Genomic DNA, 135,773 nt, shown 5'->3' on the forward strand with positions numbered 1-135,773 from the left:
TGTTCCAGGGACCCCCCCAGAAGCAAAGACTTGAGTTAAAAAACGTTATATTTTCAAGATTTTTCAAAAATAGCAGATCTACAAACTCGCTATGAGCTTGTAGATCTGCTATTTGTCAATGGCTAAAGTCCTACCTACTTCCATGATTGCTTTATTGGCCCTGCAGGCCTGCACCCACTGTCGAGGTGAGTGTACATAGGTATGCTATGAAAAGGTTTGAGAACACTTTAAAAAACAATTCTTTGTAACCGTGGGTGTTTCTCTTGCAATAAAACTAAGAAGTGGAAGTCATCTTATTATATTAGATGTCTGTTATTTTCCATGTAATTCTTTATTATGATCTGACTATTATACTATCTGACTGATTATGACACCTGCTGCTCTAAATGACTTCCACTTCATGGAACCTAAACTAAGCTCAGCCTGCCACCTGCTGGGAGAACAGGGAAGTGCGGCCGATGCTCCCTGTATCATTTGAAGTTGATAAGAGGACCTTAACCACTTCCTCTCTTGAGCCCTAGCATCCTTTTTCTGGGCCTAATGTTTGGCAAAAAAATAGCCATCTTCAAACTCACAACTTAATGCGATTTTGTTAATTACATTTTGGGGGAAAAGGAGCAAATAATATACAGACCGGCTGAGATCAAATAGAGGGTTTGTTATCAGCATCATGACATGAAATCAGTCTGACTCCGACAGAGGTGACCACAAACGTACATTTTATGACATGCCTTAAAACTACACGTGTCAAGATACGACTAATCTTTGACGATTTGATTTAATATTACACTTTTATTTAATTGTTAGGCTATTGATGGAAAACACTTTCTCAATAAATGACACAATATAAACTTTGGGTTTCACGCCCCAACTGTTATTGATATTTTTAATTAACTCATTGACATTTCAGATTCTTCTTTAAACTGATGAGTGCTCCTTTACAAAACTACTGTCCAGTTTCAATGCTGACATGCTTTTGAAATATTCCCCAAAAGCTGGTACATAAAAGTGTGTGTGTGTGTGTGTGTGTGTGTGTGTGTGTGTGTGTGTGTGTGTGTGTGTGTGTGTGTGTGTGTGTGTGTGCGTGTGTGTGCGCGCAGTGACGGCGAGGATGATGATTCCATAACGGGGACGAAGGTGAGAGTGAAGTATGGTCGGGGTAAGACTCTATGAAGATCTATGAAGCCAACATCAAGAGAACCCAGACGGACGAAGGGGACATACTTTACCTGGTTCATTACTATGGATGGAACGTTAGTAGGTACCTGTTTGTTTGTTTGTTTGTTTGTCTGGAGGCATGAGATGTTAGCTGTCTAGTAACTAGACTCTAGTTAACCCATTCTGACCTGAGATCAGATTCTAAAAATGTCTTCTACATCCTGACAGTTTTCTGAAAAAGCCATGTTTCTATGTCAGTCGTTGTTCGGTTTTTCAAAAATAGCAGACATACAAGCTCGTAGCGCGCCACTCGGTGGCGCGCTATGAGCTTGTAGATCTGCTTTTTTTCAATAGCTAAAGCAGAAAAGGGGTTCCCGCACAACATGGGTTAATAACCAGCCGAAAGGAATAACCAGACTGTTTAGTGGAACCCTGTAATAATATACATATTGCATGTTACAGCATTTGGCAAATGGCACTTTAACAGTTGAAAGAAAGGAAATAACTGAAACCGTGGTTTCACAAAATAACTGTGTGCTAACCTGTGTGTGTGTGTGTGTGTACTAGGTATGATGAGTGGGTGAAGGCTGATAGAATCATCTGGCCAGTGGAAAAGGGAACGACAAAGAAGCGGAACAGAAAGAAAGTCAAGGTGAGGACAATCTAACGAGATGGAGACCCCACTGTTCACTGAACCTGACTGGACGCATACATACATACTCAACCTCTGGTCTGTCCCCACCCGTCTAGAACAAAGAGGAAGGTGGAGACGAGGAGGAGGAGGAGGAGCCCTTGGCTTCTAAGGCGGGGTCTGTGAAGAGGGGCCGTCCCCAAGGTCAGGACCACGCCCACCATGGCGGCGGACCGCAGCGTTTCCAAGACGCCCAGCAGCGAGGGAGGCCACAGCAGCAGCAGCCGGCCTCACTCCTCCCACATGGCCAACGGCGACAGTAAGAGACGTGATGATGTCACACACACACACACACACACACACACACACGCCTTCACTCCTCCCACATAGCCAATGGCTACAATAAGACGTGATGATGTCACTAGGCATGTAGCGGTATACCGTATTACCGTGGCAAAAACCTTTTATCCAAGGCACTTTGCATAGATTGTGCATTACATTCACCCATTCACACTCACATTCACAGTACACACCGATTGCGGCGGAAGCCACTAAGCCATGCAAGGCACCGACTAGCACATCGGGAGCAATTCTTTGGGGTTCAGTGTCTTGCTCAATAGTACGGCAGTTAACCAAACCTATTGTGCATTTTATGACTAAAGCATGAAACTTTCTACAGTGTTTCTGTATACTTTGAAGTTTGTTTTCAGACGTGGAACCACTTGTCTGTAACTCGTTAGAGGCTGTACACATATCGGGTTGTCAAAAACATGCATTTTCCCCTTTTTTGCAGGCACAAAGACAGTATATCAATAAGAAGAGTTCTGGAACCCACTAGTCATCATCAAATTGCTTTAATAGGTTAAATTAACAGTAGAAGATATGTCAATTGGGTTTCATGGGTCATTAGGTCACACAAACACAAACACCTCACATAAACACAGACACAACCATTTTGAACCATTTGTGTTCAATTGGATTGAGCATTTGACATCTCTTCTTAACATATCCTATTTGCAGTAAAGAGTGTCTACCATGCAATGCCATTATTAGAGAGGCCTAACAGTCTCCTGAGCATGAACAAAGGGCAGTACACTTGAGGGCAGACTTTTTGGACTTGCATCGCTTCGTGCACCCTTTCTTGCAACCACAATGTATCAGTTCATAGCAGCTCTGTGAGGTTTCTGGAAGGGTGGTCCACAGTGGCCTTTGGTTTGGGCCTCCCAATGCTGCCCGCTCCTTAGCCAGCAAGTCCAAAAAGTCCTTAGTCCAATTGATAAGAATCCTAATGAAATATTGTGTTGTTTAAGCATTCACTGTATGTGTTCTCTTGGTGCATGAATAAAAGACAGACTAATGGACCGACTGGGGTATTTCCTCATCCAAAATGGCCGACGATGTAGCAATGACCACATTCCAATAAAAAAAAACCAATTCCAAGTGCTTAACGGCAGACTGCTCATTCGGTTTCAAGTCACTGCTGTGCAGTCTCCTGTTTATTCTAAGAAATAAGAATGTGTCACCACGTGTTTTGACGCGCGGTGTCTCTCTGTCACACACCTTCTGGTTGTCTGTGACTCCACGGTGTCTTGAGTTGTCACACACCTTGTGGTTGTGACTCCAGTGTCTTGAGTTGTCACACACCTTGTGGTTGTGACTCCAGTGTCTTGAGTTGTGTGGACAAAGCTTTTCTGTGCACACTGCTCTTTTATTGTGGGTCTCTTCTTCATTCTGGGTTTCAGGGAGCCTTTTTGGAGATGGACCAGGTGAGTTAACCCGGAAAAAAAAGTAAACAAAAACACAAACCACTAGAGGGCAGGCACCGAAACCAACATGGATAATACAGCGACAACAACGACATAAAAATAAAAACATTCTGGCCACATGATTTCTGTAGGGGTTGATGGAGGCAGTGGATTGGCTTTCATTTCAGGAAAACATTCTGGATCTTTACATTACAAACCCTGGCCCCTAAGGGTCTTAATGATGAATTCACACTTAACATGATGCTGTGATTTATCATGCGTTGATTGGATGGACTGCCTTTATATATTTGTGCTTTTAAAAACCTTTTTTGTACTGTTGTGGCTTCTCTATAATATTGTATTCTCACTGTGTGTTTTTAAACGTTTGGGTCCATTAATATGACTTCTCTTGTCTTTTAGATATTGAAGACCTGGATGACTTACACTGTCATATGATCCTTTGTCCTTTAGTGATGCCCTGACCCTGATAAATTGTTGTATTTTGTTTGATGGGATTGCATACACCTTTTCTTTATTTAGGGTGGGTCTAATATGGTTTTGATGGGAGTGTCTTAACCCATTCTGACCTGAGATCAGATTCGTACGAGGTTTCCACTGGACACACACTGGTCTGATGAACCCATTCTGACCTGAGATCAGATTCTAAAAATGTCAGTCATTTTTCAAAAATAGCAGACCTACAAGCTCGTAGCGCGCCACTCGGTGGCGCGATATGAGCTTGTAGATCTGCTATTTTTCAATAGGTAAAGCATAACATGATGCTAACACCAAAATGGGTGCCCGGTCAGAATGGGTTAAGGGTTCTGGTTATCTGTGCAGCCAATGACCTGCATCAAGATAACCTTTTTAAGTATGCTTTATTGCCCTACGCACCTGTCACTAGCCTTCTGAGGTGTGCATCAGCCTTTTTTTTTTAAACATTTAATTAATGCCAGTAGAAAAACCTGTGATATACACACTATGGGCTGTATTTTGCGTGTCTTAAGTACCAGGTCTTATTCCCTAACCTAACCTAAGACCTGGTACTTAAGACACGCAAAATACAGCCCAATATCTCATTTTCACAGCTGGTCTGCATTTCATGCGAGCGCACGAAGACAAGAGTAGCATAGCTCTAATGCAAAGGCATTAGAGCTATGGAACAGAGCTAGTTTGCATTTGGCTGGGATTCAGCCTGCTTGCTTGCTATACATTCATAAAAAAATGAATTTCTAGAATTTGTATGGTGTTATTTAAGTTATTATTGAACACCTCAGTAAAATATTGATTCTCATAACAAAACTTAATAAAACTAAAGCATACTGCCTTCTTAGCGGGTGGATGCTGAAAGGGGTCAGAAGAAAATGTAGACCATTCCTTTGAAAATGTCAGACATTAAATTATTGTAACCTCTGGGCCCAGAGTCACATTGTCTCTATGTATTTTTTGTTTGCAATGTTTCAATTTTGATGTACTTTATTATTTTCTACCAATCCGCTGGTCTATGAGATTTTTCTATTTATCCGCTGGACTATATGCCACAAGAAGCCAGTGAGATGCATGTGTTGCTATGGCAACAATCAGTGATTAAGAGATGGGCAATCACAATGTTTGGGCCACCTGGAGAGTTTGACTCTCTGAGTGGAGGTGAACAGAGAGAAAGACAGTCTACTAAGAAGCAAGAGGATTGTTCCCTTATTATTGTATTCGGATCGTATTGGATTGGATCTACAATAAAGACCTTTCTTTCCTTTTTGGATTTCTAAAGGACCAGACTTTGCGAAGGAGTTTAAGGGTGGCCAGAGGAGACTGGCCACACTTGGTGCATACTGCAGACTGGTTTGGATTTGATTTATTTTTGGACATTTAAGTTTAGTTTCGGACAGTGCCAGGACACTTTGTATTTCCAGTAAACCCCTTTTGAGGCAGTTTTATTTTATTTTGATTTGTTTATTAAGTGAACATTCTGTTATTGAAAACATTTATTTTACTTTTGGTTTAATAAATTAGTTAAACCTATTTACTGATTATTATTCTGAACTGACCCACCAATGACTTTGCGGTCTTTTTTGGGGGGGGGGGTGTTGACTGCTCCATTAATTGAAAATCTACGTAAGTGCTTATCCCATGGCCACTGATGTTATAATATTATAGTATATAATATAATCACTTTATATTGCACCACGGCTCAATACTAATTGAGTTCAAGGTCTATGTCCCTTGAGCGTAAAATGACCACCAGATGGCGCTGGTCAATGAAGAGTGAGTGTATGTGGGCTTGTGACGTAAGCAGTACACACGGGCACGGCCATTGTGTGAGATGCACGCGGCTTCTCAACCCATTCTCAAAGCAACAGGTAAGATTTAAAATTGTATTTTATTAAAGCAGTTATATAATCAGAATCATAAAACACGGGACGTGATGTTAAGACTGTCCATTGTGCCAATCACGGCAATGCTCTTGATATCAGCTTATTATTGCCTAAATGTAAAGGTATTTCTATTTAGCAAATGCCTAGTAGTACGGTGAAAATGTAGCCAAACTTTCCTTAGTTGACTCATGCCTTTAGCTTTGCTGCTGCCGTGGGTGATTAGCAGTTAGCGCTAGCGGCTAACTGCTATGGCACAGCACAGCAACTGTTAGCTTAACGGAACGCCGCTGTCAGGCACGTCAGTGGCAATAAGCCTTAAGATTACATAAGAAAAGCAGTGAGTTGCAATTGGTGCATCATTGTGGTGCAACTACACATTTATTGTTAGTTACTGTACTGTAGACTTTTTTTTTTAAACATCTTGAAGTGCTTGGAAATTACGAACTACTTTGAGAACTACCGATTTGATCTGTCAAAGATATTTTCAGAACTCGCATCAGAGTCATTAAGAAATACACAGGGCAGAGAGTGGACTGAAACAATGATACTTTTTAATACAAGGGTTCACCAGCCCAGGGAGACTCAAGTCTCGTGAGCCCTTTACATTGCTCTCTTTTATACACACATGAGAGCAGAGAATACATTGAAGGTGTGGTCAAATAGTGGTCAGACATGGCCTCATGTAAGAATAGGTCTTCTGACAGACAACCAACAGGTGGATAGTATTCTCATTTCAAAACTTCTCTTACAGCACTCTTGCTTAAGACACAGGGGGATTTGAATCATTTTTTTCAACCTGTATCTCAATGAGTCTGGTTGTTGCTGTGCTGCTTTTGTGGAAAAATGTCACAATGTCTTTCACTTTGTCTACTGAATCCTTGATTTCTTTAATGCCATTTTGGACAATGAGGTTCAGGATGTGGGCAAAGCAAAATGCATGGGGCCATCCTGTTCCCCCATTAGTCTTTCTGTCCATGGCTTTCACAATGTTGGAACCCCCATCTGTAATACAGGCAGCAATTTTGTCCTCAATGTTCCACTCCACAGCACACTGCAGAAGTAGTGTTTGCCAGGTAGAGACCTGTGTGACCTCTCTTTCAGCAAAATGCAGTCCAGGAGATAGGAGACCACCTCAAAGTACCAGTTCCAAACAATATTTGCACTACATGTTACTGTATGTTACTGAAACCAAATAATGGCCTTGTGCAGGCCGGTGCAAAAATAAATAACAGCCTATGGCAAATAACGGCCCGGCTCCTTATAACAGCCCGGGGTCCGAAACGATTTTGCATATGAACGGCCCGGGCTACTATTTGGTAATATACGGTAGCAGACTGTAGCGTGGTAAATGACGGAGGAGTCCTGAGAGTAGACTGTACTGTTGCATGGTGATGTTGTGCAGTCAGCTGCGGGGATGGAGCTTAATTGGGCAGTACCAGGGTTAAAATGGTTAATCTCTGTCTCTCTCTCTCTCTGCAGCTCCAAAATGCAGGAGGAGTCCAAACGATGCCCAAACGATGGCTGCGCATTTGTGGGGACTGAAAGGCAAGTCCTGATTCACAGGAGGAGCCTGGTGCACCCAGCGGTACGTATGATGTGACTTTACCTAAATAATGTAGGTAAAGTTTTTGTTTCCAGACTAGGAATAGCCATTTAGAAAACATATCCTTAATCGGTAACCGGTACAATTAGACGGTACACCTGAAATTAGATACTGGAAAAATATGGAATTTAGAAATTCGACATTGGCATGTTTAATTTTACATTATGTAAATGTTTCATTCCACAGCAAAGGTACTCCTGCCCTTTTTGTTGGGACAGTTTCCCCCGTCTAAGACCTTTAGGAGCACATGTAAATGAACGCCATGTACCACCAGCAATCCGAGTACCACCTCCACTGAGAGTGAGTTGAATTAATTTATGTAACTGGGCCTCATGCAATAATTTCCTAGGAATAGCCATTTAGAAAGAATATCCTTAGGGCCGATTCATACTCCTATTTTAGAGGCGAATAAAAGTCGGTTCGGCGCTGTAGAGCCTACATTTGACGTCATTTGAGGTTCGGGGGGGGGGGGGGGGGGTACCATCCTAAAGTTGGCTCTTCGGTGCTACTGAAAATGTCTGACGAGCCGAAATCTTTTCTGCACTACAGCGCCGAAACAGTGGTAAAATAGGAGTATGAATCGGCCCTTAATCGGTAACTGTTGTGAGGAGGGGGGGGGGTCCGTATTGGGACATGGCTGACGCATTTCTGGGGGTCAGGAGAACCCCTGAATTAGACTAAGGTAGAACTAATTAGAGCATGGAAAAGTATGGAATTTTGAAATTCGACATTGGTTTAATTTTACATGTACATTTTTCATTCATTCCACAGGGAAATGTACAGTTAACATGCCAATGTGGATGGAACGGATTTCCCCCTCCCTTGCCCGTACTTCACCTCCCCCCCGGCTTGCCACCCACCGGGCCTGGGTGGCTGGGGCTACATGTCATCCAAGCCCACATAGTAAGCCCGTGACATGTTCAAAATATAGACATGAATACCAAAGACGATCGGGATGTATATTGAGAATCCCACTCTTCAAAGTCGGTGCTCGTAGCCTCGTAAAGGCAGTGACGTCCCTTAAAAGCGACAGGTTCTCTGTCTGCCGTCTCCCCTCTGCTCCGTTAACATTATGGGTAACTCATTCGATTTAAATGTTAAATTAAATGTGAAATACATCCTCTATTGAGAAAACAATATATATTCACAAAGACTCTTCATACATTTGGAAACATATTTTTATTCAAATCAATATAGTCTTCAGTTCATTTCATATTATTTTAAAAGTAGGCTAACTACACTTGAATTTCAATGTACTTCAATGGGCTGGCCTGCAGTACACCGTTCAAATGGACCAGAAGTGGGGACGCTGTCTCATTTGGGGGGGTGAAATTTGTAGTCCCTGTGTGTCTCTATGCCCAACAATAGTTTTATTGTATTTGTGCAATACTTAAAGGCTTTTGTATTTTGAGCTTGTACATCAGCTATTTTTGCTATTTTTTAATTTAAATCCTGAATTATCCATTTCTTTTTTGGAATCCTGAAAAGTTCCCTTTTATTTAATTTCAAATGCATTTAGTTATAGTCATGTTAACTTTACGAACTAAATTCAAATGCATGACTAAAATAAGAGTCTCCATTCATTACAGGCACCCCCCCTTCCCATGCAACAAATTTATAATAACCTTACAGAATGGAACCTACACCACCACCACCACCCCGTGGATATTCCCCCCGAACCCACTCCGACCCCCCTCCTGAGCAGTTGGCTCCCCCCGCAACGCACCCAGGTCGCCCGGAGGACGAGTATTTTACCGTGGACGAGTCTCTCCCAGCCCCCATACCCGACCCTGAGGAGGAGGAGGACTTTGTTATAATGGTACGAGGCCGGAGGAGATTCGAGATCCTGAGGGCGTATCTCAGGCTGTTGGAGAGGGAGAGAGAACTTGGAGCCCCCGGAGGGTCCGGGGCAACCTAATTTTCATTTATTCCTTATTTCTTTAAATAAAAGTTGTTTGTTTCCAATTGAATCTGAGTGATCATTCTAGGATGTACCAGGTAATAGGAATAGCTGTTTGGGGAGGCACTGGGGGGACACTGCGGGGGCACAAAAAGTGCTATATTTGAATTGAAATCCTGAATTATCTTTTGCCATTTCTTTTTTGGAATCCTGAAAAGTTCCTTTTTATTTAATTTCAAATGCATTTAGTTATGGTCATGTTAACTTTACGAACTAAATACATGATTAAAATATGAGTCTCCATTCATTACAGGCATTGGCAATTCCACGCGTACCGTGTAACCTTTGCCACAAAACCTTTGCCGGCGTTGGTGACCTCAACTTTCACCAAATGGTCGATAATCACTAACGGTAAGATTTTCCACGACATTGAATACAAATATTATCTTTGTAAACTGTGTGACAGGAGACACGTGTGAGCACACTTTGTGATAGGACTTGCAGTCAGTCAGGCACTGAAGGAATTGTCTCTACAATTAACCCGTTCAGGACGGGAACCTTTTAACACATAGTTTAGTCATAGCACGTCATAGTACATATGTATAGTATAGTATATATGTATAATTGCCTTGTTTTGTCCGTTTAATCTTCCAGAAGTTAAAGAGGAGGAGAAGATGGACACATCAGGGTAAGAAACTTTCACTATATCAAAAATAATACCGGCTGAAGCCATCAAGACTATTAAGCATCCTGCACACACCACCATGAAGTCAGGCATCCATCAACTGTTTCTAAAATCTGATTTTGTGTTCCAGACCAAAAGAAGAGGTGAAGACGACTTGAAGAGGACGGCATCGTCCAGAAGACCCCACCTTCCCCTTCCTTTCTTCTTGTACTGTAATGATGTAAAGGACTGACTTATTTTCTACTGGACTTTTACTGTGTCGAAGTATGGAGTGCATGTGAACAAGACGCATGCAGTGGCACCGGTACCTGCTCCAGTGGTAAGTTGAATTAATTTATGTCACTGGGCCTCATGCGCCATAAGTTGCTAGGAATAGCAATTTAGAAAACATAACCTTAGGGCCGATTCATACTCCTATTTTAGAGCTGAATAAAAGTCAGTTCGGCGCTGTAGAGCCTACAATTTGACATCATTTGAGGTTCGGGGGGGCGGGTACCGTCCTAATGTCGGCTCGTCGGTGCTACTGAAAATGTCTGACGAGCCGAAATCATTTCGGCACTACAGCGCCGAAACAGTGGTAAAATAGTAGTATGAATCGGCCCTTAATCGAGAACCGTTGGGAGGAGGGGGGGTCCGTATTGGGACATGGCTAACGCAATTCTGGGGGTCAGGAGAACCCCTGAATTAGACGGTAGACCTAATTAGAGCATGGAAAAGTATGGAATTTTGACAATGTCAAAAAAATGTACATTTTTCATTCCACAGGGCCTTGTCCAAATCCCGTGTCCATTATGTCCATGGCCCGGAGTTGCCCCCGGAGTTGCCCCGGTTGCCCCTGCATGGGTTGCCAGGCAAACCACCGGGCTTGGGTTTCTTGGGTTTCATATCCACTACAATCATCAAGCTCGAGTGGTAAGTTGAATTGATTTATGTCACTGGGCCAATAAGTTAGCTGGGTTATTTTCCCATGCAATACAGCCAAGTTAATTATACAAGTTGACAGCGGTCCAACACACCGTCGGAGCTCCGTGGTACTGGTAGGTAGAACATAGTAAGCCTGTGACATGTTCAAAATATAGACATGAATACCAAAGTCGATCGGGATGTATATTGAGAATTCCACTCTTCAAAGTCGGCGCTCGTAGCCTCGTAAAGGCAGTGGCGTCCCTTAAAAGCGACAGGTTCTCTGTCTGCCGTCTCCCCTCTGCTCCGTTAACATTATGGATAACTCATTCGATTTAAAGGACAACTTTAGTTTTTTTCAACCAAGGTTCATGTTTTAGGTTGTTATTAGAGAAACTAAAAGGTGAGTGTTAATTTTCTGCTTTCTGCATTTGCTGCTTTCTTTCATTTTAGGGATTTTTGCAGTTTTTGACAGGAGGGCGGGGGCATTCGAGCATGGGGCTAAATATGTATTTTTTAACACAATTTTATGGTGATTTTTTTTTTTTATGGTTTACTATAGTCCTAATAAACACCAGGAAATTACATCTGGCCACAAAAGATCACAGGATCTATTGAATGTGACAAACTTACATATTGAGCCTATACACACAGTATAAGCCTTCCCCCAGTAGGCTACCTTCACATTCAGTAGAGCCTGTGATCTTCTGTGGCCAGATGTAATTTCCTGACGTTTATTAGGACTATAGTAAACCATAAAAAAAGAAGTCACCATAACATTGTGTTAAAAAAATACATATTTAGACCCATGCTCGAATGCCCCCGCCCCCCTGTCAAAAACAGCTAAATTCCCTAAAACGAAAGAAAGCAGCAAATGAAAAAAGATTAACACTCATCTTTTACTTTATCTAATAACAAACTAAAACATGAACCTTGGTTGAAAACTAAAGTTGTCTTTTAAATGTTAAATTAAATGTGAAATACATCCTCTATTGAGAAAACAATATATGTTGACAAAGACACTTCATACATTTGGAAACATATTTTTATTCAAATCAATATAGTCTCATTTCATATTATTTTAAAAGTAGGCTAACTACACTTGAATTTCAATGTACTTCAATGGGCTGGCCTGCAGTACACCGTTCAAATGGACCAGAAGTGGGGACGCTGTCTCATTTGGGGGTGTGAAATTTGTAGTCCCCGTGTGTCTCTATGCCCAACAATAGTTTTATTGTATTTGTGCAATACTTAAAGGCTTTAGTGTTTTGAGCTTGTACATCAGCTATTTTTGCTATATTTGAATTGAAATCCTGAATTATCTTTTGCCATTTCTTTTTTGGAATCCTGAAAAGTTCCTTTTTATTTAATTTCAAATGCATTTAGTTATGGTCATGTTAACTTTACGAACTAAATACATGATTAAAATATGAGTCTCCATTCATTACAGGCATTGGCAATTCCACGCGTACCGTGTAACCTTTGCCACGAAACCTTTGCCAAATGGTCAATGATCACTAACGGTAAGTTTCCACGACATTGAATACAAATATTATCTTTGTAGACAGTGTGACAGGAGACACGTGTGAGCACACTTTGTGATAGGACTTGCAGTTAGTCAGGAACATTTCCCAACGCCAATGAGCTCACAAAGCACAGAGAGATCTATAATCACTAACGGTAAGATTTTCCACGACATTGAATACAAATATTATCTTTGTAAACTGTGTGACAGGAGACACGTGTGAGCACACTTTGTGATAGGACTTGCAGTCAGTCAGGCACTGAAGGAATTGTCTCTACAATTAACCCGTTCAGGACGGGAACTTTTTAACACATAGTTTAGTCATAGCACGTCATAGTACATATGTATAGCATAGTATAGTATATATAATTGCCTTGTTTTGTCCGTTTAATCTTCCAGAAGTTAAAGAGGAGAAAGAGGAGGAGAAGATGGACACATCAGGGTAAGAAACTTTCACTATATCAAAAATAATACCAGCTGAAGCCATCAAGACTATTAAGCATCCTGCACACACCACCATGAAGTCAGGCATCCATCAACTGTTTCTAAAATCTGATTTTGTGTTCCAGACCAAAAGAAGAGGTGAAGAGGACGGCATCGTCCAGAAGACCCCACCTTCCCCTTCCTTTCTTCTTGTACTGCAATGATGTAAAGGACTGACTTATTTTCTACTGGACTTTTACTGTGTCGTTACCCCCCCCAAAACCTGCCATGTAGTGTTTGTTTGAAGATTGCAAGTGCCAGGTGGATTGATTGGGCACTCAGTGTCAGAAAGTTGAGACCATCGAAGTGAAGTATTAAAATTAAACGTAGCATACTTTACCGATCAATATTTTATCAGAATCTATGAAATGAGGAAAACTCATTCATTTGGTGCTCGAAGCAGTTAAAAAAAATGAAATTTTAAGACACTATTCAAGCCAGGCAAAAATATCCTGAGTTGATACATGACAATATACAAAAATGTGAGACTCAAATCAGAGTTCACCCTCAAAATCTGCAGTTTAAGTTAAGCCTAGAGCTGACATGCAAAAAGGCTTTTTCTTAGTTTATAACATGATACTGTTAGAATAACCAGCATTTGATGAACAGCTGTTTGTTGTTGCGTTAGTTTAATCAGTGAATGCATGTTAAAAATGTCTGCCTTCTGCATGTGTATATATCACGCTCCCTTTGTGCAGGTTCATTTCAGAAGCAGCCAGACACTTTCCAGGCAATCCCTTAACTTCTCTTTTAGTCAAGTTATTTTAAATGATAAAAAAACGTTTTAGCCTGTCTTCCTATGAATATCTGCTCAGTGTTCCCCCCACCAACCAGTTTCTTGAGTTTTGTATGTTAGGTATGAATGGGTGTGCACCTCTTCAGAGGAGGATGTTGGGCAGCGAGTGGCCTGTGTTCTAGATATTTTGTACCGTTATGCATTAACAGGTGGAGACAGTTCAGCTGGAAATTTGACCTCCACATGTTTGCGTTCTTTTGTTAAATGTATTATCATAATTTACTTTGTTATAAAAATAAAGAAACTTCAAGGTTATTTCATCTGTCATTTTATTTGCTCAACAAAATCTACCCACCATTTACCTGAGGGGGCTTTAGCATAGTGGCGCTGGCATTACATACAGCAGTGATACTCAACCTCAGGCCCGCGGGACCATTATGACTGGCCCACCAAAGAAAATCTAAAAAAAATCTGGAAAATGAATCTTTAATTACATTATTATAAGTAATACTATTAGAGTTGTACTATTACTCGAACGAAGGGGGGGGGGGGGAGATGCAATGCAAATGAAAGACATATACTGTGTATCCCTATTCCCTGACATAATTTTATAGCTAAACGGACAGAATTCTATTTTATTTAGCTGCCATTAATAGTTGGAAATGGAAATTGAGGAAATTGCGGAAATGGTAATTGCGGAAATTGCTCTTCACTTATAGCTATCTATTTTCAGGTAGATTGTTTTATTTTACTCAGTCAGCCATATCACTACTCTTTTTTCATGAAAAAGGTCATAGCTGGGTAATCTATTTTCAGGCAAATTGTGTTTATTGTATTTTATTTTGCTCAGCCATAACAATTTATTTTCTGTTAACCAACTTGCTGGCTGGCAGGCAGGCAGACAGCTACTCATAGACAGGCAGACAGACAGACAGCTACTCATGGAGAATTGGACAGGCAGACAGTCAGACAGCTACTCATAGACAGGCAGACAGACAGCTACTCATGGACAATTAGGCAGGCAGACAGCTACTCAGACAGGCAGACAGACAGCTACTCATGGACAATTGGACAGGCAGGCAGACAGACAGCTACTCATAGACAGGCAGGCAGACAGCTACTCAGACAGGCAGACAGTAAGACAGCTACTCATTGACAGACAGACAAATAACTACTCATGGACAGGCAGGCAGGCAGGCAGGCAGGCAAAGAGCTACTCATGTTATGTTATGTTATGTTTTTTTTTTATGATTCAAAAATGTATTGCTTTTTTCCATTAATTTCACAAACATTTAAGACAAGCGAAACCAAACTAGACAAGAAAAGAATAATTACGTTACACAACAAAATCTTTACAGAAAAGATAAAACAATACAGACAATACAATACAATACAATAAAATAAAATAAAACAAAATAATAAATAAATAAAAAAGGGGAAAAAGAAACGCCTTTACACCTGGGTAGTATCAATTTACAATGTATTCGTGGAAAACAGAAAACAGGAGAAAAAGAGACGTTGCGCTCTTTCGAACTTATCGCCAGTTGTATATAATTATCTGTATCTTTTAGCGTTGTCCATTTGTTACGTCTGGTCCAATCTGTCAAAGGCAGTCAGAAATAACAGATTTTACATCACCCTCTACATGTCAATGACCATTAATGGTCACTAGAGGGCGACAGTAAATCAAAAGTCTAAAACAAGGGCAGAGGACATTTGCCATTTTTGAAGTTTCAATTTATTGATTTAGATTTTAGACACATTGACCCTCCGTGCTAAAATATTACTGCACATATTTTGCTTAATTTAGAGTTTAAGAATCTGCGACGCATTGTGGGCTTGTACATTTTCTGAGTGACAGTTTAATTAAGAGTTACTATACCGTAGTTATACAAACTATATAAAATGGCAATCTCAATCTAACCGAGAATTCAAAATGAGGGATAGACCTATAAAACAAACATGTAACATAAGCTACAGTAGCCTAAGTCCTTCATTAAACACCACATAAGACATGCAGCAGTTGCTGCTTTCACAGATCAAATTAACTGAGACTCGTTTCTCAAACCCTCGACCGCGTCGCGTGCTCCGGCGACCGACCCGCTAATTAGCTGGCAACGGGGCCACGGTCTACCTGTCTACGGTAACACGCCCTCGACCCGGCTACGTATGAGGTGACCGAGGCTGCCCGTCCAGTGCACGCCACCGCGGTGGGCAACCCCCGGGCCCCGCCGCCTCACCTGGGCGGAAACAGGAGGTCTACCTGGTTGATCCTGCCAGTAGCATATGCTTGTCTCAAAGATTAAGCCATGCATGTCTAAGTACAAACGGCTTGTACAGTGAAACTGCGAAAGGCTCATTAAATCAGTTATGGTTCCTTTGATCGCTCCTCAGTTACTTGGATAACTGTGGTAACCAGGGTTAAAATGGTTAATCGACTAGACTTAATCGACTAGACTTTTAGGAGCACATGTAAATGAAAGCCATGTACCACCAGGAATCAGAGTACCTCCTCCACTGAGAGTGAGTTGAATTAATTTGGATAACTGTGGTAACCAGGGTTAAAATGGTTCATCTCTGTCTCTCTCTCTCTGCAGCTCATCCAAAATGCAGAATTGCCCCAACACTGGCTGCACATTTATGGGGACTGATATGCAAGTCCTGATTCACAGGAGGAGCCTGGTGCACCCAGCGGATCGCTCCTCAGTTACTTGGATAACTGTGGTAACCAGGGTTAAAATGGTTAATCTCTGTCTCTCTCTCTCTGCAGCTCCAAAATGCAGAATTGCCCCAACACTGGCTGCACATTTATGGGGACTGATATGCAAGTCCTGATTCACAGGAGGAGCCTGGTGCACCCAGCGGATCGCTCCTCAGTTACTTGGATAACTGTGGTAACCAGGGTTAAAATGGTTAATCTCTGTCTCTCTCTCTCTGCAGCTCCAAAATGCAGAATTGCCCCAACACTGGCTGCACATTTATGGGGACTGAAAGGCAAGTCCTGATTCACAGGAGGAGCCTGGTGCACCCAGCGGATCGCTCCTCAGTTACTTGGATAACTGTGGTAACCAGGGTTAAAATGGTTAATCTCTGTCTCTCTCTCTCTGCAGCTCCAAAATGCAGAATTGCCCCAACACTGGCTGCACATTTATGGGGACTGAAAGGCAAGTCCTGATTCACAGGAGGAGCCTGGTGCACCCAGCGGATCGCTCCTCAGTTACTTGGATAACTGTGGTAACCAGGGTTAAAATGGTTAATCTCTGTCTCTCTCTCTCTGCAGCTCCAAAATGCAGAATTGCCCCAACACTGGCTGCACATTTATGGGGACTGAAAGGCAAGTCCTGATTCACAGGAGGAGCCTGGTGCACCCAGCGGTACGTATGATGTGACTTTACCTAAATAATGTAGGTAACGTTTTTGTTTCCAGACTAGGAATAGCCATTTAGAAAACATATCCTTAATCGGTAACCGTTGGGAGGAGGGGGGGTCCATTTGTAGACACTAGACATGGCCAACGCATTTCTGGGGGTCAGGAGAACCCCTGAATTTGACGGTACACCTGAAATTAGATACTGGAAAAATATGGAATTTAGAAATTCGACATTGGCATGTTTCATTTTACATTATGTAAATGTTTCATTCCACAGCAAAGGTACTCCTGCCCTTTTTGTTGGGACAGTTTCCCCCGTCCTAGACTTTTAGGAGCACATGTGAATGAAAGCCATGTACCACCAGGAATCAGAGTACCTCCTCCACTGAGAGTGAGTTGAATTAATTTATGTAACTGGGCCTCATGCAATAATTTCCTAGGAATAGCCATTTAGAAAGAATATCCTTAGGGCCGATTCATACTCCTATTTTAGAGGCGAATAAAAGTCGGTTCGGCGCTGTAGAGCCTACATTTGACGTCATTTGAGGTTCGGGGGGGGGGGGGGGTACCGTCCTAAAGTCGGCTCTTCGGTGCTACTGAAAATGTCTGACGAGCCGAAATCTTTTCTGCACTACAGCACCGAAACAGTGGTAAAATAGGAGTATGAATCGGCCCTTAATCGGTAACTGTTGTGAGGAGGGGGGGGTCCGTATTGGGACATGGCTGAATTAGACGGTAGAACTAATTAGAGCATGGAAAAGTATGGAATTTTGAAATTCGACATTGGTTTAATTTTGTAAAAATTGTCATTTTTCATTCCACAGGGAAATGTACAGTTAACATGCCAATGTGGATGGAACGGATTTCCCCCTCCCTTCCCCTTCCTTCACTTCCCCCCCTTCCCCCCCTTCGCCGGCTTTCAAACCACCGGGCCACATGTTGGGACAGTTTCCCCCGTCCTAGACTTTTAGGAGCACATGTAAATGAACGCCATGTACCACCAGGAATCAGAGTACCTCCTCCACTGAAAAATACATGCAAAAGGGCGCTGACCTCCGGGGATTCGACACGATGTTCATCTCCACTTCCCAACTGTTTAAAGATCTCAGTTATGCGGACTCTTTAGCCTGTTCTTTTCGTCATTCATGTTCTGTTGACCCGGCATTTGAGATTCATTAACTGCTGTGAGACAGACAGCATTCCTTGCTGCACTGTTGGATTATTTTTTCTAATAAATTGAATACAAATCCTAATTGTATGGAATCTCTGCTGTGTACTGTAGCTGCCTAGCAAATGAACAGCTTGGCTGTCTAAATTTGATTTCTGCCCTACTGTTGTCATTTGACAGACCTGTGAGGATGGACTGAAAACATTGGCTCTGCACTAACTCTCTGTTGTATTTCAGGCCAGACTGGGAGCGTTCCAATGCCAAAATAACTTTCTGTCGCAAATCAAGTACTCTGATAAGGAAGTCAATTTCTCCTGGTGCCTGTACAGCTTTAGTTAGCTGCTGGTACAAGTCAGTAGCATCTTTTTCTACATAGTGAGCTCTCAGAATGTGTCGAAGGGTGTTCAGGGTGAGGTCCATTTTCCCCTCTAAATAGCTCCAGTCCTCAGCTTTGCACTAGGGCTCACTGCACGAATCACTGCCTCCACAATTTCCATCTCTGGATATCCTTTCCTAAGCCCACTTTCAATTTGGTGTTCAAGACTACTGAAACTCAGGTTATCCCTTTGATTTAACTCACCAATTATGTGGCCGTTAATCCTGAATTCACGACGGTATGCAGCATTAGTAGAAAGGCAGCAGCTGTTGCTCCCCATTGATTCTCTCCCTCCATAATTGTCACTCCTCCTATAGTTGAGTTCCCGCGCTGCTCCTGGCTGGTGATGCTGGGGTGCGCCGTCATCTCCCGCGTTGGCTGTCTGTCTGTCTGGCTGCTGGCGTGCGCCGTCATCTCCCGCGTTGGCTGTCTGTCTGTCTGGCTGCTGGCGTGCGCCGTCATCTCCCGGCGTTGGCTGTCTGTCTGGCTGCTGGCGTGCGCCGTCATCTCCCGCGGCGGCTGTATGGCGATGCTGAGATGCGACGTTTTTGTCTCTCATGGCGATGATGTGCAGCGTCAATGACTGTGGGGTCCCCCCGCTTTGTGGTGGTCCCCCGACGGACAAATCCAGCGCAGGTGGGTCGCTAGAGTCGTCGCGTGTGTCTCCGTCCCGCACGGCATTCACTGCCATTCAAAGCCAACAGCCATAGACATGCCATCATCTTCTAATGCAAGTATTTCTTCTCGTTCACAAAACTGTATTGTATGCTTCACTAAGGCTCGACGGCTCTTGTGTTGTATGGCTGCATTATTTTCGCTTGTGATACTGCAGTACTTACAAATATTATGCAAATCTTCCACAGTGAATCCAAAAAGTTTTCGTTCTATTTCAAACAATAATTATTCTCTGTGCTCCGACATTTTGTCTCTTTACACTCACTCAACACTTGGTAAACAACGTGTCTCATTCTCTGGCAAGACAGTGGCTTCCTCGCTTCACTGCTCTTCCATAAACCGTCTTACTCTTGATCACCGCAGTTTAGTGTTAGTTCCGTGCGTTAAAAGTCTCCTCCTCCGTGATAAAACGTTTCATCTCGGTGGGACCTCCAGATATTACACTCGGATCCATACAGTCTTGCACACGATCGTTGTGTATCAAAAGATTGTTCGTTTTTATTATTTTTCACAGCAGGAGAGACATACTGGTACAAAACATGAGCCAACATTTACAACAGATCAAACGTGGGAACGGCAACTCTCTCTCTTTCCGGCCTGTGTGACCCCACACCAGGCATTCCACTGTGAACTAACACTGCCACCTATTGGCAGGTGGTGGAAACTATGGATGTAAACACCTATGTGACTTAAACAGGTATGATATATTACACAGGTAATGTCAAACACAATCCTTGTAGGTACTACATTCTGCATGAAAGTAGTAGGGGTTTCCCAATAGGAGCGCCCCATTTATATATATATATATAATATATATGATATTCCATCAGTATAGTGGAGGAAGTACTAATACTAGCCTATATTTGAATAATACAATGGTCAGTATCATGGTTAGTATCATAAATCCCATGATCCCTGTGACAGGGATGTCCGATTCTGTCACAGCCTGAGGGGTCACACAGGTCTATAACGCTCTTCTTCTAATATAAGAGTTCTTGTAAATGTTTTTATTTTTAGTATAAATTTCACTTTAGTAGCCTTTCCAGATATGCTTCCAGTCCACCAAATATATATTTTTTTAAAACATGCAATGCTTACAAATCTAGCCAATCTTTCATCATCATCCTAATAGAAAAAGACATTAAGAAAATGTCCTCTTGAATAAACTGCTGCCCCCGAAGAGAGCATCTCAGTAAAAAAAGATATTACTACCAGCACCCCCAAACGTCCCTGGTGTCTGCTGAGAATACCATATGTTGTACTGCACACCCTCCCCAGACCAACAGTACACTTCACGCTCACGGCAATTGCATCTAAAGCGAGCAAATGAGCCAGAGAAAAGACAATGATCAGTCGGGTATAGCGGAAGCATTCTTTTAACGAGAAACAAAACTGAAAGGCATGCAGAATGTGGAGAGGTGATCAGACACCCCTCCACTGATATTGCAGACTCAAGACTCGAGAGAGTGTGTGTGTGTGTGTGTGTGTGTGTGTGTGTGTGTGTGTGTGTGTGTGTGTGTGTGTGTGTGTGTGTGTGTGTGTGTGTGTGTGTGTGTGTGTGTGTGTGTGTGTGTGTGTGTGTGTGTGTGTGTGTGTGTGTGTGTGTGTGTGTGTGTGTGTGTGTGTGTGTGTGTGTGTGTGTGTGTGCGTGCGTGCGTGCGTGCGTGCGTGCTGCTGTTGTATATACCGTAACACTGTCCCAGTCTCCTTCCTGTTAGGTAACAGAGGTTTGCACCCTCAGCACCAGGCCTAGTGGACATGTCCTTGTCAGAAGACAGGCGGGACTGCTAAGAAAAGACATTGACGTCAGAACGAGGGCCGTGTACTGTACAACCCATAGTCTCTCTCTCTCCCTCCCTTTCTGTCCCTCCTTGCCAGCGAGGACATCCTCTCTACCCGATGCCAGAACCGCATTGAGAATCACTTAGGGAAATACACTTCCTCTGCTCTGCCCCCCCATGTCCCCTCTGTTCCCTCGAAGACCCGGGACCCATGTGGGGACCCACAAGGGGACCCGTAAGGGGGGTCCGGAACATTCTTTAAATTGTTCTCGAGAGTCATGGAACAACAACTCAGGAGGAGCATGCTGCAGCATCCTGCCGGGTCAGAGGAGAGGCCGCGGCAGTGCTCCTCCAGTGTGGCTTCATCTCTCCTGCAGCGCGTTCCTCCTCCTGGCTGTCACCTCACGCTGTGGAGCCCTGAGGCGTCTGCCAGCAGCGCTCTGCTGCGTGCTGCAGTGCACTCACCTGTCATAACATTGTCGCTGTCGGGGACACAAACCTTGCCTCATTCTCGGCATATCAACTTTTCATCATTCTCCGTGTTTGTTGTGTTTGTAAATCGATGCCCTACTTCGTGATACAAGAGTGCCGAAGCAAAGTTAGCGAAACTATAGCCGATCGACATTCTCAAAAAACACATTGCGACGCATCGCAATGCAAGACATTACACAGCGACGCGTAGTGAGCTTTGCACATTTTTGGCTATTTTGGGTACTTTTGAAAAAAAAGTGAAAGTGAGTCTGTCAGTCTGTCTGGAGGTTTTCAAAACATCTAACCAATGAAAAGTATTTATTTATGTCCATTTTCTGAAAAGTTACAGTTTTTCCACATACAAAAGGTGGGGGAAGGTATAGAGCTGACTGTGTGAGTCAGGTGAGGGTGCATGGCCAAGGTCAGGTGGGTGAGGGTGCAGAAACTGAATGAGATCCGATGATGTCAGCTCTTTGGTGGAGTGTGTGTGTGTGTGTGTGTCATTATATTCTTTAGCATGACATTGCGGAAGAGAAACCTTGCCTATATGCTGCGTTGAACAGCTTCAGTTTAACATCGGGGGTGGTTCGGGGGAAGGGTTCAATGAGGGAACCAGGCTGTGGGTGTGGCCTAATGTGGCCTGGGCTCTGAGGGTCACCCTATAAGCTCTGAGTTCGGAACGCTAGACCCCGCCCACTCCAGCTTGCTGAAGCATTGAGCCATGTAACAGAATATAATAGATATACTGTATAGAGTAGTCATCTCTATGTTCACTGTTCACTCCCATCGGGCCACCAGAGAGGTTGCCAAGTCCGCTTGTTTTCCGCCAAAGTTGGCTTGTTTTTTTTCCAGATTTGCGGTTTTCTTTTTCCCCGAGTCACGGGTTGCGTTTTTTTGGGCTTGTTTTACAAATTCGGTGGCTTGTTTTGAATATCAAACAAGCCAACCTTTCTTTTATGTACGTATATACTATAAATACCCATAGGTTTGGGGGAGTATGTGTCACAGTCTCTCTCTCTCCCTCAGTCTGTGACTCCACCATCGCCACTCCCACATTAATTTCCGCCACACTGCAGTCCCATTTACACACCTGTCTTCAACTCCCTCGTCAGCCAACCTGTGAACACTTTGCCAATCAACCTGCTCCTATAAAACTGGACTCTTCACAAACTCTCATTGTCAGTTCATAGTTTGATGTCATGGTTGCTTGTCCCTGGATTCCTGTTTTGACTACTTTTTGCAATTTTGCAATTGTCTGATTCCTGCCTGCTACTTCAGTGTAAGATCTGCCTTATTCTTCATTAAATACTTAACATCTATTCTTGTTTGTTGTTACTCTGCACTTGGGTTTCGATTCTGTCTACATCCATGACAGTATGAATCACATTGAGTGACAGAATCGGTCTGGTGTCTCTACTATGTGTGTAATAGTATAATAAATGACCAAAACATTCATAATTATAGACATGCATAGAATTGATCATGATAAATGCATCAAATATTTAGTTATTAGTATTATATGGCGATATTATTGGGCTTGTTTTGTTTTTCGAGGGACGATTTGGCTTATTTCTCTCACCAAGAGTTGGCTTGTTTTGGGTTTGTTTTTGGAGGTGGTTTGGGCTTATTTGAAGTTGTCAACACTGCCAGAGACACAGTGTTCCTGACCCCACTCTTATCTCAATGGCTCTGGTGTTGTACAGAACTGGAGTGCTGTTTACACTCCCGGTTTATTTCCAGCCCACTCGCTGTTCATTTCACACTATCTTGTCTTGACATTTTGTCTGTGAGATGTGTCATCAGTTGAGACGAATGCTATACAATACGAGAATACTCAATAAGAATAATACATGTGCCGCCCATCCATCGCACGAGACTCAGAGTTATTTTTTACTGCTGTTCATTAACACCATGCTGAAAACACTGTGCTGTAAACACCGTAGAACTGACATACAAAAACAAGACAAAAAGCCAAAACATAAACTTGAACGTTCATACAGTTAGATTCATAATAATACATGACTTTCACAATAAGATTCACAAACAAATACAATACTGACCACTTTGCCTGCTTGCACATTAATGGGGGGGGGGTCGACTTGGAACCTTCAGTCTTTCTTGAAAAACCTTTTTGTTTTCTCTTTTCTCTATTTTAGAGTTTATTTTCTGACCATGTGGAAGAGCAAGGAGGGCCAATGCAGACGGCAATATGAGGATATTGATATTGATATGCTCAATACATGGAGAGGAGTTATCTGCAGGTAACCTTTCCTCGGAACAGTCCATATGGTACGCTGCTGACAGAAATAACAGTGTAAATCACGAGCAGTATCTGATCAATCACAGATGATGTTCTGTCAACATCTCAGAGGTGCAAAAACAGCTGAATGAAGTTCCTACTTCCGTACTACGGAAGTCCTGTTATTGCTGCCTATACCCTGTCAAAACTAAGTTCAGATGTCGGCTGAAGCATGTAGCCAGCTTTAGTCTTATTTTAAAGATGGAGTGCCTTTTTTCCCCTTTTTTCTTTTTACACCTGATTGAAAGTGGTTAATCTGAAAACCATATGGCTGTGAGTAACCTAAACAATATGCACTGTGGAAGTGCCTTTTCTCTTAATGAGAAATGTAAGAGCACCTCAAGAGACTCTTATGGTGATGGTCAATTTATCTCATGTTGGCTACACGTAAATCAATAGCACAATAGGCTGTCTATTGGACGTTTATTTTGGTCAGACATAACACAGTGCTGCACAATATTAAATGGAAACCCTGGCATGCGCAAAAAGCAATGACCCGGACAAAATTACTTTGCCCCATCGAAGTCTGGGCGCCGGGCCTGCCAAACTCTTTTCATGATCTTTCTATCGCAATGCTTCACACTTTTCACTGCCAACGTTACACTATTTCTCAATTCCCTCTAGACTTATTTGAGTATTTCCCCTCTATTTATCCTCCTGTTCTCCCTAGCTGGAGAAATACGTCATTCTTCAGCATCTCTCTCTCTCTCTCTCTCTCTCTCTCTCTCTCTCTCTTGTTTTCCCAGCTGATTTTCAGTCCAATTTTCGAGAATAATGTGTCCCCTCATTTCCTACATCCTCGCCGTGACTCACCTATACAGTACATATTCTCAAGCCTAATACAATAAACAAAAACACACGTTGATCAGGGAGAGATACACATTGATAGAGTAGATACAAATGACAGCTACAAATTCACACAAAACACACGCACACACGCACAGTGTATGGCTGCACTCACACACACTATACAGACCCCGTGGACAGTGCCTCTCACAGAGCCTTGTATTTGTTCCGTTTCAATTTGTTTTCCAAATACTATCAAAGTTGATAGTAATAGATTATGAAGATAGCTGATGTCAGACGGGCTGCATGCTATTGGTATTTTTGCACGCCACCTTTGTGCAGTATGGTTTTTAAGGTTAAACTTTGGAAAGAGAGCTTTGCCTATGCTGACTTGAACGACTTGCTTAATAGTTGTGGTGGGTGGCACGCACACACACACACACACACACACACACACTCTTTTTGGACCTTTATGTACAATATACTGCATTTGGGGTCTAGGAGCACCCCACCTATTTCTCTGATATACCTTGTAGTAACCTGTAGTAATCATACTGACGTAATCGTGACATCATACTGATTATTTGAGTATTGAAGGTGGCAGGTTAAAACTGGAACGCATGCATCGGGGCACTATCAAACAGGTTGGAACTGGAACGCATCCATCGGGGCACTATCAAACAGGTTGGAACTGGAACGCATCCATCGGGGCACTATCAAACAGGTTGGAACTGGAACGCATCCATCGGGGCACTATCAAACAGGTTGGAACTGGAACGCATGCATCGGGGCACTGTCAAGCACATCCAGACTTTGAATGAACTCATACTGTACCTTCGTCATCTACCAGTAGAACCATAGAACCTTCACAAGCCATCACTACTTTTCAGAGGAACATTATACAAGCCTCATTAACGAGGAACTGCTTGACCACCAGAGAATCCAAAGACAACCCAACCCCACTAGCCAACCTAGTCCACTGGTATTCACATCATAGCCCATTAGATACTGTGATTTTTAACCCTATAACTACATGCATTTATAAACAGCGGTTGAGTATTTAGGAACCAGCTCCTTGATTGTTATGTAAACGGCCGTTGAAGAGTGGTGATGGATCTAATTGCTGGCTGCGTGGGAGGTGCTTCCGGAGTGCTAGTGGGTCACCCGTTCGACACGGTTAAAGTGAGGCTGCAGGTCCAGAATGTCGACAAGCCTCGGTACCGCGGGACCTTCCACTGTTTCCAGTCCATCGTGCGCAAGGAGTCGGCGCTCGGCCTGTACAAAGGCATCGGACCCCCCATGATGGGCCTGACCTTCATCAGCGCCATCGTGTTCGCCGTTCAGAGCAAGGCCATGCGCCTGCTGGGCCGCGACACTCCCGCCAACCAGTTTGTGACCGGCGCGGCGGCGGGCGCCCTCCAGTGCGTGGTCTGCTGCCCCATGGAGCTGGCCAAGACCCGCCTGCAGATGCAGACGAGCACGTCCTCCTCCGCGAGGCCGTACTACAGGAACAAGTCCTCCTCCGCGAGGCCGTACAGGAACAAGTCCTCCTCCGCGAGGCCGTACAGGAACAAGTCCTCCTCCGCGAGGCCGTACTACAGGAACTCCCTGGACTGCCTGTCGCACATCTACAGGCGAGAGGGCGTCCGGGGGGTCAACCGCGGCATGGTCGCCACGTTGGTCCGCGAGACGCCCGGCTTCGGCGTGTACTTCCTGACGTACGACGTGCTGAAGCGCTCGCTGGGCTGCGGGCCCGGCGACGCGGCCGCGGTCCCCAAGCTGCTGCTGGCGGGCGGGACGGCGGGCGTCGCCTCGTGGCTCGCCACCTACCCGGCGGACGTGATCAAGTCGCGCCTCCAGGCGGACGGCGTGGGCGGGGTCAGCCGCTACGCCGGCATCGCCGACTGCGTGCGTCAGAGCGTGAGGAAGGAGGGCTACATGGTGTTCACGCGGGGCCTCACCTCCACGATGCTCCGGGCGTTCCCCGTCAACGCGGCCACCCTCGCCACGTACACGCTCTTCCTGAGGTACGCCCAGGGGGGCGTGGAGGCAGCAGGTGCACACCCTCCAGTCTGATCTAAGAGAGGCCACAGAGGAAGTCTACTTCAGCCGTGTTTAGGGGAGAGTGGGGGGGCCTATTACAGCCATGCAATAACCGGGAAGGGGGAGTAGAGACGGAGCAGAGAGCCCTGTTTCTTCTATTGACCCGGAGAGGGAGAAGATAAGGATTAAAGAGCCCGTTTCCTGCATGTATTAACCCAGGGAGAGAGAGCTTATTCCATGTAAACATCAAACTCGCATGAAGTGAGGGGCGCCTCACTCCTTTCAACACACATCGTACTATAAACAAACATTAAAAGTCCAGAATTGGCTGCCTCGTCACGTCACATTTATCTAAACAAACATTAAAAGTCTTAGACTCGGCTGCCAGTTGAGGGGCAGAAAACAGCCCGGTCACGTGGTTCATGTAATAACGTTTGTCACTCTAAAGCCCATATAGACTCCAATGCATTCCGTAAATCTCCGGTTCAGGTCTTTGTCACTCTTTGTCAAGGCAATGAAGAAGAGCCGTCATTGGACTGGCCCCATGAAGTGAACAGAGTTGTCGTTGACTCCTGCTGCCACATCACGTCACGTTTATCTAAACAAACATTAAAAGTCCATATAGGCTCGGCTGCCACATGATGTCATTTTCTAGGAGTCTAGGAGCCGGTTGGTGCCCGATAAGAACTTAACTGGGGATGTGAGAACCCTGGTGCTTGGAAGAGTGGATATATGAATAATGCACTATGCAGAGATGTGTAAGAGTTGTGAGGCCAAATATCCTGACTCGTACGGAAGGTGATGAAGCCTCTCCGGGTGAAGGCGTCATGGTCGAGGTGTTTGAAGGTTGAATGTGAATATATCTTGGATGAATCGTGTCTGATAGGCAAAGAGTGTGGCGTAAAGCCTTTATAGTGCTTGGCTGGATGCTCATCACGATGAGTCAGCTATATCTGTAGATGGAGTTTTACATTACAGTCAATGTCAGCAGTAGATGCCTCTGTCTGCTCCATATGGAACCACGTCCTAACATGGAGCTTGTTCTCTCAGACTTAGATAGGTTGGTTAGATATGTCTCCATATGCCTATATTGTCATGAACTGTGTACTTTTATTGTGTAGTTAGGGCCTGTGTCCCTGTGGTGAGAAAATAAAACCTTAAGCTTTTGGAGCTGAGAAAATACAACTTTAAGCTTTTGGAGCTCAGTCCAGTGTGCGGAAGCAGCGGACCCTAATAGTTTCTTTTATATGAAAGTGTCCACACGTGCAGTTTGTGTCGCTGCCAATCACAACAAAGGAACTGGCAGCAAATGGTCGCTGTCGGGCCTAAACCATGAATATCCGTAGACCATATGTCATTTTATCTTGTGTCTGTCACATCATGACATGCCCAAAATAAGCTTGAAAGTGGTTGTGTCTGTCTGTGGATAGATCTATCTTTAGGATATTTCCATTGGAAAAAAAACATGGTCTTATATTCAGGCCAATAGGGTATATTTAATGTATTTACTGAGAAAGCTATGAACTCTTGTCACCCACAGTCATAGGCATCCGGCATATTTTACTAACATTTGGGTGTCTATTGCGTCTTGCCCACCCAATCAAAGGGTGTGTGTGTGTGTGTGTGTGTGTGTGTGTGTGTGTGTGTGTGTGTGTGTGTGTGTGTGTCCAAACTACTGTAATGAAGTAATTGTTAATTCTATTAACTGTCCTACGTCAAACCGTGAATATCAGTGCATGGTCAAAGGACGGCAGTGAAGCAAGACTTTTATTGCAGTGAATGGAATGAAGTTGGCACGGACGATCATCTTTTAGGGAACCGTGTTGCTGTTGGACAGATTAATGTATACTGCATAAACAATATAAAAGCATAATTATCAAAAGGACAAAGGACACTACTTTAATCATCTGCGTTCGCAATTAACAATTACTTGATTACAGTATTCCATGATAAATTAGTTTTGGCCTCGCATTAACTTTGTGCACCTCACTGAGGTGCTGGACAGACTCACAGTTCAATTCATATTTCATACACAGTATATTCTTTCCTTTTTCTTCTTTTTTCTCCATTCATTTATGGTTTCCGTAAGTGCCGTTAACCGACAGGAAGTGGCGTGCACATAAGACACTGGTTGGAGCTAGAGCACCTGCCCTTTTGCCCTCTGGACAGCAATGTGCCCTTTTGAATGTTTGTTTTTTGATCATTTTATTTTTGTTTTGTACAGTGTACAGTATGTGGCCCATGGTGACATTGATCAATTCTGGATTAAAAGATTCCAATATATTATTTATGCCCCAAAATCTATAAATCTCACACACTATTAAGGCAACCGGTGGTTCCACGCGCCGCACAAGGTGCCCTTTTTTTTCTTCATCACTTGAGCATCTGCCCCTCTAAATGTCTGTGCACGCCACATGCCAACAGGGTGCGGATGAGAATTGGGTTACTGTTGGTCAAAGAAGGAGAAGATAGATAGATAATCTGAGATGATATATAGCATAGTTTTCTATGCATTTCGGGGGATTATTACGCGGGATGCCCCCCCATATATTCGTCCTGCCCACCCTAGTGGGCCAGGCTACAGCCGGCCCTGTTTCAGCACGGTCACTGTGGTTACCGCGTCAACAAGTCTATTTCAGTGACGTAACGATTAGACCTACTGTACGTAATCCAAGGCACCGTTCACTTCACACTGGTTGTGATCTTTTTTTGGGGTTTTTTTTGCAGTTAGTTTAACAGTAGTTTAACCTCTCTTGTGTCCTACATGGCTTTAAGAGTAGTTTAACCTCTCTTGTGTCCTACATGGCTTTAACAGTAGTTTAACCTCTCTTGTGTCCTACATGACTTTAACAGTAGTTTAACCTCTCTTGTGTCCTACATGGCTTTAACGGTAGTTTAACCTCTCTTGTGTCCTACATTACTTTAACAGTAGTTTAACCTCTCTTGTGTCCTACATGGCTTTAACAGTAGTTTAACCTCTCTTGTGTCCTACATGACTTTAACAGTAGTTTAACCTCTCTTGTGTCCTACATGACTTTAACAGTAGTTTAACCTCTCTTGTGTCCTACATGACTTTAACAGTAGTTTAACCTCTCTTGTGTCCTACATGGCTTTAACGGTAGTTTAACCTCTCTTGTGTCCTACATTACTTTAACAGTAGTTTAACCTCTCTTGTGTCCTACATGGCTTTAACAGTAGTTTAACCTCTCTTGTGTCCTACATGGCTTTAACAGTAGTTTAACCTCTCTTGTGTCCTACATGACTTTAACAGTAGTTTAACCTCTCTTGTGTCCTACATGACTTTAACAGTAGTTTAACCTCTCTTGTGTCCTACATGGCTTTAACAGTAGTTTAACCTCTCTTGTGTCCTACATGGCTTTAACAGTAGTTTAACCTCTCTTGTGTCCTACATTACTTTAACAGTAGTTTAACCTCTCTTGTGTCCTACATTACTTTAACAGTAGTTTAACCTCTCTTGTGTCCTACATGACTTTAACAGTATAGTTTAACCTCTCTTGTGTCCTACATGGCTTTAACAGTAGTTTAACCTCTCTTGTGTCCTACATGACTTTAACAGTAGTTTAACCTCTCTTGTGTCCTACATGACTTTAACAGTAGTTTAACCTCTCTTGTGTCCTACATGACTTTAACAGTAGTTTAACCTCTCTTGTGTCCTACATGACTTTAACAGTATAGTTTAACCTCTCTTGTGTCCTACATGACTTTAACAGTATAGTTTAACCTCTCTTGTGTCCTACATGACTTTAACAGTAGTTTAACCTCTCTTGTGTCCTACATGGCTTTAACAGTAGTTTAACCTCTCTTGTGTCCTACATGGCTTTAACAGTAGTTTAACCTCTCTTGTGTCCTACATGACTTTAACGGTAGTTTAACCTCTCTTGTGTCCTACATGGCTTTAACAGTAGTTTAACCTCTCTTGTGTCCTACATGACTTTAACAGTAGTTTAACCTCTCTTGTGTCCTACATGACTTTAACAGTAGTTTAACCTCTCTTGTGTCCTACATGGCTTTAACAGTAGTTTAACCTCTCTTGTGTCCTACATGACTTTAACAGTAGTTTAACCTCTCTTGTGTCCTACATGGCTTTAACAGTAGTTTAACCTATCTTGTGTCCTACATGACTTTAACAGTAGTTTAACCTCTCTTGTGTCCTGCATGACTTTAACAGTAGTTTAACCTCTCTTGTGTCCTACATGGCTTTAACAGTAGTTTAACCTCTCTTGTGTCCTACATGACTTTAACAGTAGTTTAACCTCTCTTGTGTCCTACATGACTTTAACAGTAGTTTAACCTCTCTTGTGTCCTACATGACTTTAACAGTAGTTTAACCTCTCTTGTGTCCTACATGGCTTTAACAGTAGTTTAACCTCTCTTGTGTCCTACATGACTTTAACAGTAGTTTAACCTCTCTTGTGTCCTACATGACTTTAACAGTATAGTTTAACCTCTCTTGTGATTTTATGTGGCAAGATCAATTATTTGTTCACAAGCCGGTTTCATGTAATCCAGGGGTCCCCAAACGGTGGTGCGTGCACCCCTCGTGGTGCGCGAACATCTAGGGGGTGTGTGACATGGAAAGGGTAATGGCCATTTTATGGTTATTTAGCACAAGCGGCAAAATCCGGTAAACGACTGTTGTAAGGAGATGTATAGAGCAGCTGTGGGAGTATACATCAGCTGCATGTCTCTCAGTGCAGTTACATTCTGTGATTATTTGCCATAATCATATATTTTAAAAAGGTAAAATTTTCGGCCAAATGCAACGAGACTTTTTTTCCCCTTTGGGGACCGTGTAATCAATTCAACAGGCCTCACTCACTCACTTACTCACTCAATGGCTTTGTATGTTTGATCACCCCGGCTGGCGGCTGGGTCACCTGAGTGAGAGCAGGAGTGGACCCGGTGAGACGTAGGAGGGGCCCGGACAGGAGTCAACCCACAGAGCCTATAGTCCTTCCACGCACCAGAATCTGGTTCTCCCAGTCCTGGCAGAGTAGTTCCGGAGCAACGGAGTGTGTGCCCCTGGTTTTTCCCTAATGGGACTGATTGAGGGTAGCTACTGGGACGTAAGTCAGGACTTGACCACCCTGGCTGGGTCACCCGAGTGAGGGGTATGATGTTCGTGAGACCCGAAACCCCGATGACCTTGGGATCCATGCGATGTTTTTTCTTATAATTATTGTACACAGCAGTGTTCCTCAACCTTTTTTTGTTTTGTTTAGTTTTTTTGGGGGGGGGGACTTGGATATTCAATATCTAAGTCTAAGTAGGTCAGTTAACCATAACTGAAACTTATACCCATAACCCATAACAATAACTGGTCTTACTAACAAAACCATAACTCATCTTATAGCCTCTTCTGTCATGTATCGTCATCAGATGTCCAACTGCAGGTATAGACCGTGCACGTTCAAATCCAGGTGTGGTCATGCTTGTCTGTGCACTTGTGCACATGTGCATGGGTGTGTGGGGATTGTGGATGTGTGTGTGTGGATTTTGATTGATTGATATAGGCCTACTTTATTGAACAGCACGTGGTAGGCTGCCGTAACACATTAACACTACGGAAAAGTCCTGGGTGGACGACGTGGTTCTCTTGAGGTCCTTGTGGTGATTAAAGTGTTATTGGCCCGTCTTTCAGACTTTCACTTGTGCCTTGTCATCAGTCATTCCGTCACTCTCTCTCCTTGTACTCCCGGACCCACAGTAACTCGGCCATTAAACTGGCGTGACGTTTCGACCACCGTTCTTTAAGAGCGACGAATGTTACATTAACCTCTGCCGGAAAGGATTTACAAGAAGGATAAATCATCTTTTTTCTTACGTGAATCACAGCTGCCTCGGCCCTGAAAATAACAGATGGGGGGGGGGGGGGGGGCAAGAAGTGCAAAAGCGAAGAACTAATTTAATGTTGTGCATTATTATAGTGAGAACAGGTAGTTGGAGGAGACGTGACTCATAAAACTGTCTGGGACCCAGAGAGGAGAATAATATACAATCGCATCGCTCAAGGTGAACGGGGATGTTCTTCCTATAACCTTCATTCATAGAGGAGAGAACTGAAGACCAGACGGTAAACAACTTAAGTATAGAAAGGAGAGAACAGGAAAAGAAAAGAGAAAAAAAGAGGAGACAGAAGAATCATAATAATGCATGGAGAATATAACGTTTTTCCTATTTAAAAAAATAATGTTTTTCTTTCACATTGTTATTAGACTAGAGTTTTAATGAATGTGGAATTATGTGCAGGATGTCATTTACATATACAAACGTGAGGGACTTGCATTTATTTGACTACATTTCTTCAAATAGTTAATAGTTATTTTAAACCAAAAATACATTCTCATTTATACTCAATTCCTTCCCCTGGGAAAGACGATAATAACTTAACAGAGTGTTCGTGTGGATTTCGACTTAATGTGGCCAGTCTATGAAGCTAGCGATCTATGACGTATAATGATGTATGACTCCATATTTGGGCAAAGTTTCCGACCAAACCCCCCAAATAATAAAAAATAAAAAAATGAAAAACATAAGCTCATGTGTAGACATAGTTCGCCCCATGATTGAGTCTGAATTCTGATGGGCTGGCTGGCGACTTGGCGAGGCTGCTTGCTACAGGTGAGAGAGAGGGCAGCATGGAGCAGCTGAGGCTGCCCTTCGACTTCAGAGAGAGAGAGAGAGAGATTTGTCCATTCCTGCAGGCACGTTTCACTCGACTCTGCAGCACTTGAGCAGAGAGCAGTGCTTCTCAACCATACCAAGACACTGAGATTAGCAGTTAGATATAGATAGCATGTTGTCACCGACGGATGAGCGGTGAATCCCGTCGTGTTGCTTATTGCTGCTGAGCTTGTATTAATATACCGTCTCTGTGTGTGTGCAGGAGCAGCAGAGGAACTGTCCATGGTTCTGAACCCTCTGGTTGTCGCTTGCGTTTCGACAACACCAAAAAAACAAGTTTTAGCGCCGGGAAGAAAACGGCGAACGTGGCCGTGGACGCCGGAAAGAAGGAAGTCTCTCATAACGCGGGTAAATGGGACATTCGGCCGGCCGTGCAGGATGTGAGCGGCCCCTTGATGAAAGATGGGTAAACGTGGCTTCTCTGCGGTGGTGCTGGTCCTGGTGGGGTTTCTCTCGATGTCCTCCGTTCATGCCGGTGAGTTGGACACAGGTAGACGAGCAGTCCTAAGGCCAATACCCTACCAATCAATCAATTAATCAATCAATCAATCAATAACGCTTTACTATAGCTGATCGTATTATGATCGGGAGTGACGTGGGTCGTGGAATGAATGAGGCACTGGACGTGTATATGGCATAATACAACATCATATATCATAACATGGGACACATAATTATGATGTATAATACACTTTGCATTGTAAGTGAGTATAGGCTACGCCTGGGTTCAAATGAAAGCTATGGCATTATTATGGCTATAAGTGCGACTGTGCGACAGAACATCTGTTTGTGTGCATTTTGTGTGTGCGTGTGTGTGTGTGTGTGTGTGTGCGTGTGTGTGCATGGTGCATGTCCTTAGACTTGCTGCAGACTTTCTGTACCGGTGCTTGTGTGTGTGTGTGTGTGTGTGTGTGTGTGTGTGTGTGTGTGTGTGTGTGTGTGTGCTGCCTCATTTGAATACGAATAATTACCCCGCACACCGTCGCCATCCATCAACGTCTAAAGGTGGTTATGAAGTTATACACGATGAAGATGAGTTATGGTCACACTGTACCTGCTCAAACCGCCCCCAAACCTCCACTGCAACTATTCACATTGTTTGCTGAATGTTGATATAATTATGTACATTGCAAGGGTATAATAACATGAGTTTCATCAAAGCAACACCTTAATTGTAGCATTACTGATATAGACTTAAACATGATCATCGGGTGTATATGAGGTATATATTTTTTTTTAAAGTGTACAGTATTTGTTAAAATGATGGTTTTATGTGGACACACCCACCAGTTCATTAGGTATGCGTGAGTTTAACCTTAGCACCACCCACCTAATCCAGTCCCTCCGCCTCCTTTAAGACCACCCACTTGTCCTAGCCCCTCCCCTCCTTATAAAAGGACAGCCCTTTTGTTTACAAAATGACAAATTGTTGTCTGTAATGTAACAAAAACTCATGTTTTTGTGAATGTTAGAAGTGAACACTTCCCATATTTATGAGATATCGTATAAGCACCATTATGCACTTACACTGCCACCATCCATGTATAGGCATGTAATCCACGCATCCATACCATATCAGATCTGTTTTTTCAGATTTTTTATAATCATTTATTTATTTCCTCCAATTATATTGACCCTATTGTCACAATCAGCTCAGCTCATCATCCAATTAAATCATAGTTTAACAGCAGAAACAATTAGTTTGATAGATCATCCAGCATGAATAATTTGCCAATATATTGTAGGCTATTGATTTCCTCCAGCTAAGCACCCTGGCATTAAAACTGTCCTTTATTGACACAAAACACTTGCACTGCCCTAGGCACATGATGCTCTGGACAGAAGACTCTCCACTCTTCTATTGCTCTGATCAAACTCAATTTACAACATGAATGTTCCTTCTGACTGCATTGAGTTTCAGCAAAAGTCGCCAGATTTAAAGAAACAGGTCCAGGTCCAGGTCCACAAAAATAAGTCACAGAAATTGCCTTGAATATTTATGAAAACGTTTCAAGAACACCAATCCTTTTAACAACATATTAATCTGAGGGTCCTTCATATAAACCATTGGTCAAGTCAACCACATCTCCCCTGAAATTTACTTATATGAAAACAAGCCCAAGTCACTTGTAATAACCAGACATGGCAACATGACTTCCAGCCTGACACAACAGATACTTCTAATTCTTGACTTTACAGCCTTGTATAAGTATTAGGACCTACATATTGACTACAACAGCCAACAAGAATGCACACTGTGACACTACACTCTGTATCAAAGCCCGACCACTGTGATTATAAAAGAAACAACCTACTCCTTGAGAACAGCAAGAGCAACTAGCAGGTAGGCTATATGGCTGGTTTGTTTTGGTTTACTTGATTAATCCTGAGGACCCGACGTGAACAACTGAACATTGATAGTGTGGCATTTTACGTCACACTAATATATCCGTGTTTATTTCATTGGCCCGTTTGACCGTCAAGGGTTCAGCCTCCAGGAAGAAACCCTAAATACAAAGTTATCACACCATTGCACATAAAAACGACTCCAGAGTGTCTAATGAAGTACTGTCACCCCATAGACACATGAAAAGCTGGAAAATTAAAAAATTGTGGCACTCCATCTTTAAGAAACTTTGAATTAATAGAATATTGAGAAGGCATGCTTTTGGCCAACTTGGACTTTGTTGCAAATGGCTGAAGAATCCCATCTTGTTGCGTTTGTCTGTGCTGTGCTGTGTTTTATCTATGAGAGCAAGTTAAACAATACAAAGATTTAGAGGTACAGTAGCTTCCATGAAGCCTCAAGGAAACTGGCATGCAAACACACCAATCACTATTTGAGTCCACATTTATAAAATACATTATCAAGGGCACGAATATTTTCAGTTGCTTCTGATATCCCGCGCACTCGAAACATCATGTGTGCTTGAGTCCAAACAAGCTCTAAATGTACAGAATATAGGCACATAACACATGCACTTATTCACAGCCAACATTGGTCACTTCAGTCTGTCATATTATCAACACCGAAAGTAAATCATGGGTAGAAAAAGCACCTTCTCCTCCAAATAGACCGACTGCATATAATGACACACACACACACACACACACACGCACACACACACACACACACACACACACACACACACACACACACACACACACACTTTGTGTCAATGAATGCAGCCTGAGTGTGCCTGAGGCAGCGCTCGGAGAGAGTTGATCAGTAACATAAATTAATTTCACCATCACTGTAGCACTCCCCGCTTTTGTTTGCTCTACTTTTGTTGATTGTGTTAAGAGCATCGACAACAAAGAGATATAGAGAGACAGGGAGAGAGGGTACATTCATTCTCCTTCTGTAATGCAGCTATTGTTACCCTGCAGGGCCACAGATGTCTCAGTGCTGGAGTGAAGTGTTTGGGAAGTGGGGGTGGGGGCTTTTCAGCTGCATCTTTGTTTGTTGTTTCATAATAGGATAGGAGTGCATTGAACACAGAGCGATTCGGATCAGAGACTTATACATAATATGGAGAAGCAGGGCGTAGAGTAACTGAGTACATTTACTCCATGTATACTGTACAGTTTTGAGGTATTATTTAATTTACTGGAGTATTTTTTTTTCTTCCACTTTTAAACCCGGTCTCTCAACGTTATTTCAGCTCCGGTGGTCACCTCACCACCGGAGCGGTGGTCACCTCACCACCGGAGCGGTGGTCACCTCACCACCGGAGCGGTGGTCACCTCACCACCGGAGCGGTGGTCACCCCACCACAGAAAATCCAGACTATGAATGAGCCTTTACTACTACATATCGGAGGCAAATATTGTACTTTTATAGGAAAGCGCATCAGACGAAAATCATCTAAGGTCATCACCACGTCCACGTGTATAGTGGCTGCCATTTTTTAAACTTGCATTTAAAACTTGGTAATTAAAAAGTGTTCAGCCCAGTTGAGGGTAGGTGAGTGGTTGGCACGGGTGGCACAGGGTGGAGTTGATAGTGGCCGGTGAGTTGTGTTTGGTTTTCTTATGCTTGGTCAAAACCTCCCGAACCTCAGTTGTTCCAACAACTGTGGCTCAAGAGGTGGAGCAGGTCGTCCAATGATCCATGGGTCGAAGTGTCCTTGGGCAAGACACTGAACCCCAAATTGCTCACGATGTGCTGGTTGGTATACCTTGCATGGCTTCTGCCGCAATCGGTGTATGAATGTGTGTGTGAATGGGTGAATGTAATGCACAATCTATATGTAAAGCGCCTTGGATAAAGGCGCTATATAAATGCACCATTTACCATTTAAACTACTACAAGTACATTTTGTATTCCAGACTCTTATTTGTAACCGTATTTCTATATTGCAGTATTGATACTTTACTTTTTCCAACACCGAGGAGAATATGTTGCTGTCCAGAGCATGCTGGGAGCAGCAGCCTGGGACTGTATCTGTGTACATTCCACCAGCCAATAGCACAGCTGTGCTGTTTGTAACGCTGGCTCTGAATCGCTTAACCACTTACCAAACAATGGCTAAAAATATGCAGATCTACAAACTCACAGTCCTCCACGTTGCTATAGGTGTTGTGCGCTTGTAGATCAGCTACATAAAGAAAGTGGTCCAACTACAGAGCCAAACTCTAGCCTGTGTACAATTTAGGCATTTAGCAGACGCTCTTCTTAATCCAGAGCGACTCATGGTTAAAGAGTTAAACGCTGGTCACTGAGGTTGTACGTAATTTAACTCAGAAGAGAGTTCTATACAATGTTACCAAGCGGACCGTTACGGGTCCATTTGGTTACATTTGCACAAGTGCATGAGTTACGAATGGATACATTCTCTGAAGCACAGCTGCACCACTCCCACATAATGACATGTGCCTGCTTGGCCACATTGATTGCCTGCCTCACGTGCATATGTGTGTGTGTGTGTGTGTGTGTGTGTGTGTGTGTGTGTGTGTGTGGGGGGGGGGGGGGGGGCAGCTGAGAGGCTTATCGAGGGAAACACAAGAGGTGTGTGTGTGTGTGTGTGATTAATTATAGATCTGGTGACCTATGAGGAGGGGATCTTAATTTGCTCGAGAACAGAGAGAGGTAAATGGGATGGCTGATCAGATGGTCATGATGAGCGTTCATCAGTGGGAGGACACATAGACGGGAGGGAGGGAGGGAGGGAGGGAGGGGGGGAACCAGTGACCTTCTGATTACTGGGCAGCCTCCCTACGCACTCGGCTACGACTATGTAGAGTAATACATAATGCAACATATCAGAACAAATATTCGTGTGTGTGTGTGTGTGTGTGTGTGTGTGTGTGTGTGTGTGTGTGTGTGTGTGTGTGTGTGTGTGTGTGTGTGTGTGTGTGTGTGTGTGTGTGTGTGTGTGTGTGTGTGTGTGTGTGTGTGTGTGTGTGTGTGTGTGTGTGTGTGTGTGTGTGTGTGTGTGTGTGTGTGCGTGCGTGCGTGCGTCAGACTCCCTCCTATCAGCTCCGCTCAATGTGACCATCACAGAACTGGAGGTCAACTCTGCCATGGTCACATGGGAGATCCTGGAAGGAGACCCCGTCATAGGATTCGCCATTACCCAACAGGTGCGTGTACAGTACAGTACGTGCAACATGTACATTCACTTATGTGTTACAGAATGAATTTGTATTGGTCTTCAAATATGTGACTACCATTGGCAGAGAAACAGTCATTGCGGGGCTGTGAACACATTGTGTTCACATCACACCCAGCTGGCAAATTACAACCTGTAGGATGTTTAATCCTAGAATACGAATGATGTTTAACTCATTTAGTCCCGAGGCCGATTCTAAAAGAAATGGCTTCTAAATCCTAACAGTTTTCTGAAAAACCCATATATTCTCTGTCAGTGGTTCTCAAACATTTTCATGTCAAGGACCCCCCAAAAAAAATATGTTATAGTTATTAATTGGTCACCGACCCTCATCTGAAAATATGTTGTTCCAGGGACCCTCCAGAAGCAAAGATTTGAGTTGAAAACGTTCGCTATGAAAGAATATTCAAAGATTTGCCCCACATTTTCAAGATTTAAAAACAAAAAAAAGGCAGATATAGTTCCGCGCTACGAGCTTGCTATTTTTCAACAGCTTAAAGTATAACATAATGCTTAAAACACCAACAGGGGTTCTCTTCCCGTCCTGGATGGGTTAATATAGTTTTCAGTGCTATATTTACTATTTCTCTTCTTATCGTATTAGTAGTTCTTCTCACTGTATATTATTGTCCACACCGTGAAGGAGGTATAGTACAATTAGAAGTAAATGCAGACATACTAATAATTACAACTAGAATTTACAATTCAGGCATTTTGCAGATCTTATCCAGAGTAAATGAACCGTAAGTCTACAGACGACACACATAACTAGAATGCTCCAAAGTAACTATAATAACAGGTAATCATCAAAACCAAGCACATATATATTGGTCATGAGCTGGATTTGAACCCTTGGTGATGCATTTAGATCCATATCTGTACTCATATTCACTGCTTGAGTCACACATGATGCCGGCTAAAGTAATTACCACATAGGCACATGGTGTCCCTCTTTTTGGCATTTCATTAAACTTCTAAATTGCATTGCAAGAAATGTGCATCGCAAAATGTTGTGAGACTTTAGAAAACAAAGCAATGCTGCCTCATCAAAGTTGGTGTTGTGACTTTATATTACTTGCATGAGAGGGAGACAGGTGCTGGAGTTATACTTTAGCAGACAGTTTGAGGGTCCAATGGAGTTTAACCCATTCTGACCTGAGATCAGATTCATACGAGGTTTCCACTGGACACACACTGGTCTGATTAACCCATTCTGACCTGAGATCAGATTCTAAAAATGTCAGTCGTTCTTCGATTTTTCAAAAATAGCAGACCTACAAGCTCGTATCGCGCCACTCGGTGGCGCGATATGAGCTTGTAGATCTGCTATTTTTCAATAGCTAAAGCATAACATGATGCTAACACCAAAATGGGTGCCCGGTCAGAATGGGTTAAGAGGTTTTTTACTATTGGTTCTATCTTTTAGAAACGACACACAGACGTAAAGAGTCCTCAATAGCACTGATTTATGCAAAAGAAAATAATAATAATAATCATAAACCTAAAAAATGGAGTTAGGTGGATTCCTCCTGACAGCAACGGGTATAATGAGGGAGAGACGTCATACTTTGATTCCCCCACCTCAAACCTCCACTGGGCGGCTCATTCGCTCCTTCTCGACTCTTCTGATTGGTCTACAGAAGAAGGACGCGCGCATGCTGCGCTTCATCCAGGAAGTGAACACGACCACGCGCTCCTGTGCATTGTGGGACCTGGACGAGGACACGGAGTACATCGTTCATGTCCAGAGCATCAGCATGGGAGGCAGCAGCCCCCCCAGTGAACCCCTTCTCTTCAGAACGCCCAAAGAGTCCGAGAAGCTGGCCTCCAAGAGCCCAGGTAGTGTTAATTTTGACAGCAAACTTTGTTTTTTTTTAGTTTTAGTCAGTCTCTTGAATTTAGTTTTAGTCACATTTTCGTCACCCGGAATACGATACGATACCGTACTACTTTATTGTCAGCTTTCACTGAAATTTGTTTTGCGTCCATGACGTCACCGTTCAAGATACAGACAAGACAGACACAATACATTACACAAGATACAGTACATTACAGGACACAAATCACAGAAGCAGACAGCAACAAGAACAATAGAACGTATCCTCTTGGTTTACCCATTTTGGTTTAAAAGCAGAGCAGACGGGGTGCATACTTAGTTTAGACTAGTCATTGGTTAGACATGGGTTAAGGTTAGGTTTAGGTGTGCTGCCCCGTGGGAGGTTAGGTTTAGGGTGAGGGTTTGATATAGGTTGTAGTTGTAGGACTAATGACTGGTCTAACCAATGACTAGTCTGAACCAAAAACTGTCTAAACTAAGTACTGCACCCGAGCAGACTGGTGTACAAAAGAGTTCTTTAGCCTGTTTTTCTTATATTTCGGGACTCTAAACCTCCTCATTGAAACAGTTGATATTCATCATTTAAAGTAAAACATGTAAGGGGTCGGAGGAGATACTCTTCGCTAGTCTACGCATGCTCTTGGTCTGGGCTTCTTTAAATGAATGTAACACGACCTCAACAGGCCTACCAACAATTTTAGCACAGATCTTAATTTGGCTATACAGTTTGTTCTATATAAGAACAAACTGTACAGCCAAGTTAAGATCGAGGAATGTTAGTGTTAGTCTAGTTTTAGTTGACTGAATGTCATAAGACAAACTAAAATGTATTTTGCTGTCGTAATGACTGATTTTACACTTGCTGAAAATAGTACTCCAATAGTACTCCAATAGTACTAATAATAATAATAATAATACTCCAATCTACAAGCTCACAGCACGTCAACGCCACACGTTGTGCGCTTGTAGATCGGCTATGTAGATCGGCTATGCTAGTATGCTTGTAGATCGGCTATCGGCTATTTTCAGCATGCAACCAAGTGTAAAATGACTTGTGTCTCTGACTAACATTTTAGCTTATTTTTTATTTGTTGATGAAATTGTCAATACATGTATCTTAGTTTTAGTCATCATAGCTTAGTTTTCATTTAGTTTCCAATTAGTCTTCGTCAATGAAAAAAGGTAGTCGTAGTATTAGTCGACAAAATCAATACTGGTAGGCGCCCATGAACACATGTGCATATTAGGGCGTTCACTTCTAGTGGTTTTTACTAGTTGACTAGTTGCCTAGTTTACTAGTCGACTAGTTGAATAGTCGACTAGTTGCTTAAGTGCATACTGTATATGTACAGTCATGCATGTGTGCACCTGCACCGGCTATAGCTGCGCAGATCGTGGGAGAGAGTGAGCAAGCTATACTGTTTCTGTACAGAATAGATCTAGAACTTGCACGTGTGCTTTTGTGTATTTTTATGTTGGGGCGCATGGTAATACAAATAGGCTGCACAATATTATGCGCTAACACGGAAATTGTGTTCATTGAAGCACCAGCCAAGTCGTATAGCGACTATCACGGAATTAAACCCCAGTCCCCACGGTGGCGAGCAGGGACTTTACCCCTACGCCACACGGAGGCCCATTGTTGTTTTTCTTCTTTTTTTTTTGTTACGTCAGGACAGAGAAAGAGTAATTTGGTCATTTAATGAAATAGATTCTTCTCAGATTGTCTTCTTCTTTTGCTTGCATGCAACCGCCCCATCGTCTCGCCGACACACTGTTATCTGAAGCGGCTCGTTTCACTTCCAGTTTTATCATCTCCTCTGTGACCCAAGAAGAGCTGCCTCAGTCAGTGAGAGGAAAATGCCAGGCCCTCCTCGGCCGAATCCAGGAGATAAGGGGAGGGAACAATGGAGCGGCACCGGGGAGCGCCGGCGCTCCGATATAAATCCCTCAGGGGGTTTGTTTGGCTCCGTCCCTGTGAGGCCAATAGAGTGAAACTTTCTTTTATCAGAGGAAGACACGACCTGTCTGGATGATTGTGGGGAGAATATTTGCCTCGAAGCCTGTGGCAAAATCTCATTTAGTTTGCTTCGACAAACGTGTGTGTGCGTGTGTGTGCGTGCGTATGTTTGTGTTTAGAGGAATATTCATTAGTACTTGATTAAATCTCCGAGCCATTACTGCGCCCCTCCCCTCCCATAAGTGGGCATTAATCAGCTTCGCACAGTTCCCATCTGTTTCGCACAGCGTCACACAACGCACCACAACAACAACACCCTTTCTTTGGGTCTTTATTTATTTCCTGCTGCTCTCTGACCGTCTGTCTGTCTGTCTGTCTGTCTGTCTCTGTCGGTCAGGTGTATTTTTTGTATGTCTTCATGTCTGTACTTCTTCCAGTGCGTCAGTGTTTTCGTCATGTCCCATATTTGTCTGTCTCTGCATGGCCAAGGCCATTGATTAAGGGCCTTTGACTCCAAACTTGCTTTCAAACTGGCTCCAAACTTGCTTTTTAATGACCGCAGACATTGATGCTACAATATTGCCTGGGGTGGCGAGTGTCTTTGACGATCCACTCATAGCCTTGGCTGTACACATTGCTAAAGGAATATAGGTCTCTTTACTGCTCTTCCACGGTCCACGGTGTGGTGCAGTTCCCATACTGTAGGCAGTGACGCATGAGCTCGCCAGGATGCGCTCAATGGTGAAGACCCTCACAGACCCCCACAGACCCCCTCTCCACTGCAACACTATAGTCGAATTGAGGTTGGGGGCGTGCTTTAATGTAGTCAACGGTCTGCTTCTTTTGTCTATTTGATGTCGAGGGTGCTGACCTGACCTCGTACCCAGCTGTGTAGGCCGACTCGTCATCGTTGACGTTCAGGCTCATCGCCGCTCGTGAGCATACTTAATGATGTTGCAGCTGTGCATATCAGTCACGCTGTTGATGGTGTAGTATAGGGAGTATAGGGCTTTCATTTCCAGTGATTTTGACTAGTTAACTAGTTGCCTAGTTTACTAGTCGACTAGTCGACGAGTTGTTTAACTAGGCCTACCTATTACAGTATGTAAAAAAAAAGAAAAAAATATATTTGTACATTTAAAATCACACCCGTGTGAACTGAGTAGTGAGTGGTGAAACTCCCCCCCCTCCTCTCTCTCTCTCTCTCTCTCTCGCTCTCTCTCATTAGCAGGCAACAGTGCAGCACTAATAATATATCTCTCTCTGTTTCTGGCAAACAGCGCCCCTACTGGTACTAATAGTCATATACTGGTGCTCATGGCCACATAGGTACATAGGCGGACACATAGGTAGGCGGACACCGACAACTTGGTCTAGCGTGGCAGACGCTATATAGATGCAGATTTAACAGCCTATATCAAGGCATTTACTGCCAAGTCTCAATCACAGCTATGCAATGTGCAATGTCATGACACATTCGAACCACCACCAAATCAGAATTATTTGTATTTGTCACGTCACAGTCTGACAGGTGTAAAGCAGTGGGTGAATTATTTATTTTCTTTCATAGATTTGTTGTATCCCAATGCGTGAAATTGTAGATCTGCTATTTCTGCCGCAGAATAGGGACTATTATATCACGTGGTTAACGTCCACAAGTCATTGCACTCTTTGTATATCTATTTGGATTAGAGAGGACCTACAATGTTCACAGATCTACAAGCTCATAGCGCGCCACCGAGTGGCACGATATGAGCTTGTAGGTCTGCTATTTTGAAAAACGACTGACACAGAAACAGAGCTTTTTCAGAAAACTGTCAGGATGTAGAAGACATTTTTTTAGAATCTGATCTCAGGTCAGACCGCAGCCTCGATCATCATACGCACCCAAAGTGACTGTAGGTCCATCGATAAAAAAGACAATTTGGGAGCATATGATCCAGTGAGTGAATCCTATATTTACATACGGCATTAACACGTATACAGTTTGTACACATTCCGTCCGAGAGACTATAGTGCTGTGTGTAACTCTTGGACTGCCCTGCCATGAGTGTTGCTGTGAAAAAGCCTATATAGCCTCATTGCCGAAGCCATTAACACTGGTGATAATAACACTATAGGCAGGTCTTCTTCAAAGCCCATGCAGGGAAGCCCTGATGTAAGTGGGATCCGGGGGGGGGGGGGGGGGGGGAGAAGGGTGGCACAGTGCCTGGCTGTGGCAGACACGGTGCCAGAGAGAGAGAGAGAGAGAGAGAGAGAGAGAGAGAGAGAGAGACACTATTGTACAGAGTGTCCTGCACCTTGAGCCTCCTCCCGGTTGGCATCGCCGTGCTAATTGCTTGAGCTCCGTCACCGCGGGAATGAAATGAGTTCCCTCTCACTCGCAGGGTTTCTCTGTCTCGCCCTCCCTCTGTATTTCTCTCTCTCTCTCTCTCTCTACCCCTCTGTCAATTCAATTGAAGTCAAGTCAAAGGGGCTTTATTGCCGTGAGAAAACGATCAAAACTGAGAAATTATGTACACAAATAAAAGGGAACAAAGAACACATTGCAACAAAACCATGAAAATGTTCACTTGCTGTTAGGAATAATGATATACTGTGTGCACGGAGGAGTATACCGTCCTTGATACAGAGCTTTTTTTTAATCAAATAGCAGCACTTTTTTCCCCCACTTCTCCCAGCCTCTCTCTGTCACTCTCTGCCACCGCCTCCACCGCCAAAGATCTAACTATAGAAACAGTGCCCCTCGGGGCACAGGTCTCCACCAGGATAATGGCGTTTGTGATGTTTTGACAAAATGCGTAGGAGTAATATAACGTATTGTATAATGTGTTTTGCAATGATAATCTGAGGTCTGGTGGTTGTATATACTATATATCAGGGCAATACAAATTACAGTGTATTCAAAATGTGTGCAATGTGCATACAAAGTTGTACACAGAGCATAGAGTTATAGTTGAAAACAGAAATTTGGTCGGTTATAGCGCACCATGAGGCTGATTTGAAAAATGTAAGTGGCATTTCTTCCTCGGCCTAGTGGGATATAATTTCACGGAGATGGCATGCTGTGTTCATGATTTGAGGCATTTTGTTAAAAATGGACCAATCATGCACATTTTGGAAGGCAATCTTATAGCCAATCGGCGGATGGAATTTAGCCTCGGTCCCAGGCTTACTTATCTGCGAAAAGAAAAGCCTGGTCACGACAACGTAAGGCAGAGAAGCTATCGGCGGATGTAATATCCTACGGGACATCCGTCAGATGTATTTCCCCCCGGATACGATATTTTCCCGACCAATCACAACACATTCGCGGAGAGTGTAAACTGATTTGTAAAAGCATCAACGTCATTTCCTTGGGCAATACTTCCACTAAAATCCTGCATCTTCCGCTTATATAGTCTTTTCAGCGTATAGGTCTTGATTTCTCACAGTATAAATATTGTGTGTGTGTGTGTGTGTGTGTGTGTGTGTGTGTGTGTGTGCGTGGTATTTTCTCATTCAAGATGAGCTATCGATGGAGGAGATGGGGCAGGGAGCGCAGCTGAGGGCCGGAGAATGCATCATTATCGTGGTGGTTCTGGTCATGTGGGCAGGTAGGCTGCATGCTGTCCCAAAGCATCAGTAAATGGTAAAGTCAATGGCGCATTGATGTCTTATCCAAGGCGCTTCACAGAGATGGTGCATTACATTCATACACGTTCACACACCGATGCTGGAGGAAACCGTGCAGTGGCGGCAATTAAGGCACCAACCTGCACATCGGGAGAAATTAGGGGTTCGGAGTCTTGCTCAGGGACACTTGGACACTGACTCTGGGGGAGCCCGGCCACTCTACCCCTTGAGCCACTGCTGCCCCCGTGATAAGTATGTGCATAGTTCTGGACCTGACTTAAATGTCTAACTTAATTCTGGACCTGACTTAATGTCTAACTTATTATTACACAATCATGTTAATTCCAACATATAATTCAATAGGAATTGACATTAGAAAAAAAAAAACATTTCCCAACAGTGTGGGGAGGAGGGACTTCCCGGACTTCGCTCAAAACATGGCCAGCGTCACAGTTGCTGTCGAATCATGCCGTGTGACAAAAAAGCGACGTCAGAACGACAAAGAATGTGCCCCCTCTGCTTTTGACCTTTCTCTTTGCAGAGGACCTGAACGATGAAAGGTCACTGTCGCCTTCGTAAAATGTTGCGCACTGTGCTCTGATTGGTTGGGAAGACTTTATATCGTGGTGAGATGCACGAGACTACCTTCCACACATGCGTCATTCGACACTCATCACGGCAAGCATAGACTGACCTTTACATTCTGTGAACTGTTAAAAGTCGCTGTTTTCATCAGCTCTGTGTTGTGGCTCTTTTACACCCAGATAAACTCTCTTCCGGGTTTCCATAGCAACCATGTCTGGCACAAAACCAGCGTAGGATTACAGCATATTCATTTTAATGTATTCCACACTATTCCACACGCCTCAGCACATACAGGGAATGCAACTATAACGCAAACACAAAACCGTAAAACTTCATAGCACAGCCTCCGCACAAATATACTACACAGTAAAACCTTTAGCGTATGTAGTGTAGTGTGATGATACATCCATATTTACAACAATCTGACACACAGTCTTAACCCATTTTGGGAGGGAACCCCTTTTGGTGCTTTTAAGCTTTATGTTATGCTTTAGCTGTTGAAAAATAGCAGACCTACAAGCTCATAGTCCGTGATCTTCTAGGTCTGCTATTTTTGAAAAATCGTGAAAACGTATAGCGCAAAACTTAGAATATATATTCTTTCAGAGAGAACGTTTTTTAACTCAAATCTTTGCTTCTGAGGGGGTTCCTGGAACAACATATCTTCCAGCGGCCAATTACATATCATCTTTGGGGTCCTTGACATGAAATATTGCGCACCACTGATATAGAAACGAATTTACCACTTTGTGCGCCTGGAACTGACTGCATGAAGCTCGGCTCCATTAGTTGGGGCATGCGTGAGAGGAAATATGCCGCCTCTTTTGTGCAACCCTCAGCGGTGCTTTTCACACACACAGAGGGAGTTATAAATTCCCGTGTCTAACCCAATTCGCCCATTGTAATGAGACACGAATGCGGCCCAGTATAACATCGATGCGATTCACTGGGGGGAGTGCAGAGCCCCGGTTCTTACCTCGCCAATTACCAGAGAACCCACCCGCCTTGGGGAGAGCTCAAGAGAGACACAGCGAGGGAAATAGAGGGGTGGGGGAGAGAGAGAGAGAGGGAGAGAGAGAGGGACAGAGAGCGAATTGGAAGGGAGAGAAAGAGCGAGAGAGAAAGAAGAACGAGAGAGACAGAAGGAGAATGAAAGGAAAATCTTGGTGGCGGATGAGCAAAACAACGCTGTTCGAGAGGTGATGGAGAGAAGGAGAGAGAGAGAGAGACTGGGAGACGGAGAGGAGAAAACGGGAGGGAAAACATTTTAAACACAGCAGATAAGGGGAAAACAAAAGAGCAGAATGGAGGTGGAGAGATAGTAAACTTTAATTGGACCCGCGGGGGCACCGCCATGGCCATCTCTGCGATCATATTTCCCATCTTGCCTTTCAGTGTCGCAATGATGAGATGTGCAGCTGTGGAGGCTGACATAAGCGGAACACACAGGACCGCCTCAAACCACTGGTTGGCCCGCTTCTCTTCCTCAAACACGCACGCACGCACGCACGCACGCATGCGTCGACTCGAGTATGATGGCCCTCCTGGGGGGTCCTTTTTGTGGAACACACACACACACACACACACACACACACACAGTCATGCTGTATCTGTCTATTAATCCCACTGTCTTTTCCTGCTTATTGTCTCCATCTCTCTCGCTAAAGCTCTCCTTAAAGTCAATGTCATGTCGTCTCCCTCTTGAGATGAGATCTCAGACGAGTTGAGACGAGTCAAGACGAGATGAGACACTCCGAGCACGCGCCCTCTTTTCCTACATCTCTCTCTCTCTCTGTCTCTCTGTCTCTCTCTCCCTCTGTCTGTCTGACTGTCTCTGTCTCTCAGGTGTGATCGTTCTGTTCTGCCGCCAGTATGACATCATCAAAGACAACGAGCCCAACACCAACAAGGACAAAGCCAAGACCTCCTCGGAGTGCAGTACTCCAGAGCACCCCCAGGGGGGGCTACTGCGCAGCAATGTCTAGGACCAGCCCTGCATAGCCTTTTGCAGTAACCTTCACTTAAGACCTCAGGGCACGTGAGAATGTACTAACTTCATAATGACAACTATGTTTAGATATAGCTCTTTAGTTAAACATGGAGTGCCGTGGTTCTTTTCCACCTTAAAACATGATCATTAGGTAACTATTATTATATGGAAGGAGGAGGTAGATAAACAAAAAAAATCCGTACTTTTACTTGTAATGAAGTAGTTCTAAATTGCAGTATTGGTACTTTTACTTAAGTAAAACAATTGTGTACTTTTCCCACCACTGCTCGCATGGCTACCTACTTTTCAAAACTACCTTTGACAGATGGTTTATGGTTTTAAATTGGCCATGATGCCATAAAAAATGTTTCATGCAAGCTGCAGCTGCCAATTATTGACCTATAGCTAAGCCCCTCCCCAAAGTGCTATGGTAATGGGAGCTAAGCATAACATGGGTTAGACAAACCTCTCCACCAATAGTTTTCCTATATGATAAAACATTGTTTTAAAAAAATAAATGTCACGCACATATTTTTCCAGTGCATATGGCGCAGGCCTTGTTGCCGGATTTGGAAGAGATGTTGAGACTTTGAAGGTCTGGTTCCAAAACTGAACCAGTATTTCATGATATTTACATTGGAATGAATGAGCCCGGCTGGAGTGGGAGTGTCTAAGTGGGAGAGGGCAGAATGTGAATTGAAGTGAACACATTTCTGTGGGACTTTTTGAAATATAACGGGTAGGTAATGGGTATAGAGAACTTTGTGGTTGTCATATAGCTTCAGCTCTTAACCGTAATAACGTTGTCCTGTGTCTATGTTTTAGATCCTGAGAACAACAGAAAGCCATTCTTAGGGAAGCCATCGACGGACCGATGAGCGGAAACGACCATCGCAGATCCTCTGCTCTCCAAAACAACGAAGAACTGTTTCAAAACGGCTACGATCTACAATCATTTCCGGACTTGCGAAATCACAGCCTCAAAGGCGAAGCAAATACCGCGGAGGACAAAACGTAGATTCTGTTCTTATTGAGACCAAAATTTAACCGAGAGAAAAAAAGCGGTGGTGGCCCTTTGAAGCCCCTTTCAGAATGAAGACACAAGGGGAACCCCATGTTCAAGCTGCGTCATGAAAGACATGCTGTATAAAATGGAAGGCGCGGCGCTGCTCAAAGAGGGGGAGACTTTCCTTCTCAGCAAAAACGAACTAAATTCAAATGTGATCCTTGCCAAAACCTTGGGGACGGTTCTATGGAAACGGATGTCATACAGAGCAATGTCTTCCCCTACATTGTGAAGCGTTTATGTCAGTGGCCACTGCTGGCCAGTGAGGTTAGCTGAAGCAGCTTAAGCTCCAGCAGGTTCCTGGTCCTGCTCTCTCAACAGCACACAGCGGAAACACATGAGAGAACCCAAAGTCTACAATTTGGACTCTCCTATAATGGGTTAATAAAGAACCTTGAATCTTAAAAAGGAACAGCTCCCACTGAGACTGGGTATAATGTCTAATTGTCTATCTCTCTCCCTTCTCTCATTATATCCTCTGGCTCGGAACTAATTTCTCTCTCTCTCTCTCCCCTGCTCTCCTTATTTGCCCCTTGTGGTCTCTCTTTATCTATAGACTCCATGGTTTCTTCCGTCTCACTTTCACTTGCCCAGTCTCTGTCTCTAATAAGCACATAGCTGTAGTTGGTGACGGTGATAGCTTGTCTTCAGAAACCCAATTTAAACTCGAGCACCAAGGGAACTGTTTGGCCCGGAAAAAAGAGTATAAAACTGTCTGGTTCCCGCCTTCTGTCTCACTCACTCTCCTCTCCCTTTCTTGTTCTGTCTGCCACCAGCTAAATGATTGTCATGTTTTCGCCTCCTCTCTCTGGGCTTGGATGGCACATTAATGTCCCTGTCACTTTTGTGCGAGTCGATCCATCCTCGGGGATAAAAACTGACAAGATTTTTTACTGCGCCCTGTATTGTCCTTCTGTGAGCCAATAAACACTGTCTGAATCCAAGCATGATCCTGACGAAGGCCACGTTTTGGGGGCTCACAATCCTTCATCACAGGGCTGACTCACCCCCCCCCATCACTCGGTTTTTACAGAGCTTGTTTTGTCCCAACCCCAAAGGGTTTTTTTTCAGCTAGAGGGCATCTCTCTCTCTAACTTCGTATAGCATTAAAAGGTCTTGGCTTGTTGTTCATATTCCCCATATTCATCATATTCAGTAACATCCGTGGTCTGGAATCGGCAGTCAGATGTGCATGCAATTTTAGATGGAGATATGCGTTTGTTCCCAGTAGACACTGTGGCATGGTGTGCGTGCGTGCGTGCTTGCGTGCGTGCGTGCGTGCACGTGTGATTTCCATCTGGCTGATTGATGTCGAGGGAAGGCAGACTGTGGAACTTTAGCTGAGAGGCTGAATCCTCGGGGAAAATGTGAGCTCTCAGTCGCAGTCAGTGATGTGGCGTTTGTTGGAAACAACAGAATCAACTATAAATCAACTATAGGTGCTCAGTGGAGGTGCAGAAAGTTTAAAAAAGTACGGATGGTGCTTCAAAGATCAAAGGGACTGTAATGCCAAAGAAAGAGTCAATCCGAGCACTCAAACAAGTTTAAAAAAAGAGGAGATGGCGGATATGAAATCAAGGTATTCTATTAAAGTTTAAAATGTTTCGACTCAAACAAGTCTTCATCGGGGCAAGTACAGTGTGCATAGTCTTCCTGCCAGTGTTTTAGGACTGAGCTCATAATAGAGAGTGGCAAATCGAGTGGCAAAGTGAGTTTAACGTTGTTTAATGCAATCAGATATGACTTTTCTGTTTGGATGTATGGGGCTGTCAAGGCCAGGAAGTAGTTTTTTGCCACTCAGTTAAAGGTGATGATGATGATGTCACGTGCATACCCTCTATTTGACTAAATACACTGTAGGTCTCCAGTGGCAGTGGGTCTGCAATTCAATTATTATATGCCAGTCCAGAGGAAGCTATATAGCAGAGTTGGGGACGGGGGAATGGTTTCCTGATGCAGTGTCCGCTCGGACTTCCTTGCCAATCACAACGCCACTATTCCATATATAGTTCAATAAGATCCAGTGTCAGGAGAGACTGTTTTCCTATAATCTCCTCCATGCATCATCTGGCCTTCACATGGATGCAGCAGACCTGGCGTCTATAATACGTCTCGTCTTCTAACTCTTGGATCAAACCCTCTTTTCCTCCTCCCTCTCCGTCGGAAAACACGAATATCCGCCGGGCTCCCTCACAGTCATGTAATAAATATGTACCCTGTTTTCCCATCTCTTCGTCCCCCCCATCCTTATCGGCAAGCCTCTCCCTTCCGTCAGGCAGCATTTCAGACTCCTATACCCTTTTCTCTCTCTCTTGTCACCCGATATCCACTGTCAGTTCCCTTTGCCTTCTCCTCAGCCTTTTGCACATCGACTTTCCCCTCGCACTCTTTCATCCAGGGCTGCAGCCGCCCCCCCCCCTGCCTATCCGTCACTCGCCAACTCATTTATCACCACCCCCCCCCCCCCCCCTGCCCTCATCCAGTCTGTCTGTCTGGGCAGGCTGCATTTCTCCACTTTTAATGATGGCTAATTAAGCCGTTCTGGGAGCGGAGAGACGGAGCAGGCTGGCGGGAACGAGGAACGCGTGAAGGAGCTGTTCGGGACGGGAGAGGAGAGCGTGAGTGGACAAAGGCAAAGCGGTGGGACGGTACGAGATGATACGTATAGCGATATGCTCCACAGGAGGTGGCGGTTTTATATAATACCGAGGACGAGGAAGCCAGTATAATAGTGTGAACGATTGGATGAAGACACAGGAGGTGCCGATCATGGGTCTGTCGGAGGTGTTGTTAAGAAAATGAGACCTGGCTGGAATGTCGGGGGAGAAGAGCGAAACTGGCTTCTCGGGGGGGAAAAGAAAATACAGACTTTGTTGTGAAAAGAAAAATGAGTCCTGAGCTCCTCGAGTAACTCTTAGTCGTGCGGAAAACACACGTGCGTTCGCTCGTGCGCGCGCACACACACACACACACACAAACACACACACACACACACACACACACACATCTTGCCTGTACTTGCTTCTTGATGTGGGCAGAGGGAACAGGTGTATTATGAAAGCGGCTTATAGAGAGCACATTCCTCAGTCGGCAAACCCTGTTGTATTTCTAAATCCCTCCCATGAATCCTGACTCGCTGTCACATCTCTCGTCTCCTTTGATCACGTGCAGGAAGAGAGCTGGATGTGGCCCAAATGGCTACGCTGTCGTCATTCCCGGCAAAGACATGCGTAGTGCGTACACGCCCACACACACACACACACACACACACACACACACGTGCACACCGACATGCACATGCACTGACAAACGAGACACGCACTGCATGCACAGCACACATACGATACGAATGCTTGTGCATATTGGGCTTGCACGCAAACATGCAGATACATACACACACACGCACGCACACACACACGCACGCACCTGAATACATTTTCTCCCACTTCTTTGATCCCTCTTTCTCTCTGTCACACACATGTGCACACAAACACACATGCACTCTGCACGCACACACGCAAGCACACACACACAAACACCGATACCCTGAATCCGTTGTGTTAAAATGGCTCTGATCCAAACAGGAGCTGACAACATGGGGAGGCAGCAGAAGGCAGATTGGGTCCAGACAGCTCCGTCTCTGTCTCTCCCTCCGACCTGCACGGGGCCAGTCAGCAGCTGCTCAAGGTGAACGCCTAATGAGGCATGTGTGAATAGGCCTACTGAGTGGGCAGCCCACCGTCCGCAGCCCGCACGGACTGAGAGAGAGAGAGAGAGAGAGAGAGAGAGAGAGAGAGCATCCCAAGGAATTTAATTAATTAATGCATACCGGTAAATGTCGAGGAAACACACAAACTCAATGTAACATTGCTTCCATTGGATAATAAATATATCGTATAGTGCCAAAACAATCCAAGTCAATGGCTATTATGCATAATGTTGTATATACTCTTGCTCCAAAGAGGCCATATTTCGAGGGACGTAAAGAGGTTCTGGAGACTCATGGAGGTGCATGGATGACCCTAAAGCCTGATTTATACTTATTTGTATATGGTGTGCCGTGCACTGCAAATAGCCATTCTTAAAAGCTTAAAGATGGGAGTGCCGTGATTTTTTCCCCCACCCTAAAACCTGATCATCAGGTCTTATTGTTATATAAGGAGGTATAATTCTTTCAAAAAAGTGTTCATTAAGTATGCCTGGTTTGTCTGATGGGTGGTGATCCACCTGAACTGAAGCCGCACTCACAGCTGTAGTTGTATGATAAAGGGGGAGGGGTTAGGGGAGGGGCTGATAGTGTGACGTCACTATATTACTGTTTATTTCATTGGCCCGTTTGACTGTCAAGGGTTCAGCCTCCAGGAAGAAACCCCAAATACAAAGTTAATATACACCATTGCACATAAAAACGACTCCAGGGTGTCTAATGAAGTACTGTCACATCATAGACACATGAAAAACTGAAAAATAAATAAATTGTGGCACTCCCTCTTTTAACTCATTAGTGAGCTTGTAGATGAGCTGCTTTGGGCACGCGACACCATTGTACAGGTGGTTTGGGTTAAGCATAATTATACCTTCGTGTTGTGTTCTCAAGGATGCTACACCTTACCATGATGAGCCTCCCAGTAGCCCCAGCCTTATAACCCTCTCAAACTTTAATTAATGCGTACCGAATCATCCAATGACCCTCCAGATATAAGGCTCTTTGATCAGATTAAGGACATATTCCCAGTGTTTTGTTTGTTTGGTTTTTTTTTGTTTTTTGTTTTTTGCCTGTTGTAAACCGATTGATATTCAAATATTATTATGCTGAATGGATTTTATGAGCCCTGATTAATCATGTCGAGGTCCTGTGCATACTCCTAATAGGGCCGTTTAACTTACAATAATATATGTTTGTATACTTTACAATGAAGCAAATAACCAAGTACGCATGGATTTACGAGGAAAATGAGTCTGTTTTATGTACTGTATATGACCATCACGTGTGTGTTGAAACATTTTGATGTTCGTTATGACGAAACTCATGAGGGCTAGCATGACTCTGCTAATTGTTCACACCCAAGGTATATACTATTTCTATGGAAATATAAATGTCTACTTATTATTAACAATAAAATACCTGCTATTTTCAAAGTACTGTCTATGTTACACTTACTTTTATATATGGCGTTAAAAGTTACAGTAAAGAAAAGTCAGTTACGGGTGACTAATTTATTACTTGCATGTAAAAAAAATTCAGATCCCCTCAGACTTTCCCAAATGCTAATAAACAGCAAAACAAAAAAACCCAAATCTGCTTTGTCACTCCCTGCCCATACCAATGCTCAATGCCAATGTGCAATTTCAGATTGATAGACCACTGGAAAAGTGGACAAGAATCTGCCATGCCACTAAGTGCCTACGCCAATGCCAATTTGCAATATCAGATTGATTGCCCAACCACATCAAGGAGAAAGATGGACGCAGACAGAAAGATATTTCTCCATTTTATAGCAAAAGGATGCAATTGGCCAGTGTTGGTTCCCCATACGAGGGTGACACATTGGCCGTGACAAGGTGCGTTTATGATGGATGAAGCCCGGGCCTTCAGACTTATGTGGCTGCTTTATGAGGCCGCAGCAGCAGCCATGGTGCATCAATATAAGACGTCCTCCCAGAGCACCTTGTGGAACCAAAAACATAAATTAGGGAGAGAGAGAGAGAGAGAGAGAGAGAGAGAGCAACAAATGCAGGTGTTTAGTCACACACTGACACTGGAAGAACCATTTACATAAACAAACAGAGACAGCACAACCACTAAATAATGGATTTTTCATAATGGAACTTTTTGCTCCATAACAAATGGGGTAAACAATGGGGGAATGTGATGAGTCAGCATTTTGGACATGCAGTATAGCTTAATGAAGCGGCTGGTATCATTTTGGGATGATACCAGCCTGGCACGCACGCACGCGCACACACACACACACACACACACACACACACACACACACACACACACACACACACACAGACACACACACACACAGACACACACACACACACACACACACACACACACACAGCACTGAAGTGACCTTTTGCGCTAATAGGGCCGTGAGCGTGTGTGTCCTTCCTGTGTCCACTCACTCTGTCCTTCAAATCCTTTTGTCCCCTCTTGAGAAAATTACGTTCAACTGCAAATCGGTTTTTATCGGCGTGCAACACAGTTGTACGATGAAGTACAGATGAGGCCTGGCATGTCGCCTGCGTCTCTGAAAGCTCATTCAATAGATCGGTCGGACGTTTCCAGACTGTGGACAATACAAAACCAATGTCACTCCATTTCCTCCATTGGGCTGCTCCATTCCATTATGGATGATGGTATGGCATTAAGCATAACCTTATTAGATATGAATGAATTGACCGGAACCACTGAGGAACTATTTTGTTCAAAAATGAAGTGATATGGATTAGTTTGTGCATTCGCATGGGGAGCCACTTGTCCTACAGTATACTGCCATCAACGGTTTAATATTTACCCATGTGACATTGCTGTAGAGTGGTCGAAATCAAACAGAATCTTAAAAGAAAAAAAAGAAAGTCATATAGTCATGTTCCTTTTAGCCTCGATACCCAGGCTTTCATTCCTTTCTGCCCTACTATAGCTCTGCGCTCTCGGAATGCAGGTCTACGTGGAAGTATCTAAAAGTACAATGGGAGCCTTCAACAAAAAGGCTTCTCTCCTGTCGAACTATCTCTCAGTTTTGGTCCAGGATTCATGGACAGAGTGAAGAATAGAGAGCAGCATTGTAACAGATCCACAGAACCAGTTTCAACCTGGCATTTCGATCTTGGCCATGTCATATCATTTAGGCTGGGTAAAGCAAACAAAGGTACTAGGCTATATCATTTTTCTCCCCTGAAAATAGCAGATCTACAAGCGTGTTGCACGTTGTGAGGTTGTATATTGGCTATTTTAGCCTTGAGATATACAAAGCTGTAAGTGTTGAATTGACACGCAAGACGCAAGGCGTTTAATTAATTGACACTTGATTGTAGTGTTGGTTGATCGAAGAGTGCATTCAAAGGAATGCCCGGCCACTTGCAATGTCAGTAAGCCTCATTATTAAGCTTTAGATTTGACACATTCTACAGAAACTGGCAACTCTCAACTCTGGGCACTGATGTAACATCATGTACTGCATATTTCCCTTTGATCCATTGAAGGCTCATTTGACCTTGGTTATAGTTGAAACTCGCTTGAAGTATTTAGCTCACACTGCTATAGCTTTGTAGCGCACTTCTGTGTGTGTGTGTGTGTGTGTGTGTGTGTGTGTGTGTGTGTGTGTGTGTGTGTGCACGGCGCGCATAAATGTGTCTGTGCATGCGTGCTTGCTTTCATAATTACACTCAGCTTGTTAAACAAGCATGCATGTCCAAATTAACTCAGCTGGCATGTGTTTGGAGAGGCCGAGAGGTCAAAAGAGCCATGTGACTCTCCTGCGTCCCGTTTTCTTCTCACACACCACAGCGGTTGATAGAACGTGCATGGCAGGCAACGCACGTGCCTGCCATGCATATATATATAAATATAGTGGCCCTCTGGAGTGAGTGTGGAAATATAGTGGCCCTCTGGAGTGAGTGTGGAAATATAGTGGCCCTCTGGAGTGAGTGTGGAAATATAGTGGCCCTCTGGAGTGAGTGTGGAAATATAGTGGCCCTCTGGAGTGAGTGTGGAAATATAGTGGCCCCCTGGAGTGAGTGTGGAAATATAGTGGCCCTCTGGAGTGAGTGTGGAAATATAGTGGCCCTCTGGAGTGAGTGTGGAAATGTAGTGGCCCTCTACGTCGTCAAAGTTGTCCAGCCCTGCTCTGGGCTGTCTGTACAACGCTGTTCAGTGCTTTGCGGTTGAGGGTATAGTGTATAGTTCCATACCGGGCAGTGATGTATCAATCAGTATGCTCTCGGCAGTGCCTCTGATGCTGCCTGAGGGATATATTAGTGTATTATTGTGTACACACACCCCCTTCCATAGCTATTGGTGTTTATCATCATTACCATGCTGATAGAATGCCCGAGGCATTAACATAAAGAGCCTCAGAACCGCGAATGTGTTCGCTCTGGAATGCTAATAATGTACAATATATTTCCACAGGAACACTGGAAATGTGTTTAATTTATCGTTGAATGTTTAATGGACCACAATGGAAACAAGCCATTGCTTGGCTTTTTTTTTTTAATGTCATCCACTTGCCATGTTTTTACACTCGTCGTACTGCATGTCAATCAGTCAATGAGGAATTTGAAGCTGCTGACATGACAGCACACTCATCGATGGCAATGGGATCCAGCCTCCATGCAGCTCCTCTCTTCCTGTAGTCCACGATCAGCTCCTTGGTCTTGTCAACATTGAGAGAGATATTCACTATAATATAGTATTGTAATGAGAGCTTGTTATGTTTTGTTACACAGGACCTTTTAGACATACCCATAATTAATACATCCATCCATCCATCCATCCATCTTCAAACGCTTATCTGCAGTCGGGTCGCGGGGGCAACAGCTCCACCAGAGAGACTTTCTTCTCCAGAGCAACATTTAGTAACTTCCTCCTGGGGGATCCCGAGGCGTTGCAAAGGCCAGTGAGTCGATGTAATCCCTCCAACTGCGCTTTGGTCTGCCCTGGGGTCTCCTCCCAGTGGGACATGGCTCGAGGATCATGACTTCATGACCATATAGGTGAGAGTAGGAACAAAGACTGCTCGGTAGACAGAGAGCTTAATTTGCCTTCTGGCTCAGCTCTCTTTTCGTCACAACGGTGAGGTACAGCGACTGCAATACCGTCCCTGCTGCTCCGATTCTCCAGCTGATCTCCCAATTCCGTCCTCCCCTCACTCGTGAACAAGAGACCCGAAGATACTTAAACTCCTTCACCTGGGGTAATGTCCTCTGCATTTAACCCGTCCTACTCCTAACCATTAAGCGCAGTGGGTTGCCATGCCTTTTGACATGCATAGGATGTCTCTCGGGACTGCATAAAGAAAGGCCTAGTCAGCCCACAGTGTGATTCAAACCCAGGACCTTGTTGCTGTCAGGAAACTGCTGTTCTTTAAAGCAGTAGCTTCTTTATCATGGCATTGACTCCACACTATAGGCAGTAGCATGCTGCCCTCTGCTGTTGAAATGTATACTTTGTTGAACATCCGCAAGTTCATTCAGATACTGGAAAATACAAATAACACCAAGTTATTAATCTATCCTAGACTCTGTCTAGAATGACAGGTAGGAACCACCTAAGCACACTTTGGCTATTTGAAAATAGCTGATGTACAATGTCAATGCAACACGCTGTGAGCTTGTAGGCTGCTTTATTTTAGCTGCGCAGCACCGTTGTATGCCAAAATATATATATATATGACTGACCAGATGACCTCATCAGAGCCTTTCCTTGTAATAGTCCAGGTACATATAATATGTAACCCATTACGGTCAGTTCTCTATTTCATATTCAAAATGTATGCAAACTCCTAAAGCTGGAACTGCGGTTCGTGTTTTCGCTTACAAGAGCCGGGCCTGCGTGATGCAGGGCAGGCTTACATACACTTTGAACATGTTTACGAAGGATTGACCCTATATAGGCCTGCCACCTGTCTGCCCGAGGGACTGGGATCCAGACCTGTGTCCACTTGCCATGCAGATGATATAGTGTAGGATACCATTGTCTGGAGTGAAATCCAAGTGTATACCAAAACACACTCCCCCTCCCACTTTCCCCTCCCTCGCAAGTCGCAAGAGTACTACTCGGGTATGGAAAAACATATACAATTTCATACAATTTGCACAAACATATGCACACATTTATGGGGTGTGGGTGATGTCTGATTAAAGCAGTCTTCAATTAGGCCTTCAACATCTTAACCACTAGATTAAAGGGATGCGATCTCTCTCTCTCTCTCTCTCTCTCTCTCTCAGAGTGATATTGACTTGTGACTTGTGAATACGTCTGACAAACAGACCAAGTTTTAAAATGTACCGGTATACAGTGGAGATAAAGTAAAAATGTTGGACCTGAAATGTAGTGGAGTAGAAGTAAAAGTATTGGAAATTGGAAATACTCAAGTATTAAAGTACAAATGCCTCAAAATTGTACTTAAGTACAGTAACTATCTACTTTAGCTGGGGCCCTATAGGCCTATGGCTATAGGACACTTAAGTTGGGACTTTTACTCAACTCAAACTTTGAATACAGGCTTTTAGTACGTTGCAACAGAGTATTTAGTTAAGCAAAACAATAACAAAAACTACTGCTAATTCATGCATCCACCACTGGAATCGTGCTATTACAAGCGACACCGGCGTACGGCGAAGAATACGTTTGAGTGGCACGTTGTTGTCCCCGCCCACTGCCAGAGGTTCAATTTCAAATCAGAGGGTTAATCGCCATCAGCACTGCAGGCAGCATTCAGTCCACTCTCCAGACAACAACATTCCAGCTTCAGCTGCGAGCACACGGCTTGTTTGGCACCAAACTTTTAGAAAAGAAAACACAACACTGCGATGGACGCCTTGAAGTCGGCTGGAAGAGCCATTATCCGAAGTCCAAGTATCGCCAAACAGTCCTGGAGTTACGGCCGGCACAAAAGTAAGGCTACTTTTTTTAAAAAGAAAAGGTTAATTTATGATTCAAATCGTTTTCCAGTGAAGCTAACAGTTTGGCTTATTTGTTAAAGTTGCTTAACGAACTGATTTTAAGAAGTAAAGACCGATTTTCATCGTTTGTAGACAGTTTCGCAAAACGTAGCAAACATGCATTTCTATTTTTAATATTTTCCTTAACTGTTGATGTGGCAAGTGCATCCACTTGACTTGCCAAACTTTAAACGTGTCCACTTGCCAACGTTTAAACGTGTCCACTTGCCAAAGTTTAAACGTGTACATACCTATCCGTATGATTCATTAGGCAAGGCAAGTTTATTTGTTATTTCAACAAGGATTCACAAAAGCATTGAAGTTGAGTCACTCACATGATATTTTTGAGGGGTCCCCAGATGAAGGTGAAGTGACTATTTCTGTCAAACAAAATGTAATGCCTCAAGTTCAACTAGTGCTTAATGTCAGGCTGGGGGGTTCCCCAGTTCACTTCACATGTGTTTTTTGTTTATGGGGTGGAGGATCACCGTCAACATCATCACCTCACCGCCCTGTACATTACTCTATTGACAAGGTGGGTGGGGGGGGGGGGGGGGGGGGGGGGGGGTCAAATGATTAAGTGCTTTCCCCTCTGCCTTTTGTCTTGTAAATGTTTTGAGCATTGTTGCTCACACCGAGAGTCCACTGTGACGTTGCTCAGCCCCGTAACACTTTAAATCTCACTTGATCTCTGGTTTGGGAGCTCTCTGTCTCTATAAGCGGCATGAGTCTTTACTTGTCTGTAGAACCATAACAACGAGCAGGAATGCTGCAGGTCAGCCAGTGCACTGCATGCTACTGTGCGTTCAAGTTCAAGTTGGCCTCAAGTTGTTGGCTGCAGTTAATTCAACCACTTTAACCCTGGGGTCTCTGGCATTGACATTTTGGCCATGTCATAGGTTTCTATGAACTTTAACTTTTTTATTTATTTTATTTTTTCCCCCTTTTTTGTGTTCAAATGTAAGCAATGGTCCATTTTGTAGGCATGCTAAACTGGGAAAGCATCTGTGTGAGTTTAGATTTTTGCGATGGCTGTTCATAATTATCAGAGATGCAAGCTCACAGCACATCACTTTGTGCTGTGCCGTGCCGCGAGCTTGTACATCTTGAACATGGTCAGAAATGCATATTTTAGAAGGCATTCGTAGAATCGGTCTTAATGGGCTAGCTAGGACCCAGTTACTGAGCTCCAATCTGGACCGTAATGTATTTGTGCTCCAGGGGTGGCAGTGGATCAGGGGTAGAGTGGCCGCATGGGAATCGCAAAGGTTCCCAGTTCGATGCCGGGCTCCGTCAGAGTTAGTGTCGTTAGTTAGTGTCCTTGAGCATCTGAATTGCTCCCGATGAGCAGGTTGGCGCCTTCTTGCCTTGCATAATTTCCTCCGCCATCGGTGTAAACTATGAATGTGTGTGAAAGACCTTACTTAACTTATTCCCAGTTATCGGGCAAACGCTAACACTCCTTACCCAACTGACCCACATCCCTCAGACGGTGACCTCCACACCCAGTCACCTGCTGCTGGCCCACAAGACCCATGGATTAAAGTTCTCAGTCGGCGCCATGAGCCATGACTGATTTCAGTCATTTAGGATTCCATAGAGTTCAGCGTGGCTTTCCCTCGAGTGTTTTATAACCAGCAATACAGGATCCAGAACCCTAAAAATGGTCTCGGACATTTCATAAAAAGCAAAGCCTAAAAATCCTCAATCTTCCACACAGTCTCTCAAATCGCATATTATTGGGCCTTGTTTTTGCTTTAATCTCCGGGGAGTCGGGGACCGCAAGGCTGGACCAAGGATTTGTGTCCTACATTTGACCCACTGGACTAGGAATGTGGACCCTCTACAATATGTCTTGTATTTATTTCTAAAGGAGGATAAACTGAACAAGTGTTGCTTGTTCATTGTGAAGCACTCGGGGGCGCCATGCAGTACGATATATACGAGTCTTGTCTGTCTGTGACGCACTGTAATGAAGACGGGGCACTTCGTTATAGTGTTGAGATTTATATCCCCGTTTTCTTCAATACCTAGAAAGAAACTCCATTTCCCCTTTTAGGCTAAAGCCTGATTTATACTTTGTCGTATAATGGAGTATACGTTAAATTTGATCAAACCAAATTAGACGAGTGGTTGGGGATACTTTAGGCTTAGGGGATCTGAGCCATCTCATTACCTGTCAAACCTCAGCCTTGTTCACATCATCACATACTATGATTTATTTAATATGAGGACTGCATGTGCATTTTAGTTATGCATGAGAACACACAATACCACTGTATTTAGTGTTATGCCTTGTTAATATGTTATATCTCCTGCAGTTATTGTCAACTGATCTACCGGTATTTAAATGCAAATGTTTGCGTTGTCTATCAAGAATTGTTAGTTTTTTCTGGCTCATTGATGCCTTGAATTATTTCTCAGTTTAGGTGCCCAGTCAGCCCTACAATCACTGCCAAGTGCCTCTCGAATGTTTGTTTTTAGCACCGCATCCGCAGAGACTTAACCCTGCAGACCCGTTTTATCACCTGTGTACATAGTATACTCTCACTGTGTACAAGCTCTGCAGTATATTTGATCTAGAATCCTTGCATGAACTCGAGATTTCTCTCTTTGGCTCTTTGGAATTGGCCACTATATGATGACCCGGAGGGTTGCTACTAGCTCAGGCACGGATTCAACAAACATGAGCATTCTGAACATTTTGAGCACCCCAGGAAATCTGTAGCTCCAACGGTTTAGAAGGTAGAGCCATGTTTGAAGTAGCGGTCATTTTTAAAAGGGCGCAGTCATTTTCGGGTATTTCGCCCCGGATAGAGAATTGTTCACCAGTTCCCAAGTTGTTCGCGGGGGTTCATATTAGTCAAGAACGGTTGCGATATTCTCTCCTAAATGAAGTGCATACATATCTTAGTCAGGTCCTAGACTACTTGGGGGTTCACTTCTTTTCACAACATTTTTAAACTTCACAACATTTTTAAACTGAACAGCACATCAAAACAATAATACAAAATAAAATGTATTCATTCAAAAGTCAATTTTTTTTTATTTAGTTGGTACCATGTTGCATACCCAGCTATTTTTATATCCAAAAATAGTTCTGCATTAAAGCTCCATTATGTAACTTTCTTTATTGAATCAAATGTTATTTTGCCTAATCGATATGGTAGGATTATTGGTATGGAGTATTTTAACCCATTAAAACCAGGAAAGCTTCTTTGTAATTTATTTCAATCATGTTCTATACATGATAGACATACAGAATGATAGGATTTTACCCACTTATTGAATTTCATTTTCAAACATTTTCCAGGTTATTTTGGGTGGGAACCCCTTTTGGTGTTGGCATTATGTTATGCTTGACATGGAAACGACTGACATAGAAACATAGCTTTTTCAGAAAACTGTCGGGATGTAGAACTAGAAGATATTTTTAGAATCTGATCTCGGGTCAAAATGGGTTAACCGAGGTCCCTCAGGGATCGGTACTTGCTCCCCTCCTTTTTACCCCCTATAACAAACATGGGATCTCCCTTTCAGGTTAGGACGAGGCCAAATGCCCGAAGGGTGCTTTTTTTCCCCCTGAGGTTTGCAAGCCCTATTGGAATAGTTCTGTGTATCCTTACAGTCGGGTAGAGGCAAAGATTAGTTTAAGAAGCAGGATTTGGCATCCAGTCCCAGTGTGGTCCTGTGTCACAAGCCAACAGTTGGGTTTCCACAGTGATTTAGTGTTTGCTGTGGACACACACAAACGCCTGGAGGACGTGAACTGCCTGTCAGTGTGTCCTTTTGATCAGCATGTTTGCCCAGTGTTGTCCCAGCGTGTTGGAGGAAGGGATTTCACACTCCTGTGTGTATGTGTGTGGAGTGGTCTATCAATGTCTGAAATTAGTAAAAATGTAATTACTTTTGGAACTCGGACCAGGAGAATTTGCTCCGTCCTGTGCTTTCTTTTAGATTGATTTGTGATCTTGTACTTGTGGTCTAAATTATATCTTGGTCAATTTATGATTTTTAATAAGGGTGTCCCGATCACTTTTTTTGCTCCTGATATATATATTTTTGGAAGATTGGCAGTGGCATCATTATACAATAAAGCACCAATAAGGCATAAATTGGGTTAACTCAAGGACTTAAGTATTCTGTCTATATAAGTATTCTCTTGCTCTTAGAACTTATCGATATTTTTATTACTATAATTAATCTTCTCTTGGAAGTACAGGAGCTGATGGACCTGTTCCCACCAGTTCATCTGGATTGCACTTGGTCTCTCAGGTCACTTGCGTGCAGTCACACGGCTGTCTCCCTCACGTGTCAGGAGAGCCGACCTTTGAACCTCCGGCCCTTTGTATTTAACTGGGTCAGCAGTGCATGGTACCTGGCTGCATGGTACGTAGTACCTGCATCTGCATGCCTGTGTTTCACAACCAGGCCAAAACAAGGCCACATGTTCCAGTACGGCCGTCCCTGGACCCTGCGTTGCAGTAAACGCTTTCAAAGCTGGCGTCTGTCGTGAAACTCTTAACTGATGAGGTCCTACGAGTCGAGACTTTATCCTAGGTGGTGTCATGCTTATGCTTTAATGTACATGACATCATGGGGGAGAAATACAATAGCACTCGGGTCAGTGAGTGTACATACTGGTACTGTAGTTCAGCCAAAGAGCACACCTCTCATAGTTCTACTAGATGCTACAAGGACAAGCTGAACCATAACAAGATGGGCTGTGTACCAAAACAATATCTCCTAGTGGAGACATCTAGGCTCTTTCAGGATGCCAAATATCAATGATCATAATTTATTGGCCTGTAAGTGATGGTAAAATATAATGGTTGGATTAAGCAACCATAATAACAACATTGTATAATGAATAATTATTCTGCCCGTCCCTATTTTTGGGGCATGTCTCCATAGGTGAAAGTTGCAGATCTACAATCTCACGAGATGTGTCGTGAGCTTGTAGGTCGGCTGTTTTCGTCGTACAACAAAGTGTAAATCAGGTCTGACCAGAGACTCCCAGTCCCCCAGTTGTCTATTACTACAGTCTAGGGCTAGGCCGCCCTAATATATTGGCCCAAAATATAGCTGATCTACATGCTCACATTGGCCATTTTGCATGTTCGGACTAACGGGACTTGGGATCTATGGTGCAGTTCCCACCAGGATGCTATTGGGGATGCTATAGGGTTCAAGACGGGATGCTATAGGGTTCAAGTGCTTCAGAGGTTTACTGGGCATGTGTGCACGTGAGATGAGATGGCTAACATTATATGCGGTATGCAGCGCCTTCCTCCCAGAAGAGTTCAACTAGGAGCATTTCTAGGAAACTGAGGTTCTGAGCAGTGTTGCCAGATTCAGCAAGAGAAAGAAATGAGCATCTAGGCATATGAAAACTAGCCCAAAAGATCAACCAGGCTACATGAGCACTTTAAACCTACACAATCAGCTATTTGAAAATAGTATGCGATGCATATTGAGCTTGTAGTTCTGCTACTATTTTGAATAGAGTGAAATATTTTGATTGAAAAAAAAAACCCATTTAATACAAATCCTGATTCAGCGGTCACAAAAATACTTTTAGCTCAGGGACATATTGATTTGGGGGGGGGTCCTTGACATGAATGTTTGAGAACCACTGGTTTAAACTGCATTTTGGAAGCAAGCCCAAAATAACAACTACCGGTATAAACTTAAAAAGAATCCCAAAAAACCTCAAACTACCAATATTTACAAGTGGCTTGACACTGACAGAAAAACCAGCCCAACGTCTCGTATAATAAGCAGACTTGGCAACGCCGGTTGTGAGTTGGCGGCCCTCCTCCACATTGCTGTGGGAATCTTCTGTGTAAACACACTGGGGGTCAGGGCCAGGCCCTCTCTCCATGCACACTTTGATAACACACACACACACACACACACACACACACACACACACACACACACACACACACACTTCGATTTCTTTATTTGAGTCCACATTTATAAAATACATTATCAAGGGCACAAATATTTTCAGTTGCTTCTGATATACTACGGAACTACGCACTCGAAACATCACGTGTCTCAGTGCTTGAGTCCAAACAAGCCCTAAATGTACAGAATATAGGCAACACATGAACTTATTCACAGCAAACATTGGTCACTTCAGTCTGTCTCACACACACACACACACACACACACACACACACTCTCTTTGATAAGACACCATGCAGGCTCAGGCAGCAACTGTTCCCTCAAGTACTTGTTATCTAGAAGTTAGAACCTGACCGTTGGCACATTTATGGGTTCATTCCCGATTTTGAAGATATGGCTGCTTTTACTCTGTAAAGCCCCCCCCCCCCCCTTCTGTTCTGGACAAAAACCGTGAGACATATTTTTGCTTGCTTTTTGAACGAGAGGCATGTTGAAGTCAGAAATATAATAATTGTGTCCATTCTGAAAAATACATCTAACAGGGTGTCTGCACTGCAGGCCTAGGGCAAGTCAGATTTAACTTAAATACATTTTAATATTATTGTGAGCTTGTAGATCTGTTCAAGCTGTTACTTTGGCTTGTTTACCTGTAAAGACGGACTGATCAATCCATCTGATTAATCTAAAAAATAACTAGACTCGGCCGATACGATGTGTTAAACTTTAGGCATATATATTGCACATACACACGGTTGAAGAAAGTAAAAAAGAATGGAAAATGTGTAAAATGTGTTCTGAATGGCAGAGACTTGAGAAGTTCATACTGTTGTCCTAAACACTCCTTCACAAGACACTATCATGCCAGAGTCTACACAATCCAGCCCCCCCCCCCCCTTTTATTTTTCTTGTTTCATTGGCAAGCTACACGTTTTACTCAGAGCGAAAATATTGACTTTACGTCCACCTCTGGCCTAGATACGCTGTTGTTGCCAAGCCATGCGTCAGCATTGAACAGCAGCAGAACCCGACTAAAAGCTTAATGTACACTTGTTTACACTGTAGTTGCCTTCCTGTGTATCTCTCTAAATAAACACGCTGTTCCTGGGGGAAAAAAACCCAACCAAACAAACAAGCCCCGGCGTGTGTTTTTCTCTCCAGAGCTTCCGGAGAACTGGACGGACACCAGGGAGAGCATCCTGGGGGGCATGACCTTCAACCTGCGTCACCTCGGCATGACCCTGGTGGACCAGCCAAAGGGGGAGGAGCTATCGGCAGCCGCAGTCAAGAGGATTGTGGCCACGGTGAGTGGTTAAAGTTAATATTAATATTAGGCAAGTGGTGTGCAGAGAATTGGGGGAGGGGCGTCTGTGTATTCCTGGGACTCGGCATAAATACGTCTCTGTGGCTGAGACATGCACGCACATGGCACGCGCACGTGGCACGCGCACATGGCACACGCACGTGGCAGCAGTGCCCTGGACTCTGTGTACACAGTACAGACGATACTGGCAGGCGTTTGCGGGTGTTTACGCAGCCCTGTAGGGATTTTGAATCAGACAGTTGATCGAGGCGATGTTTTTGTTTTTTATGACATGCAGTGCAGTAGGCTAGCCGCTATCGTGACATTGTCCTTCAAGGCTTTGACGCGCAAGTGACTACAGGAGTCACAGGTCATGGCCATCTGTAACGCACCCCCCCACCCCTCCCCACCACAATGCCTGTGCTGTTTCACCCGCGTTTGAAGTGATGTCGAGTTACGTGTCGCCATGATATCGGGGAGGAAGCGAGAGTGAATCCATGTTACTTATCAGTGTGGCTAAAGCCCAGGCTAGAGGCTTGGGGACTGAAGGTGCGTTTCAATGCAGATATACAGTATATGTTTGAGAACGGTGGCCTACAGTGATGTAGGTGTCGCCAGTGAGGAGCTATGACAGTGTTTCAGACAGACAGACAAACAGACGGATAGACATTGAGTAAATTATAGTTTGACACACACACACACACACACACACACTATGTCTATGTATTAGTAATGTATTAATTAAAAGGTTCCTTTTCGTGTTTTTTAATGGTGAATTTAGCCCATCTACCAGCTCAAAGCACGTCTCATGTGATGTGTTGTGAGCTTTTCGTTCGGCAGTTTTCACTATTTCGTATTAAAAAGTAGACGTCTAGACGAATATTGAATATTCAATCAAATAATTCTTAAGTAATCGATAGAATAATTAAGAAAATAATCGATTCTGCAGAGTAAAATCCCACCCCCCCCCCCCCCCCCTCCCTCCATGTGAATATGGCTGGTTTGTTGTGCTGACTTGTCTTCTGTCTGATTCCAATGTAGGCCAAAGCAAGTGGAAAGAAATCCCAAAAGATTTCCCTCCAGGTGTCTCCTCAGGGAATAATGCTACACGACAGACTCACCAACAAGCTGATAGAAAACATCTCCATATACAGGTGTGTGTGTGAGAGTCTTCCCTATGTCATTACAGGCAAAACAAAAATAGCCTATGCTTTTTTTCTTTTCTTTTTATCCCACTATTTTGTAACCCATTTTTCACCCCTGTGTCAATCATCTAATGTGATCCTGGGCTCTATACGCACCCTCCACCAACCTAGTCCCCATATATGGGGGACAAGGGGAGAGCAACGGACTTGAACTCATGCTTCCTTCATGCCTGAGTGTCCAATTTGCTCCTTTACACCTGACAGGGGGGAGTTTCCCTGGTTGGACGTAGCACGTGGAAGGAACACGTTATTCCAACCAGTTCCTTTCCCCTCCATCAGGCGCCCCGGCTGGCCAGGGGGAGGCGCACACACACACACACACACACACACACACACACACACACACACACACACGCCTATGCTTAATAATTGTCTCCACCAGGCAGAAGGCACGGGGAGAGTATATTTTGCACTCAGTCTGTCTGTGTACAGCTAATCTCCGGCAAACTCTGCGCGCACACACTCCCTGGAATGGATGCCAATGACAAACCTCTGCCCCAAATTCTTCAGAACAGCCTGTTGTAGCACCACCATGAGGCAGATCTTTGCTAAACACATTTCATTACTCGTACACATTCTATCCATACATCACGCGAATCGGTATACACTATCTCTATAGTCATGTGATCAACACAGATCTGTGCCATCCTGAGATAGGCTAAGATTGCTTTTTAAATAGTAGGTGTTGTGTGAGCTTGTAGATCTGCTATTTTCACAGTATTCTTCTGTGGAACTGAGTCAAACGAAATGTAATGCCTCAACTCCTTCAATTCCAAGTGCTTGTCAGGGTGGTGGGGGGGTCTCCTGGGGGGCAGGGGCTGTCACGGCCTGAAAAGGTTGAGAACCACAGGTCTAGATCAGTGATTCTCTGAAACACTACAATTTCAAGGATATTTTAATTTTTTTTTTTAAAGTGTAAATCTGAGCAGATTGTATTTGCGACTGCACTCTACTAGTAGATCATGGGTAGTTCAGACATACATGGTTAAAACTCAGTTTGACTGTCTGCAGAATATCCTACTGTACGGCCGACAAGCTGCACGACAAGGTGTTTGCCTACATCGCCCAAAACACCTCGAATGGAACACTGGAGTGCCACGCCTACCTGTGCTCCAAAAGGAAAGTGGTGAGTTGACCGAACGGGAAATGACACAACTTGATTCTTCCATCAATTCTGCTTGCTCTTGCACATCATGGCTCTGTATGTTGTATAAGAGTGTCTGTTGAACACCAAATTGTGCTTGTTGGAATTAGGTGTTGGCTGTTGTGTGATAAGTTGAGTGGAATCAATAATTATTCTACTGATCCTATACAGACGATGGGGAAATATCCACCTACTCGATATGTCGAGTGACGTCTAGATTCAATTTAGCGGTAGACTAGTGAAGAGAAATGGTCTCAGACAAACCCGTGCACATTGCTCCGACAATAAATCATATTGTCCTAACGTGGAGGACCCACAAAGTCTTTGCATTTCTTCTGTGCAGTGTGTAGTGCAGTTATTTTTGGGTGGTGCAGCCACTCGGGTCATTTCGCAACCGTTTCGCATGCGGTGCGGGGTCGCCGGCCCCGGGCTGGGCGCGTTCCTGGGGGTTTGGATGTTCCCAGGGACCCCCATACGGTAACTTTGTCATTTCTCGACTGTTGCAGTACAGCGCACAGTACATTAACTATAACAAAAAAAAAGGCACCACTCAGTTTACACGGGTGTGATTTTTAAATCCCCCCCCCCCCCCCACCCTGGAAACCCTAGACGGCGGCTACTCTTCTAAGCCCCATCCGTCAACTCCCTGTGTTTCTGAAGAAGTCAAGAAGAAGGGAACTTTTCCTCTCATCTTCCCTTCGTCGTCCTCCTGTCCGTCTTCATGGATTACATTCCAAGACCCCCCTCCTCCCCATCTCCCCCATGCCTAATCTGTGCTATCTGTCGTATGGTGTTGTGTGCCGAACATAGACTATGAAATAGCCCAAGTTCACAACTTGTATCGTGTCTATTTTCCACATCCTAATCGTGTAAGTATAAGTATGAATTGGGCTTGCTCCACCACCCATGGCGATTAGAGATGGCATTGACCATGACCTGCTTAGTGGATGTTGATGTCACGTACGGTGTGACTGCCACTATTTTATGACCCTGTCATAGCCTTCGAAATCCCCCCCCCCCTCCTATCTCGTGTATCTGTTTGTTTTTGTCTTTGAGTTAGACTTTACACAGCATGCGTATGTCGTGTTACGCAGCACGACAACATCGCGTCATTCTCTACTGTAGATGGTATAGCTTTGTGTACACTGTATAGTACCATGTCACAGTAGATGATAAGCGGGGGCACGGTTATGTATTGAAGGCAAAACGTGGGTCCCTCCTTGTGCAAAGCCAGTTGAGAACCACTGATCTGTTTGTTTCCAGTGTCACTTTACAATACCTAAACACATTGTCTGCAAACATTGTCAACGGCGATTACATTACAGATACGATAATTGTTTTACGCTTGCTGATGATGTTTCTCCTGTTCTCCAGGCTCAGGCAGTGACTTTAACAGTGGCCCAGGCCTTCAGGGTGGCGTTCGAGTTTTGGCAGGGGGCCAAAGAGGGTAGGTAAATGCACGTCACCATTCCCCCCCCCCCCCACACGCACGCACGCACACACACACACTATCCACTATCCAGCTTGTGTCTGGACTCTGGATTCATCCGATCCAACTCAAGTTTCAAACACCAAGGACATCTCCAGGACACAACATCAGCTGCTTGTGGTATCTTCTTCTGATGACGGAGATAAATGTCTCTTTTTTTTCTTTTTTTTTCTTCTTTTCTTAGAAAAAGAGAAGAGAGTGAAGTCTGGCTCAGCTGGAGAGGCTAGCAGCAGTTCCAGATCCAACAGCGTGGGCAGTTTGAAAGGGACAGGTGAAGACACACACATACACACACACACACACACACACACACACACACACACACACACACACAAGTTCTTTATTTGAATCCACAAATTACAATAAATTTTACAAGGAAACAATTAACAGGGTTGACAGTTGACATGTTCACTTAAGGCACCTCCTCCTCCACACAGACAAACTGCCTATAGCAACCGAAACAGAACAGTATTTGGTCAAGTTGTTTGGCTTTGCTCTTTGGCTTCGCTCTTTACACACACACACACACACACACACACACACACACACACAAATGTATCATCCAGAGCCGGCCAGTAGAGTTGGATCTATTTCAAGGTTAAGCAAGCTTAAACACGTTGGATTTTATGTGGATCAGCTGAATCTGCATAGGTCAATATGAGACGTGCTGGCAAGTAAAACAATTGGCTACAACAGGAGCCGATGATGTCTCGTTTACTTACCGACAGTGCTTAGTCCATTTCTTTAGTAATAATCAATATGAAATATTATGTTTGTTTATAAAGAGAGCTTAGTTAGGCTGTTGACGTCATATATCCCTCCACTGTGGAGGGTTCTTTAGGTGTGGTAGTGTGTTTTTATAATACAACACAGATCGGATGCACTATAGCAGGTTGTGGCTCCTGTGGTTGTACAAATCGATGCAAAAATACTTCTTGGAGAACGGGCTCACTCGGAACCAAACGTTAACAAGTCACCGATCAGATTTTCTAATGCTCACACGGAATGTTGTTTACAAAGCCAAGACATTTGAATCCTCAAGATTGAACTGATAAATGGCTGATAAACTACATTCTAAATGAACAAGCTTGTCTCAGTCAACAAGCACACTGCTGCAAAGCCAGTGGTCACAGTGCATTGATGACTTATCCATTTCGTAGTGTGTGTTCTGACAAGAGACGGAGGCTGAAAAAAGAAAAGGAAAAACTGCAGCAATTTGTCAACATTATGGAGAGGATAACCGGTATGAAAAAGCTAACACCGGCCAGCTCTAGCAACCAGTGATGTAAATATGGAGATGTAAAGAGAACATTGCTGGTTTTGAGTTGATGGAACATTGCTGGTTCCCAGATGTCATCACGGAGAACCTGCTGGACTTTGACGTGCATGTTCACCATGTTGATGTGGTGATGGAGACCAACGGCGATGTTGATGTGATGCTGGAGACCAACGGCAATGTTGTAGACGTTCAAGTAGACAACCACAGGCCCTCTGAGAACAATAACAACAACAACAAGCCGCCAGCCTCGGTAAGACGCACACTCGACATCAACCACTTTATAAACGTTTCCATGCGAGTGTTTGTTGGAAATGAGTATTTACACGGATGATGATTTTTATCCACTACTAAACGGATGGAACGCACCAAGAGATAACGGCAATCTAAAAATCCAACGCTGTTCAGCTCGACACAATCGAAGAATAACATTTCTTTTTTATCTTCTAGGAAACAGAAGATGGTTTGGAGGAAGCTTTCTCCAGGTGAGAGAAGATTTCCACTGTGTGTTTGAAAACGGAATCCTCTTGGATTCGGTTTAAACCACATTTTCCCAATCACCAAAACATTCTCATCAAATTACACTGCCTAAAATGATCTTAGCAGGCCTCATGCTGGTGCTTCCTGTGTACTGCAGGACACTGTTGTTCCCATCTGGTGGGCTTAGAGACAGAACATTGTATGAAATGGATCACAATTAATGGCTAGATAATGGTATGAGAATGACTAATTATAAAAAAGCATTTTGATATCAACCAGAAGAAACTCTATGGTTGAAACTAAAGCCAGGCTCTAAATTATAATCCATCTATTGTGCTTGTATCTCCAGCTTTGCTTTGAATAGCTATGGGTCATCTCCAGGTAAAATTGTACACTGCTATCCATAAATTAAAAAAAGCCTTGTTAACTGTAGAAGCTCGTCATACTAACATAACCTCAATCCACCAACAGTAATTCATCTCTTTAGATTCCCAGTAACATACTATAGAATATAGACATAGTCTTGCTTTGCCAGACGATTGGATATCTCTCCGCCTAGTACCGAATCTACCAATATAGACATGTAATAGTCTAGTTTAGCAACTGTTGCTATGCAAGACAAGCTTTCGTAACCTCATAGCTGTCGATGTTATTTTGCATGGCTGTGTTGTTGAACACATACACAGCTTACCGTCTGGAAAGTTACACGACTGACCCACCCAGGTGACGGCAATAATACTAATGTCTTACCGTGCAACATGAAAACTCCTGTCTGGTGCTCGTTAAAGTTGATGTTGGATACGGTTTCTCTTGTAATTTCATCGTATTTCTAGTTTATTTAAAATAAATGATGTCATGCACATTTGTCCATTGCATAGCCTACTGCAGGCCTTGTTGACTAGATTTTGATGCTCCTGCTACTGAAATGATCGATTATTTATATGGAGAAATCCTGTCATTTAACACGCATCTCAATGGTGAAGGACAGCTTGCCCTAGCTCGCTGCTAACGTGCCTATTGGACAAGGACGGGTTGGGGAGGGACTTAGCGAAGGGTTAATTGCAAGGTACTGTAGTTGCAGGAACAGCGGCAAGAAAGGCTGCTTAACAAAAGCTATGGCCACTGCTTTGGTCCTGTCCTGGGGGTCCCTGGACCCCTCACCTAGAACCAGTTCTGTAACCTCGCGTCACCAGGGTTTCCACCTCGGAGGAAAGCCTGGTCCGTGTTACTAAATCGCCGTGTGATCCGGTCGGGAGCGGATGGTAACTTACGTCATGTTGTAGTCACTGATTTGTGGTCATCAGGCAGGAAACTACTCAAAATAATTCCCCACGATCATAATTTTAGGGCCTACCCAATAAAATTGAATTTCCCCTTGGGATTACAAAGGTATACAGATGCTAAATAGTCTCTGGAATGTACGCTCACATTTATATTTATTTTGTATTCTAAATTTATATAATGAAAAGATCACACCCATGTGAAGTGAGGGGCGCATCAGCCATCTACGGACATGTTCGTACCGTATACTCCATATATGAAAGCCCCCCCACCCCCGTATACTCCATATATGAAAGACCCCCCCCCCCACCACCTATACTCTTATATGAAAGCGGCGACTGTCACTTTACTTTTGGCATTGCCGCGGTTGCTCCGGCGCTCCTCCGTCCCCACCAGTTATGTGCCCAAATATGGAGTCTATGCAGATGTCAGAACAGGCCAGCTCCATATATGGACACAGAGGCTTTTTGGGGCGGTTCTTGACAACCGTGGGTCAGACCGACTCTACATCAGGCACTGCACTCCCTGTTGGGGGTGTGGAACGCGTGTGTCGAATTTGAAGTCTGCGGGGCGAACGGTTCTCAAGTTACATGGATTTCAGATGTACGTACACACAGACTGCATTTATAGTTGGATTATAGATTTTTAGTTGTCATTGCAATCATTGCATAGCTGCAGAGAACATCACTAACATCCATGAATGAAAATAGCATAACCTAATGAACTGTTGTTTCTGTAAATACTAATCCTTTGTTTTGAAATCATACTTGTGCCTAGTTATTTGTCGTCATCTTCTGGTCCTCGGCTAATAGAAAAAAAACATCACATTTCTCCCTCTTCCTCAGACTCGCCGTGTCACGTACTAACCCCCAGGTCCTGGACATTGGGGTGACCTCCCACGACTGGTTGTCGGAAACGGGCTGGGACGCGGCCAATGGAAATACTCTCATCAGCGTTAGCCCTGCTGGGAACGCCATCTTCAGTTTCTGAACGTAACGACGCACCAGAGAAAGTAAAAAAGAGAATGGTGGGGGGGGCGGGGGGGGGGGGGTTAGGTAAAGCGTAATCAGCCAATTTCAGCGCCTCAGTTGACTTTGGCACTGTTCCAAACTCTTCAGGACTAATAACGGTCTCTGAATGTCGCCCTATGGAAGTACAAGGCCTGGCGCCACTTGAATACCCTCACTGTCCCAATATTTAGACTTCTGGCAGGGGAGCTCCATAAGGGAATGGGTGTAGGACAGTAGGACTATGAGTTTTGGTTTGGAATTTGGCCTCTCTACCTTGTTGTGGGACTTTCTCTTGAAAGGGAAGTTGTCTGGTATTTAATGTGAATTCGTAACGCTTCGTTTTGCGGAGGACATGTGAAAAACGGCACTTCCAATAGTTTTCTGTTTCGAGAGCATGCGTTGGCACACTTTTCACATGTCGTTCTGACAATGGAACGATCACGCGAAATACCGGTTAAGTTCCCCTAAAATGTGTTGCCGATCACATGCCAAAGCACAACAGACTGTAAAGCTCTTATCTTATCTGCATGCATTATTATACCATAAGCATTATTACCATCTGTTGAGTTGTCATGTCAAAATATTGTCTTGTTTACTCTTTTTGTGTACTGTATTCATTTAAATGTGTGACCTAACTGCCGCGTCTAAATCAGTGTTTTCTTTTGTGTTTTTTATATATGTCTGTTTAGTTTAGTTATAATTTAAAGTTTTTCTTTCTTTCCGTGGACATGATAGACCTAGCATAACTAATGCTTTCACACAATCTCTACCACCAAGCCTTATGCTCAATTCATACTTCATCATACGCTGGTGTCACCTACCGGAAATGGTGGATCGACGTTGCATAGCAATCTGGTAGATCGGCTGTTTGTGACGCTCGACAGTGCTCTATGACGACGCAATAATTGGGCCTGTATAATAGGACAAAGCAGGACAATCAAGTCTCCCCTTTGACATCGTTATTGGACTAGGGTGGAGATGCAAGTGATTTATTTTAAGTAAAATCTTTGTAGGCTACCGATGACTCATGAATATGCTGTACATTTGAAATGGTGACGTGTGACATGCATGTGAAGTGCATTCCTAATCAGTAACTTTTTTTTTTACTCTTGACTAAAGCCCAATGAGTGTCAGGGATTCTACTTTCGACCAGTCCTGACATTCAGTATTTATGTACAAATGTTATGCCGAATTAAAATAATTATGAACATTAAAGTGCTTCTTTGATATCTTAATTTGATCTGGGAAAGCAACAACTGCTGCGTGTCTTATGTGGTGTTTAATGAAGGACTTAGGCTACTGTAGCTTATTTTACACGTTTGTTTTATAGGTCTATCCCTCATTTTGAATTCTCGGTTAGATTGAGATTGCCATTTTATATAGTTTGTATAACTATGGTATAGTAACTCTTAATTAAACTGTCACTCAGAAAATGTACAAGCCCACAATGCGTCGCAGATTCTTAAACTCAGAATTAAGCAAAAGATGTGCAGTAATATTTTAGCAAGGAGGGGCAATGTGTCTAAAATCTAAATCAATAAATTGAAACTTAAAAAATAGCAAATGTCCTCTGCCCTTGTTTTAGACATTTGATTTACTGTCGCCCTCTAGTGACCATTAATGGTCATTGACATGTAGAGGGTGATGTAAAATGTTATTTCTGACTGCCTTTGACAGATTGGACCAGACATAACCGAAATGGACAACGCTAAATTTAGTGATACTCAACCTCAGGCCCGCGGGTCACATCAGGCCCGCGGGACCATTATGACTGGCCCACCAATGAAAATCTAAAAAAAAGGAAAAAAAATCTGGAAAATGAAATAAAAATAAATAAATCTGAATGAAGTTATCTTTAATTACATTATTATAAGTAATACTATTAGAGTTGTACTATTACTCGAACGAAAATAAAAGCTTGGGGGGGGGGGGGCAAACGGACAGAATTCTATTTTATTTGAATGATGAAACCCAGCTGCCATTAATAGTTGGAAATGAATTGCGGAAATTGTAATTGCGGAAATTGCGGAAACGGAAATGCAGAAATTGCGGAAATGGTGGAAATGGAAATTGAGGAAATTGCGGAAATGGTAATTGCGGAAATTGCTCTTCACTTATAGCTATCTATTTTCAGGTAGATTGTTTTATTTTACTCAGTCAGCCATATCACTGACACAGACAGACAGGCAGGCAGGCAAAGAGCTACTCATGTTATGTTATAACAGCTACTCATATGTGCAATAATTTGTGCAGTTATGGAAACAGCTCTTTGTGTTTATGCAAGAAAATGTAACACATTTATTTATTTACATATTGTGTGCATGCACATTGTACTTTGATACATTTTGCGAAAATAAAGCAATTGAAAGAGAAGTTATCAAGTATCATTAATGTCGTAATTTTATCTACTGGCCCCTGGCCCCTTGCCATTTTTGTAATGTGGCCCACAGGTAAATCTATTTGAGTATCCCTACAGATAATTGTATACAATTGGCCCCGTTGAAATTCGTAAGAACTTATCACCAGACATAACGCAACAAACTTGTTCAAACGGCTCACACTGCCACCAGCAAGACTCTTTAATTTTGATGCTCAAAGTGAGAGGACACATCCAACCTCACTGCTCTGAATAAAGAAACAAAAACATGGCGGAACAATGAAACGATAAAAGAAAGCACCCTTTACTCCATCCTCTTCCACACGTAAAACGACTCCAGAAGAAAAAAAAATCACAATGCCATAGCGAATCCACGTAAATACTTGTCCAGGTAGGCAACATGAGCACGACATGGTCAAATGGTTCTGGAGAAAATGTCATCCCAACACGACACATTCACAAAATCTTCCCTGGTACGAAAAAACAAACAAAGTCTGGAGAACAACCAAACATGGGGAATATCAAGGAGGCGCAAAACAAATAAATAGCACAATCAACCCACCTGAATGCCAATCCCAGAACCATGTTAAACATAAAAAATACCATTTCAATAGGCTCTAATGACAAAACGATACTCTTTTCGCAAACGTTATGCTAAACTACGTTGTGTACTGTACGAGTGGATGGAGAACGAACCAAAACATCAACACTTGGCACTTAAGAAATGAAATGACAGACGAAAACAGACAAGAAAAAACATTCCTCAGTAAGTAAAAAGTACATAGTTGTAAACAATAATATGCCAACTCTTGGGCATGATGACAATCAATCCGTTTGGTTGGCATTTGGCATTCTTTGAGCCTGTATAAGTGACTTGTACCATTATCTATTTGCTGTTGTTTTCCCTTTTGAAATGACAGTCTTTGAGCGTGACAGATCAGCTATATCAGGACCAAATCGATGACAAAGTATCTGATGTACAAGGTAACTGATCACATACTATGGAATTGGGTTTATCATTCCATACTGTGAATCCAATAGAGACGATAGTATCATGATTCAATGCTCGCCCTTTCCCATATGAGAACAAATCAAAGTTGGAGACACAGCGTTGACATTTTAGATCCCAGTGTCGGAGGGTAAATGGTCTCTTCCATCTTATAAAAGAGAAATTGCAAGGCACTGTGAAACTGCAAATGGGTAACAAACAGTTACCTTGACATCGTTTAAATCCAGTGGCTAATAAGATGGCCTAACAGATTCTAATTTGGTCCAGAAGGATAGGAAATTGGTGCAGCAAACAGATGATCACTTAACATTTTGGCAGTACCAGGTCAAATCTATGTAGCTTTGACTATATAATTGTCATTTATCCTTGAAATGTTAGTTATAAAAAAAGAAAGTTTGGAGTCTGTGATTCCAGCAGCCGTGGACATACCGTATCGATGTTCAAAACAAAACTGAGGAACAAATGAAATGTCGATCTGTCCATAATACCAAAGTACAGCCATCACTCAGATGAAACGACTTCATCAAAAACAATCATTGATGTAAGTGGTGAGAAAAATAAAAACAACGGAAAAAAACATTACATTCGTCTACAGAGAACTTTACTAAAGAAAGACTTTACCTGCTGCGAGGGAAGAAAAACCAATCTGTCTGGAACTCAAAATTGTTTGTAGTAATGTAGAGAGAGAGGGGGGGGGAGTACTAAGAAAGTATGACAGACACTAAAGCTCAGTTTATACTCTGTGGTATGATGGTGTGGCTTGCTGACAAGATCAGCTCACAAGACACCGTCATGACGGAGTATAAGTGAGACATAAGCGATGTATGATGGTCCTCTGCACGACACGCGTCCGACAAACGTGTGCCTTATCTCATCTTCACCGCTTTGTTTATTCGACCGCCAAACAGATCACATCATCTAAAATGGCTACATCCTCAAACACAAACAATACAAAAACATCTCAATACGCAGGAAAAAAAAGAAGAAACAAAAGACTCGTGTACGGATTGTTCACAACAATAACTCCAAACCGACCCGGTTCTCAAAACAGAAGCGAAACAGGGCCAAATTAACCTTCGCCATGAGGACTTTGCGTGTGTTTTTGTCTATCACTGTTGTCTGTTACAGTGCAACAAATTTGTCAGGGGGGAAATAAACAACTGAACTTGACCGGAGAGCGTCACGAAAAAGAAGACCAAAAGAAGAAAACGTTGTGTATGTCAGAGTCACTTCTTCAGGGGCTGGTAGACTGAAGCGTTAGGGTCCAAGGAGGACGGACTGTTGTCCATGAACTTGGACGAGTAGTGCGGGGCCACGATGGGGCTCCGGCTGCCGCCGTCTGTGGAGTAAGACAGACTGGGCATGACGGCCATCACCTCCGCTATCTTCTGCTTCAGGTCGGCGATCTCCTGCTCCCGCTGGTGTATCTGGCCTGGGGGAGGGAGACGTTAATGTTAATGTACATCAGCCGTCATATCAGCCCATTTGATTCCATTTGTACACTCGCAGAGTTAAATAAACACACTAACGTCCATGGGCTAAGGCAGTGGTTCCTAAACGTTTTTGGCCGTGCACCCCCTGGTTACCTTCTGACCTCGCTGATGCACCAATTAAATATAATTATGTGACATGTTATTCGACATAATGTGTCACATATTCCCTGGTGGTACACACCAGCTGCAGCCCTATATCCCATGGCTGAGAGGTCGGCTAGATGCAAAAAGTGTGTGGTTGCCTAGAGACACGGTAGCCAATCATGCCGATAGGTTGTCAGTACAGCCAATGAGAAACATAGGTCTCAACTACAGCAACATAATACATGTTATTTATTATGGTAGACAGTAAATAAGGTTAATAAAAAGGTTGGGAACCAATGGTTTGGTGTACCTTGTGCTATTTCCAGCTGCCTCTTGGCATCTCCCAGGGCAGAGAACAGGTCCAGCTTGATTCTGGTCTCAGCACTCAGGCTGTTCTCTAGGTGCTGGGTCTTCTCCTGCATGGCCGACAACGCCGACATCAACACCTCTGTGTCTTTCTCGTTCTCTTTGTACTTCCGCAGCTCCTGTACAGGGAGGACAGGAGGTCGAGCAGGAAGGAGGATTGCCATGAAAGACATGTTCTTCTTAGACAATGTTTTCTTTTCTCATTATCAGTTTTTCTTAATATCAATTATTTTTTAAATTTCTAATCTAATTATCTTCTGTTAATTCCCACGTACTCCTCTCAAAACATGTGCGTTGTTTTCACCTGAGAGTGAGGAGTTTCACCAGGAAGACATAATGCAACATACCAGATGCCATGACGCACCTGTAGGAGTTCTCTGCTGCTGCATTAGCAGGCTAGCTAGGCCCTCCCAGCTTGTCTTTTTTGAACACGGCCAATGGGCTCTATGCATACACGCCATTTTGGAAAGAACTTGGTCAACTTCCCTACTTCCTTCAAGGTATACGAAAATAAGGTACACCAATGTAATATTTGCTATCATGCAATTCCAGACGGCAGATTCATCGCACCATGGGAGCCAAACTACAAGACATATAACACATTATGGTCTGCTGTGTTGGTTTTCAATGTGAACGCATGTTTTTGTAGAGGTATCTAAAAAGCCAAAAAGTACGTTTCTGAGCGTACCAAGTACCGTTTCCTGTCTGGCAGCCAAATCTCGCGATACCTCTGAAACTATACTTGCCGCTTTTTAGATCCTCAAATAAAATGATGTGCTGTGCACATCGAAAAGCAAGTGATTAGAAAACAACTATAATAACAACACTGTTTTCTTTTACATTCCTGAACCGATTATTTATATGACAAAGATTTCAGAATTAGTGTTTGTTCACGAGCTTGTCCAGCCGACTCCATTCACTGCCATGTATTCATGGAACTTCCAGTGCGAGATTTGCCTTGCATGTAAATCTTCACAAGGATGATACTAAAGAAGGGCGGCTCTGTTCCATTCTGGTCAAACAGAGTCAGGGTGATGTTATTGTGCGTGTTAGCTCACTGGAAAGATTCTGCTATACCAGTGCGTCCCAGTGTCCTTGACTGGGTCCCAGTGCCCTTTAACTATCACTTGTGAACTATGATATCAGTGTCGGCTCACCAATGCGACCCGAGGAATAATTTTGTGCCAACTCTTCACTACACGCCTCAAACATAATTCAGTTCAGTTTCTAATCTCACCTGACACTTTCCCTCCAGATCTCTCATCTGTTCCTCCTTCAGCTTCACGTCCATGCTGAGCTTCTTGCACTCCGTCTCCAGGTCTCTGATTCGCTCACGCAGAGAGTCGGTACACTCGCCCCTGACAGTCAAGGTTGTCGAGGGTGACAGAGGAAATGGAAAAAAAGTGCAGACATTTAGATTTTATGTAAACTCGTTGCTTTCCGGAAGAAACCACCTAACTCCATTTTTGAGGTTTTTGCATAACTCAATGCTATTGAACACCCTTTGCCTTTACGTCTGTGTGTTGGTTAAAACAATATTGAACCGATGTAAAGTATTGAAAACTCCATTGGATCCGCAAACCATCTGCCAAAACAGCTAAATCCACCTGTTTAGCAATCTTTTTTTTAATATATATAAATCGGGCTATTGAACACCATTTATGTCTGTGTGTTGGTTAAAAGAATATTGAACCAATAAAAAATAAGAAAAACTCCTAAATCCAGAGATATACATTTTATGTTAACAAATAATGACCCTCCCACACACCCCCCCCCACCAACCTGGTAGCGGCAGCCAAAGCCACAGCCCTGGCGGCGGTGGCGTCCTCCATCTTCTTCCTCTTCCTCTCGTCGGCCAGCTGTTTCTCGGCCAGGGTGCGAGCCTCCTGCTCGGCCTTGAGCCTCTTCTCCAGCTGGGAGACGGTCTGCTTGTCCTTCTGCTTGGCCTGCACCGCGCCATGGAGCCTGAGGTGTGGTGGGGCAACATACTGTATTAGACACACAGGTGATAGCCTCGGAAACCCAGACGTTTTTATTTCCAGGGAGGGAAAAAAAAGTCTGGGTTTGAGTCCACTTCAATTCGGCATAGAGTAGCGCAAACATTGCTCGCTCTCTGCTGATTTCTGATCGTCTGCACCTTTGTAAAATTGACATACACACGCACACATGTACACACACACGCTTCTCTCTCTCTCTGTCGCTCTAAGTAATTAGTCTCGTGTCGCACAGCTGCGCATAGTTTCTCCCAGCGGATCCTGCCCGGGAGCTGCCTATGCCATAAAAAGCATAGGTGAGTTCCAGGCTACACAGGTGAAAGCTTTAGCCCGTGGTCATTAACAACAACAGTGATCGTCTCTCTAACTCGTATGAACTTCTGTTCCATATACTGCCTAGTAGTGGCTACCTATAAGAAGACAGAGTCTAATAGGAGCTTGCCCGCTGTGGCATTTTTCAGATTTAGGTCCTTGCAAGACGGTGCGTCGGGGAAATAAACGGTGGAAAACTCCTTAGTGAGATTAAACTAATTTAGACTGTACGAATGAAAGCATTGGAATGTTCCATTTGATTTTATCCCAATGAAAATGCATCACGTGTCTCTGTGTGTGTGTTTTTCCTGTGTACGTGTCTGTAATCCACGTAACTCGAGAACCGTTTGCCCCACCGTTCCCCCCTCTCACTTGTTCTGCAGGAGCTCGTTCTCTTGGCTCAGTTGGCCCAGCTCCGAGCGCAGGCTGCGGTCCTGGCTGGTCAGGGAGGACAGGTGGCTCCGCAGCTCCGACTCCAGCTGTCTGCTGGCCTGAAGGTCTGCCTTTAGACGCTTCACGTCCTGCTCCAGCCTTCACCGCCCGACATATAGCAGGGAGGGAGAGAGAAGGATGCAGTGAGGGTGGGTGGGCGTGTTAAGATGAAGGCACGGGGTCAGAATTTGAAACATATGGGGAGGCCAGCAGGGACAGAGCGTGGAGTGAGTGTGCAAGAGACAGAAAGATGGAAATATATATATTTAAAATCACAATAACATTTTACGGAACTCTTTCTTTGTCTTTTCCATGAGACACAAATGTATATTTCGTCAGTGTGTGTGCATGCATGCGTGCGTGTGTTTGTGTGTGTGCGTGTATGCTTGCCCGCGCCTTACCGCACTAGTGCGTCCGGCTTGCAGAGCTGATTGTTGGGGATGCAGTTCTCCACCGGGTCTTTCTGAGCCTTCCCGGCGTTTTTCTGCTTCTTGCCTTCGTTCTTATTGGACGAGGAGCCGGATGGCACGCTCCCATTGGTGGAGCTGTGGTTCCGGGGGGAGGAGTTAGAGACGCCGCCGCCACCTGCCCCTCCCCCTCCCCCTCCTCCTCCTCCTCCTCCTCCGCCGGCGGCAGCATTTTTGTAGTTCTTCCCCCCCGCTCCCGCCCCGCTCTCCTCTCTGGGAGCGTGCGTGTTGGCGTCGGCGTGCGTGTGCGCCGCGGCGTCTCCCGCCAGGTCGTTGTTCAGCCTCCCCCCCGCCACATGGTTCTCCATGTACTCCACCTCCTGCAGTTTGGAGTCCAGCGTGTGTATAATGCTGTTGTTATTGATCCCCACTGTGTGCTGCTTTTTGCCCTCCCTGCCGTTACTGTCCCTGCCTTTCTCCCGGTACTCCAGCTCCGGCAGCGGGACAGGAGTCGTTGTGTTTTTCTTTCCGGGAGGCCCTCCGTTTTGGGACGATGCTGGCGCCGCGGCGTCCACCTCCGAGACCCCTTTAGCTAATGCCGCTACGGGGGGGAGAGGGCAGAGCAGAGGCATGGTTAGAAGGAGGAAGGGTTACCACTTTAACTGCCATGTATTCATTAACACTGCCAGTGGTGGTGGACAATGGTGGACAATCGTCTTTTCTTTCCCCCGGAAAATAAATATTGTAACCGCGATAATCGGTTCTTTAGTTACGGGCCGTGGAATAAAGCTTGTTTTGACCAAAACACAATCTGGGAAAATAATCTGAGACAAACGATTCTGAGGACGATTCTGCAATTATCTCAAATAATTGTGATCATGCGATCATGTAGTAATTGTGACAGGTCTAGACACCATAGGCTTATTTTGTAGATTGGTTTCCCGTACAGGTTAAAACCTATAGAAGGGTAAAACAACATGGCAGGCTAGTAAGCAACACAGCTGCAGCTAATACAAGTAATAATGAATGTGGTTAAATTTACTTAGGTGTGGAGTATTAATAACAAGAGTGAACATAGATTTAGGTGTGTCCAGACTCCAGAGCCATGGGTGTGCCAATGCGCAAGAACAATTTTGGCAATGCTTTGCACATTGGCACACCCAAATCTATCTACCACAAATATTATAATAGTTTTATTAGCTGGAGCTGTGTTGCTTGACGGTCATGTTTTTATGCTGCTGTCGTTTTTAGCATGATTCTTTTAAGTCTTAAATTACTTATGTCAACAACACATCAACGTGCGATGTGCTGTAATCTTGTAGATCTGATCATTTTTGTGAATGTTTGCTTATAATGATATGCCCACAATAGGGACGCTTGCTTTGTGCAAGCGTCAAGGTAAAAAACAAAGGTTGAGCTGGAACACAGTGCAAAAACTACAGGTGAAAACCAACTTGGTGACTTCTACATCTGCGCGAGAGGAAATAACTCTCCACCAGCAGATGGCAGTATATCATGATATATCTAATGGAGCTGAGCTTCAAAGCATAGAAGACATGGATCATTTCTCAATACCATACTCAAGACTTATATCCTTGAGAAGAATGATCGTGTCAAGTGAACTATTATTATATATTGAATTGAATTGAATTGAATCGCGATGCATCGGTAATCGAATTGTAGCCCTCTGAATCGGAATCGAATCGTCAGGTAGCTAGTTGTTTCCGCCCCTAGTGTGTGCACGTGTCTATGCAAGTATACATGACGTCTGTGTGCGTGTCTCACCCTCCTCTGCTTCTCTCTCCAGTCTCTGAAGCATCTGTTGCTCTGGAGGCAGAGCCTGCTGCAGGAGCTGCATGTAGAACTCGTTCTCCTTCTGCACCTCCTTCTGCTTCCTAAGACGCATCTTGTAGCTGACGTAGCTCTTGAAGCCGAAGCCCAGAGTCACCACCGGGTAGCCGATGCTGCGAGGTACAGAGAGAGAGAGAGAGAGAGAGAGAGATGCTAATGTTTCAACCTGGCACCATGACGGGCATGATTCATGGTTAGAATCGTGTGCCATCTGTATTAGAGCTGGCTTCAAACTGTACAGCGATATAATAACAACAGTCAACGTTCCAACCCATGTGAACTTCTGTTATGTTTCTTGGATACCAAATAAGAAGAAATAAGCCTCGTTTGTCAGCTGTTAGTTCAGCTATATTGACCAGACTGAACTTCATAGTCCTGGAACATGAACACGTTGTTATACCTTTGAAGTCGGGAACACCTCTGTGAGTGTGACACATTAGCTGTTTCTAGCTGTGCCGGTGTTTATGCAACACATTCTCATCCTTATTAAGGTACTTTTGGCGCCCTTGCTGATGCCGAGGATAACCTATTGCATCCTATGTTTACACTGAAGGAACGCAGACCACATCATGTCAACTCTAACTACAAGATAGCATTAACCATCTCATCTCTTAGTAACTATTATGGCTACTATTACTATTAAGTACAAAACAATGCATACAGACGATGAAAACTAGCATCTTTGCTAAATCCGGTGTATTTACGTCCATGTGACGTCCATTAATATGCATTGTCCTGTCCAAATAAACAAATAAAGTATAAGTAAAGTAGATCACGATCATGACATTTTACTTTGGTTCAAAACTACGTTTCTGTTTTTCTAAATGTAGGCTTTGGCAACAAAATAAATCTAATCAATATAAATAATGTGCCATGGCTAAATGAAGGCCATATTTAATCTATACATCAGCGTATGACATGTGGGTCTTGCAAACATTATATACACCCACATACTGTAGTAATGAGGCGTATTAACCCGTCAAGTACATGTATGTGCCCTTGAGCATAGCATGAGTATATCTGACTGAACTAACTTTGCAATATACGTACTGTATCATTAAAATAATAATAAATAAATAAATAAAATAACAACAATGCATACTGCATGATACTATATGGGAAAATACGGTTACAATACCAGTGAGCTGCGAATGGCCGACACAGGTCGACGTGAAAGTTTTTCAGGTCTTTGAAGCGGATGGCGGCTTCGATGTATACAAATAATATCCATAGCGATACAGTGGGTAGACAAACTCCTCTTTCTGTGGAGAAGTACAAAACAAGCAGTCAGCAGTCTGGGTTTGGCACGGATGGAACCTGGCAACAAATGCATTTTAGATTCTGAATCAGAAACATTCGACTGCCAAGTGTGCGGTTCATATAAGGAAACGGCTCTGGCATTTCTAATTAGTCTTTGAGATGAAATTGGCCATTTTTCACTGGCAGCTATATAGAGGATCCAATAAGAGAAACTTTGGACTGACCTGTGTGCCAGACGTACTGGACCCATACGTAAGTACTGGCAGCGAAGAACAGCCATTGGACGGGGATGAAGAGGAGGCAGATGATGTCTGATGTAAACGCCACACACACAAAGAACACAGAGAACGCCTGGGTGGAAGAGAGGAAATCAGACAGAGAAGTCAATATGCAGCAAAACTGCATTCAGTAGATATGTATAACTAGCACACACTGCTCCTAATAGTTAGGATGGGTATGAAAACCCCAAAGAGGACACATTTCACGTATGTGCAAGTACAGTACACAAATACCCCAACAACTATTATTATATTTTCAGCATGATGTGTTTTATACTGGAAAGTGGCAACTATGATGACTTGAGTTGATAATGCTGAATCTTCTTTTATCTTCTCACAAAGATGAATTTCATGCAACAATTTCAAGAGAAAGAAACACATGTGTTTCAAATTGACAGTGGTGGGATATATATACATATAAAACAGTCTCAGACATGCACATGCACACACATACCAGTCCCTGGTATCTGAAGGAGTCGTAGACACTTCTGATGAAAAGCCAGAAGGGCCACAGGTACTCGAATCTGAACTCCAGCACAAAGTCAGCCAACAGCACCAACACCCACACCACCAGAAACTTCAGGTACAGGAATGTACTGTGGACACAAGAACAATCATTATTCTATGATGACCGTATAATTACTTTTATTACACATAACCACTTTCAACTGGTATTTTGAGCACGTTGTCATTTTAATGATAATAATAATAAAAAAACAGATCTACAATCTCACAAGTTGCAATGTGATGTCTTGTGAGCTTGTACCTATTTTTTTAATACAGCTTAATCTGCTACGCCTTTCATGAAGAGGCCAGCTCAGCTTGTGTATGCTTCATGTAGTAAATTGAATGGCACATTTCTTTTAATATATATTTTTCTGATTAATTAAATAATGGAAAATTAATCATACTGTATTTACCACCTATACACCTGCCCTGGTGATTTTAAAGGGGCAGAATGAAATAACTAGACTGCAAACTAATGAAGAGGCACACATAAATCCAGCCTTTCTGTGGCAATTATACAGTATGTATTTCCATTCAAGAGTATTATTATAGGTGAGAGAACCTTTCACCTTTAGAAACTACTACCCTTGAAGCCACCCGGAGTGAAGATGTTATTTGCATAATATGAATGAACACACAGGCAGAACTTTAAGCACCTTCATGTCTGGACATGTTCAATTTGACACAGCTGTTTGCACATCTTGATTTTCCATTGATTAAACAGCAGGCAAATGCACGTTCGATTCTGAGGTTTTTTTTTAGCAGTGCCAAACCGCTCCAATATGAGTGACTGAGTGTGTATGTTTGTCTGCTGTCCGGCCGCTGATTGGGGTCGCATTCGGGTCACACACACACCGTTAATGGATTTGATTGATATGTACAACTGTCTGTAATCTCGGTAACCTATTCCTATAGCCTACTACTGCCCCTCTCTTTTTATACTTCACACAGCCCGGTTCGGTTTACCTAATATAGTATAAAGAGTCTGGTGGCTTTTTTATAATGATTCTGATTTCTGAACCTAGGACGAGCCACGCTGTGCTCAACAACCCCGCCATCGGCTTTAAAACGTGCGTGCCTCATCCATGTCGCCGTTGTCATTGTTATTGGTGTTCGCAGGTTAGAGGCTCACACTCCTATTCATTAAAAAAAAACTATATTAGCTAATACTCCCACGTGGCATCGTGTATAATTTAACGGGAAAAAAATCTCATTTTCATGTTTTAGTAGCAATGAATTGCTTGTCTGATGAAGAAAGGACACATCTGGAGTCTGGACATAATGTCTTATACGAGGCCTAAAAAAGCCCTGTTCTCTCGTTCACATCGCGTCATTGGCTACTTTGTTGCATGTCAAATAACGAAAATAGCCGATATACAAACAAATACAAGCTCACTTAAGATCGGCTATTTTTTGCCGAATGTTCGCCATGAATTTCTGCCAAAACGTCCATTATTTATTAAACGCCCATTATGTATGATATTCCCAGAGCATATGGGGACGCTAGATGTTTTTCCATCAAGTGGATGAATGCGTACACACACACACACACACACACACACACACACACACACACACACACACACACACACACACACACACACACACACACACACACACATCATATATACCGTAACCACATCATACATATCCATAAACACACAACGACGCCATTGTTGTAGCACATAACCGTCCGTTAGGACCGTTGTGTTCCTTCCTACCTGCTATATATACCCTCGGTGATTCGGCTCCGTTTTAACGGCCGTCGGAGTTTGCTGCAGTCCGCATTGCGCCGCTTCATCCTCCCCCTGTTGATCCAACAATGAATTCCACGCCGGTAAATGTCTCGGGAAATGTCATATAGTCGACCCTTTTGATGAGCACAGCCCTCCCTCCCCCCCTTCAGTGGTCCTCCATTGTTGTTGTTTTATGAATACATGAAACAAAGAAATAAATAAAAACACAGTCCAAGAGGAGAGAGCCCCGCCCCTTTTCACGACACCGTCCGTGCGTCGGTGCGTGGCTTTTAGGGGCGTCGTATGTGACGCCACCGCGTCGCGCACAGCCGTGAGCGCGTCGTCACAGGGGGGGGGGAACAACATGGCGGTGCCCGTAGCTGTAGCTTAATGTATTTTATTTCTCTCTTCTGGAGTTTCTAATATGGATATATTAAAGGTAATGAAGCCGCTTTGTTGTGTGTGGGGATCTGCCGTTGCTGTCAACGCTCTTTAACCAAGCTCCAGATCAAAAAGTGTTATGTTATGTACCGATAAGTTATAACATTGTGTTTATATTGGCTGCTGCATGCTTGCTACTCAGCCACGCTTGTTTTGCATGATGGATGGCACAAATATTCAAGGTTTTATTCGATACATCATACGTACGTCGTACACACGTACGCACACAAGAGTAACAGTATTTGCTTTCGGTCGACGGTTCCTCAATATTGTAGCAACACTAACAATGCAGAATTGTCTTGACTTAAGAACAGAAGTTACAGAACAGCAACAATAATCTTAAAGTACTACTAATGTAATGGCTATAAGCAAGCATGTACAGTAATTATAGCATTTGTGTTCTTTTGAAGGTGCTACACCCCCCCCCCCCCCCCCCCCACACACACACACACACACAGTGGATTCATGATTGTACCTAGACCTAGACTTTAAGTAATCAAAGTGTCAGAAACTTTACTACATTTGGGTTCTGCTTGCGGGGCTAGATTGTACCTAGCTCTGGGTCCATAGATCTAATGCCTGTACAAAATGGATGTTTGTCTTATAGTGCGCCACTTTTATATCAAAGTTGACATATTGGCTTCTGTGGATAATTTTAGTGATGGGATGGCGGGCCAAACCTAATTAAATGGTCAATCCTGATGGCTGGTGCTTTGACTGCAGGTTCTCAACCTGTGGGTCAGGATTTCCCCAGATGACAGTGAAGTGACGATTTTTAAGAGCTTTTTAAATACCTAGTGCAACGAAGACTCACTTCTATTCATATCAGGATCTGGGAGTGGGAGAGTTGTTCATTGGATATAGTCTCCTAGCCCCGCGAGTCAGAACCCAATGGTACTGAAGTTTCTGACATTTTTGAGACTCCAGCCATGGGGTCCTGTTCCACCGTTAACCTGCTACCTGGTACACAAACATAAATAAACATAAATACCTTCGGAGCTATAAGATACAACGGATACCGCTGTGAATTCTCCTGTGCCGCGGAAGCCGTTAAGTATTTGTTTGACCGATTTGGTCGCTTTGATTCTTCTCTTCCTTCTTATAGCTCTCAGAATCATAATCACTCAAACGAACAGAATCACTCAAACGCCGCAGAGATGACGTTTCCGACGATATTCATGTCTGCGTTCTATCATTTGCAAGGGAAAACACATTTCCGAACAGGGACCCCATGGGTCAGCCCGGTTCGGCACGATAGATTGGGCTGACCCAGGGGGTTCTGAGAGGGGCTAATAGTCTCCATACATGGGGATATTCGACTAGTACGTCGGGCTATATGACATATCCGACTAGCACGTTGGGATATGACATGTCTAGTATGACAATCCCTATATTTGGTCCGGGTTGACCTAGTGCTGATATCAGATCGATTATTTTGAGGTGTCACCCACTGACCGAAAAGGTTGACAACCCCAGACCTACAAGATGATTGTTCAGACAAACCGTACTGACCAGCTCCAGTAAGTTAGAGTAAACGTTGTTGAAAAATTCTGTTAATTTCCATTAAACTGGTTTGTTTTTCTACAGATGACGTCAGCCAAGGAAGAGATGACAGAGAAAACAGGACCATCCACCAAGGATGAAGAGGAGAGACCATCCACCCAGGATGAAGAGGAGCTGGTGAAGAAAGAGGACAACTCAATGGAAAAAGACGGGGAGGAAGAGGAGGGGTTGTTTGAGAAGGAAGTGCAGGAAGGAGGAGGAGGAGGAGAAGACGACGAAGATGGAGTGAATCAGGTGGCGAAAGAGGACAATGCTATAGAGACAAATGACGAGGAGTTGTTGGAGAAGCAAGAGGAGGGAGGAGAACATGTAGAGGAGGTGGAGCAGGAGGTGAATGAGAAGGGAGAAAAGAGGCTGTCGGAGGAGAAGGCAGAATCTCCCAAAATTATATCTGAAGGCAGCGATAACATGGAGACAAAACCGGTGCTGTCGAAGAAGCAGATTGAGAAGGCGAAGAAGGTGGAGGCACTCACGAACATCAACAATGAGGTGGTGAAGATGAGGACGGAGGTGAAGAGGGTGAGAGCACTGCTCATCAGGAAGCTGCTGCGTCATTTGGCCGACCTGAAGAAGAAGAAGGGCAATGAGACCGACCTGGAGAAGAACAAGAGGAGAGTTGACCGGCTACTGGAGGAGATCCGTCAGATGAAACGCCTCAGACCAGATCAGGTAGGTTTGACTGCATCTTGACCATTTAAACCCCTGTGGTCTTCGAGAACTGGACTTGATTCGCAACTTTTCTGTCACACAAGCAGGAAAGAGACACATTTCACATGACCGAATAGTACAGGATAGCATATTTACTGCATCGACATCCACTACTAGGGACAAAGTTTAGGGTTCTTTATGAGCAAACTGGAAAATGACGTGACCCCTGGGTGTGCTGCACTAATTAAATTAATATTTAATTGATTTGTATTTCATTTGTATTTCGATGGGTGTAATAATTGAGGATTTTTCTCATCATCAGGTGACTAAAAAAGCCTTGGGGAGTGAGTTCAACTTTGAAAAGGTGTGTAAAGACATAACTGCCACCATGGCTCAACGGGCCTTGGCGCGTATCGCCACTCACCCTCAGTTTAGCAAGAAGATTGATGTCATCAAAGCTGCTGTCAAAGCCTTCGACATGGAGAGGAAGAGGGACCAGCAAAAACATAAGATGACCCCTTTCCAGGAGGAAGAGGAGAAAAATGCATTGAAACAAAAGGAGCAAGAGACAGACGATGAGGAAGAGACGGAGGAAGTGGACGATGAGAATGAATCCATTGGGGAGTTGTCTGAAACGGGCGCAGAGACAGCAGCTCCTGTAAAGGTAACGACAGAATCATCAGATCGAATAAGATCTGAATTTCTGCCTAAAACTGTTGCGTTTACAAAGGGTGTTAAAACGGCCTCTACGAAAAACTCAGACATAAAGGACATTTTGAAACAAACACTGCAAGGTAAACCCACAGCGACGAAAGCCCCTGAGAAGAAACAAAATCCCAAGCCTGCTCCTAAAATGCAGCAGAGCAAAAAGGATAAGGAGGAGGAGGATGTAGAGGAGAAACAGAGTAAAAATGACAAAGAGGACAAAGTGGGTGATGAAGAGGAGGACGAGAGTGATCTGGAGTCAAGTGTTGAGGAAGAAAAAGAGTACTTTGATGACAGTACAGAGGAGCGCTTCCGTGAGCAGTCGGAGGGGAGCGGCGAGAGTGAAGATGACTTCTTTGTGGGAAAAGTGAGCATATTCAAAAAGAAGAAGAAGAAAGTCCACGCCACCCCGGATCAGAAAAGTCAAACCTCAGACGAGGGCCAGACTGATAAACCTCAATCTGAGCTGAACTATAAAGCAACATCTGTTTTCTGTAGCCTGTCGAGTTCCAAGCCCGGCAGGGGTGGACTGAGTCGGGATAGAGGCCGAGGCCGAGGTGGGGATAGATCCAGGGGCAGAGGAAGAGGGGGGCACAGGGGTGGGGGTCCAGACAGGTTTTCCAGGGGCCCCACGTTCCAAAAGCAGGATGGAGGGGCCAGAGGGAAGCCAGAGTTCAAGAAGAGCGAACGTGGCTCTGTAGCCAAACAATTCCAGTCAGAAGACAAGGACAGGACCTTCACTGTGCGAGGGACGGGGCGGGGAAGAGGAGGTGAATCCAGGCAACAGGATCGCAGAGGACCCGGTGGATCTTCCCATCAGGCACCACAGCAGGCACTGCACCCGTCCTGGGAAGCCAGTAAGAAGAGGAAGGAACAGCAGGGGCAGTTTGTGGCCTTTCAGGGGAAAAAGATTAAGTTTGATGATTAATGTGAATTGGTTCTCTATTGACCTTTTGAGTCAACTTTGAAAATTCTGACCAGTGGCCAACTGGCCACATTGTATATTGTCGGTGTCAGGTGGAAACATTGCATGTATGATAGTAGTCATTGCTAGAGTTAGCCGCAATTTGCAACTCTAGCTTTTTTTTATAATGGAATGAATCTAGAGTTGTAACTTGTAATACCCTCCATTGACTCCCTACTCATCCAATTTTCATCTGCGATCTGCTTGTATTTAACAACGTTAAACTCGCCAATATTGCAGCTCTAGGCCAAGCTTGAATTATCCTCTTTCAATCTGCCGAGCTTTTCTTTCATAAAAATCCACTGTAGACATGTTATGAGCTACTTTCTGTCAAGAAATTCTTTGCAGGTGATTCTAACGCCAGGGCTCCACTGGGCGCGTTGCGTCTCCGTCGCGTGCGTCAAAAAACGAACCGGTTCAATTGCACGCGCAACGCGGGCAGTGGAGCCACCCTTCATTGATTAAAAAGGGAACATTCTGTGACGGTGACGCTGATGCGACGCAGACGCGCCCAGTGGAGCCCTGGCGTAAGTGTTGGAGTTTGGAAGCACTCGTTTTTATTAACAGGTCGTGCTGCTGCCTCCTGCATTATGTGCAAATGCGAAACAGGTGGTACATAGGGCCGTTTAGTGACTTACGATGAGTGCTTCCAAACTCCAGCACTTAGAAGAAATATCACCTGCACAGAAATTCTTGACAGAAAGTAGCTCATAACATGTCTACTGTGGATTTGTATGACACACAAGCTCGGCAGATTGAAAGAGGATAATTCAAGCTTGGCCTAGAGCAGCAATGTTGGTGAGTTTAACGGCGTTTAATACAAGCAGGTCGCAGATGAAAATTGGATAAGTAGGGAGTCAATGGAGGGTATTGCAACTCTAGATTCATCCCATTATAAAATAAATCTAATCTAGCAAATTGCGGCTATGCTAGAGTGTATGTTCACTTCAGTTAGTTCAGTAACGGGAGTCTCCATGTCTCTCCAGCTCTTTATTAATCAGAAACGGCATTTATCAAGTATCAAGACCAAAGGCAGGATACAGATTAAACAAGTGAAATTGGAAGTAATGACACAAGGAAATTATCAAAACTAGGTAATTCGGTACTTGATCCTGATTAGCTGAAATGTTGCAACCCACCTGAAAATGTATTTTAATATGTTTATTGAAGAGCTACTGAATATATATAGCAATGATTACTATCCTAACATAGTGCTTTAACCTTTAACACCACAAATATTACATCACCTTCAACCTCTTAATGTGGCATCCCTATTTTGGCATAACCTTATAGGTGGGGGGAAAAAAAATATCGATTTTATTTTTCAAAAATGCAAGATCTACAAGCTCACCGTGCATTGCATCATGACAGCATGTAGATCAGTTATTTTTTGCTAACTTTGTGTAACTGATGTATGACGATGGGGCATTAGTACTTTATTAAAAAAAATGTAAAAGATTTAATATGCTGATACAAGATTTCTGCCCACAGGCGATAGCGACACAATCTGTTGGCTTGATTGAGAAAATGGGGGAAAATAACAAATTGCTCATGAACAAAATTATCAATAACATCACAAAGACCCACTGTGATTACTAATCGGTAGAATTACACAGCATTTTTTATAGTGGAGTTTCACTACCTCAATGTCATTATTCCTTGGAGTCCAAAATAAATTAATAGTATACACACGTGTATATGAGAATTGATCACATGATAGTTGATGCTAGCACATTCACTAGTTTTCAAGGACTCGGTCCAGCTCTACACAAATGGATATCAATATGTTATTTATACTATTAATTTGAGAACATGTACGAATACTTTTTTTTATGGCTTATGTTAATTTGTAGCTCCAAAAAAGTCCAAATGGATGATCATCAGATCACATTTGTTTGTTTTTGCAACTTTTTATTATATATTCAATGGGACAACAAATGGGTTACCGCTAGTTATGGACTTTTGTTAATTAATGGATGATAGATGTTTGCGGTGTCCTGTGTCCATAATAAATTAAATTTACAAGAACTGATGTTTTTTTTGTCTAGTGGTACTGATACTAATAATAACTGTGTAGAATAGCACCTTTCATGACAGTACAGTGACAGACAGTGTGGAAAGGCCTGGTGATGCGAGGTAAGTTATCTACAACAAAAATATTGTAATAAAAACCAATCTAGCATCATGCATTGTGGGAAAGAGGAGTGTTACTGAGCGAGTCCAGTCATTGGCTGGTAGCAGTTACGTCTGACGTAAACCTTTATCCGGCTGCGTCGCTGACCAATACCAACTGATATGCAAATCTGATTTAAAAAATATTCCGCGAAATCTGAGTTTCGCGGGAGGGCGCCCCGCGCGTCCAGCAGTAAGCTTCCTGGAACCATTTTTCGGCTGATCTAAGGAGCTCGCGGCCCAACAAAATCCATTGCATCTTCCTTATTTGGACAATCTACAGTTGATAATAGCATCTGAAGCGACTCGTAAGATGTTAAACTCCTGATAAAAGTAATTATTTTTGCTCCAAACCAAGGTGAATTTACGGGAAAAGCTAAATTGCGGAGGGCTAAACGGGACATTCGGATAAGATGAGAAGGGGAGCTGCCACGGTCCCAGAGAGAGTCCTCCCTGCGGGGGCTCAGGGCTTTACTACCAATAAATTATTTGTCTCGGCTTTTTCCGAGTACCACCCCGGCGCTGGTGGATATGTGACCAATGTATCGACCCCAGGCCCAGACCCGAACCTGTTCGTCTTGTTACCCGAGCCAATGGACAACCGAAGCGCGACCCCCATCGGAGCGCCAACAAACAGAACAGGGCAGACAGCTGAGCTCGGACCAACCCAGGTAACAGATTCAACTTCAGCACTGTGTAATTAATTTATTATGAATCAAATTAAGCGAAATATGAATGCTCGGTGACCGATGGCAATGCACGATTAAAATACTAAAGGAAATAATAATAATTGGCACTATTAATAATGGATCTAGCTAAACTCCGGTAGTTACTTTATATATTTAAAATGTCACCTTAATCTACAATCTATTATACCTAACTAATGGCGGTAGAATGGTAGATAGACAAAAACTGGTTAAATTGCTGTATTGTTCAGTTTCTAGAGCAACCCGCCCCGGCGTCTCTGATCGATTTTAGCTTATTGTTGTCATTCTGACAGCCAGGGCATGAAAGTGTCACAATCGAGCTTGTGACTATTTGTCGGGGTAGCCAAGTTGGCTACCTGGCCTGGGCAAGTAGCTAAAGCTAGTCTTCAGATCGGGCTGTTCTGTTCGGCAGTCCCACTTGAGTTCAGATCATCTTGTACAACTCGGGGTCGGGACTCGGAGCTTAAACTTTCGTTCACTTTAGTTATTATAACCTAACCAGCTGTTGGTGATGAGCCATCTGAAGAACTCTGTGGTAAGAAGGGCTTTAATACACGGGACAAACGGTAATATGCCTAGATCGCAGTAATAATGCACATTTATTTTGCTGCCAGAGAAGCTAACGTCAAGCTAACCGTCTCAAAGAGGGGGAGGGGACGGGGTTTGCTGTTCCCATTAAGCACACTGGGAGCTCTGCAAGGCAAGCTTATTTTGCTATCCCAGGTTTACAGCGTCCGTTAATCCTCACCAGTGCACTGTGTACAGTTAAGTGTGTACAATGTCAAATGACACCACTCTAGTGTCTAGTCTAGTGGAAGGTTGCATTTGTACCCACTAGTTACAAATAGATACATCAACACTAACAGACAGTGAGGATGTGTACAGTGTAGCAAAATGGCTACCTATCAATCATAACACATGGGTAGATCATGCAAAACTAAATGACATTTTAACTGAATGATTGCATAGTAATAAGATGCCCATGCAAGGAAATTGATCCTCACTTGACTGGGCAAAGTAGGTGCAGTTGCAGTACATGTTTAACAAAACATGCATTCGATCAATAACGCAACACGCAACAGCCTTTCACATGTTTGATATTGAGGAAATATTTGACATTTATACAACGTGTTATGCACATTCTGTATGTGAAGAGTTATTAAGCCTTTTCTCATCCAGCTTCCAGACCTGAACATTAAACTAATGGAAATGGCCTAAACAAAGCCTACACGCTTGACACTCAAGTTCTCAAACCAGTTTTCATGGCAAGTTTTTTGGATGCATAACAGTCGCCCCTTTACCAACCTGCCCCGGGCGACGGGCGTACACCCGGCGCAACTGCAAGGCCTGGTATTCCTAAAGTAAAGTAAATTATGCTTAAACGGTTAAACATAACCTTATTCCTAACCTTAACCTCAGTAAAACCCATATGCCTAACCCTAAACTTATTTCTAACCTTATTCTCAGTAAAACAAAACCGCTGCACAGAGCGGTCGGCGTGAGGTCGGCAGAAAACAATGGAGGGGCGAGATTGGTTTAGGAGCGAGACTAGAGAGGCTGTCTCGAAATCAAAGGTCACAGGTTTGACCTTTGGCCTTGGCTCTACCATCTACATATCGAAGTGTCCATGAGCAAGACACTTAAACCCCTAAGGCCCAAACCACACCAATGCAAATAGTCACAACCAATACAACTCCTTGCAAGGAGTTGCATCATGGCGAATCATTGGTGTGGTTTGGGCCTGACAGCCATGCACTCATCAAAGCCATCTGAACAGCCACCAGCTGGGTGAAGCTATAAAATCAATGTACCCTCCCGGCGGTGACCAGGGAATACTCCCGTAAAAGAGTAATGACAGTATTGAGTGGGGGCTTCAATACTACTAATAACTATATTTGTTCAAATACATATTTTAATCATTTAAATGATTATATTCCCTGCTGGAAAATCCATTTAACCTTTTGTTTTGTTGCCTTCTCAGGCAAAGAGGAGGCTGGAGTTGGAAGCCGATGATCCAGCTGACTTGCCATTGGATGTTGGCGGGATTTCCAAGATGCCTGCAACATCCCCCACAACAACAGCCCATCGCCGAAAACAAGCCAAGAGTAAGTCTTTTGTAACGAGATGGGCAATATATTGATATATTAATTATATCTATATTGTGATATGTTGTCTTTCCTGGTTTTAAGCGCACTTTAATCACTTAACCCATTCTGGGTGGGAACCTCTTTTGGTGTTTTAAGCATTATGTTATACTTTAGCTATTGAAAAATAGCAGATCTACGAGCTTGTAGATCTGCTATTTTTGAAAAATCGTGAAAATGTGGCTCAAATCTTTGAATATACGGTAGATTCTTTCAGAGCGAACTTTTTAAACTCAAATATTTGCTTCTGTGGGGGGGTCCCTGGAACGACATATTTCAAATGGGGATCGGTGGCCAATTGCATACATATCTTTGGGGATCCTTGACATGAAAATGTTTGAGAACGACTGACATAGAAACATGCATGTTTTTCTCTCCTAAAAACAGGATTTAGAAGGTATTTGTAGAATCGTCCTCGGGTCTAAATATGTTAAGTTAGCCCCAATAACACGATTTCACGTTTATAAGCTAGCTTTATTTATGCCATCCCTGTTTGTCTGTCTGTCCCAAGCCAAATATCAAACGCAGAATCGCTTTTATCGCCGCCGGATCTCCTCGCAGATCTTTTCACGCACAGTGAGCAAAACTTCGGTGATCAAAGCCCCCCCCCCCCAAACATCATAATCGGAGCAAATATTGTGCAGTGTGTACTGTGTAGGGGTCATACATGTATACAAAAAAAAAAAAAACACGGACCAGAATGCCACGTTTTTCCACTAAACCATTTTTGTCCGGTATACACACACAGGCAACGACACCGGGCCGTTTCAAGGCGTCAGTCGGCCTACGACACCGCGGCATGACACCTCCTTGGGCCTGATGACCCACAGGTTCCTGCAGCTTCTGGCCCGGTCCCACAATGGCACCGTGGACCTCAACGTGGCGTCGCGGGAGCTCAGTGTCAGCAAGCGACGCCTCTACGACATCACCAATGTCCTGGAAGGGGTCCAGCTGCTCAAGAAACAGGCCAAGAATAACATGCAATGGCTGTGAGTTTGTTTTGTATTGCGCGTGTCCACTTGAAATGATATATCGATGTTATGTTTTTGACAAAAAATGCATTTGACATATATTGGTACGACATATTTGTGTCAAAAAGGATGAAGTTACACATGAGCTCTGACTAGAAGAGCGCATTTCCATTTTGGTCCTTTTGAGTCAAAATGTGTTTAACCCATTTTGGGCGGAAACCCCTTTTGTTATAATGTAGCTATTGGAAAATAGCAGATCTACAAGCTCATAGTGCGCCACTTGGTGGCGCGCTATGAGCTTATAGATCTGCTTTTTTAAATCGTTATGTGGCGCAAATCATTGAATATAATATAATAATATTTCAGAGTGAACATTTTTAACTAAAATATTTGCTTCTGGGGAGTCCATGGAACTACATATTTTAAGATGGGGGTCCGTGGCCCAATAGAGATAATTCTGGGGGTCCTTGACATGAAAAAGGTTGAGCACCACTGACATAAAAACATGGGTTTTTCAGAAAAAAATTTAAGCCTTTTTTTTTTATCGACCTCAGTCCAAAATGTGTTCAAACTGATTGCCCCGTGTCTGGGGCCCACAACCTCCTTTTCCCCATGTTCAACAGGAACAAAGTTTGGCTACTTTCAGTCTGTTCCATCCAGGTGCTCCTGTGTACATTCCTACCAACAACATCACATAGTACACAGTAGTGTCGACAAACTACCAAAAAGTCTTGGCTTGTTGGTTGTATACTACAATGTGTGTGTGTTACTCTGCAGGGGTTGTCAGTTGGACATGGACAGTGACCAGGAAGTGTCGTACTCGACCGTGGACCCTCGGCTCCGCGGCGAGATCGAGCAGCTCCACGACGAGGAGAGGAGACTTGATGAACTGATTCAAAGCGGCACACGAGAGGTCAAGGAGCAGCGCGAGGACAGATCCACTCAGAGATATCCTTTCCTCTTCCTTGTCTTTTTAAGCTTGTAGATAATATTTTTGCCAGAGATTTGGTGTAGAGGGGGCAAAAGGGAATGGACCAAGTATAGAGCCTTGGGCTACCCTGTGTGTGTGTGTGTGTCCTAAACGTACATGGAGACACACTGCTCAACAGTGCCACTTTAGGTCACCCGGCAGTATTGCAGCTGTCTGTACTCTCACACTACATACATACAGTACACAGCAGTTAATAGCAGACATCCAAGCTTCACAGCATGTCTATTCGTGTCGCAAGCTTGTACATCTGCTATTTTTTGGGGAAAAAAACAAATTGAAAATCTTGTACGTGTTTGTAAAATGATTTTGAAATCAGAAGACTGATTTAGAAGTAATTGGTAGAATGGGCCTCAGCAGGGCTTAACCCATTCTTGGCGGGAACCAATAAGTGTTTTAAATGTTACGTTAAACTTTAGCTATTGAAAAATAGCAGATCTACAAGCTCGTTAAAATGTACCTCAAATCTTTCCGAAAATTGTCATGATTTAGAAAACTTTTTCTTTTCATTTCGACGTCAGGCCTGAATGGGTTAAGTGGTTAAAAGCTCTCATGTGGTGGTATTCCTTGACCGTGTCCCTCACGTTTGCCTATATGACACACGAAGACTTCAAAAAGATCCCATGTTTCAAAGAGCAGACGATGATTGTCATCAAAGCCCCTGCTGAGACCAAACTGGAGGTGTTTGTTCCAGACGAGGTACATTGCTATTTTATGATGATGATGTTTTGTTTATCAGTGTCGGTTGCTTTCTTTTATTTTTTATTTGCTCAAAAGCTTAAAGCTGCAACCCGGACCTTATCTGGACCAATGTTTATGGTTAATGGTATACAATGACTTTCGAAAAATCAAAGAACGACTGACATAGAATTAGAAACATAGCTTTTTCAGAAAACTGTCAGGATGTAGAATTTTAGAATCTGATCTCGGGTCAAAAGAAAAGTGAAATGTCCACAGCCCTGCTATGAAACATACCATGTAGATTTATTTTAACTTTTTTATCATGCGCATTAGTGAGGACCAATGATGAAGATGGGTTGAACATGGGCGAAGTTGTCCTTTAAATAGACTAAAACTTTATTTAACCTCCTGGCACGTGCAGAGTAGACACCCTGTTCAGGTGTACAAGGCATCAGCCGTGTGTCCTCATCTGTTCTGTTCTCTCCAGAGCCTCCAGATCCACCTGAGGAGTACCCAGGGCCCCATCCAGGTGTACCTCTGCTCGGACGACTGCGCGCCCTTAGACACTGGCGGCTTCCACGACGGCCTCGCTCATTCGTCTCCAAATACAAAAGACACGGCGTCGTCCTTCAAGGTGTCGTCTCCAGGTGAGCAGTTGTCTGGGTTTTCTCAGAGCCTTAGATAGAGCCGTGGCGTTCACTTCATGGGGCTTCAGTCCAATGGCGGCTCTCCTACATAGACTTCTATTGAGCATGGGCTACAACCAAGTCCTGGACCGAAAGGCATTTGACTCAGGCAACAGCCCAGCTTTAATGATCTTAAATCCCTTTATTTTAGATGGGTTTTGTAGTAATCCTACAACAAACGTTAAAGAGACTTTAGTTGTTGCTGTACAATAAAACAGTTGTCATGTTGCACACATGCTCAGCTCTTATTTGCGCCGCCCTCGTTGAAAACAATATATTTCCAACTTCAGCTTGTCTCAGTTCAGGGCTGCATGAACAGCGCTCGAGCACTCTGTTTCCGCCCTCCTCTATATCGTAACTCTTCTATTAGACGGCTCTGCGTAATAATTCCAAGGACCCGGTCCAAAGTGGGCTCAGGGTTGGCGAAACGGGTGCCGAACCCGCTCCCCAAAACCTGGTGTTTTGGGGGAGCGCTGGTTCCTGTTCATTCAACTTCCTCTTCCATGTTGACTGTGAGGTGCTCCCTAGTGAGACATAAACAGTGATGGTCTGTCATGGATGCGACCATTGTGAGCATGGAGGTCTTGCGCTCCCTGACGAGAACACATTTGCGATAGTTTGCTGTGATTTGAGTTTTTATTTGCATAGATATATCTTGCACGGAATTTGCTGTGATTTGCACTTAATTTGCATGGTTTTTGTTGGGATTCCTGTTTTTCATTTGTTATTAATGAAATGTTTTATTAACCGATTGGTGTACAGGACAATTGGCCGTTTGTCTACATTACAAGGCAGGAGAAGCAACAAACTCCACCTATGTACTTGTATTAATACAAAGTAGTGTCAATGGCCATCTACGCATAGCTGTCGATTTGCACATTTACATTCAGGTGATGAACACTATGGGAACCTGAGATATTTTGGGAAGTGGGCTGTGTGATCATTAATAATCAATAGATCTAAAGCTTGGAGAGGAATGCATTGTAATTTGCCAGTTTAAAGAAAACACTATTTGTCCTGGATTCCTGGAAGATATTCTGCAACGGTTGCTCCACTATAAAATGTTAAGTTAGAACATGCCCCTAATGCTCGGTGTCAAATTGAACATACCAGTTTTTCCGCACACCTATAATTTCAGTTTAATTGGCACGCAATAAATTATTTCTGGCATGAACTCCCTGTCCAGAATTTAGCTATCTATCACGCTATGGCGTAGTGGTGTAATTCGTAAACAAAGCTGCATCCCTCTGTACTGGTCAAATCGTTCCTGCGTTGACAAACTTTCCATGGTAACAATCTGTGTCCTTTGGCCAAATGGAAAGTTCTCTACATATTCAACCTATAAGTATAAAAAATATGAATTCAAAACTGATCAACTAGCCTTTCTATAACTCACTCGCATAACTTGTATAGTTTAACTTTTGTACCTAGGCCCTTGAACACCCTTAATACATTTATTTATAAGGCGCCTTTCAGGGCACTCAAGGTCGCCCTTGTGCTGTTTGAGCCCTTGTGCTGTTTGAGGGCCCATCAGCAAGTAAACATTGAGCTGAGTGTTTTTTTCCATTCAGTGTTTATTAGAGTTGTTGGAGATATTGGCAGTTCAGCCTATGAGATCTCTCTTGTCGCCATGGTTACAGCCCTGCAAGCTATGGGATGATCAATCATCTCTATCTCTAGCCGCTGGCTACACACTGTCTGTGTGTGTGTGTGTGGGGGGGGGGGGGGGGGGGGGACTGTCGGAGCTAGGCACTGTAGGCAGAGATCAAGTCATAGGAAGGAACAAGCACCTTTTCCATACATAATTCAAAGTCTACAAATACTTTGAGTGTACACATCCCCGGGTATGGACTAGTATAATCTATTTCAGCTTCAGGTAGTCGTAATCAATTACATTTTACAATCCCACATGCTCATCATTTTGATTAAATGGTTAGAAATATTTGTCTCGTACACAATTCTCAATCCCACCTTTCCTCTTTTTTTCTGGTGTCCTTCATCAACCTCTCCTCCTCTCATTGTCTCCCTTTGTCTTTCCAGACGGCGCTAATCTCAATAACGGTAGCGACGGTTTCTCCAGCCAGTTCTCTGGACGGACGGAATCTTCGCCTCTGTCGCTTAGCGCCGCCTCTTCCTCCCCCCTGGCCCCCGCCTGCCTCGCGCACGTCCGGCCGCACTCCAGTGACCAACAGACATTTGTCACCCTCACGCCCCCTCACGCAGGCTCCGATTACCTCCTTAGCATGGGCAAGGACGAGGGCATCACTGACCTTTTCTCCTCCGTTTTGCTTTGACTGTGTCTGCCCCGGAGCCACAGTTCAGTCGGATCCCGCGATTCCCTCTGTAGGGCGGTGGTTCGCTGGTTCTCAAACGTTTGAATTTCAAGGATCCCCCCCGGTGTGGTACGTATTAGACCACGGACCCCCATAACTCTTTGAGTGTACAAAATGGAACCCAATGGTTCCTGCTTTTGCAAAGCAGGATCTCGGTTAGCGAGCTGGGATTGGTACCCAACGAACATCATTGTTGTTCTTTCCTGAGAAGAAAACATTGAGAGACTCTGTCTTCTCATGTCTCTTGGACTTGCACTGACAGGCCTTGTCCGTCAACCCCCCAAACCCTTTCCCTACTTGACTGCCTGCCGCAAGCTGTTGCATGTCTGAAAGTGCTTCTGAAAGGGGTAAGTAACTGTGCTCCTCCTGAGTCAGCTGCTTTGACACCATGCTCATCGTGCATGACCTGATGGTATTGATCCCAGCTGGCAGGGTGCCCTCTGGTGGTTGGAAAGAGACTTTTTGCATCATGGTAGAGGACCTGGGCTTTGAAGTTTTGTATGCACTTTATGCATTTAGGAGAGAATATCTCAACTGTTCTTGGCTAATATGACCCCCCCGCGAACAACTTAGGAACTGTGAGAAATTCTCCATCCGGGACAAAACACCTGAAAATGACCACGTCCTTTTAAATATAACCGCTACTTAAAACATGGCTCTATCTTCTGCTCAAAATGTTCAAAATACAAAATACTGACCAAACGCACGGCGGTCATCTTGCCATAAGTTGACACATACTTACACGGCAGAGAATTTCAATCGTCAAATAACCTTCACTGCTGAGCATTTCACAAAGCTTTGAAGAATCACCCGGGTGCTAATGTAGGTCCGTTTCACGAAAATCCGCCTGAATATATTCCAATCGTTTGTCGACGTGTCGAGAAATACTCTAAAGTGCCGATCAACAAAGAACAAAGAAGGGGACACAGAGCGACCCGTAGCGCGCCACCGTTACAATAGGAATAGGAATGGGAACCTCAATTTCCCATCTATGAAACCAGAGTCAGTCGTTTCTTTTTTTCCCCTGACTAAATATAAAATGATATAATTTCACAATGTAGCTTTCATATTGTGCAACTGAAAACCCTGAACAGTTTCTGAAAATAATTATCTTCCAAAAACCTCATCTGTCATCATAACTTGTTATTTTCCAGGATCATACCGTACTTGTTTTGCAAGACATTTTGGGCTCTTGTTATTTTCCATGACGATCAGAAAATGCTATGTTTAGTCCTATCTAATTATATTAAATTACATCAAACTCGCCAACATTGCAGCTGTACGAAAAGCTTGAATTATCCTCTTCGTATCTGCAAAGTGTTTCATAAAAATCCAACGTAGACATGTTATGAGCTACTTTTTGTCAAGAAATTCAGGTGCAGGTGATTATTTTCAGTGTTGGAGTTTGGAAGCGTTGGTTGGATATTAAATCACTCAACGGTCCTGCGTACCACCTGTTTTGAATTTGCACATGATGCCGGAGGCAGCAGGACGTTGCGTTACTGAAAGATTCCAAACTCCCAACACTACAACAAAAATAATCACCTGCAAGGACTGTCTTGACATAAAGTAGCTCATAACATGTCTACGGTGGATTTTTATGAAACAAACACTTGGCAGATAATTCAAGCTTTTTGCACAGCTGCAATGTTGGTGAGTTTGACGTCATTTAATACAATTAGGTAGGACTTTGTCTGTTTGAATGTATGGGCTGTCAATGGCAAATTGCGGCTAGTTTCCACCCTGCCATTGAGCACCTCGGAACGTTGTAGCTCCAACGGTTTAGAAGATGGAGCCATGTTTTAAATGGCAGTTGTTTTAAATAGGCGTGGTCATGTCCGGGTATTTCATCCCGGATAGATGAATTACTCAAAATACTCACAGTTCCTAAGTTGTTCGCAGGGGTCATAATGGCCAAGAACAGTTGAGAATTGAGATATTCTCTCCTAAAGGAAGTGCATACATTATCTTAGCCAGGTCGTGAGTCGTGACCTAGACGATCTATCACGATCAAGTCATCAGGAGGGGAGATTGTTTCGCTTCAGACTGCAATGCTGTGCCAGTGGACTAATCTCTTACACCTTTAAAGTGCCTTTTCTCATGTTGTGCAGGATTGGCCAGCTCTCAGTTGATTACGTGTTTATTTTGAGACTTCGATATTTATTATTTGTAATTCACTTGCAAAAGACACATTTTTTGATTTGTATGGTTTTATTTTAGGTATAAAGCATGCCTTTTCACTTGCAAGAGACACATGGTGACACGGTAAACGTCACTCAAACAAAGCTCAACCAATGAAAGCTAATTTAGTTTTACTTTTGTAACCCTCTTTTTTTTTTTTTTTTGTATCCATTTAAAAGTCGCCCATTTGACTAATCTGGCAATGGTCTGTGATGATCTAGGCCAGTGATTCTCAAACTGTGGGTAAGGGGCCCACTTCTAGTAATTTTGAAAATGGCTGATTTGCATGTTGTAGTTCAGCTATTTTCACAATACGAATGTTTATTTGTGGAGAACAGAGTCAAACAAAATGTAATGCCTCAACTCCTACAATTCCAATAACTTGTCAGGGTGGTCCCCAGTTTCAAGACCTTGTCAGTGTGGTGGGAGGGTCCCCAGTTTCAAGACCTTGTCAGGGTGGTGGGGGGGCCCCCAGTTTCAAGACCTTGTCAGTGTGGTGGGGGGCCCCCCAGTTTCAAGACCTTGTCAGGGTGTCAGAACCACTGATCTAGCCTATTTAGACCTGAGGCCGATTAACCTTCACATTCTTATTCCAAAATTGAAAATAATAATAATTATGCTGCTACATGTATAGCAACAATTACTCCGACACGGAGCCATTGAAAGGTATAACAACCTGTTGGTTGCAACAGGTCTAAATGGGCTAGACTACAGATAAGAGGTTTGACGACAAACCTATAAATAATGCGTTTTAATCTGTGTAGTTTTAGTTCATATTACAGCGTTTTCTAACAGTTTTCTCTGCCTGTTTACTTGTTTAGGCATACGATACCTAATGTGAACATGTAACCTTTATCCCCCTGCCGATAAATTGCTGACTTCCTTGTTGTTGAGATGGTTTCTAAACTGGCCAACAATGGCGAGCAAGGTGTTATTTGGAATAACTCTGTCCCGCTATGCCTCGAGATAACACTACGGCTATTGCACACCGATGCCACTGTTGTGTGAAGTTTTATGACTTATTGTTTGAATTGTGAGTGAGAATGTTTGAACAGCCTGACGAATTGAAGTATATATAAAGTTGTCCTTTGTATTTAGTATTTACATCGGCAGTCTGACTTTCTTTACAGAGTTTGTTACAAAGTTCTAACTATTCTATAGCCCCCGCTGTATTGGTGTCAGCCAGGTCATGGAACGTTCCTTGGCTGAGAAGTAAATTGCGAGAATCGTTGCGGGTCAAGGGCCACAGGCTGGCTCCAATTACATTGAGTGGCATCTGTACATGATGAAAAGACTAGAATTTATTGCAGTGGCGTTCCATAATGCACCACTAGATGGCACCGTTAACCTACAGAACACCAGACAATCAGTGGTGTGGTGACAGGGTTGTTTACACAAATTCCAAGGCATTCTGCTTACTTGAGCAGTACAGTGGAAAGGCAGGGCATGGCAAGAACACATAAAACAGACAGTCAGTCAGCAATACACAATCATAATTATTAATAATAAATTGGGGTTCATCAGTGTGCACCACATACTCAACGATGGTGAATATTGGTACACAAACTGGTTGAATCATTGGGTCGCTCCGAAGTATTGGAGTTTTACAAACGATGTAAAATGAATTGTCTGCTCCATGTCTCTTTTTTATGTTCAAATTGTTTTATGGAAAGCCTATAAGTACAGTATGACGTTACGGTTTAGTAAATGAGTCTCTTTTCGAGGCTTGGTTATTAATCATTCAGTTGTGATAGGCAGAACAGCATTCATAGTAACTTGGTGTGTTTAGGAAGCTGTAATGTGCAAAACTCCATTTTAGTCCATGAATTGGATGGGGGTTATTTTGTACTGAAAACCAGAAACTGATGTGCTCGGAAGATGCATATAGCCTCAGTGCTATGACTGATCTATTCTAAACTAGATGTTATGAATAGGCAGCAATAAGAACATACTTAGTTAGCGGCCCCTTGACTGATCCAGGCTCATGATGACAATATTACTTAAATCCTCTCCGTTGAAGTGATCTCACTTAGAAAATCCGCTGGCAGCTTAGGGAAGCTTTCAGGGTGTAATTGCCTTCATGCAACGTCGTGTGCTTTTGTCAGTGATCAAGTGTCTGTTTTGTTTTTAGGTGCTTTGTTACTGTAATAGTTTAGCAGTCGAGCCGAGCCACTGAAAGCCACCAAAGCATTATCTCCAACACAAACGGTACTGTATGGCGCAGGACCAACGGCGAAATAAATTCAGCAATTGGTAACTAATCAAAGTTACTCGTTATATCATATGCATACTAACTAGTCATTAATGGCTTTGTCCACGCTACAATTTGTTTATATGGCACCAAATGTAACCGTGATGAGGTGAATCTTCACCTTCACGCATTTCAATTTAAGTCTAGGAATCAGGCTTTTTACTTAAATTAGCCTTGAATTCCATCAGTGTGAATGTTGCACTTTTTGTACGCCTCGCTTTGCTGCCTTTCTTTGTCTCCGTCACAAGTGTCTCAACGACCTCATCGCCACCTTCCACACGATGATGTAATCTGCCAGAAGCCTGCTGTGTCCGAAACCGGTCCATAGATGGCAGTGTTGGTCCTCAAAAGCCCACTCTAGACCATTTAACCCAGTTCCCCATAAACAGTGGCTCACACTTAAGTTCATGGAAAGTCACTGGATTGATGCTATTATTGATTCATGTACTGTATGTTGTTTCAGTTGTTGTCCTCCGCTCCCCCTTTTCACCTCCGTGCCAGAAAGACTGATTTGCACATGAACAAAAAAAAACGAGTGAATATTGAATCGGGTCAATATCGAATGAGGTCTGACGTAAGCCTTTCTCAAAGAGGACTTGGGTTAAAAGATCAGTCAATCTACCCGTCAATCAGCTAATCAATCAATCGATGGAGTTTCATTTTTAGAGTGCTTTTCCTTGTCACCCACCACCTAATGACATAGCCGTCTTGAACCGGGATTGGATTAGGACTAGGAAACACATAAAAGCCTCAAGTGGAAAGAATTGATGGAGAGTAGGTCCTTGTACATTGGCTGCCGGTGTAAAAAATGAGGCTGTTGCTACTCAAACTATGTGTAAAGGCTGATTAGTTTAGCCTCGCGGTATAGAACCTTCTTCCTCCGCAAAAACCGGTTCGTCCTCTGCATGCGCTCTCGGCGACCAGAATGTTATTTTAGCATCTGTTCTACGCTGGAGCAGCAGGGAGGGAGACGGCAACCAGTAGCAGGGAGAGAGAAAAACGAGTGCGGGTTAAAGAGAGAGGAGTAGTAGTAGGGAACGCAGAGGAGAGACTTACTATTTGCTTCCCATTGGCTGGCGAGGACGCGGCGTCTGTTTGCGCGGCGCGGCTTCTGCAGCCAATGGGCTGCCTGTGGTATATTTTTGGGTTTATGAATGAAGAACGGCAGCGAGGAGGGGAGTGGGGACGGGAGTTGCTTGATTTCATCAGTCGTTGCATGTGACGGTAGTATAGGCTATACCACAGAACGGAATGTCCTTCAGTGTCGCAGTGGCCTTCGAAAAGGACCAGCATGGAGGTGATTATGATGATTAGCCTGTTGTCCTTAACTCCTATTACGGAAACACCAGCAGGCTGATCGTCACACCACACCGACTGATACCTGAATACCAGACTGAGAGCCCATTTAAAGCACTGCTACTTGTTATGTAGGTCAGTGTGTTACTCAAAAGTACTATTCTACAAGCTCACAATGTGTGCGTGTAGATTGGCTATTTTAAGCAAACGGATTTGTTGTGGGGGGCTTAGTATGGAACCCTTGGGGGAACTCCACTCAATATAGGCAGGGTTTTAAGGTAGTTAAAGGAGTAGTTCACCCCCCCCAAAAAACGACTTATTTTCCATCAATCACGCATCCCACGAAGCCTTGAAACTCACAGATCCTTTTTTCTAAGCCACTAATTAGATGACTGGCGAAGTCTCCGCCTCTCCGGTAGGAGACTCGATTTAGTCTCAATTGAAACTCAATTGAGTCTTTACTGAGCACGAGCAGCCACCCGGGCCATCAAATCATTGGCTGGGGCACAACTATTTAAAAGTGGTTTGAGTGCCCCTGCCAAGACAAAACCATAAGTCTGACATAAGTTCTTCTGTTACTGTACATCCCAGCCATTCAGAGACTGATATTTCTCTGGGATAACATGGATATGCTGACTTGTGATTGGAACCGTCTGTCACTGGAAAGACTGGTTGGTCTGACCATACACAAACACTTACCTGGAGAGATTACTCTTAATAAAAAAGTACATACCGTAGTTAGGTGGAGCACTAAACATAAGCAGCAGGTTTCATACCACTGATTATTAAGATTTCCTGCAGATAACTCCTCCAAACAGTTGACCTGTTTTGGCAGGGTCTGTTGTAGATATGGCTCGCTGTAGTATCAAGGATGTGATGTCCTCACTTGACTCTTTCTACTGTTTATGCTGAGAGAGACACACACACACACACACACACACACACACACACACACAGATATTGTGTCTTACAATTAAGACACATTGATGTAAATCCAAGCAAGTTACCTTAAAAGAATGTCTCAAGTAAAGCTATACACTACCAAAAACAATAAATATGAAGAGCATTACTCTGCCAGGGTGCTGTGTCAAATGATCAGAGTCGTCGTAACTAGTTATTTTCTGTAGATGGGGATTGGGGGGGGGGTTGTTTAGGATCAATACGCAGCCCCTGGCTGCAGGAATCCATACGGCAGGTCGCGGTATGGATCGAGCATTAGAGAAAGTGATTTTCCCCTGTCATGTTGTCTTTAGAGGCCTGTCTGCACCAAGGCTTGACCTCCTCGCCGTATATACAGGGGAGCTCTGGCTTCGGATACAGTATGTTAATATACTCTGGGATTCATGTACGGTCCTCTGTATAGGCTCTAGGGTTTATAGAAGTGAATTATATACATTATTATATTTTCCGGTTGCCTCAGCAGAAGATTCAAGGAATTGAATTGGCCCGGCTCTCCTCTCCTCTCCTCTCGCACACACAGCTGTGCCCTGGCTCAGGGCAGGCGACGAGGGGATGGTTGGAGTGTATAATGGCTACTTTCCGCTTGTTCTTTGGTTTTGAGGTTTGTGTTTTCTTTTCCTCGCCCCGGCTCGTCCTATACGCGGTGTGGGCGTGCGTGCGCCGCTTCAGCTGTCGTGATGACGACGACGACGACGGCGGCCTCGCGACCTGTTGTGAACTCTTCCCTCCAACCGTCACCCTCCACAACGGATATTTGCTTTCTCCAGAATCGGTTCCACTTGGAAATGATCAAATATTTGCACAGTCAAAACTATATAGGCGTGAACCCGGTCCGTCAGTCCAGGCCCTTTAACCAGTAGAGACAAAGACCAGTCAGCTGTCATTTGCATATGATTTGCATAGAAACCCTCATGTGACTGTTTGGGGAATGTCAGGAGGCCAAATTAACCAGTGTTCCGTTCTACCCGGATTTGCATCTCATTTGCATGGAAGTTGCCTAACGAGGGTTACTTAGCTGACTGACCCCCCCCCCCCCCCCCCCCCCCCCCCCGCGGATCTCTTGGAGAGTCTGGATAGTGAGACGGGCTAATTTCATTAAGGGCCCGGCGTCCGTTTGACTGAGAGTGTGTAGCGTTTGGATGTAATCATTATAAGGGAAGAGTATAGGCAAGCTGTTCCTAATCACGGCGCTTTGCGTGCATATGGACATTGTGTCATATTTACTGTAAGGATGAAAGATTAGGCGCGGATGGGACAGTGGGCAGCATCAATCTCACTCAGGATCTTCGGGCGGGAACATTAACCCATTCTGAACGGGAACCCATTTGGGCGTTGGCGTCATGTTATGCTTTATAGCTATTGGAAAAATAGCAGATCTACAAGCTCATAGCGCGCCACCGAGTGGGCGCGCTACGAGCTCGTAGGTCTGCCATTTTTGAAAAATCGAAGAGCGACTGACATTTTTAGTATCTGATCTCAGGTCAGAATTGGTTAATCAGACCAGTGTGTGTCCAGTGGAAACCTCGTATGAATCTGATCTCAGGTCCGAATGGGTTAATCATCTCATCTGTGGAAAAGTGGTCCTCGTCAGACTCCAGGCCAGAGTCTGCACACATGGCGGTGATCAGTAGGTCGCCGGAAGGGGACAGAAGGATAGTTGCTGGCTGACTGAGCAGTCACACGAGCCAAATACTTCTTCATTGATCCCGGGGTCCTATACGTTGTACGTTAAGTAGCGTTTTTTTTTGTCCCATTAATGTGTTCATGTGGATGTCCGTGGTTCTGTCCAGCCTCCCACCGTGCATGGCCCTCTGGTTTCAGATGCAGAACCCGGGTTTAGGACTCGTCAGGTTCAGCGACGAGGAAAACAAAACTCAGTCCCACCACCGTCTTCATTTGTGTCCCTTCAGTCTGGACATTTAGAATACAGCTGCCTTCAATAATACATGTACGGTACATGTTTCACAGCGTGGCTATGCATGAGGCCAGCCGTCTATATGAGGTCGGTCAGTGTGCGTCTTCGTTTGTCTTCCGCCGGTTCCGATCGGCACCAGTTTCTTGTGCACACTTGGTCACACGTTTCATACTTTTTTTGGGGGGAAAATCTAACATTAATTTTAGTGTGGCTAGTAAACTGGGCTCCTCGTCGGGCAGAAACCTTGCCCATCGTTTGAGTCATAAGTCATGTACCATCTGATCTTAGGCTATGGGACCAAACTACTAGTAGTGTACTGGCGACGCATTCTCATGTCCAACTCGTCATATTTTGACGCTTTGGTTCGGTGCTTTTGGCATCCGTTCCTGATGCAGAGGATGGCAGATGCCTGTCGCTTATACCATGCTGCCGATGACGGAATGAACGATTTGGATTTATTGATATCTTTATTGATTGTGAAATAAGGCTTTGTTAGTCGGTAATGCAAACGGCACAGGGCACAGTCGGACAGACTCACTCGGTGCCACAGCAGGGCGCCTTATGACGCCCTATCCCTGATGTCCTAGAGTGCCATGGACGCATTTGAACTGGTGTTGTTTTTGGCCTCTCTTTTTTTTTAAAGATATTTCTTCGCGGCTTACGCCTTTTATTGGTTTTTTGAAGGGACAGACAGTAGGCTGACAGGAAACGGGAGAGAGATGGGGGGGAAGACATGCAGTAAAGGCCGTGTCGGGCTCGGGAGTTGAACCCGCGGCCACACTGCGACTGGATTACCAGTCGGGTGCCCAGACGGTTACGCCACCGCCTGGGCCTATAGTCATATAGTCTCTTGAATAGTTTTCATTTAGTTTTAGTCACATTTTTGTCACCTGGAATGTTTTAGTGTTAGTCTACTTTTAGTCGACTAAATATCATAAATGTATATTTGGCGGGCCTTGATGCCGTTGATGCCGTTTTTTTTCACTTGCTGAAAATAGTCGATCTAGTTTTTATTTGTTGACGAAATAGTCAGTATATTTAGTCATAGTTTTAGTCATCATAGCATAGTTTTTATTTAGTTTCCATTTAGTTTTCCTCCGTGAAAAAAGGTTGTCGACGAACATTTTTTTGTCTTGGTTTTAGTCGACAAAAACAACACTGCTTTGGACGCCTTTAAAGAAAATCACACCCGTGTGAACTGAGTGGTGCAACTCCCCCCTCTCTCTCTCTCTCTCTCTCTCTCTCATTAGCAGGCAACAGTGCAGCACTATCCCTCTCTCTGTTTCTGCACAACAGCGCCCCTACTGGTACTCATTATACTGGCGCTCATTAACCAACACATAGGTGACACACATAGGTGGACACATAGGTGTGAACACCCACGGACATTGCTGTTCCTTGGAGTGGTTGCACCACTCAAAAAAGGACCCCGCTTGTTTCCATTGCGGTGATCAAAACCGATTCCCACTGTTATCGGTTTGCACCTGGAGTCTCGACGGGGCAGAGCTCCGGTTCAAGCCCACTTTTCTAGGCCCTGACAGCCTTTACCGTGTGTCACGCCTATCCCCCCCCATCTCCCCATTTACTGTCAGCCTACTGTATGCCTATCCCTCTATACAAAAATAAATATAGGCGAAAGCCACAAAAATATCTTATAAAAAGCCCACTTCTAAGTTCTAACTGTCAATGTTTATACATTGTCATTGTTTTTATTGGAAACATTGCTTTCAATGTTGAGTGTACGTGTTTCACATTCCATTGTCATGTGATAGCAGGTGATTGTGAACATGACGGCTTCTGTAAACAAAAAAAGTGACAAAATAACAGTGGTGTAAAGTAACTTCGGGTTACTTCAGTAACCTCAGTTGTATAAGTGACTCGAAGAAGAGAGTCATATGGGTCCGAGACACTTGGTGGCGCTGGAGCACAGAACAAAACATAAACTCACGAGCTAATTTATTGGTTCGTGGAGCTGTCACTCAAGGCGGCGCCTCCGGTCCTGACCCGCAGGTATAAAACCGGTGGGCGTACACGCCGAGTCATTCCTATCAACCATTTTTCTGCCGCTTGCCAAAGCAGACGGGCAGTACAATGACTCTCTTCTTCGAGTCACTTATACAACTGAGGTTACTGAAGTAACCCGAAGTTGTCTAAAGTGCCTCTCTCGAAGAGAGTCATATGGGTCATCATAAAACTCCCGTATGATCACCCCGGCTGACAGGACCGCTCCACGGTCCCCCTTTTCCAGAGAGACGTCACCATCACGTGAATGTGCGTCCCTCCCGCAAGGGAGACTGAGAAGGTTAGCCAGGTCACAGACCTGGCTAACCAAAAGAAGGTCTCTTCTCGGCCGTCGGGCCAACACCCGGCGGCCCAGAGTCCCTCTAACAGGTAAAAATTCTAAAAAATACTGATAGAGAGGTGAGGGAAAACACCCTGGGAAGCCAACAGTAAACCTGTCCCCTGCTACCCAGGAAGTTTCCCCAGCCCACAGACGCAACCCCTTTAAGAGGGCGGGATCCCAGGAACCCCCACCAGGCTCTGCCTGGCGGTCAAGGGACCCCCAAGAGGAGCTGACAGCCATGCTGCCTTATGTGCTCCCAGCAGTCTGCAGGGCTCATGTCTTACCAGACTAACGTGCGGCAGCTCCCAGAACTGCATGGGCCAGGTTCACGGGAGCCACGTCGAGATTGTAATATGTGGCGAAAGTCGACGGAGTCGACCAACTCGCCGCCGCACACACATCCTGTATAGGAACGCCCTTCGCTAAGGCCCAGGATGCTGACATTCCCCTTGTGGAGTGAGCACGTAGCCCCTCGGGGAGATCCACTCCACTGGTAGCGTACGCTAGTTGTATGGCCTCCACAATCCACTGTGAGAGCCGTACTTTCGTGACGGGTTTCCCCTTCCGCTGTGCTTGAGGGGCCCACGCAACGAACAGCTGATCCCCCTTCCTGAAGGGGGCCGTCCTGGCCTTGTACAGTTTCAGTGCCCTGACTGGACACAGGCGATGTAACCGCCCATCCTCCTCCGAGGCAAAGGGCGGTGGGTGGAAAGCCACCAACTCCACTGGCCCACAGCCAGAGGGAAAATTCTTCGGCAGGAACGACAGGTTCGGCCTGACCGTAACTCTAGTGTCATCGCCACTGAATCTCATGCAGCTCACGTTAACTGAGAGCGCGTGAATGTCACTCGACCTCTTAGCTGTCGTCAACGCGACCAGCAAAACGGTCTTTAGAGAGAGGAACTTCAGGTCCACCGCGTCCAACGGCTCAAAGGGCTCCCTTGTGAGCGCATCCAGCACAACCGTCAGATCCCAAGCTGGAACCAGGGATCTAGTAACTGGCCTGAGATGCATGACACCCTTCATGAACTGTCGGACCAGCGGGAGCTCGCTCACCTGGCCGTTGTTTATGCCCAAGTGGTAGGCGGAAATAGCCGCCAGGTTGACCTTCACCGAGGACAAACCTAGACCTCTGTCCAGGAATTCCTGTAGATAGGACAAAATGAGAGCCACCGGGGCTTGGAACGGGGGGATCCTTACTGGCCTTTCCGAACACCAGCGCACAAACAGCTGCCACGCTGTGTTGTAACGCCGTCTGGTAGACGCTGCCCTAGCGCTCAGAATGGTCTCGATGACATTCTGTGGCAAACCGGTTATTCCGAGAGCGGCCCCTTCATGGGCCAGACCCATAGGTCCAGGTCCTGGGGGCGTGGGTGGAATATCTCTCCGCCGGCCTGCGTGAGCAAGTCCCGCCTCAGGGGAAGTTGCCACGGTTCGCGGTAAAGGAGGGGGACAACGTCCTGCCTCCATGATCCCCATGCCGGAGCCACCAGCAGTAGTTGGACATCCTCCAATCTCACTCTGGCCAGCACATGCGGAATTAGTTCCAGTGGCGGGAACGCATAGAGCAGACCCTGTGGCCACTGGTGCGCCAGTGCGTCCAGGCCTAGCGGTGGTTCGCCCCTCAGCGAGAAGAAGAGAGGACGTTTCGCGTCTTCTCTTGTGGCGAACAGATCCGCCTCCGGAAAACCGAAGTTGTGCCATATCTGGTCCGCCACCTGAGGGTGGAGAGACCAGTTGCCGTAGCGGAGGGGGCCCCTCGAGAGGAGGTCCGCCGCTGAGTTCAGCAGGCCCGGCACGTGACATGCTGTGAGGGAGAGGAGACGACTGTCGCACCACACCAGCAGCCTGTGTGCCAGTGTGCACAGACGTCTCGAGGTGAGACCTCCCTGTCTGTTGATGTAGGACATCGTCGTCGTGTTGTCCGTTCGGACCAGGACGTGGTGTCCCTGAAGAAATGGCTCGAACTCCTTCAGAGCGAGGAAGACCGCCATCAATTCCAAGTAATTGATGTGGGCGGTCCTTCTCAGGTATGCGTCCCACAGACCCCTGGTTGACCTGCCCTCGTGTGTGGCACCCCATCCCGAGAGGCTGGCGTCCGTGGTGACGATCTTCCTGGATAGGGGAAGGCCCAAGGGCAACCCTTCCATCAGTCTGTGTCTGTCTGACCACCACCTCAGCGCCAGTGTGCAGGCTGGAGATACTGTCACACGGCGGTTCACACACCTGGTGGGAATGTGCAGGGACCCGAGCCATCGTTGGAAGGGCCTCATGTGCAGTCTCCCCAGTCGTACCAATGAAATGGCCGACGCCATGATGCCTGCCATGCGTAGGCATGTGCGTAACTGGAGGGTGCGTCCCGGTGTGAACAGTGACACACACTTCAGTAGGTCGTTGAGTCTGTCTGCCGACAGCCTCGCCGTATACGCAACTGAATCCAGTTTGATGCCTATGAAGTCTGTCGACTGCGTAGGCACCAGCATGCTCTTGGTGTAGTTCACAATGAACCCTAGGGAGGCCACGTGGGTCAACACTCTGGTTGTGGCCCTCGTTACCTCCTCCCTCGATCTGGCCATCAGGAGCCAGTCGTCGATATAGCTCGCCACTCGAATGCCCTGTTGACGCAGGGGAGCGAGGGCGGTTTCTGTGCAGCGCACAAACACCCTGGGGCTCAGGGACATCCCGAAGGGGAGGACCGTGTACTCGTACACTTTCCCCTGGAACCCGAACCGCAGGAACTTCCTGTGAGGTGGGTAGATGGGGATGTGGAAGTATGCATCTTTTAAGTCTATGGACGTGAACCAGTCGCCTGGGCGTATGGTACGTACTAGAGACTTGGCCGTCAGCATTTTGAACGCAAACTTCTTGAGGTGACCGTTGAGTGCCCGTAGGTCCAGAATGGGGCGTAGCCCCCCCCCCTTTTTCTTGACCAAGAAGTAGCGGGAGTAGAACCCGCTGTGACATTGGCTCTGGGGCACCTCTCTGACGGCTCCTTTCTCCAGCAGAGAAGCTATCTCCTGTTGGAGAACTTGACCCGCTTGGCCCCGCGAGTCGGTGAAGAGAATTCCACTGAACGCGGGGGGTCTCATTGCAAATTGGAGCCTGTAGCCCTTTGCTAATGTGCGTAGGACCCAGGGGGACGCATTGAAGCGTTCCCATTGGGCTACGTGCTTGGTCAAGGGACTTATCCCCTCCAGACCCCGTCTGGAGGTGGTGTCCACCGGATGACCAGAGAAAATTTCGCCATGACCCGTCTCCCTGGTGGCGTTTAAGCCCGCCACAGGCCTCATATGCCACCACTCTGCTTGGGGCAGCGCTTCGGCTGTCCCTAACAGAGGGTTCATGGTCCCCCGACAATGTGCTTTTTTGTTGTTTTTTTGTTGTTTTGGGCAAAGCCTTTAATACAGAAAAAACATGACACTGTGCATTCGTGCAAACATTGTGCGGCTCGGCGACAGACCCACCCGTGGTGGGGATCTGTGCCACGAGCTTCAGCCTTTTTGGGTGCGGTCCCGGTGTGCAGCCCGGGGCTGCTACACTCAGGCCGAGGCCCAAGGCTGTGGGGGGGTTGGGAGGCGTCCAAGCTCGCTTCCCTTGGAGACGGGGTCGGAGGGTCACTTCCGCTGCTGGGATCCGCCGGCCTTGGGGACTCCTCTCTTGGGCCTGGTCGAGGCGGAGGGGGGTCGGCGGCGTTGGTCACGGTTGGCCTGCTGTCGTCTGCCCCTACCTTCAGTTGGCTGGTCGCCCGGTGGAAGCGCCGGCGGGTCTGCCCTGGGTTGGCGAGAGCGCTGTGGGGCTTGGCGGCCCGCATCGCGATAGTCTGGTCGTCGCTGGGACCACTGTCGTTGGCGCTGGTCCGTGCGTGGGGGCTGCCCACGCTGTTGCAGGAGGACTGGGCGAGGAGCGAGAGCAGCGAGTGCCTCGCAGCCAGGTCTCTGTTGCTCTACTGCAAGCGCCATTCTTTCTAGGGCCCCCTTGAAGAGGCCACCTGGTTCGATGGGGCCCTCCAGTAGCTCCTTCCTGGCCGTGGCGTCGAGCTTGGGGCTGACGTCGAGCCATCTGATCCGTTCAGACATGATAACTGCAGTCCCCATCCTGCCGACCAGTGCTGTGGAGCTGCAGACAAACTTTATCGTCTCCTGATGGAGTCTCTTGATCTCGGCAAGCTCGTCGGGGGTGGGGAACTCACCCATACCGTTGAGTATGACCGAGAGAGAGCCCTGCAGCAGCGCAATGGTATTGTGGTGCTTGCCGGATGCGGCGATGAGGGAAAAGAGCTTACTGCTAGCACTGCTAGCGTCCTTGTCCCTCTTGGTGGGCAGGGTGGGTTCCTTAGCCAAAGGTCTGATGCTTGGGGCGGTGGGATCCAGTAGGTAGGCTCCTACTGTCGAGCCGACGGTTGGCATCGCCCCAAGACCTACCGACGGCATATCAATGGTGTCCAATGGCACCTTGGTATGGCGAAGAGTGGGGGGGGTCTGGCTGGGTTCCCTCCAATTGGACGTGAAGGTGGAGTGGAAACCTTGGGCCAGCGGGAGGATAGTCCTCCGCGCGGGGGCCTTGTTCTCCGTTCCAGGCCAGTGGTCCTCTGGGTTTGGGGGAGGTGCCACCTCCGGCCAAGCACGGTCACATCTGATGGCGGCCTGGCGTAGGAGCTCGGTGAGGTCCCATTCTTCGACGGGTGGGCGCGGAGCCGCCGAGGCCCCGTCGGGGGCCTCAGGGGGTCCATTGTCCTGGGGAGGAGCCTCCTCTTCCAGGACATGGTCACGGTGAGATGAGTTGTCGTCATCGTCCTCGTCATCGTCGAGAGCTGGTGCGTCGGCATTCAGGTCTCTGTCGTCCTCATAGCCCACCTGGTCTAGGACCCTGTACTCTCCAGGAGGTTCCTGGGCGGAGTACGGTTCGTCCATGGGACACTGTCGATCCATGAAGTCTCCCCACCTGTCACCAGCTGGCAGCTGGTAAGGGTGAGGGAGGGGTTCGTAGTCTGGCCTGGGGAGACCGTAGGTTTGAGTGTCGTCACAGTAGTCGTCACGGCATCGATCCAGGTCGTCACTTGAGTGAAGGCCGAAGCTACGCTCTGTCCTGAAGGAAGAGAAAGAGAAAGAAGCAGCAGGTTGGCGGCGTGGGCCGTCTAGTGCTGCTGCCTCGTAGGAGGTGTAGCTTGCGTTGGTCCTGGGGGCCTTTCTGACAGGGGATGGGTATCCGGGACCGTCTACGTGCCGCTGTGTAGCTGTTGATGCACGAGGCCTGGCGCCTGTAGATGCATCGGAGGGACCAGGGAGCTGTCTTCCAGACTGGGCGGGGGGGGGGAGGGCCCGTGAGGTTGCAGAAACCCCCTCCAGGCGGGCCCTGACCCTGGACAGCCTGCGCCCCTTCTCTCTGTCTGTAAGCTCAAGGCAGCACGGGCAGAGGCCCACGACCTCAAAGGCGTTCCTGGCATGTGTTAACCCTAGGCAGTACATGCACATGGAGTGGCGATCATCTGGGATCAAAAGATTGTTGCAGACCCTGTTAAAACAGAGTCTTGGACTGGGTCCATCCTCGTGGTCATCCCTAGCAGCCATGGTGAGATGGCTTATTCTCAAAAACCCTTTATTTTATATATATTTTAGTATTTTAATATATAAAAAATATTGTTATTATTATTTAGCTCTTCAACTAAATAAAAATATTTTTTTTGACTTAACTCCCCTACTAAGGAAGGTGACGTGAAGCGGCACGCACACGGTGGTCAGCTTTCAGTCAACGGCTGAGAGCTAACGCACGTGTTATTGCTGGCTTACCTTGTAATGTGGAGCCAGAGAAGCCTGCTTCTTGTGCCCAATGCGGGGAAGGGTTGAGAGAGAGGGCGGGGAAGGGTTGAGACCGCGGCCCGTCTCGCCTGCGGTAGATTGTGATGTCGGTGTCGTCACCGAGTGTTGTCGTCACCGAGTGCTGCGGGCTACGGCTAGGAGGAGGCTAGCCAGCGGCTAACGAGAGGCTAGCGATGGTAGAAAAGAGCGGCAGCAACACTGAAGCTAACCAAGACAGGCTGACGGAGCTAGCTAACAGCTAACGACGCTAGCTAGAGGGTAGCGAGGGAAGACAGAAACAACAAGCCGCCGGGCAGGCTCACTTGTGTTATATAGTCTTATTTTACTTATCTGCAGTAGCTCGTAGAAACACCTTCTTGGCTGCGAATCCCCGCGGTACAGGTCGGTTTTAGACGCGTCCGTCTTTCGGGAAAATACAATTTCAACAGCCGGTGTGAATCTTTGGTACGTTGTGCTGTGTGCATCCAAGCGCAGAAAAATGTAGGAATGACTCGGCGTGTACGCCCACCGGTTTTATACCTGCGGGTCAGGACCGGAGGCGCCGCCTTGAGTGACAGCTCCACGAACCAATAAATTAGCTCGTGAGTTTATGTTTTGTTCTGTGCTCCAGCGCCACCAAGTGTCTCGGACCCATATGACTCTCTTCGAGAGAGGCACTTTAGACAACTTAAGTACATTTATTCAAGTACTATGCTAAAGGACACTTTTGAGGTATATGTACTTTACTTGATTAAAGTCCAATTTTCCAATACTTTTCCTTCTACTCCACTACATCTGAGAGACAAAACTTTTACTTTTACTCCACTACAATTATTTTAAAACTTCATCAATCCAATGGAAATATCCTAAAAAACAGCGTCGTATTATAATCTTTTTTAACTTTCAATGTTATTTTTCCACAAATGAGTCTTGAAAACTGGGGATGACGGGGGCACGGTGGCACAGTTGGTAGTGCTGTCGCCTCACAGCTAGAAGGTCCTGGGTTCGATTCCCGCTGGGGACGCTGTGGGCACTGGCGGCGTGTTCCCTCCTCCGCGTCATCAGTGCCCATACCCGAGGCGGGGGTTGGCGATAGGGCCTTTCTGTGTGGAGTTTGCATGTTCTCCCCGTGTCCCCTAGGGTAGATACCCTCACAAAAACATGCCGTAATCCTGGTCTCTAAAACTACCTCCCCCTGGCCAGCCAGGGCGCCTGATGGAGGGGAAAGGAACTGGTCGGAATAACGTGTCCCTTCCACGCGCTACGTCCGGCCGGGGAAATTCCCCTCTGTCAGGTGAAAAGAAGCAGCTTGGACTCCTCATGCATAGAAGGAGGCATGAGGTCAGTCCGCTGCCCCCCCAGGTTGGCAGAGGAAGTGTAGCGCCCAGGATTACATTAGATAATTGGCACTGGGTGAAAAGAAAACTGGGTTACAAAATCGTGGGATAAAAATTTAAAAAAAAAAAGAAAACTGGGGATGGTCTTATCATCAGAGTCGTCTCTGTGTAATACTTTATGGTGTCGTCCACAGTTAACAGTTTTGTATTAAGTTGTGCTTGAAATGTACTGTAATTCTCCAATCTGTTAATACATTAATCCATTCATCAATCAAGTCTTATATTCGGGACAATACTTTGGAGATTTTAATTTAGATTATAAAACATACGTTAACCGCTTCAACTCTATATATTTCGGCCATTTGATAGCTTAGGATCTACAAGCTCGATCTACAAGCTCACAATGTGTGCAACACATTGTGAGCTTGTAGATCTGCTATTTTCAAATGATTTTTGTACACATTTTGAACCTGTGAAATGGGACGTTCTGCAATATGAGTACTTTTACTTTAGCTACTTTTAAGTACATTTTGATGACAATATTTTTATACTTTCACTCAAGTACATTTTCAATCCCGAACTTTTACTTGTAACGGAGTAGATCTACATTGCCGTTTTGGTACTTTTACTTAAGAAAGAAATGTGAGTACTTTTTCCACCACCAAAATGAATAATGTTTCCAATTATTCATTTTGGCTGATTATTTTGCCGTGCAGAATAAATTAATTGTAAATACTGTAACATGCACAGTGCAAGGAAACTAACTTGAGCTCACTGAAATTGCAAAACCGTGATCGCTGGAGTCAGGTCACCAGTTGTAACGTAACTACAACTATAGCAACGCTGCATTTCTCATTTTAATTAGGTTATGCAGTCCTACCATGTGATTGTGCTAGGGAAGTTCGATTAGGAAGGGGGTTCACAGTGTGTGTGTGTGTGTGTGTGTGTGTGTGTGTGTGTGTGTGTGAGAGAGAGATGCACCACATGTTTAAGGAAATGTTGGCTGACGAAAAATCTAAAATAAAAAAAAAACGAGACAGGGCTGACCCACCGGGAACATTCCCAAGCGTCCTGATGGCCAGTCTGTGCCTAGAGGGCAAGGGAGTCTTTATGGGCCAATGGATTCTCTCAGATAAATACAGTATGTACAGCATTTCAATAAAGAGAATGAATTGTGTCTTTGTTAATGCTGTATACTCCCACATGCCAGTTGAAATCCAGACAAACAACTGCGGGAAATATATCATCTTCTACAACAGCCATTTCATAATGTTATTTGTGTCTTCAAAGTGAAAAGAAAAAAGCACGAGACTGGAAATAAGAACTATTTCTGTTTGGACAAGTTGGAGCACGGTCCCTTAGGACACGTTTGAGTCATTGCTAGGTAATGTTAAACAGCTGTGACTTTACATTTTGACCTCTTGGGATATAGTTGTTAAATTAAGCTTTGCATATTCGGGTCGGGGGGGTGTTTCATTGGCCATGTCCATATGCACACATCCCCTGTCCTTGTTTAACCCGTCGCAACTATTGGGAGCAGGGGGTGGCCATGGAACGGCGGCCGGGGAGCAGTTAGGGCTTCGGTATCTTTCTCGTTGAGACTTCCTTGTGCTGCTGTGAGGAGCCAGGTTCAAACTGGGATTGGACCGGAGAGGGATATTTAAGGCTCAACTGTCGCTGTGGGGCAATTTGGATTCCAACGGCAGTGAACAAAACCAATGCACATCACGAAAGAAAATACATATAACATATACATGGTATAGATGTCGTCATGAAAATGTGGTGTGCAATTTTCGAAGCTTGTTCAAAAACCCAACAGCCGAGGGCACAAAATGATCTCAAATATCGTTTGGCTCTTTGTAGGAAAAGTGTACCTCCTCCCTGATGGCAAGAGGGTGTTGAGTGTCCGCCAGAATGGCCTTTGCCCTCTGAGTGGCTCTGAAATGATCGTTCAAGGTAGTGCCAATGGTCTTTTGGCTAAGTAGAACCATTTTACCATGCTGAGGTTGCCAAACCTCTAAAGTGACTATACAATAATAAGAAGGCAACACTGAAACCCCTCAACTTTCTCAAGTAGTCAACAGTCTCAACATTGGCTATTTTCTTCCCTATTGGCTGTTGGTTGTCATGGCTGCCAGTTCCCACCTGATGTTGTGTGGGAGTCCAGACTGCTCCAGACCGTACTGAATAACTGCCAGCTTGCATAATGTCTTGAGGCTAGGACTCAAGTCTAAGACATACACAGCTGTGTGGTAACGGTTTGATGATCTTTGTCCTCCCAACGCTCTTCTACATAGACTTCTATTGGCCAAGAGTGACAAAGGACTAAACCGGAAGTTTACAGAATGCATTGGAGTCTATGGACTTTAGAGTGAAGTTTACGGAATGCATTGGAGTCTATGGACTTTACAGTGAACTGTCCTTGCAATGGCTCTGTCCTATCCTGTCCTAGATCATTTAAAGCCTAAGGTATGAGGAGGTACGTGAGAGAAAGTGGAAAATGGAGATGATTATTCTTCTGTTAAGTGTTAAGCCACTCAAACCAAACCCTTATTAGCCCCATTTGGTTCCTTTTGTACTGGTCCATTTTGGGTAGTTAAAAACAAACTGAGAATCTTATTGTGTAAATTGGGGTACCAAAAGATTAAAAAGAAAATGTGATTTCTAGGCATGAAAAAGTTTGAGAAGAACTTCACCAAAAGACCCGAGCCTCATCAGAAACAACAGTCTACTCAGGCCCCATGCTAACTTTCATGACAGCAGACAGACAAATATAATTTATGAAAAGCTACTACAGTGAAGTCTGTTCACAGAATATGTGGGGATTATCTGACGAGGTACCATTTGAGTGGGCAAAACCTTACATATACTAAATAATACTAAATTGTTTATAGGGTCAATATAAGTAGAATAATATAGCCTAATTTCAATAATCAATAACGATTCTGACAATACTTTATGTGCTATACAGTAATTGGGTCTCGATGAGTATATGTACTGTCTATCAACAATGGATAGATTAGTGTATATTCATTGGGAATTTTTACGGAACGGTTAGCATGTCAATTGTGAGAATGACCATCTTAACGTTTGGAATTAGTACAGAGGCGTGGTATAGAGTTCAACCAGAGAGTGTCTCACAAACAAAGATAACCTTAAATTTTGGCATAGTGGTGTCCAGCTTTCCTGCACCCCTCTGACATCCTGACTATGGTCCAGCCCAATCTACTGAAACACACAACAGGTAATGTTAAGCATCCAATGAAACCCAACAATAAAACTTCACACGACAAACACATTGCACTCTCCATATTGCACTGGGCAATATGGTAAATTGACTGGGCAAATTAATACAAGTGCAAATGTGCTGTGCAAATGTCATTCAATAATGGTTACATGTGCCAACAGAAGTAACACAGGAACCTCTCTCTTGTTACATCAATGTTTGGCATTATGAGGAGTAGTAATACTTCTACTGTGCTACTTGCTATAACAGAATAGCAGCGCCATGAACAGTAATGTTCTGTCTTAATGCTCTTGAGTCTTAATGTCTTGCTTAGGCTAATGTTTTGTGTGAAGCACTTTGAATTGCCTTGTTGTCGAAAAGTGCTAAACTTCAACTTGCCTTGCCTAATGGTGCAGTAAATATAAGAATAAGTGGTGCAATAAAGGGAGCAGAGATACTACAGTCCATCCATGTGCAAGAGTTCAACATTTAAACTGTGGCACTTTATTACGTAGAACTTCCACAGAGGAATTAACCCATTATAAATGTTTTTGATTATGTTTAATGTTTGTATTATCGCCGCTGTTGGGTGCAAAGCCTTTTATTTCCAAAACAATTCAATTTCTTTGAATCATTTTTAAAATAGCCTACAAGCTTGTAGATCTGTCATTTTCACTACTTTTATGCGATACACTTGTATGATGTTGGCCCCACCAGGGCATTAATTTACGAAAAAACAAAGTAGTTGAAATATGGAGATTACAAGGTTGCTGTACGACGGCAACGATATGTTACATACAGAACGGTGCCCAGACTGCCCACCCAACGTTAGAGTATGCAATAAAAGCACAATTTAAGCCTGATTTATATACGACTCGTGTCTCGTGCCGAAAATAGCCGATCAACAAGCTTAACCCATTCTGACCTGAGATCAGATTCATACGAGGTTTCCACGGGACACACACTGGTCTGATTAACCCATTCTGACCTGAGATCAGATTCTAAAAATGTCAGTCGTTCTTCGAATTTTTCAAAAATAGCAGACCTACAAGCTCGTATCGCGCCACTCGGTGGCGCGATATGAGCTTGTAGATCTGCTATTTTTCAATAGCTAAAGCATAACATGATGCCAACACCAAAATGGGTGCCCGGTCAGAATGGGTTAAACGTCAAAAGAATCAAAGATGCTTTCTTCTCCTCTGTTGTGGTTTTTCCAGCAAGAGCTGCCTTAATTCACTCTGATGGAAAAACAAAATACAGCAGGGCGTGACTGTTTCTTTACAGATATCTTTGCCTCCACAACTATTCAGTAATTCTATACTCCATGCAAGGTTTGTCGTCGTTGTAAATCTTCGCCAATAAAGAACTGCCTTCAGTTGGACATAAATCTTAATCCTCCCCGCCCCAAATCATAATGATTAGGCCAAATCTTGTCCTTTTATTCTTAAAATTTAGTATTTGTAAAAAAACGTGCGTGTGCTTTCATGAATGTGAATGTTTTGGCACAGTTCCAACAACATTTTCTGCATTTCTCTCCTCCTGTTGAGTGGTTTTATTAGGAAAATGTGACTCTTGTTTCTGTACGTGCGCTAATCCCATCTATACAAGGAATGAAAATGCCCCTGTTGGCTAAATCTGCAATTATTCCCTCTGTAAGCGGACTAGAAGGCACTCACAGTCTCATTACCAGTGTTTAAGTGTTTAGCGTTGTGTGAGGTGCTTAGCCATGAATGCGTACGAGCCTCACCCCCCTTGCACGCTCACACGCACACACACACACACACGCACACACAGGGAGGCCGGTGGTAAGTCTAATGAGGACGAGGGCTTTGAATGGTTCCTATGCTCTGATGCATTAAAGCTTAATAACCTGTCCTTTCAGCTCCCTCTCATAAACACACTCTAGGCCTGATAATTGGAAGTACCCCACACACACACACACACACACACACACACACACACACACACACACACACACACACCCCTCTCTCTTGTTCAGAATGGTTGCTTTCAGTGCAGCTGGGCCCATTATTAGTCCTTAAAGCATAATTCTCCTTTCTTGTGGAGACGTTTAGGTGTCTCTTCACCCCGCCACTAGCCTGGTCTGTGTGGATGCGGGGAGACTGCAGTGAGTGCATGGTCGGCTTCCCTGGTAATTGGCACGCAGAAACATTTGTCCTGCCTGCACTTGAACTGAACCACAGCCTCCATGTGGTGAAGACACTTTACCTTTTCATCTGCCTTTTAGACATTATGTTAATTTATATTTCTGTTTATCACACAGAATTGTTTAGTCACCTATTATTTCTTTTTTTTTTTTGAAAAAGGAACAAAGAACAAACAAAACATATAAGGCACGATAAGACAAAAAGGCTGGATTCTATTCTACTCGATTGCAACGCTTATAACTTCAGTACACAATGCTGCTGTTGTTTTAATCATTGTCCATATGGGCTGAAGGAAGTAACCCCACTTTCTGTTGCACCATTTCCATCATTACCTCCAGTTATAGTTGTGTGTATAATATATGTATTCAGAGTTTGTTTGTGTTCAGACCCTGAGTCCTGACCCACCTTATACATTATACACCTTCACTTCAGGTTCATTCCACATTACAAACAACACATTATAAGGACACAAAGCACATCATTGCTAATCTAACAAACGCATACATTTCTCTTTCCTGGTCGGATGATCCTAAAAGAGTGACTTGGGTGTGTGTGTGTGTGTGTGTGTGTGTGTGTGTGTGACGTCATCGGGGCACGTATACCACTGGTCAGGGGAGTTTGTGTTTGACTGTAAACAGCTTATTGTTAATACAAAGAGATGATTATTGTTGTTTTTCTCTATGGTTTTGGGAACAGTATTCTTTGTTTGTTTCACTTGAGCTGTAGGTGAAGTCCCAAAGGAGCAGATTGAGGCCGCCGTCACCACGGAGCGGTGTTTGATCGTCCTCGTCCCAGAGCGGCGGACGTGGATCGAGGAGCACAACGTTACCTGCTCGTTAAACATCACGAGCAGCAGCTGAGCTTGCATAGACCTTCATCGCAGCCCAAGAGGCCCTCCCAAGAGCTACCAGATGGGAAGGTCAACCACTACGCCTTTCTCCTATGAGGTAAGCCAGAGTGGTTCTGTTAGGGGGTCTAGGAACTTTAATAGTTCTCAGGCACGCTTGGGCCTAAGACCTACGCTGTAGACTACAGCGTAGAGTCTACAGTGTAGAGGGTAGACTTTATTTTGGGGCGGAAGTATAACAGCTCGAGGATATTACGTTGACGCTTTATTTCTGTGAATGAGTCCTGTGATTGGTCGGGCCACTTTCCGTCCATCACCTGCTATCGCCGGTAGTCGCCGGGTCCCGTATATAGACAAATAATGCACTTCCGGAAACAAATCATCTTGGCTGTCGCCCCGCTGTTAAAACGTATACTGTTAGACTCACTCTCGCATCCACAGACTAGTTTTTTGTCAGTGAGAAAATGTAGTCGACGAACATTTTTCGTCATAGTTTTAGTTCGACGAAAACAACACTGGTTCAGATATACAAAGATTTGCAGGCAACTCGTCGGCGGATTTTGGTGCCATGTGTGAACATGCGCCAAATTCTCACTGTCTGTAATATTGTTTTTCGGCTCATGCCTGCTTGGGACCTATACGGTACGAGAACTCCTCTAACTGCCTATGCCGGCAGCTATAGTTTCCCAAACATCTAACGGTATGCATATCCGAGGAAAGCAGCTTTAATTAGAATACCATTTTTCCCAGTCAGATGTTGCTGCAAAGCATAGAAGGTTAATGCAACCTGTGTCCATGGTGATTGCATGAGTGTATTCTCAGAATAGGGGGTATAATTGGCATTTCATTTTCAGGTTTCTAACCGTTCTAATGGCACATTCACACACGACAACATTTACTGACGTGTGAAAGGCAAAACCTCTGCAAATGTAACTATGCTCGAATGCTTTAAAACAAATAAATGCTCAATCTGGTGGAGTATCACTTTTAGAAAAAAGAAATAGAGGAATAGTCCTTCCGTTGTCGGCTGCATACGTGCACGTGTAGAAACCCTGTATGTCCCGCGGAGGAGTCGTGTCAACTTAACTTTCAGAATGAAATTGACAGTCGGGATTAAACAGTGTACATTGTCCTGTATATATATATTGCTCTCAGATGTTTACGCCCGTAGCGGTTTACCTTGGCCAGGACTTTCCGCGCTCAAGGTTAGCATGCACGCTAGCTTGTACACCGCTGGCTGGGTTCCATATATATGTGTATGCGTGCGTGCGTGTGTGCGCGTGTGTCTATATGCTGTGGATTAGAGTAAGAGGGCCACTTAATGTGTTGACGCCCAGAGCACAGGCTGTATGGCTCCCCCAGTAAGTGGCTAATGTACAGTCACAGTCGGTCCGTACACGTGGTGTGTTGTAGCCACAGGGCTGAGGAGGACTGCAGCTCAACATAGACGCCATGCTAAATGCACACTGACCCAGAAACTTGCCGCCTGACCCCGTTAGCTTCTGCTTATAACATAGTCCCTTCTTTCTTTGGTTCTCGGGCCTGTCCCATCACACTATAGACTCCGCCGCATGACACTGATGCATGCGCACCGGGAATAGCGGCCATTCCACGGGCTCTGTGAGCTTGTAGATCTGCTGTTTTCGGCGCGCAAATTAAGCATGACCCATCAAAGTTCCCATGTGCCTCCCCCCCACCCACCCACGTTGACCTTTTTGATTTGCCTCAGATTTATGCCTAAGATTCAAGATGGTTAATTTGTTCTTTTGTTGCTCTTTGGTATAGCTATAAGTATAGAAGGCTTTCAGGGCCTTATCTGTGAGTTTCGTGAGGTAGTTCAGCCCAACCTTCCTCCCTCGCCACGGTGTCTGAGACTCCTGTGTGCAATGTCCATGACAGTTCCTCAGTGATGTGCACACCGAAGTGCTTCACATTCTTCCACGAGGGCAGTGATTCTCAACCTTTTCTGGATTAGGGCCCCCTCCTCGAAACTCTGGAAAGCATGCATGCACAGCCCACTCATTCTGTCCACTGAACACGGCAGGGGACCCTGCATGGTCCACAGGTTCACCGCTGCAATAGACCGGTTGGTTCCAGTTGATGTAGATGTGTGTATAGGTAACTACTAGGTCCTGGTTTCACTTGCTGATTAAAACGGATCTTCAACAAGCCTCGTAGCAATTCAGCTATTGACGACTAGCCATGCCATTGTGTGATGGCGTATCGGTGGTTCTCAAAAGTTTGAATTTCAAGGACCCCCGCAAAACAAAAGTTACAGACCTCTTAAACCCATTTTCACCTGAGATCAGATTCTAAAAATGTCTTCTACATCCTGACAGTTTTCTGATAAAGCCATGTTTCTATGTCAGTCGTTCTTCGATTTTTCAATAGCAGATCTACAATCTCATAGCGCGCCACCGAGTGGCACGCTACGAGCTTGACATAGAAACATAGCTTTTTCAGAAAACTGTCAGGATGTAGAAGACATTTTTAGAATCTGATCTCAGGTCAAAATGGGTTAAGGGTCCATTTGGAACCCCTAGTAGGGCTTGATATGAGGAACCCTGATGATCAAAACCTGTTGTGATGTAGAACGGCTATTAAAAAAAAAAAAATTGTATACAATGTATATATTTGAGACATTCTGCATAACGGGTATACTTTGAGTATATTTTCATGCCAATACTTTAGTACTTTTACTCAAGTAAATTTTGAATTCTGGACTTTTACTTGTAACAGTATTTGGCAGTAGGCCACTCACACTTTTATTTAAGTAAAGCACGCGGATACTTTAACAACCACTGTGCCTTGTGCTCCCGGCTTGGGACTATCTCTATTTACAGTCTGTGAATTTGCTTGTCGTCTTTCTCCCCCCCTTCATCCTCGACACATTTTACTGTCACTGTCACACACGCACACACGCACGCACACACACACACAGACACGTGCGCGCACAAGCACAAGCACAGACACAAACCCCTCTTTCTCTCTCTCCGGCTCCTGATCAGCTGACCAGGCTGTTATGACTTATATAAGCTGTGTTAGTGTTCCTCTGTGACCCCTCGCTGTGTTGACAGTCAGTGCTGTGAGAATGCTTCCCACAGTCATCTTCAATCACAGTCAAGACACGAATGTGCGCTCGTGCGTGTGTGAACTGGACGAGGACAATGAGCTGCAAATACTTTTTACTCAATTCAAGTGGAGGCACTATTACGGCAAATGTCTTCTAAATCCTGACTGTTTTCTTGAAAAAGCTATGCTTTTCTATGTCAGTCGTTCTCAAACACGTTCATGTCACTTTTCACGATTCTTCAAAAATAGCAGACCTACAAGCTCGTAGCGCGGCACTCGTGTGTGTGTGTGTGTGTGTGTGTGTGAGGTGCTGGAGTCACAAAGGGATAATGGAAAAAATAAAGGGAAGCTCCTCAGATCTGCATGCGCACAATCAAAGTATTTATTTTGCAAGCTTTCGGTCTACATCTACTGACCTTCTTCAGGCATAGCCAAAGCATAAAAGAATGGTTAAATGCTTTCCCCCGGTTTAAATGGGTTAATTTCCAGAACCCCGGTTTGATATGAATTAGGCCACAGATCCCCATTTGATACCAATGTTTTTCCCTGGGATCCCGATCTATTACTGTATAAGGCTCTGTTCAGACTGGCAGCCCCGAAATGTCAATCCAGATTGCATGGCGTTCGTTCGATCGGTTTTATGCAGTCTGAACGAGTCTAAGGAAACTGATTCCAATCTGATTCTGATGTGCAAATCAGTTTCCATTTGTCTTTATTTATTTATTTTACTGTACACAGTACTGCACACTGCAGTGCATACAACAATGCAACTCCAATCTGTATCGGCCACACATCAGATTTGATTTGAGTTTCCCCCCCGTGAAGCGGACAGTTTGACCGATCATCTTCAACACGTTGCCGGACAGGCCTGGAATCAAACCTGGTGCAACGTGGGATCGAGCTCCTGCTCCTCAGGCTGGTGCTTAACACATTTTGGCCGGGAACCCCTTTTGCTGTTTTAATGTTATGCCTTTAGCTGTTGAAAAATAGCAGATTTTTGAAGAATCGTGAAAATGTGGTGCAAGTCTTTGAATATATATAAATATATATATATATAATATATATATATATATATATATATATATATATATATATTCAGAGCGAACGTTTTTAACTCAAATCTTTGCTTCTGGGGTGGTCCCTGGAGAAACATATATTTTCAGATGGGATTCGGTGGCCAATTTCATATAGTTTTACAGGTCTAAATGGGTAACTTACTTAACTGGTGCTTAAAACTTGTGGAGACGCAAACCGGTTCACGGCCGGTTCTGTGAAAGCTTTTCACAGAACCGGCCTTTACTTTTAACTACTTAAAGTCTTAAACCCTATTTACTTAACCGGGGTGGGATTCCCCCAACATTCTACTATAGGTCAGCTAGTATTGACCCTTTTCACTCAAATCTCTTTGTAACACGTCGCATCGCGTGAGCTAAGTAAATCATTTTTCACCATCTCTTTTTTTAAATCATAATACAAATGAACGCTTTTTTTTGGACATATGAGGTTTCCACCACCCAGAGAGTGACGACCATACCCCCGTGTATGTGTGCATGCACGCGTGCATTGCATGCATGCGATGCGCGCGTGTAGCTTAAATGTCAGACCCCCTCCCTCCCTTCCCGCACGTTGCGGGAGATATTATGCAACCGTGTCCCTGCCACACTGCTCTCTCTCTCAGCGGCGTCGACATGCGCCTGCCCTCCTCCTCGCTCGCAGTGTTGAGGATGACGACAACAGCGCAGCCGCACCATTGTTTTGTTTATCTCCCATTCCTCTATATTGTGGTCGTGTGTTTGTTTGTGCATGTTCGTTTGAGTGTGTGTGTGCGTGTGTGTGTGTGTGTGTGTGTGTGTGTGTGTGTGAGAGGTTGTGGGCGGGGGTGGGGGGGGGGTGGGGGAGTGCATTAACGAGTCGATTCTCTGACCTGGCATGCCCCGCTGGTTAGTTACTTTGGGAACCGTAGTGTTTAATGGTCGGGAGAAGAATCCTTTATCCAGCGTGCTCGAGTGCGGTTTGCTCTCCTGTGTGCAATTTAACATTTTAGGCTTTTAGCAGGACATGCTTATGCAGAGCGAATTACCATGCTTTGAAATCAGAGCAAGCATGAAGCCCCCGTAGTCAACAAAACGAAAGTAAATAGCGAGTGGAACACAAGTGGAGTGCAAAGAGAACAATGTAGCGCTCAGAGAAACTAGGACACAGTGAGGTAAACATTCAAACCTAGCATCTGTCTAAAACAACATGGTGTCTAAATTATACAGTGACCGCCAGACCCAGGCATTATCCCAACTTCAAGCTGGGTGTCCCGACTCCCGAGTCCCGACACACATACCCAGCTAAAACACTGTCCCAGTTTTGAACGTTCACTATACCAAAGCTGCCCGGTTTTCACCACAATTGTAGTATAGTTCACACTTATTTTCAATTGCACGCCCCATGAAGCCTTGAATTTTGTCGCATTCCTATAAGCCAATAATTAGATTACCGGTGGTATAAATATATATATATATTTTTTTTATTCACCCAGGGTAGTATAGCTGAGCACAAGTGCTCATTTTCAGCAACGCCCTGCACATAGAGACACACAGACAGACACACACATTAAAACCTGGGAGCTGACCAGCACAACCATAGTCTTATACTGTTGGCCACTAAGCAGCTCCACTGAAGCAGTGCCTTGCTCAAGGGCACTTCAGCGGTGTTGGGTGACTGGGTGAGTGATGACAATCACTTCCCGACCCAGATTTCTCCTGCCTGTCCGGGGAATCGAACCAGCAACCTTTTCGGCAACAAGGGCTCTTCTAACCCTTATGCCACCGCTGCCCAAAAATGTTAACGCTAATGCAAAAATGCTAATGCTAATATGCTAATGTCTCAGGTAGCTACCGGAGCTCCGCCGGTCGTCAAATTATTGTCTTAGGAATTCCATGAATGCTTAATGCTTCATGAGGTTTGTGTAATTGATAGAAAATAAGGCTGATGCTAATATTATAATGTTTTCAGCACTGTCCCATTCCCTATTACCTATAAACACCATCCATGGTGGTGAAAGGTACTGTGACTACTACTAGGTATGCTCCACTCGACCACCATCCTATAGTGAAAACGCACCAACGGCATACGTTTGTGTGCCGTTTTGACGGCACGTCTCGTTTTCTTTTCCGTGCCCTGTTGTTGTATCGCTGCGTATACGACAGTTACCTGTAACTCGTAAGTTCGTAACTCTTAACCGCTGTGTTGCCTCCGGGCGACTGACTTCCCCCCGGTGAGATCAATCTCAATGTCTTTGTAAATTGGGTATTTTCAGCATATCGATTTGGTGTAGGGGAAAAAAAGAGCAGACTTAGTTTGTCGCCCCGGGGGACGGCATCACAGTACAACTAAGTACATATGGGTCTAAGTGGTTATGGATCC

At 44.4% G+C, this 135,773-nt stretch overlaps 6 protein-coding genes across 6 annotated transcripts; 5 read left to right on the top strand and 1 right to left on the bottom strand.

Moving 5' to 3' along the window:
• Positions 1 to 25,777: 25,777 nt before the first annotated feature.
• Positions 25,778 to 26,743, top strand: LOC308331594 (mitochondrial basic amino acids transporter-like; the record flags this gene model as incomplete). Its single annotated transcript, XM_080787078.1, has 2 exons — positions 25,778 to 26,148; positions 26,236 to 26,743. The coding sequence occupies 2 exons, from the start codon at positions 25,778 to 25,780 to the stop codon at positions 26,741 to 26,743; spliced, it is 879 nt and encodes a 292-aa protein (XP_080643204.1).
• Positions 26,744 to 38,885: 12,142 nt separating this feature from the next.
• fndc5b (fibronectin type III domain containing 5b) lies at positions 38,886 to 49,898 on the top strand. Its single transcript, XM_080787402.1, has 5 exons — positions 38,886 to 39,001; positions 40,671 to 40,869; positions 46,334 to 46,423; positions 48,873 to 49,065; positions 49,843 to 49,898. Exons 1-4 carry the CDS (start codon positions 38,942 to 38,944, stop codon positions 49,010 to 49,012), a joined length of 489 nt encoding a protein of 162 aa, XP_080643528.1. The 5' UTR covers positions 38,886 to 38,941; the 3' UTR covers positions 49,013 to 49,065; positions 49,843 to 49,898.
• Positions 49,899 to 60,515: 10,617 nt separating this feature from the next.
• On the top strand, positions 60,516 to 77,073 carry ldlrap1a (low density lipoprotein receptor adaptor protein 1a). The gene is made up of 9 exons (XM_080787335.1): positions 60,516 to 60,713; positions 67,832 to 67,974; positions 69,015 to 69,127; positions 70,190 to 70,304; positions 71,697 to 71,769; positions 71,996 to 72,082; positions 73,162 to 73,340; positions 73,538 to 73,572; positions 75,694 to 77,073. Exons 1-9 carry the CDS (start codon positions 60,629 to 60,631, stop codon positions 75,836 to 75,838), a joined length of 975 nt encoding a protein of 324 aa, XP_080643461.1. The 5' UTR covers positions 60,516 to 60,628; the 3' UTR covers positions 75,839 to 77,073.
• Positions 77,074 to 78,422: 1,349 nt separating this feature from the next.
• On the bottom strand, positions 78,423 to 90,098 carry maco1a (macoilin 1a). The gene is made up of 11 exons (XM_080788253.1): positions 89,950 to 90,098; positions 88,176 to 88,317; positions 87,668 to 87,794; positions 87,322 to 87,445; positions 86,118 to 86,296; positions 84,327 to 84,933; positions 83,866 to 84,024; positions 82,970 to 83,152; positions 82,425 to 82,545; positions 81,132 to 81,306; positions 78,423 to 80,676 (listed from the first exon to the last, which is right to left on the bottom strand). Exons 1-11 carry the CDS (start codon positions 90,027 to 90,029, stop codon positions 80,471 to 80,473), a joined length of 2,103 nt encoding a protein of 700 aa, XP_080644379.1. The 5' UTR covers positions 90,030 to 90,098; the 3' UTR covers positions 78,423 to 80,470.
• Positions 90,099 to 90,313: 215 nt separating this feature from the next.
• srfbp1 (serum response factor binding protein 1) lies at positions 90,314 to 94,655 on the top strand. The gene is made up of 3 exons (XM_080787364.1): positions 90,314 to 90,403; positions 91,993 to 92,637; positions 92,939 to 94,655. The coding sequence occupies exons 1-3, from the start codon at positions 90,389 to 90,391 to the stop codon at positions 94,247 to 94,249; spliced, it is 1,971 nt and encodes a 656-aa protein (XP_080643490.1). The 5' UTR covers positions 90,314 to 90,388; the 3' UTR covers positions 94,250 to 94,655.
• A 2,041-nt stretch (positions 94,656 to 96,696) lies between these two features.
• e2f3 (E2F transcription factor 3) lies at positions 96,697 to 105,022 on the top strand. The gene is made up of 7 exons (XM_080786896.1): positions 96,697 to 97,128; positions 99,146 to 99,269; positions 100,057 to 100,297; positions 101,057 to 101,227; positions 101,852 to 101,966; positions 102,436 to 102,595; positions 104,675 to 105,022. The coding sequence occupies exons 1-7, from the start codon at positions 96,871 to 96,873 to the stop codon at positions 104,926 to 104,928; spliced, it is 1,323 nt and encodes a 440-aa protein (XP_080643022.1). The 5' UTR covers positions 96,697 to 96,870; the 3' UTR covers positions 104,929 to 105,022.
• The last annotated feature ends 30,751 nt before the right edge of the window (positions 105,023 to 135,773 follow it).

This window comes from Protomyctophum bolini (genome assembly GCF_963924005.1).
Source record: "Protomyctophum bolini genome assembly, chromosome: 17".
Taxonomy (NCBI): domain Eukaryota; kingdom Metazoa; phylum Chordata; class Actinopteri; order Myctophiformes; family Myctophidae; genus Protomyctophum; species Protomyctophum bolini.

Bases quoted from the DNA above. Each gene is read 5' to 3' on its own strand.
- fndc5b (XM_080787402.1), top strand. From the start codon at position 38,942: ATGGTCACATGGGAGATCCTGGAAGGAGACCCCGTCATAGGATTCGCC. The intron at 39,002-40,670 runs GTGCGTGTACAG...ATTGGTCTACAG, and splicing joins GATTCGCCATTACCCAACAG to AAGAAGGACGCGCGCATGCT. The intron at 46,424-48,872 runs GTAGGCTGCATG...TCTGTCTCTCAG, and splicing joins GGTTCTGGTCATGTGGGCAG to GTGTGATCGTTCTGTTCTGC.
- ldlrap1a (XM_080787335.1), top strand. From the start codon at position 60,629: ATGGACGCCTTGAAGTCGGCTGGAAGAGCCATTATCCGAAGTCCAAGT. The intron at 69,128-70,189 runs GTGTGTGTGTGA...GACTGTCTGCAG, and splicing joins GAAAACATCTCCATATACAG to AATATCCTACTGTACGGCCG. The intron at 71,770-71,995 runs GTAGGTAAATGC...TTCTTTTCTTAG, and splicing joins TTGGCAGGGGGCCAAAGAGG to AAAAAGAGAAGAGAGTGAAG.
- e2f3 (XM_080786896.1), top strand. From the start codon at position 96,871: ATGAGAAGGGGAGCTGCCACGGTCCCAGAGAGAGTCCTCCCTGCGGGG. The intron at 101,228-101,851 runs ATATCCTTTCCT...CGTGTCCCTCAC, and splicing joins GAGGACAGATCCACTCAGAG to GTTTGCCTATATGACACACG. The intron at 102,596-104,674 runs GTGAGCAGTTGT...TTGTCTTTCCAG, and splicing joins CTTCAAGGTGTCGTCTCCAG to ACGGCGCTAATCTCAATAAC.
- srfbp1 (XM_080787364.1), top strand. The intron at 92,638-92,938 runs GTAGGTTTGACT...TCTCATCATCAG, and splicing joins AACGCCTCAGACCAGATCAG to GTGACTAAAAAAGCCTTGGG.
- maco1a (XM_080788253.1), bottom strand. From the start codon at position 90,029: ATGAAGCGGCGCAATGCGGACTGCAGCAAACTCCGACGGCCGTTAAAA. The intron at 82,546-82,969 runs GTTGGTGGGGGG...CTTGACTGTCAG, and splicing joins GCTTTGGCTGCCGCTACCAG to GGGCGAGTGTACCGACTCTC. The intron at 80,677-81,131 runs GTACACCAAACC...TCCCTCCCCCAG, and splicing joins GCAGCTGGAAATAGCACAAG to GCCAGATACACCAGCGGGAG.